This window comes from Anas platyrhynchos, chromosome 2, assembly GCF_047663525.1.
Source record: "Anas platyrhynchos isolate ZD024472 breed Pekin duck chromosome 2, IASCAAS_PekinDuck_T2T, whole genome shotgun sequence".
Taxonomy (NCBI): Eukaryota; Metazoa; Chordata; class Aves; order Anseriformes; family Anatidae; genus Anas; species Anas platyrhynchos.
Genome location: NC_092588.1, coordinates 53,949,952 through 54,085,230, shown reverse-complemented (window position 1 = coordinate 54,085,230; position 135,279 = coordinate 53,949,952). Strand labels below are relative to the sequence as shown.

The window sequence follows — 135,279 nt, the reverse complement described above, 5'->3', positions numbered from 1 at the left end:
AAGGGGAGAATAGGCTCTTGGAGGAATAAAAGAGAAGCTAAATGCACTTGATCTTAGCGCAAGCAATCAGTCTTCCTTGCCCAGAAGTGGAAGAAATCCACCATGCTGCAAATGTTTGTTCTTTGGCAACTCTATGTGGGAGCCTGGGTAATGAGGAAATTGTCCCTACCCAGAGATTCATCCAGTCCAAATAACCTCTCACTGTTACATGCATAAAAAAGAGGGAAAGAAGGAATCAGCTCTCATAGTTCAAGCTACAGAGATACAGTCAGAAAAAGCTCTGCTTAGGCTTTATGGCAGAAATCCATGCAAAAAATCTCCCCAAACCAAGACAAACTTTCTGGGAAAAGTCTTGAGATCAGAAGAAGATGCTTAAGAACATGACACATTTTAGGAGAAGGGATACCCTTGCCTGGATGCTGCATCATCTCTATGGACTGCCCACATGTGTTGGTTTCCTTAGTGAAGAATGAAGAGAAGAAAGAAGAGGAAAACAAACAAACAAACAAAAAACCATGGTGCTAAAAACTGTAATGAGATTCAGTTAAATATGTTAAAATAGGTAAAGTCTATAGCTAACAATTTAATTAAGATGCACAAAAAAAACATAGGTAGAGACAGAAGGGGAATTAACAAACTGTGTGTGTTGCATCTCCCGGCTCACTTCACCACGACATCCCTTTCTACCATATCTTATTTATTTTTATATTGAAGACCGTAAGGTATCAGTGCCCAAAATGAAGTCTGTGAAGTACCTTGCACTTTCTGGACCTGCATTTCACCTCGGCCTGCTGCTGTCCAAATGTCGTTCTAGATCATCTGTGCATGGAGGTCTCATTTCACCCTCTCAGACTGATCACAGCTGGAAACTGCCACATTATGGCAACTGGTGACATTCATTAATAGCCAGTTAAAGACAAAGTAGAAAACCCAGCCCTGTCCACGTGTAAATTCTAACTAAGGCATGTATCGTTGATAAACTTTGCTATCGGGACTTTCTGCTATACTTTATTTATATCAACCTAAAGCCTGAAAGAATGTTGCTTTGGCTGCCTTTCAGTACACGAAAGCCGAACATATGCGGATTCACTGAATGGGAAATTAGTCACTCATATTTGCTTCAGAGAATCCAAACATGTTAAAATCCCTGCAACAGCAACATGCCTCTCCATGAAATGGAGAGAGGATTTCCTGTTTTGATCATTGTCTTTATTCAAATGTCTCTCTAACTACTAAAGCACAGTTCACCTACTGCAGCATGGAGGAGCATTTGGAAGCATAGCCTGTGCAGTCAGAGAGTGTCTGAACAAACTTGGAAGCAGGACAGTATTTACATTTTTGTCAGCTATCTCAAAGTGCTTGCTGCCAGCACAAGTCTTTTTCCAGGCAGCCTTACATGTCACGCATTACCGGAGAAAGCTCACACAACCCCCTGTCCTTTAGCACTGAAAATGGTAGCAAACCTAAAGCTTTTTACTCTTTCTCTCTATCACAGACACACAATGCGCTCTAGATGTAGGGAAACGTGCAGGCCCAGAAGATCAGGTATTACTGCAATTGTACAACCCACTGTGGTGGTGCAACCCAAGCCCTTTCCAAGGGATGGTGTTCCTCACAGTCCCTATGGCATGACACAATCATTGGGACACTGTTGTGGAAAATTTTCCCTTTTCTCCCATCTGGTGAATTTGGCTAAGTGGTAACAAATGACCAAAGTGAGCGCTAAGACCCACAATGGCAAACTGGCACTGGTTGATTGCAGAGCTCTCTTTGGCTCCAAGACTTCTTTAATGATCTCCCTACTCATCACTGGGGCAGACTGGGAAAGGAGTTGTTTTCATCTGGTGTCCCTCTTAGATAAAGAGCCTAGTAGACAAGCTCTTGCGCATCCCTCCTACAAAAGTTGTGCAAATGGCAGCTCCAGACAGACCGAGAAGAAAGTAAGGGGTAAAAGACCTACTAATTTCTACTTATATGTATGCCTTGTAGCCAGCCCAGTTCCTTCAGTAAGGCCAAGATCCCTGTCATCTGGGGCCTACGTTAAGATCGCAGCCTTCCTGAGCATCTCTTCTGATAAAACCAAGGGTGATTTAGGTTTTGGTTAGGATGAGTGATACTATGGTGGCTCATTGTCCATGCAGAGAACTTAGGGCAAGTAGGTTTCTCTCTTAGGCACTTTGTTGAGTGCCATAAATTGTGTGGGATGGATGTGAATGACAGAAATAACTTAAAGATCTCCCCAGTTCCTTTTGTGCCATGTTTCTAGCCAGCAAAGGGAGTAGACCAGCTTACTGGCACGACAGTTTAATTCATTGCACACATCCACCCCTCCTTCAGGCTGTAGCCTAGGAATAGCAGCTAAGCAGACTTGCTCAAGACACAATCACGTCTGCCTCTTTTCTAGACAGCTTCTTACAAAACTAAAGAAAAATCTGATCAGCCTACCCACTTCTTCTGGGGCTTGGTCATGGTCTCAAAACATAGGATTTCTTAGGAAAACTGACAGTAAACAGCATGTAATGAGAATATATCTAACTCTGTAGCACTTGGAGTGTTTTGATTTGTCTCCTTGCTTAGAAGGTTCCCCAGCTCCTCTCACAGCCTTGGGTTCATTCTGTATTCATTCATTATCATATCACTCAGAATTTCAGTTTCCTTGCATTTGTTATTAATTGTATTAATTGTATTCTTCTTCATGATGACACTTAGGTCCTCTAACCATTCTGTTATTTGGGAATAGCTACCAACCACTGACTTTTTTATTGTGGAGGAATTTGTCAATTGAGTAACTAAAATGAGAGTGTTTGTATGGTGGCATAACAAACCGAGCCACTAAGCTATGGTTTTGGATTTTAGACCAATCATTTGAGCTTGTGCTTGGGGCTGTAACAGCAACAAATTCATAACAGCTATTCAGAAACAAGGTTTCACTAGGTCACTGTTAATAACATGAAGTCTACTGTTTTTTGCTTAACTTGGAAACACGCTGAATAAGCTGAAAAGCTAAAGCCCCCAGCTAAGATTCTGAAGCTCCCAAAGCAGCAAACATTTAAGCACCATCTGAACCAAGCAGGTAGGTCCAAAAAACTATTCACAGGCAATTCTGTGCTTTGCTGGGCTGGGGAAAGCAGCTGAAGGGGAGCATTTGCTAGCACCTCTAAGGGTTCCTCTAGCTCCTGGGAGACGGGCAAATTAAAACATACAAAACTGGGGGGGAAGATGCACAAAACAAGTGCAAGCACTTTACTTGCCCTTGACTCTGTCAATTTCAATGAATTTGTGGCATATTTTTCCTTGTTTTCAAGTTGTTTTTCTCTCACTTCAGGGCAGGTGGGAGTAGAAAATGGGGAACTTGTTACACGGAGAAAGACAAGCAAAAAGCTGACAAACGTGCAAAGTAATTCAACTGAAGAAAAGCAAAAGAATATGTTTGTCTAATTTCTTTAAAGTATGATTAATAAACTGAGGTGCCCCCATGCTTCACAACAGCAGTGATAACAGCGTAGTTTCTACCTTGAAGAAAAAATATCTAAACAACAACAACAAAATAAAATCTGGCTACAGCTTTCTATCAATCACATCTTTTCTTGTTATATATAACTTGCCAACTTAAATTTCACATGCAAATGACTTTTCTGGGGTACCCAAGGGAACATTAATAACATTTTCAAAGCATTCACCTGAAGGTTCCCAAGATTATTCAGCTATCTATTAGACTCTGAATTGACTAAATATAGCCCCAGGGGGCCTTTCGTTCAGATCCAGAGCTGGAAGAGGAATTTCTATTTCAGCAGCAGCCAGTGGATCCAACCTCTTGCTGCAGTTCTGCATCTGAATGTGTTTTAAGATCTTGGTCTTTTCCTCATGAGGAAAAAGTAAGTGAGGGAGAGGGGCACTGCACAATCTGAAGCAGAGCAAACAGAACACACATCTGTAGTGGGTTTACGTGGCAAGGCTTTGGTAGCAGGGGGCCATAGGGGTGGTTTCTGTGAGAAAGATCTAGAAGCCGCCCCATGTTTGGGAAGGGCCCCATTGTTTTCCAGATCTGAGCCAATAAGCGATGTTGTTTTGCGCCTCTGTGAGAGCATATTTAAGACAGGGAAAAAACTGCTGCGCCACACAGCAGCCGGGAGAGTCAAGGGAGTGAGAAACAGCCTTGCAGGTGCCAAGGTCAGTGTAGAAGGAGGGGGAGAGGTGCTCCAGGCGCCGGAGCAGAAGTCCCCTGTGGCCTGTGGTGAGGACCATGGTGAAGCAGGATGTCCCCCTGCAGCCCATGGAGTACCACGGTGGAGCAGGGTTTCACGTTGCAGCCCGTGGAGGAGACCACGGTGGAGCAGGTGGCCCTGCACCGATGGAGGCTGCCGCCTGTGGAAGACCCCTGCCGGAGCAGATTCCGGGCCGGACCTGTAGCCCGTGGAGAGGAGACCACGCAGGAGCAGGTGATCTGGCAGGAGCTGCTGCCCGTAGGGGAGCCAGGCTGGAGCAGTTTTCTCCTGAGGGATGGACCCCGTGGTACGGACCCATATCTGGAGCAGTTCTGGAAGAGCTGCTGCCTGTGGGAAGCCCACGCCGGATCAGTTCGTCAAGGACTGCATCCCGTGGGTGGGACCCCACAGCACAGGGGACGAGAGTGACCGAGAAGGAGCGGCAGAGAAGAAGTGCTGTAGACTGACCATAACCCCCATTCCCCCGTTCCCCTGCGCCGCTCGGGGGGAGGAGGTGGAAGAGGGTGGATGGGGGGGAGGTGCTTTTGGTTTCTTTCCTTTGTTTCTCACTTCTCTAGCTTGTTAGTAATGAGCAATAAATCTTACTATCTGTCTTCTTATGCTGAGTCTGGTTTGCCCGTTACACTAATTATTGCGTGATTTTCTCGTCCTTATCTCAATCCTTGAGCCCCTTTCACATATTTTCTCCCCATTCCTCTTTGAGGAGGGGGAGTGAGAGAGCGGCTGTGGTGGAGCTCGGCTGCCCACTCGAGCGGAACCACGACAACATCTTATTAGAGCTTTTTGAGCATTTTTGGCACAAGGGAACTCAAGAGGTGCTGGTGAGAGATCATTGTCCTCCTGGAACAGTGGGATGCTCTTTGCAGGCAGTCAAGGCTGCCCTCACTGCTCCTGTGCCTGCTTCACATAGCCAGAAGGTACTGGCTGGTAGAGCTGGCCTTAATTCTACAGTACATGTATAGCAATATTGAGAGTTTGCAATTTTCTCAGTTTTTCCTCTGTAGATAACATAGGTTTTATTTTTTAATTATTTATATGTTTATTTTTCTCTACATTTGCAAAAGGAGGGGTAGGACCTACCTCAAATAGCCCTTCTTCTAAGTCCAGCCTCAAAACTTCTGTCTGCCTGCTCAGGGTGGGCTTTTCATTCGTTGCCTTATCTAAGGAAAATATGTAATTGCTTTAGTCAGCTGCTATCAATTGGGTAAATGAGGCAAAGAGTCATTTGATTATAAATATCTGGTGAACTAGAGGAATTTTTCATTTTATTTTATTTTTTTAATGTCTAGTCCATCTTCCAGTCACCTTTCCTAAGGTCATTTGCAGGTGTTCTGCAGGAACTCACAAAACCTTTCTTTGGCTGGCATATTTCATCAACATCTGTAGTGAATAGCCAGCAAAACCAGGGTGAAGAGTCGTTTAGACATTGATCAATAGGTTCAGTGATACATTTAAAGCCAAGCACAAGTTTAAGTGATTTACCACACCAGGCCTTCAAATCTTTGCCAAATGTCATCCAGAAAATTGATGGTAGCACCTGTAGATCCTATAGCTTTGCCAGGCTCAGGCTTTAATTATTATAGGAAACTACTGTTTAATTTAGTATGAAATTCAGATAAATCAGGAAGAAAATGAGCTGGTTTTGTGGCAGACTGCTACACAAGGAAAGCTTCTGGGACAACATTACAGGATGACACTCAGTCTCGCTCACTCCTATGAAGGAAGGATCCTATAGACTGAGTGTGTTTGAGGGGATTCTGTGAAGCAGGGGGGATGGATGTCTTCTGGGTAAATCCTCTATTGTCAAGCTGTACAATTTTTAAATTAACAGGTGAATTTTGCCTGGTTTTCTAAAAGGTGATGAATAGTAACATATCTCTTGATTCTGTTGCCTGCCCCTAATGAATGTAGTAGCAAATGTAGCAAATCCCTTTTAGACATGGTACAGCCTGTTTTAAAATCAATATTTAGTTCAATTAAAGTCTATGTTTAATGCAAGATAGTTCTACGGTAGTTTGGTAGGAAAAAAAAAAAACACACGTAAGTGGTAATGAGAAGGGCCAATGAAGCAAATGTTCTTGGCAAGTTTTGTTGTCTGTGGCAGCCAAGGCTCTGCCCTACAAAGTGCAATGCCCACCTCCCAGTCACTGCGTGAGCACCCCTAAAAACAACAGCTTCTCCATCAAATTCAAGAGCTGCAGTGTTGTGCCTTTTTATCTCATTATGTTATGAACCACACTAAACCAGACCAAGGTGGTTTCTGGTGCTCCACGGCATCTGTGGTGTGTGCCAGGCACCCTCTGATGTCACCAAATTGTAGGTGCAGAACTTCCCCAGGTATCTGAGATGTTCATACAAGGGTGGTGTATGTGCCAAGGCATGAGACCAAGCCCTTCTGAACTGGCAGCTGGAGACGATGGCCCTGAGCAGTCAGCACCTATGAGTAACTGCCTGAACAAATCCCTTCCTCTCTGGGTTTGTTTTCTCAGGCAGAACTCTCCTTTAAACAAAAGATGTTTGAAAAAGTGTCTGATTCTTCTCTCCCCCTCCAGTTTTACACCACTGTGACTCCTTGGATGTGCCATCCCTTGCTGAGGAGAAGAGCATGGTGTCATCCCTCACCCATTACCCGTGGCTCGAGGAGCTCAGAGCCCAGCATCTGGTCAGAGTGTTGCAGGAGTCAGCTCCAGATGGGTTTGTGTAGCCTATTACATGGTCTACAATCTTTTTTTATTTCTCTCTCTCTGTGCTTGAAAAGTGAGCAATATTCTTGGCTTTTTTTGCCCAGTTTCACAGCCATATGTTCATCCAGTGTTTTCACCCTGGCTTGTGTGATTACAAAGGAAATAGTGCAGTAGCCCCTCAAATTGAGGGGAAAAAAGCAAATCAAAACACACATCAGTCTCTTTAGCCAGAGTGCCAACTACCACAGAGCTGAGGAAAATGCAGCGCACATGATTTTGCTGCATGTGAAAATGAAGGGAAAGGAAATGAAAAAATATACCACCATGTCATTTAAAAATGTGTACCTACAGAGTTGAAGCAACCACGAGTGATGCTGTGCAGATGGTTTTTCTCTTGCCAGGGAGAAGTGTAGTGGGGCCAGAGTCTTTTAATCTGTCATATATATAACCTAAGATTTACAGTTGGAATCAGACTTGAAAATGTAAATGGATTTTCAATTGCAGAGTCTGCTCCATCATAATGGCTTTCATTCAGAGCATTGTCTGGATAGAACAACAGCTGTTCTGCCTGTGTGTTTGTTTTTTTTTTTTTCTTTTCTTGTTTTATTTTATTTTTAGACTTCTCATATGTAAAATGCCAGGAGATAAATGCAAACTGGGAAATCTCGTGGTGATGTCTGCAAAATAAATAAAGCGCTCCCAGTGATACTTGAGTGGAACAATGTTTAAAATGTTTTCTCCCTGATTTAACATTGCGCAACACACAGAAAGAAAGAGTTGATTTCAGCTGGTCAACAGCTCTGATCAGGACTTTTGACCAACTTTCCACTCCTAACATGGCTAAGCTAGATAAAATGCAATACACAGGTCTTAGCTGCATTTGGCATTAGCTTTTTGCTTGATATCACCAGCTGGTGACTGCTGAGACTCGCCTGAGGTCTCCAAGTTTTGCTCCTTGAAATTAGAAAGTGGGAAAAGCTGGTGGTCGCTCATTTAAAAATGACACACTTAAAATCCTTACCCAAGAAAAGCTTTCGGATATTTCAAGTTGAACTGTCCCTGCTTTTCCATTCAACAATCATCTATCTGTTTTTCAAAGCCAAATTACCTTCTTTATGTTTCAGTAATTCCCCTTTTTCAACATCTGTGCATTTATACTGCTGTTTATTACCATTATTAAAGACGCATGTTTGACTGTTCATTAAGTGCACCTGTTCAAATGCAGATACCAATGAGAGTTTGGTACTAAAATAGGAGTTATGGGTCCAAATACCATTGTGGACCTATTTCCCACTGCACACATTGTTTTGTTGCTTGGAGACCTGCTGTATATTCTTGCTTTAATCTTTCTTCCAAAGCCTAGCTCTGTACTTCTAATACAGCTGGAAAACTAGAAAATAGTCTGTGTTTCAAAACTTGTGTAGGAGGAAAAAGGACGCGTAGGAAAAAACCAACCAACCACCAAAACAAAAGTCCCAACCCAGCTTCTTGGGGACTTGGAGCCAACAGGAATTTTTGTTTGTGCTGGGAAAGTAGTGCATGACTTCGGGCACCAACTGAATGACATGCTTCTCTTGCAAGGCAAGGGTGTTTTCTTTTCCCAGCCGAGAATGGGAATTATGAGAACCATGACAATGCCCAGTTATATTGTTTCTGAGAAGAGAGCTCCTCTGTGGTTGATCTTACTAGAAACCACTATGAGAACATTTGGGTTTGTTTTACGCCTCAGTCATTCTCCAGCTATTTCTCTTTTCTGTCTCTTTCTGTTTTCCTCTGTTCTGTTTCTTTCTTTAACTCTTCTCTCTTTAACATTTTTCCCTCATCTCTGGCAGTTTTATTTTTGCAATAAGGCTGTACCTGGAGTTAAGTTTGCTTCCATGAGCAGACAGTACTAAGCTGTCTGCTGTTCAGATGTTCCCTGCTGTTCGTGCTGTTCTCACAGGCATTAATCCAGGAACGTTATTTGCTTGCTGCAGTGGGACACTGCAATGCCAAAGATGTTTTGTCCAATTTCCACCTCCAGGCTTTTATTCTGACACGAAAAAAAAAAAAAAAAAAAAGGACAGAAATACATTGTTACTATTCAGAACAATAATTCATCATCTGTTTTATATGAATGTGGGTAATAGAGCTGGAATTAAGGAAATGTCATCTGCAATATGCCCAGACTTCTGAATGAGAGGGATTCCCGAACAAACTTCTTCCAAAGTCGCATTTCAGATGTGCAGCTTCCACCAGTAGGACCTCTGGCAAGGCTGGCAAGAGCATGACTGCAAACGCAGGGCGTTTGGAAGCAACTCTCGCTGCCTGGAACCATGCAGATGTCTGAGCCTCGGATTTGTGCCTCGGCAAGACAGATAGATCAGAGAAGCTAACCAGGAGAATCCTGTTAAACTCTGAACTGGAGATTTTAATCCCTTTAACATCAAGGGCCAAAGTATGACCTAAACCTGAATTCTGCTCTGGTGTATAACCAGAGTAAGTGCTCTGAAGCTCAGACTGACAAATTTTTCAAACGCTTTATAAAATGTCATTATCTTGTTAAAAAAAACAAAACAAAACAAAACAAAACAAAACATGGGTACTTCTAACCTACTCCAATTCATCAGGAGACCATCCCCTGCTCCCATTTTGCTGCTCTCTATCCTCTAGCATTACCAACAAGACAAGAGCACGAAAACTTCCACCACTCAGCGAGAAGCGTGACATGTCCTCAGATAATCCCTCTTGGGGCTGGGTGGTAGAATCAGCTCCAGGTTCTGTCATCAGGGCTCCCGGGTTGGTCAGGAGGACGTGTTCATTCCCAACCACCCCTTGCTGCGTCCCAAGATAAATGGCTCCAGACTGACCACTACAATTGCATGGTAGTCCCAGGAGAGAAGCTATTTAAGCTAAAGGACAACGCTGGAACAAGAACAAATGTGTCTAAACTGGACATAATTGCATTCACGCTGGTTATTAAAAGAAGGTTCCTAATCAAGTTTTTGAAGAGCAGCCAAAAGTATTAGAGGGGCAAAGTAAAAACCTCACCCCCCAATTATTTTTAAAATAGGACTTGTCACATTTTCTGGATGAGTTATTGATGTTGGTCTGCAGAGGAGTCAGTAGTCTCAGCAGTCCCTTGACCTGCTTTCCTGTGATCAAGGGGTCTCTTGGTAATTTAGAGCCATCTTATCCCTGCAAGGCATTGCTCTCTGCTGGGCTGATGCTGCTCTGCTGGGATCGCACTGAGGTCTGCTCTCCAAAACAAGAGCAGAAACGACAGCCTCCCATATGCATGGTGATGTGGGAGCGATGCCTCTTTGACTAATTTAGCATTGAACCCCTTCCTCTCAAATTGAGGTATGTGAAAATTAATGTGCTCTATGCCCATATTGGTTTCATTGGAGAAATTGCCTTTAGAAATCACCTCCCCAGCATACGGAAACAGACTCCCCAAACCAAGATATCAAAATGAATCGACTGCTTGAAAATCTTCTTCCCTTGGTCACAGAACAAGGGTGGCAATACTTACATGCCTCTGGGAAGCCCTTTGGATAAGAAAATCCTATCCACATGCAAAATATTCTCCAGAAAGAGCATTATTTGCCTAGTGATTCATCCTTATTGTTCTGATATTAAAAAAGAAAAAAAAGTCTTGACACAAATTTTGGAGCACTACACAGAGTTTATTTTGAAAAAGAAATCAAAGAATGTTTTTTTTTTCATCTCTGAGCCAGATGGAAAGAACAAACAAATGTATTCCATCCTAAGAAAGGAAACACATGAGAACTTTCAAAAAAATTTAGCCAAGTATTTTATTTATTTATTTATTTATTTATTAAACAACATGGAAAAAAAGGAGGTGGAGATGATAAATGAACAAATAGACTCTGGCTTTAGGAAGGCCTAGTTTCTAGGGAACAAGGGTCCTGTCCATCAGGCACAACACTTTTTGGCCTGTAAACACCCAAATGACCTTTGAGTGAACATTGGGTACACACCAGGAGCTGTATGGCTGCCTCCTTGTCTCACTCCTAGCTGGGCCATGGGTGAAGCGAGTTGTCCCACTGTTATTCTCTTTCTGTGAAGGCTCAGCAGTGACCCCACCATGGTTTTCCAGTACTCAAAGAGTGGCTAGAAAGGGGATGGAGGCCCTTTCCTCTCAAGGAGCCACATGAAGAGTACAAGTTGGGGAGGTTTCTTGATATAAAAAAGATTTTTTTCCCAGAGAGAACAATCAATCACTGGAACAACCTCTCCAGGGATGTGGTAGAGTCCCCATCACTGGAGGTTTTCAAGATGTGGTTGGACAGGTCCCTTCCAGCCTGGGCTGTTGTATGTCCCGGCCTTGAGGCAGTGCCAGGTGAAGGTGGCTGTGTCCCACTGCTGCTCCTTACCAGCAGATTAGGAGTGAGCTTGGATGCTGACACATCCTGCTCCTGGTGCAGCCTGGTGTCCACAGAGGAGCAAACATCCCCAGGTGCACGGAGACCTCAGCAGAATGGGGGTGGGAAGAAAAGCAAAGAAAATCTGGAGGCTGGGGCTGGTGACATTTTGTTCCCTTTGGATCCTGCATCTGCCTGAGATGCTGTGCTTCTAACCAAGGAAGCTGCTCTGGGGAAAAGTGGTTTTGTTTTCTCACAAGAGGATCAGCTCAGCCTCCTCAGCAGCCTTTCCCCTACTGGCTGCGTAGCTGTTTCCTTTGACAGCCAGCATCCGCGCTCCAACCAGCTCCACTCCTTGCCAGTGAGCAGAAACCAATTCCTGCTACTTGCTAAAAACAGAGGAGCCATCTGCCAAGAACAGAAAATTAAAAGAGGAGGTCAGCCGCTTGAGAGAGAGGGAAGTAGCTGGATCAGATTAGCTGTTACAAACAGCCTGTTTAAAGCAGACCCGATAATGGCTCATCTACGGTCTGATCCTGCTCGATCAAGGTCAAGGGGCCCTTCTTGTTGCCTTCTTCCATCAGGACAGGGAACTGTCAGGGGGAGCTTAGATGCATTTTGCCTTGTTCAGCTTCAAAACCAAGTCTTTAGCATCTAATGTACTGCAGGAGCAATGCACTAAAAGTGCAACTAAGGGATAGAATAGCCACAGTCATGCTTGGAACCAAGAAGGTGTAAGTGAGAAGAAAGGCTTTAATTCAAATAATGGTCACCAATTTGATTTTTAATGCCTATGAATGCTTCTGGCTGTTTGTAGACACAGCTCTCCATGTGTCTCTTGGTTACAAAAGCACGCGCAGGAGTAAACAACATTCGGTTCTACATTTCCACTCAGTGCTTTCTTTATTGGAACAACTGCAGGTGTTATTTATAGACATCGAAGAGGACGAAAGTTTCGAGATGTGTAAGCTCCAATCAGCTGAAGGTGATTCAAAATAAATTAATGAAATGAGTCAGGAATGGACTTAAGAGATCCAGCACTGGATGTAAATCACAAATGATTTTGCACCCCCTCTGCCTTCCTCTCCCTTTCCTGCAACACTCAGAGTGCTTGCCAGGGGATATGAACTTGCATTTAGTTCGATGTAAAATGAGAAAAAGAACGATGGAAATGTGTACTCAGTATGCCAAGTTACAGTACTCGCGCCTAAGAAGGAAAGCCAAAACTCTAGCTGGGACAAAATGATTTCCTATCACTTAAAACTTTCCATACAACCTGCGCTATCACTCAGACCATACAGAAAGCAGATTTAACAGGGATGTTTTCCAGACCCCATGTGGCAGCTCTGACTTCCATGACAATTTCTTGGCCCTTTCTAGTGTCCTGCTTGCATCCTTGCCAATCTCTTCTGTCTGTGACAGGTTCTTGAGCTGCCTTAACGCTCTCCCAGTTCTCCCAGTGATTTCAGCCTTCATTGCCATTTGACACCTCCATTTCCCCCTTGCAGGATCACCGGGTCAGAAGGATGGTCTGTCTCAGCCCTCCTGGCTGCTCAAGCCAGATTTTAAGGATGACTGAATACACTAGGCATGCAAATGTGGCATCCATCTCCAGCCAGTTTTGACTAACAGCTACAGTCTTTGCTTCAAATACACAGAGAGTTTATAGCAGGCACATTTTGTTTCTCAGTTAGAGGTGGGTAATTAGAGCATTATTACAGATAATTACAACCCAGCATTGAAATTCACTTTGAAGTAAGTATTCAATTTATAAACATGTTGCATCTTTAAATTGTCCTAGTTCAATGGGTACTTCCATGCTAAGACCACCCAACTGCGGTGATTTAGCTTAGCTGCTGTGCTAGATTTCAACTAGCTAAGCAGCTCTGGCTGATGAACAGCCATTCCTGTAACCTTACAGTGTTGATCGTCACTGCATGGAAAACCTCTTTAGAGGGAGTGGAGGGCACAAGGTGACTCTTGGATTACCCTACCTTGAAATGTACCATCACCCCTATTGCTCAAGGAAGAGAAGGATGGTATCAGGGCGAGAAAACAGCGTATCTGGGACTTACACAGAGGTTTGTTGTGAACTTCTTGGGTGGATATAGGTTCATCACATCAGCAAAAAGCATAAAGAGCTTCTAATCTAATGTGGTAGATGCTCAGATGGGCTTATTTTACCTAAATACACTGACATCCATAATGAAGATGGAGGTGCTCCTCTAATCCAGTGTTGCTCTGGAAAGCTTCATTCCCCATGGTTTGTGAAGCTATCTGAGCATGCAAAGCAATAGTTTTGTACCTTGTTATCCAAAAATAGCAGCTTAACATAATCTCCATAGACAATGTACAATATATAGGTAAACACTACAGCATGCATCTACACACAGCTCCTAGGGCCAACATGACAGGGCGTTTGGCATGAAATGTGATGAGAAAGCCAACAGAAAAGCCTCAGGAAAAGCAGTGCATCTCAGGAAAGGCTTTGCCTCCAAGATGGAGACACATGGGCTGTGTAGCTGCAATACACAGACCTTTTGCTTTTAATTAAATATGTGCAATTTTCGTTTTTTTCCTGTCTCACATCTAGTATATGCCACAGGACGGATTCCCAAATGTAATATTTTGTGCATTTTCTTTAAGTAAATTGTACTTTAAAAGTCATTCTCTCCCCACCCTCACCCAAAAAATGAACACTGGAGGGAGTGTGGGATTTCAGAAAGCAGCAACCTTTAATTGGATCTTCTTAGGAGCAATATTTGAAAATCTGAAGTACAAAACCTTGTCTCTTTCCAACAGAGCTGGAGTATTTCAACAACCTCATCTGCATTCAGCCAAGGTAAATGGCAGGTCAGGAGGCAAAGGAAAAACAACTCTCCAGCAGAAGAAGCCAAAACAACTTCCCTTGTGGTATAGAGTGTGGCCATATGAAGAGTATAAAAACTGTGAACCAAAACCAGGGTTTCTGCTAATGAACTTCAACAGGTCGCTAATTTGTTTAATTCCTGATAAGCAGCACTGCTGCCTAGACAACGGCTCATGGGACTGTGGAGGAAACTGTCTGGTTGATGATATCATCTCATTTAGCCACACTGCTTTCTGTTTGTAGCATATTTTATTTTCCAGTTTGTTTGGGAGAGAAGTACTGGTCCAAGAAAATAGAGAGATCACTTTACAAAGTATTTTGGAGAAATGCAAGACTTCTCTGAGTATGGCATGTTTTTATTACCAAATTTTGAAATCTGTCTTGAAAAGAAACATATTTGATTTAGTATGTGCAGCTCTTTTGTTTCTGTTTCCATAGAATCTGTCCCCTGGGCTTGACTTACAATGCGGGTAGCACCTATGAGGGCAGGATTCCTCACAAACAGGAAGAAGGAATGAAAACATTTCAACTTCTGTGGCATTTCCTCATGAGTGGAAGAAGGCTGAAAGCTAGGCAGGAAGGCAAGAAAGAAGGAAGGAAAAACTTTTATTAACATGGTCTTTGCGGAGAATCCTGATGGAACACTGGCTGAAATCAGAGCTACAATGAGTATCTAGTCCTTAGTCAACTCAATTGTTACACACGCAGACTAGATTGCATAAAATAAGAAAAACACTACCTAAAATCTGTTTAAAAAGTTATTTATCCAGAACAAGTCATCTGGGAAAGTACAAATATTTCTAACTGGAAAAATATTTCTCTATAGCTGAACTAGGCCTGGTAGCAAACCTTAATGATTTATTAGTACCTTATTTTTTTTTTCTTTGGCCCCTGTGCACTATATTTATTAAAAAAAAAAAAAGTCAGTAAAAAAGAGAACAATTGTAAAAAGCAAATATTTTGTACAAAAATACAAAGTTTTAAAAGCTCTTAAAAGTATATTCCATATTATTGATAAGAGTTGGACTATATATATATATTTATATAAATCTATATATTCGTGTATCTGTATAATTTTCCTACATTTGGGATTTTAGCAAATGAAACACACTGTGTACACAGTTGTTTTATGTTTTTTTCTATAGATGAGTGGCCAACAGTCTTACTCAGATTGACAGAATGTCTTCTTCCAGAAGACAAAAGTTGCTTATGTATGTGGTTACTGGTTGGGAAGAAAATCTATAACAGTATTAGTCCAACAGTATTTCCTGATGCTGTGGGTAGAAAGGCCTCAAACAATTGTAGGATGCTGAAGAAGAGTTGCTGCTGAATTCCTTTATGCATTTAAACCAGTTTTCAGTGCTTGCTTTTGTTTTGTTTTGTTTTGAATTTTTTAGGCAATGTTGCTCTCTCCCAGGATTTTCTTTTTCTTGAAGTAAATTTCCATAATATGTAGGTATCTGTAAAGTCACAGCCTGTTACACTCCAACTATTTGCCCTACAGGACGAGAGAAAAAAGAAAAACAAACAGAAAAAGAAAATCATCACATAAAAGGCTTGTGAAGATTAAACACATTTCCAAAAAGAAAGCTTACTGAGATCAAGGTATGTTAAAAATTTAAGTGGATTCATATGCAGTATATGTAAATCCTGGTGGATAAATATTTGTAAACTATGAAGCTTTGCTAAAATAACAAATGTATGTAGGATGACGAGGGCACATTATGTTGTTACTTACATACAGTCCTTCACTGTAGAACCCTAGAACAGGGTTATACACAGACAAAGCTTGTTCAGCACTTTGTTTTGTTTTGCTTTGCTTTAGGGGGATGTTTTTGTGGATGGGATGTATTTTTGGCAGTAGCTGACATTTCCATCTACCTTCACTGAAATTCAGCCTACACGTTTGCAACCAGAGCAGCCAGGCACTCTTGGCAAAGCAATGCTACACCGGGCTGTATGTAGGTGATAACATCTAAGCAGAGCACCACCATGAACACAGCTACCACCTTGCTCTATGATGGCAGGGCTGTGCTCTAAGAAGCCATGTGAACCACCTGCACTCTGCCGTTTGCAGAAATGCCTGCACACCCAGAAAGAGAACCCCTGTGGAAACCACCTGGGTGACTGCTTGGACATGTTGGCCGTTTATGAGCCCTCCACTTCAATTGCCATTATTTGCAACAGAGCAGTTGCATGGCAAATGGACCCAGCCTCCTTGCACTATAGGACATCTCTTGGCAGCATTGCTAGTGGGAATTTTAAGACCTCCTTAGCAGTCACCAAGTGCCTTGTATGGCACAAACTCTCAAAACAGAGTCTATTTGTTTTTTGAAGGCTGGTTTCTGGGCCACCCTAATGGCCAGCTTTCCCCCCTGCTTAGCCGCTGAGTTTATAAAAACAGCTCCCATTGTGGCCAGGGTCTGGAACACATGTGCCAAATCATGCCTGAAATTTTAGGCACATTTCAAGTCTGCAGGAGATGGCCAAGATATAGAACATGTCATGCCTGCACTCAGTCTGGCGGCTGCTTTTCCAGAGTGTGATCAATCCATCATCCATTTTACACAGAGTATTAGCACTGCCATTGCAACTAGCTTTATGGCTGGATCATGTCCCCACTACCTGTGCAAAATTGACTTGAATTTGGCTGTCAGTAGGGTGAAATAACCAAACCAAGTGCCTGACTTACCTTTGTCCATGTCTTTTTCACAAATGAAATTGTTAACATCTTCACAGTAGAAGTCATTCCAGAGCCCAGCATAGATTAACCCGGCACAATCTTCCCCTGGCCCATGCCCATGGCTCCAGTTATCAGGTTGACCGTTTTTCCAGTTTCTTTCAACAAAAAAAGCAATAGATATTATTGCACAACGCAGCACACATGACAGTTTTTCAACCACAAGAAATTAACAAAAACATCATGAGATCTGTTCCGAACGGGAAATACACATAGAGACAAACAATACATGACTCTCATTGGAAATGGAAAACAGATGTATAACAGAGAAGGGAATCTATTCGGCCTCGGGCTGCCAAAACTCAAAGACCTAAAATTAGACCGATGAACTTTATTTTAGTTTCTGAATGTACATGCACATACAGTGGGAGTGTGCTCTGTGCTCCGTGTGCATCGTTCCAAACCTGCAAAGTCTGTGCACTTCATTCCTGCCAGCAGACGGTACTGCGACGAGCCGGCAGCTTGCTAGCACTGCAAACCATGGCAGCACGGTGCCTTCTTCAATGTCTACACTGAGACGGGCCTCTCAGAAGGCACAGCTAGGATTTATTTGTTTTACAGATTGGTGTTTCAACAGGAAGTGAACTTTTGAGCCTATAAAGAATGTACAAAATATGTATCTACATGTCTTTCGAGATTATTAGCCTTGATGGTGAAACTTAACTCAGCATGTAAAGAGCTTACAGCAAGTGTTTCCTCATCCTGTTTTTGTTTGACACGTGAGAAACACTTCCAGCCTTGGGACTTAAAAGCTCCATTTTCCTGAAGGAACAGGTTATTGACTGGAGCTTGTGATTGCTGGCTGATATGGTCCATGCTCAGCTAGAAAACACGCCTGCCTGACACACAGCGTCTTACCAGGCACCTGGGAGGACACATGGCTTTCCAGAAATAATGAAATACTTTGAAAATCAGTAACTGACAGCTCTGAGTTTATTACAGGGCACCTAAAACCATGGGGTGGTGGAAATCTGTTGAAAGCAGTGGCTGAAGTGGAAATTGGGCACAGTGCTGCCATAAAGAGGAAGAAAAATGAAAACAGGGAGGGAGAAAAAGGGAAAAATATTATGTCTCACTTGAAATGCATCTGACTTTTTCCATGTTTCTCATCAAAATGAACACCAATGAAATCACAGCTAATCATTTCGTAACATCTGACTGACTGAGCCTGTTTTTCTGCTGCACAGCATGCTCAGATCTGTAAACTCTTCAGTCCACTCCTCGGTATTAAAAATTTGGGTGGTTGCAATCTGTTCCATTTAGGACAAATTAGGTGTAGCCCTAGGATTCCTGGAGAGCTGCCAATTCAGTTCTCAGCTGGCCAAAGCTTAGACACCCTAATTTCATGCATTTTCCTTATGTTTAATGCTTTCCACTTGGATTTGGGCTTTATCTGAAAGCTGGTCATTTTTTATCAGAACGAGCACTCTATTTATAGCCAGTTATAATGCAAATAAGGAAAAATCAAACCAAGACAGAAAAAAGTCTGTGCTTTCCATCTCAACTTTGTAATAAAAGTCAGGAGCAAATGTTTTGGCAAGAAACACTGTGTGTGTAGTTATGTGATTCTTTCATTCAGTGTTCAGTTTTCCTCCTGGCAAGGAAATAAAGCTGTGTGCATGAAGAAGGCAGAGAGAAAAAAAACAGTTCAGCAGCACCCTCAGTGAAGAATTATTTCATTGGCATCTACAAAACTCTGGATCCGTTGGATAATTTCTAGATGCTGTTTTCAGAAGTGTCAGCAAGAGTGGTAGCATCTGCAGAAAATAAACACTATTGTTTTTATTTACGTACGTGTAATCTGGTAAGGATCCGTCCACCCATCTCCATTCATTTTCCTTCTCTGAATCTGTAAGTCCAATCCAGAAGCTGCCTTTCCCTGCAATCTGCCTTTTTATCCATTGCTGTGGAAGGAAGATCTTAGTCCATAACATGCAAACACAACAGTCTTTGGAGCTAATAAGATACTCTGACTTCATGAGCATCTTTGCTGTCAGAGAAGGAATGGCCAGAGGAATTTTTATAAGCTGAAGATAAGTTTTAGGAGTTTGCCTTGTGACCCCCTGCCTAGAATCCATACTGCTACCTGCAGGTGCGGTAGAGAGGACTAGTCATCAAAATTAGATTGACATAAAGTCACAGCCAACTTCTTATAGCTATAAATTGAAAAAACAAAACAAACAAAAACACCAAAAAACCCAGACAGTAAGCAATTGTATCTTGACATTCCCACTGCCACATAGCCACTGAATAATTATGTTGAACAGTACTAAAAGTACAGCTAGATTTATATAGTTATGTTAAAAACACTTATGTCACAGAAGTCTTAGGCTGCATATATTTAAAGGAAATTTAAAAATAAATTATTTTCAACACTGCAGACCTTGCCCCCCAATTTTGGATAATATGCAAGCCAAACTGGACTGCATCTCCAAAGGTTCAAAACTCCAATTCTCGCCAGCCTTTCTATGTGCTCTGTGCCCACAACCATCAGGGTGAGTTGCTCTGCTCATGCTGTCCTGCACATGGAATAACTGCTGAGCAGGCAGAAGGTGGACAAAAAGCTAACTGGAGTCAACCACCACGTCTCCTTCACTATATGAATTCATGACGCTTTCAGCTTCCCACTTGCCCTGTGGCTTCCACCTGCTAAATTTCAGACTCTCCTCGAGAAACAAAAACAAAACCTAGTTACCTGTTCTTCTTTATTGTTTATAATAACCAAGTGTGATGCCCTCTCTTCACAGAATAACTTTGCCTCTTCGAAGATTTCTCTTTCATTTGAAATGTAGTAGCACTTTTCTGTGTAGTTCTTCCAATGAGGAGAACAACCTACGATGTGATTTTTTCTGCGTTAAACCAGTTACTGAAATCAATGAGCCAGTGGTAATTTTCTGCATTTGGCTGATAATAAATGGAGGATCCCACACCCATCTACAATGTGCTGCCATATAAAATACTTAGATATCATTTGAGAATTTATTTACCAAGGTCCTGACACTGTGAAATCAAGGTTAAACTGTGTGGCCAAGGCAATTATTTATTACTCACACAACTGATTTTTCTTTAGCTGTAAATATTAACTTAGATTCAGATCACGCCTATGAAGATCAACAAGCATAGCTTCATTTGACAGGGCTCCTTATGATGAATCTCAAAGATTAAGTCTAATGTAGCAGAGGTTATTTGAACCACTAACTCTGGTGTCCACCCTCTGCTAAATATATTTGGATCTCAGTAAAATATGCATGCAGTGTTTCGATAGCTTACCATTAGCCTCAGGCACCGACGTAGGTTCACTCTGTAGTGCCATTGGCATCCCGGGACCTGGTGGCCCTGGTGGGCCAGGTGGGCCCTTTGGACCAGGCAGCCCAGGGACTCCAGGTAGCCCAGGTAGTCCTCGAGGTCCTGGTACTCCTGGCTCTCCCACAGTTCCTTGGAGGCCTTGAAATCCTGGTGGGCCTTGTGGCCCAGGTGGACCATCTTTGCCTTGTGGTCCTGGTGGTCCTGGGTCCCCGCTTGGTCCAGGCAGACCCGTCTTGCCAGGAGAACCTCTCTGACCTTTGGAGCCCGGTGATCCTCTTGAACCTTTCCCTCCTTTTTCTCCTGGTGGCCCAATTGGCCCGGGTGGACCCTTTTCACCTGCAGGTCCTGGTGGTCCAGGCTCTCCTTTTTCTCCTTTTTGTCCTTTTAGGCCAGCAGGGCCAAGAGGACCTTGTGGGCCTCTGTCACCTTTAGGTCCCCTTGGACCAGGAGGGCCTGAAATAATGTAAGCAGTCAAAGTGGGGATACAAACAGACAACAAAACAAAAACACCATTCGGGGGCCTTGTTTGATATAATACCTCAGACCAGCAACACTGGACATGCAGCACTGTGAAAACTATGCTAACATCTACTTTGAACAGTAGTTGTAAAAATACATCTGCTTCTCAGGCATTATACGCAATTTCTCTTTCCTAAGCCTACATGAAATACAAGATTCAGAAGAAAATCATCTGATGCACCTTGTCCTGTGAACTGGACAGTGCCATGATGCCCCAGGTGACCAGCTGAGGTACCAATCCCTACAACACATGCTCTGTGCTGGTTATTCATGCAGTACTGTGTGTTGATGCTCCCATTCTCCCATTCCTCTACACTCCTTTCTCCTCGTTCTTCTCTTAGACTACAGGACTACAACATCACTCCTGTAACGCCTTCTTTCTTACTCTGTCAATAACGGGTTGTCAAAAAGAGACAAAAAAGGTGGAAAGTGTGCAATAGGACATCTATGGGAAAGGCCAGTACAATTCATTAGTTGTTAGGTTATAACAGGAAACAGAACAATACACATGGTAGGAAATAGTAATATTGTGGCAGATTTTCATTTATAAACAATAATTCTGGATTCTATTCATGGATGAGTAAATACTTTGCATATATATACATATTTTCAACATCATTTAAAAAGATACGAAATTCTTCAACTAGAGTCATTTAGACCTGGTTTAAATGAAAAAGCTTAAGGTTACTGACTTGCAATCTTGGCTCTAATTCAGGCATAGTCTATTTGGAACAACAAATTTTTGTTTATGATTAGAATTTTAAGCCTGGCTGGTTCCCAATAGGTTGGCAATATGAGCAATCTTTTCATTTAGCTGGGAGAAACCTCCTAAACTTGATGCTGTTTCTTTCTGAAGAAAATAAAGTATCCCAGGATTAAAAACTAAGCAAAGTAGGATGTTTTCTGGCAGACTAACAACTGGCTTAAAGTAAAATAGCAACTTGTTTTTCAGTAAGGGTGGACCTTTCTGGGAATAGTCCAATATATATTTTTAAGCCATTTCCTCCTTAGCAGGGATTGGTTTTTTGAGGTTCCACACCTTCACTAGCTTATTTTAGAAACTAAATGAAAAGCAGATCCATGTAGTCAGTCAGAAAAAAATTTTGCTAAGTCAGAACCTTCTTTCATAACATCCCCATTCTAGGCATGTAAAGAAGTCATAGGAAAATTAGTAAGGAAAATTCAGGCTACATATACATTTCCAAAATTTAGTATTAGACAATGGAAAACCCCAGGACTGTGTACCAACATGCACTAACTTCCTCAGAACTACCATATTGCAAATAGGAATTCATCAAAGACTGTTATGGGCATCACTAGAGAACCTGCATACCTTGTAGGATAGTGAAGTTCTTGATGAGCTGGCCGTGTTTGGAATCTACCAGCTTCATTTCTTCCATGATTACTGACAAATTGGCAACTTCAACATCTAACCTTGACCTCATCAAATCCTGTTGCATCTTCAGAGATGCAGAGTCTAAACGAATATTGGCTAGTGTGCTGTTCATAAAAATCAGCTCATCTGAATGTTTACTTAAGGTGTCTGTACAAGTTGTCCTGACCTCATTGAGATTGCTAGTCAGTGTCCGTAGATGGTGAGCAGTGTAGCTGATGTTACTAATGATGTTAACTATGTCAGTCTCAAAGACCTGGAGCCTCTCTTCTAGCTGGTTGAATTTGGCAGCAGTTCTGTTTTCATATTCTTTATGCTGTTCCTGGAGATCCTTCAGATTTTGTTCGTTGGCTTGGGCAATTGTGGTGATGTTCTCCATTTGTCCACTGAAAGAGCTGAGCTGATTGTTCATGTCTTCAAGTGTATCATTGTTAGCTTTTGCCAATGCTGAGTTGTTGGCAGCCAAAGTCTGTAAATTTTGTATTTTTTCCTTAAGCCAGTCATTGTCCTTCCGGGCCTGAAGGACAACCTGCTGTAGATTTTGAAAGTCATTCTTTATTCTTAGAATAGCCAAACTCGTATCTTCCATTGACTTCTGAAGGACACTGATAAGATTTCTTTGCTGTATTTGTGTCAGGTTTAAGTTGTTGAGGTTCATGATGACCACATTATGAGAATGCACTTGGTTTTGCAAATTTGTTTGGATATCGCTTGTGTCTTGTTGAAGATTGTTGATATAGCCAGTATATGCCTGAAGAGTCTTATTGACACTGATGATCATGAAAGAGTTACTATCTAAGGCACTTCTCATTTGGCTCTGTCTATCATCTAGAACATTTCCAGACTCTTGCAGCTTCTCCAGTGTATCTTTGTTTCTGGTAGTTTTCTCTGCAATGTCATGCAGCTGCTGACGAAGAGCCAGAATGTCAGATCTGAAGCTAGACAGTTCAGTGTTAGTATTCATGGCTTTTTGTCCAGCTTGGTCATCTGTTGTACAGGGAGAAAAAAAAAAAAAAAAAAAAATCTTTAGGATGATTTTTTTACAACACAGTATTAAGAATTACAATATATTTTAAGTACAGTAGGGATATCCATTCTGTCAATAGAACTTCTACAATACATTTTCCAGACAAGAAAAAACACTAAACAAAGTTTTGTCATTAGACAGAGTAGAAGTCAAATAGACAAAGACCTTGTATCTTGCTGAGGAGAGCAAAATGGCAATTTGATTGTCATATATGGGAAAACCTACTGTTAGAAACTATGATGAATATATACAGTCAAACAGTGCTTGCATTTTGAATGAAAACTGAATGGTAAACAGAATTCAAAATACTAAAGAGGGATCAGAAGGTTTATATTTTGAAGTTACAGATGGCTTTTGCTGAAACCTCAGAAGTAAATTCAAGCACTTCATATTTTCTTCCTCCTTTTTCTGCCAGGTGAAGTATCTTCATAGTGATTTAGTACATATATATATATATATATATATTTTTTTTTTTAATTTATTTTTTTTTAATTTTGGGTTTAGTTTTAAAATAGTTTTAATACCTATTTTAAAACAGTCTGGCTAGAAACAAAAGCTTTGCCAGCAGGGTACTCCAGACATGACAGGATATGATAGATTTCCTTTTTTTTTTTTTTTTTTTTTTTCTCTCAAACATACCACTATTGCTTCTAATAACATTTCTTTTGCTGTTATTGTTTCCTCATGTTCTGTGTTTCAGGAAGGCAAAACTCTAATCACTGAGGAACATCTCAGCTCTTGCTTGCAGTGCTCTACAGTATTCTTCTGGGAGCTTTTCTGAGTGTGATTAAGCTTTTGAGGTTGCACAGCTCATCATCCAGGACACAGAAACCAAAGAAATAAGCAGTCAACACTCACTTTGAGGGAAGATTCCCTTTCTTGACCTCAATCACTTCCCTCTGCTACACACAGACCATATATTTTTGTCCCATCTAAGTATAGCTATATTTATGAATTACAGTCTGAAGTTTGTCATTTCTGATGTCTCCAAGAGAGGGTAGGATGGTTTTCATAAACTATGAATATGGCTCTGTATGGAGCTTTCTTCTGTGTTTGTGAGAGTCCTGATGGCTAACAGCAAATGGTGACTTGTGAGAGAGACTTCAGTCTGAAGTGTTTATGGAGCCTTTCATGGATGGACATGTTCCCAAGCACAGTTCCTCTCCCTGCCGTTTGTCTCGCTCCAGGATCTTCTCAGCTCTGACTCTATGTTTACCTCTCAGCTGCAGCTCAGATTATATTGTGTTCCTCACACAGATCTGACAACTGCCAGGTCCACATACAGCTAATCCCTGAAGGCCTGTCTCTCATTTACCACATGCTGGTATCCCTCTAACCCTACTACAGTTCTCTTACCTTTATGCCACCCACAAAACTGCCCTGTAACTTTTTTAATTTCCTCAATAGCAAGTCCACTTATTTGGGAACTGACTGTCCTGAACATCTCACTGGCCATCCATCCAGCAGTGTGTAAAAATGTCTGGGATGATCTGAATCAAAGGTGCTCCAAGTTGAGATTAATTTAATCAGAAGAAAAAACACAAAAGGTTGCATGTGCTTTAAGGTGTAACATTTACTTCTAGGTATCAGCAAAACTACATGCCACTGAATTATCCCATGTCTTTGAAGTAAATGCAGTGTGAATACAGCACTTCAGAATACAGGCTTTTTTTTTTTATTTTATTTTTTGAGAAAAAAAGCTGTAAAAAATATAATCAAGCTGCAAGTTAGTCAATTTTAGAAGAGCTACATATCTCAATATATGGTTTATGAAGCTAAACAAAATTTATTTCCATAAGCACACACGTGTGTGCATATCAATATTTATATAAAAACTAGTTTTATAAACTCTATGTACCTATAAGTTGTTAATAAACAGCTCTGCTGCTTTTCCAGACAAGTAAGAAAGGTAGAAATGTAAATATATTGAGTAGAATCCTTACTCATGATCTTTTTCCATCTTCCTGAAATTTGAGAACTGTAATAACACTTGAGAGACATGAACTCATAACAACTTTGTGTTTTGAATTCCCTGAGATGTTTAAGACACACTTTATGGAAGTTATCAACTTGCCTCAGACATAAGATTTTTGAATAGCTGACTATTTGTGCACCCCTTACAATGGCCATGAGTTTTGAATCTTAAGGGCTAAAACAGCATCAAGATAATTAGGTAACATACTCATTTTATGCAGAATGTCTTGTTTTGTGGAACAGCTTCTGTTAGATTTTGCATTTCTAACTCAGAGAAGACTCTCTCCTGAGGACAACTTTTAAGTGTGTGTTTAAGTATAGATGATTTCAGAGTGATTTCAGTGGAAACTGTAAATATTAAAGTATTCTTAAAATGATGTCCTGGATAGAGGTGGTCTTAATTTTATTAAGTGTTTTCCTAAGTACTTGAGAAATTGGAATAGAAGTGCTGTATCTTGTCATAGCCAGAGTTTTTTTCTGACAAATTTCTGGCCACAATCTTCCAGCAGACCACCTCAAAGACAGAATACAAAGGGGCTTTGATAGCATGTAGATTACCTAATTTCTTCAGACCACTCTCCACCTCTGTGAGCTTTTCTGTATATCTTCTGTGGGATGTTTCCAGGCCACCTGTCACATTGTCCATTTTTTCTACAACTAGGGAAAAGAGAACAGTATGTTAAGGAAAGAAGTACAATTATGAAAAAAGTCTAGTAAACTATAAAGCAAGCCAGAAGAACACCACTAACATCAAACACAATAAAAGCCTCAAAATTGATTGCTTGCCGCTACACTTCTGCTGTTCTGTGAAATGCTGAAAGATGAACTCCTGTCTGCTGCTGGAACCCAGCAGTCCTCCAGTTCTTCACTCTGACGACAGTCACCACACATTTGTTTGCTCAGGAGCAATCTTCCTTATGAATGAGAAAATCCCTCATCATGAGTTTTCCTCATGAACCAAGTCTTTTTATGGTATTTCCATGTTCACAAGCACAGTGTTGTGTGGTAAACATAGACTGGTTGCTAAAGGCTTAGACATGCGAGAAGACTTCTGTTTATTTTGCTATGAGCCATCTCTCTATGAAGAGACTTTTTTTTTTTTTTTTTTCCTGAGCCTTTTAATCATTAAGAATTGCCTCCTGGCTAGCAAACTCTGGTCTGAGATAGCAGTTGGAAGACATAATTATTAAATACTGCTGGGACAAACTTTTAAACATCTTGATAATGGTACGGATCACTCAAAATGGTCTTGAAACCATTCTGACTCATTAAGATTGAAATGGTGGCCAGTCAGCAAGTCCAGATTCATGGCTTCCGCCGATGAGCTCTTTATTTTGTAATGTCTGAGTCATTTTCTTGTCACTGAGACAATCTGATGATTTGATGGAATTGATATAGAAATGGGAAAAGAACAACAAATAAAGAGAAAATACAACAAATAAAAATGGAGTGGCTTCTAGTGATGAAAAGTATGTAGTGAAGTGTTTGCAAGGCTAGGAGCTCCCTTCAGCTTCCACACCAAACCTATGCTAACATGCTTTTGCATTCAAACCACAACCAGGGGCAGAAACTTCTCATCCCCTGATTATTTGGTGCTTTGGTTACACTGGGAGCAGAACGAATCTGTACCAAACCTGGGAGAGGCTGCATGCAGTATTGTGCCAGCCCTCCCTTCAGACAGAAGAAGGAAGGTGTCTCCCACATTTTTATTTAGCAAAACCAATTCTGTAGGCCTGTGTGGGGTGGAGGATTCCACTAACTCTTTCTGTTTGTGAGGTAATCTGCAGCCATGAAATAGGATCATTTCAATAGGCTCCTTCTTCATTAACTTTTGCCCTTGTTTTTCTGACTATGGGTACCACAGATACACAGCAGGCTTCTAATGCTTCCCCAAACCAATACGACAAACAGCAGACCAAGATTATCTCTGGTGTAACTCTACCGAGGTAATTGGAGTTGTGATTGAGAAAAAGTCTCAAGATTTTCAGAGTGACCAAACATCCTACAGTGAATTACCTTCGTTCTCCTTTCTGTACTGCTAACAACACCCAGTAAAAGAGCAGCTCTATGTGTGCACTAACATACAGTCAAGGTGAAGATTTCAGTCTTTGAGATGATGGCAGCTGTCCTGCTAATCACCAAGCCATAGTTGGTCCTCTCTTTGTCCTTCCTGACTGTCTTACAGGCTGGAGCTCAGGTAGCTGAGGTCCTCCTCCTACTCCACTGGTGCACATACCATATACAGTGGTCGTGTGGACCATACTTAGTGTTTCTTTCTGGCCAGCTCTAGGCAACTCCTTTTTAAGTCTGTGATGTTCTGCTTTGTTTATAGATAGTCACTGTGAAGGACGTGGCTCACTCTGGGCACTTACAAAGAACCCAATGAAAGCATCTGGATTTAGAAAGCAGTGCCACGCCAAATGTTTTTGCTCAATTTTTGCCTTGACTACTGATGTCAGACTGCCTATGTTAATTAAATTCAGTGTAATACTCACCTGTTTGCTCCAGTTATGCAGTACACTTGGAGATGGCAAATGAATATATGTAACAGCAATGACAGGAAAATGTAGTTACTTCCTTTTGCAGTTCAAGTGAGTGACAGCGTGTATTTCAGATCTAAAGTTTGTAAACCAGAGGCTTTATGCCGTCCTATAACAACAAGAATGTTGTCATGGCTGAATGAAATCTAACACTGGAAACTTACATTAAAGTATTCCCCTGAAGAGCCCAAAGTAAATGAGAGTAGTAGAAATCCTATCAATATGTAGTAGCCTGCACTGGCAGGTGGTGAGAGTGGATGGAATTGCAGATACAACAGCATATGGTATTTGCATTGCCAAAAGAAAAAAAAAGAAAAAAAGCCCACACTAAAAAGACTGAAGGTGTTCTGTAGCATGAATGTTCTTTGTGTAAAGCAGCCCCAAATTTTGTTGAAGCAGCAATTCAATCAGACGCCTTACTGATATTGTTGACAACTGGCTGTAGCATGTGTGGAAGTCTGCGCCTGGACTTTGTCTAAGATCACAAAGGATCACTGTTAAAGGGTTTTTCAGTCCCCAGCACCTTGCAGAAGGTAGGGGCTTTTAATTCTGCTGTGTATCTGGCGACCAGGCAGCAGGAGGGGCTGACATGATGCTTAGCAGGAAGATGTTAGTTTAGAGAGGCTGCAAAGAGAAGGCTGCTCACAAGGTGGTGATTTTTTGTCTACATGACGTGAGGCTGCTGATGTCTTACCCAGATTAACTGATATCGAGTACAGAATTAGCTTTTATCAGGCAAACCATTTCATTTATTTTAATTGTTTCCCCTCAGAGGGCAAGTCTGTATGTATTTGCTTTGCACAGGGGCAGGATCTTAGCTTCCACTGTCAAGCAAATTGTGGTCCTGGGGGTCTTGACCTGTCTCCTGCCCAAACTCTCTCCCCAAGCATAAGCTGTGGCTTATTTACCTTTTTGCATCCCTTCCTGCTACTGCCATGTGGGGAGAATGAGTACAGGCCCATGGTCAAATCTGCTTTTGGTGTTCTTGCATTCAAAAGCAGTAGCATAGACGGGCATCCTATTATCGGTAATGCCTTACCTGCCTGGCATTACCTCCAACCACCAAGCTGACCAGTGACTGAAAGCTACCAGACATTCAAACTGAGAGCATGGTAGCTTCCCTTAATGGAGTGAGTCACAGAAAAACCGTTCACCTTAACCTGACACTGCCTGATGCCAGAAAAATTATAGCTTTGTATTTTCACATTTAATTTAAGAAAGTATGTTAAAAAATTACAGATTCCTTTATTCATGTTTTAAAACAATAATTTAATATTTCTTCCAAAGCAAACGAATAGTAAACTCATTTTTTTATTCCTTCATGACCTGAGTATTTAATTCATGTTTTGGTTTCAGGTTTCTCCAACCTACTATGTAATTTTTACCACCAATTTGGAGGTTTGTTCTATGTTGACTTTGCCTCCCATTGAGTTATTTTTTGTCTGCCATATTTAATCCACTGATTAGTAGTTTTAACATTTTAAATCACAAAGGATATCTAAATACTATGTAGGAAATGAAAGTTTTAAAAGTAGTTTGGGGCTTTATAAACATAAGTGTGGGAGGCAAATTTAATGGAAACTTAGCTAAGAGACTGCAAGAATCCCTGATGCCAGCAGAATTCCTTCTCTCAGTGTAATACTGCAATAAAAAAGACAAGCCAAACTCTGATGCAGAGGGGAGAGTTCAAGAGCTTTATAAAATTTTATTTTGAGTTTTGTTCTTCCTTTAAGGCCTAATTCCTTTCCAACTAAGAAAAATATTGCAGCAATTCCTTTGAATACATACCATCAGCTGGGGCTTTGTCTAACTCATGTTTTCCCTGCAAATTAGCGCTTTAGGCACTGTGGCCACAAAGCTCTTAAACTGCAAGGTACAAAGGATGAAATTAATACCTGACATACATCCGCTTGCTGCTTTGGAGGTTCTGAAGGGATTCTTTGGACCAAAAAGGACTTTTTTTCAATGCATGCCTTTCTCTTGGAATTCAGGTGGAGCAGTTACCAAGGTGTCTTAGGGTCAGTGTAGATGTGCATTATCCATGTTCCTATACTATGGGCAAGGAAATCATTTTGTCCTTACCCTGAATAAATGTGGCTGCAACAGAAAGACTAGTCCCTGGTCAGGCACAAATAACTAGTCAGAACAAGAAGCAAGTCCAGAACTGAGTGTAGCAAAGAAGGGGCCTCAAAACGAGAGCAAGGCTTGTGGAAAAGACTGTGCTGCAGGCCCATGGAGAAAGAAGCTGGAAAGCCGTCGACTGAAATGAGGAAGAGAAACTCCCAAAGAGATTTTTTTTGGACAGTTTCTTTATTGCTATTGCTTCCTACACATATAGGAGCAAATGCTTGCCAAAGCAAGATGCAGAGCAATGGTCCCTGCAACCTGATGTGCTGTTTCTGATGCCAAGTGAGGTCTGATTCTCCTAGTAAGCCCCAGAACTGACAACCGTGTAATAAAACGCTCTTGAGGAAAATTCCACTAAATCCCAGGCGTTTAGTGTCTGGGTTATAGCCTGGAAAGATCACATCCTTACTCACTGGAAGCAGAGCTCTGCAGATTTATACCTGCAAAAGGCCTAAGTTTGTCCTCCCCTAGTCAGTATACCAATCTCATCCTCACAGATCAAGAACAATTTCTCGAATCCTGAAGAATCTTTATCCTCAGAATCTTACTTTCAGAAACCACTTACACATTCTTCAGGAGAATACCTGAGCAACTATACTGCTTTTCTTTACATTTTATTTTAATTTACCACATTCTGTCTGCTTTATAGTAAAAAAAGAATATATATATTCTGTTAGAATATTTGTCCTTCACATTCTCTGATCTCCCTTGTTAAATTTTCCACCTAAAGCAAGCAGTTTTCATTTTCTTCCCACTCAAAACTCCAGTGAATCCTCTCAAATAAGTATTTATCCCTTTCTATTTCTACAATTTCCTTTTCTTTTGCTGGCAAAGGACCAGAGATGATGTCAGTTATGCTACGAGCACAGCTGTTGGCGGCACAGGACACACTGCATGCTAATCACATGAATATTTGACCCAGCTTCTTGGAGGGGTTTTGAAACTACAACTGAGAGTTGTATTGAAGCAGCTAGCTTAGAGCTAGCCTAGTTTTCTCCACAACATGCTGCAGTGTCCTACTATAATGCTCAAAATCATGTTTTTCACTTTCTTTTTCTTTCAAGGACTTCACATCTAATTTATTTAACTTATTATAGCTGTGACTGCACAAGAAGCAAACATTTACATTGATTCATTCATAAGAATGTCTACATTGCTACAATTCACTAGTCCCCTTTAGGTATGGGAATTTTAAGCTGTACTTTCCAATGTGCCCTACTGTGGACTTGTAAAAATGAACTTTCCTTCATTACTGGGTTGCCAAACTGTCGGAATCTTTGAAATTACTGTCAAAAGCTTCTAAGCATCCTTGTTCATCAAAATAATTGCAGGCGACTCAATAAATTGGCACCTCTTGCTTCAATCTTTCTTCCAGATTTTTCAAAGTAATATTGATCCTACACTTTATTCCTGTGATAAATATTATAATTATCTTAATAACACTATTCCTGGCTCTCCCACTAAGAAGGGCATTTGTTCTGGAAAGGTGCTGATACATGTAAAAGGGCTCAGTGAAATAAAGGCATAGCAAATACTGCAGAGCTTTGAGTCTTCCAGCTACTCCTTCAAGGTAGAAGGACAACCACTTTGTTCTAAGCTTTTTCCCCTTTTAAAATTTCTAATCTAATCTGAAAACTTCACAATTGTTTGAAAATGAAAATATAAGGCTGAGGTTTGTTGCCATGTGTGTACAACAAACCACATTGCCAAAGGTGAATGTTCAAGGTGAGAATGTGATAAATTGCTTATCAGGTACATGGAAATGCTCTTGGATGTTTGACTGAAAGAGAAGTGTTGCACTCAATTCATACATACCTTTATATCCCAGAATGGCTACGGTAATTGTTAACAGGGCACATAAAATATATAATAAGATGATGGAAAACTTCAGTGCCCAGTTATTTTTACACTTGGTACATTGAGTCCCCTCCTGAATACCTGCAAAAGAAGATTTAAAGAATTTTAAAACAAGGGAAAAGGACACATTGCTGGTTTTATCTTCCCTTTTCCTTTCCTCTGTGTTCTAACAAAGAAAATACTTATACAAGCAGATGATAAGTGGGTGTCTCTCTGCCTATCCTTCCAGGATAACCTCCACAGTGGTTAAAGCATCAGCTCTGTGATACAGTCACTTCAGGTTTTAGGCTGTGGAAAAGAAGTAGGTTCTTTGCTGGAAAAACTGGAGCTTTCCTGGGAGACCAGGCTATTTTTCAATTCTGCTAACAAGAGTGTGATGAGCTTTGGAAGTCAGATGTTTATCAGCATATCCTCTGTCAGGTATCACACGACGGCAGCTTTTTCTCAGCATTCAACCGACAGAGGCAACATGAGACAGTAGATGCTCTGGCAGAAGGAAAACACAGAAATAAAATAGCATTTTTGAAGTATGATAGGGGTACAGGCCCTGCCTTGCAACCATTACCACTAATGCCTGCTGTGTGAACACTTTCTTTCCATAATGGGAGAGATTTATTTATATTTTTATATTTTTATATTTTTATTTTTACTTTTTTTATTTTTTTATATTTTTATTTTTACTTTTGTTTTTATTTTTGGAGAGTGCTATTTCCAAAGAGAACAAGGGCTGTTACGCTGGTAAAGCTAGTGGCAGATCCATAACAGCAGAATAATGCTGGTGAATTTTCCCATGATTAAGAAAAAGGGCCCCAAACCAATGACAGAAAACAAACCCTCACTATTCTAAATTCGAGCTTTTTTGCAGAATGTTTTGATATCTTTAAGTATATCATGGAGCTATTACTCCTCTTTTCTTAATGTATTCCTCAGGAACAGGTTGAGAGTTTTGGAGGCATTAAGTTACCAAGAAGTTTGGGAGAAACATGAGTGTGTTTCATGCACTGAAATGAAAGGGCTGGATTTATTCCTCCTTATGATATGCATTAATAGGCCAGGATAAATGCAGCTCTCTGTGTCTGTCAAAATATGCATCTCTTTGATATTTTACTCTATTTGTGAACTATTAGGGGAGTCCCACAGGAAAGCTTTAAGTTCTAATAAATTCTGTGTACCAGATTACTTAACTAATCAAGACTTGCTCTGTAGCTTTTTATGAGTAACTTACATTTCCCCTGAGGCCTGGCCCACAGCTGATTTTACTTTTCCCAGCTGATGCCCCTCTGCAGAGCTGTTTTTATTTTGTGTTTCTTAAGAGAAAAGCACAGGCCTCTTCTCCTGGGGTCACTGAGGAATGGTGACCAACACAGCACGTTAAGTCAACTGTATTTCTCTCAAAGAATAATGTCTACTGACTTCCTTGGGCCTACGGTACGTGAAGGAGGGATGAACAAACTGAAGCAACTCAGGAGGAGGATTTGCACACAGTTTATTTGACTAGGCATTTTTCTCAATTCCCTTTGCGCATATACAAGCCATGGACAAGGCAGAAATGCCTCTCTCACAGGTCAGCCTGCTTTCCACATTACGTTATCTCACGTTTCCTAAACCTTTCAGCTGTGACAACGCGTTCTTCTGCCATGTGATGAATGTGATGTCATAGATTTGGGTTACTTGAGGTTTCGGCATAAGGCCAGTTGGGAACAACTGGTTCTGTCAGGAATGGTAGGGAAAAGTAAGACAAAGCCACAGAAGAGAAACTGGAGGGGAAAAGCTTCACTCCTCCCTGTGAGGCTGAGAAGGAGAGGAGCTGGTGCCCACACGGGCAGTTGGAGAGCCCATTTATCAGTGCTTGGACTTGGAAGACTGGTAACTCCTGAAAAAAAAAAAGTGAGGAGTCCATAATTTGATAGTCAAGTTTGCTTATGGGTTCTGGTGTGTGAGGTGGTTTTCTTTGTCCGGTTGATAGCCTCAAGGAGTTTGCAAGTGGGGAAGCTCTGCTTGCTGAAAAAGCCGAAGAAGGAAAGAACAATTTTCTAAAGTTTTGCAGTAAACAAAGTAAAGGAGCACCATTTTGCTGTTAGATGGTACTGATGGGCTCATTGAGGGCTGTGTACTGTGTGCTGAATGCAAGGTTCCTCCTCTGAAGGGTTTAAAATTCATATTCCCAAACTTTAAGTCTTTGAACATCCCACATGTCAAAAAACACTGGAAGCCTGCAGCACAAAGCACATCAGACTCACCTTCTAAGCTGTACAGATAACAGAAAGCTTGATCCTCATTATTTCCATGTTAATGGAAACAGGATCAAATCCATAACTGGGAAGACTGATAGACTGCAGAGGTACAAAGCCCAGAGAGAGGCAGAAATCAAAACAAAACCTTTGACAGTGACTACACGTAGAAAAGTTTCACTTGATGGCAGTCTCATATTAAGATTACTCATTTTATGACATGACCTGCTTTCTGTCACTGTGCTCCAACTTTCTGGGTAGTGTAATGAGCTGAAGCAGTGCTGATGTCATTGGATATATCGCAGTCCCACACCTAGTATCGTGCATGCTCCAGTGCACCATAAAGATCTCGTTTCACTTGTCTCAGTCCTCTCTATCGCTGGTTCAATAAAAGAGCACTTTGGCTTTTTGGAACTTTTACTTTCAGTGTATTTCAAACAGACGGCAGAACAGCACCCCAACAAAAGCCAGATCTTTCCACCCCTTAGCAATCCGGCGCTGTTGGTATTAATAACATAAACACCGCGTACTAAAGCGATAGCACAGGCTAGAGCAATTCCATTAACTAACCGGGGCTGGAACAGCGTAAAGCAGTGCCTGCTGGTGCTTTCTGCCTGTCAGCTTAAAACTGTGTTTGACTGTCAGCAAACCCCCCAACCCTCATCTAATGTGCCCCAGGTCCAGGGCTGCAGTGAAAAGCCAGAGAGCTCTGACAGGCTCTGTTGTTTTCCCTTCACTAGAGATGGACACAGTAAAGGCATCTGGAGCCATCACAGGTATACTTTATTGCAAATGCATAGCCCCTAACTCTGCTGCTAATCCCAGTTGCTTCTGTAGCTTACTAAACATTTAAGAATTACTGAAGATAGAGGTACCTTGAAGGAAAGTTTTGGAAGACTCTTTCTGATGTCTTTTTGTGCAGTTAAACAAAAGAGACTATGAGTAAAGGTAAAAGCCAGGAGTGCAACCTTCTCAGTATAGGGATGAATTATAACGTAATCAGGGCTCTATAGCCTCCCCAAGCAAGGAACCTGGCTTCAACTTGCCCTATTGTTCTTCCCTGTTCCCTGTTTTAGGACCAATCCCAAATAAGATTGTTCTGGTTCAAAAGAAACATTTAGTCCACACTCTCAGGACACTCATTTATTTACTGAAGGGCTGCTCTGAAAAGACACGATAGCCAAAACATTATGCAAGAACAGATGGGAGGTGGTTTGAAATGTTCACTGTGATTACACAACAGCCAGCAGGTTGGCATAAAAGCCTACAGGTTTATCACAACAGCTCAGAGCCACGTCTTGAAGCAAGCCACTCTTGGGCTTTAATTTGACAAAACTTCCACCGGAATCAATTGCACTTTTACCCACTTGACTGCTTGTTTTCATGGCTCACACATAATGTTGTGTTCTTCCAGGAGATGTGTAACAGCTCATACAGAAAGCCACATAGTAAATGTACAGGGAGATTATGCATGCCCATTCCATTGCTAGAACATACATAAAACCTCCAAAACTGGGTTCTCGGCTCCAGTCTGCTCTTCTTGGTTTCTTGTCATTGCTTCTAGCCCAGCATACTCATCTCTATGTCCTGTACACATGATTTTAATGCTGGTCTGCTCCCAGACATTTGTCACTAACTTCAAAACCCAGGGAGCCAAGGTCACTTCCGCACGATGTGCATTTCTCACTGCTGATTTGATCAACGTTTAATAAATATCAGATGGGACATGATGTGCCTTGTTTCGCTGGACACATGCTTTTTTCCATTCCCTTCCCTGACTTATTTTAATAAGATCTCTGGTTTTTCTATCTCACTGTTGGGAAGACATCTGGCCAAACAGACAGCGACCCAGTACAAAGAGATCCTGCTGGCTCACATGCTTTGGGGACCCCCTTCTCTGCAAACCAAGATGGTCACAGAAAAATATGCAAGTGAGACATCCCCCTGTTACCAGGCTTTGTAGTATTTGTTTTTATAGCATTGCATTCCAGTGACTGAAGACTTTGTTCTCACGCAGGGGGTATACATCTGCAGATGCCTTTTGGGCTCCAGATAAGCAGAGATTTTGCTGGGGGAGGAGCTTTTTGTTTGTTTGCTTTTATTGTTTTTTTCATTGTTGTTGTTCTGTGTTTTTTAATGGCAGACCAAATATCTTTGCTCTTTGACATGCAGCAGCTACCTTATAAAATACCTAATTCCTCAACTATATTGTGCTTCAGGAGCACATCTCTGAACACTTGAGGATGATTATGCACACACATTTTCTTGCTGAATAATTCTTTTAGAAGTCTTTTCCTCTGTGTTCTTTTCTTGGCTCTTGCTGCAGGATCTTAGGTGGCCCCATAATATTTCTGCTAGCAGATCAGTTTTGACAAAGATGCAAGGTTCCCTTTGCAATCCTGACAAAAAATGTGCTGATAAGATGATTGAAGAAATGCAGCACAGGAAACGAAAATACGTACATTAGTTAGGAGGGGTTTTCCCCAGTGTAATTCATTGTGAAGAGATAACATCCCTTGCAGTTCGGAAGGAAGACTTCAAGCCTGGTTTGCAGCCTTCAGATGATAAATTTCTCCAGGATAATGTTCTCAAAACTGATGAGCAGGAGATCTAACAGCTATATTTAAAGGGGCCTGAATAAACTATTGAGTACATGCAACATGTAGGTAGGAACCAAATACTGAGAGGCTCTTAACAGGCTCCCAGTGGGTGCTGAACTCACTAGTAAAAGTAGATGATCCCAGGAAGAATCTATCTCTAGGTTTAGATAACTAAAACCCTTAAAAAACTGTAAGTGTTTAAATTCACGTACCTAACTGCAAATTTGTTGTTGTTGTTGTTTTAACAAATAAGCACGATTAGGCATTAGGAAAAGAAGCCTATCTTACAGGATTGAAATTGAAATATAATTCTTTCATATGAGTGAACACATACACATATATATACATATTACATAAGTATATATACTTACACATTCTTATATTCACATATATACATATATGTCCATGCATATGTTTTTTAGAAAGAAGCTTTTGTACAGACACAAACTCAGCACACTACTTCAGCACACTCAAATGAAAAGCAGATACATCTTTGCCAACAATAAACCTCATGTAGCTTTGAGATTACTGGATCCAGCCAGCCACAAAACTCAAACTGAAGTTTTTGTCTTCTTTTCTGTGTGGTTTTACAGGTTATTAACCTACTCTTCATGGAAACAATTCCTGTGATCCTCCATGAATGGTTTAGCTGCAGTCAGCAAAACGGATGATTTGATGGCTCCATATGACTAACTTACCTCAGAAAGCAATCATTCTTTATAATGGTTATAAATGGCAAAAGCTCAGACTGGTTCATACTTCTTTTCTTTTTTTTTTTTCTTTCCTCCTCCCCCATCCCCCTCCCCCCCCTTTTTTTTTACCTGAGTAAAAATCTCCTTCCCTTAGTTTGGAGTATGTCCTTGCACTATAAAGGCTGTAACTTGAGCTAAAAGCAAATAGACACTCTATTTTTTCCCCCTTACTGATGGTCCAACCCCATAACGTAAGGCCATACAACACCAGGTTATGGGATGGGGAGAGTTTAGTATGAGGCTGCTGCCCTGGTAAGCACAGCATGGACTGAGGATTCTCTGAGCAACTGCCCCTTGACCACATGGTGCCACTGCCCCTCTCTGTGACCTAAATGCTTCCTGATGACCCCATCCTAGGGCTACGTGTGGCTGAATGAGCAAACTTTGTGGTTATTGCAGGACAGGTCTGCAGGAGTCCTTAAGTTACAAACCCATCTCTGGGGCTTTGCTGGAGAGAGCTATCAGCCAGCAAAACCAAGACTCTCAGTTTATTAGACCTAATAGAAGAGTAGTGAGTTTACCACATTGTCCCAGCTGCTTCACTCCTTGCTCAGTCTCTTGCCACAATTTCCTTTCTGCTAGACCCTGAGGGGCCCCATGGGTGCCAGCCTTCCTCCCACATCTACAGTCTTCATGATCACAGTGGTCCTGTTAGCCCAGGGGGTGCGATGCTGGCTTATGGCTAGGTGAATGGGAACGACCTGCTTGACTCCATGCTCAGATTTTTACTGTGCCATTGGTAAAAATACTAAGCACAAACATGCTGTCATTTGTTCTGGAATTCAGTAGTTTCGCTTCTGTTTTTCTAATCAAATAGGGATAAAAGAAAGCTTTGTTTATTTTGGAAAGGTCTGTGGTTATTTACTAGGAAGCACTCAAAGCAGCTAAACTTGAAACCTAAGCAGTGGGTATGTACTCACTTCACTTGTGCCAGCTTTCCTGTGCCAGGTGGAAAATCATGAAATATGGCAGCAAGGCCGTGGCTGAAACAGCCACTTGATATTTCAAGTAAACACTGCAAGACACAGTGCCTCTTTCTTCTTCAATTAATAAATCAACAGACCAACCCCAAACCACTCTGTCCTTACAGGTTTCTACAGGGTCTCGCACAACCTGATTGCATGAATAACCTCTGGAGGGAAAAAAGCACACCTCAAAAGCCTGCTCTGTGACTGGGGGTTCATTTATTGAAAGAGCTGTGCAATTCCTCCTGGGGACAGTCATGTTGGTTCCTCTGATTTTATCATGAGCTTCACACTGGGGTATTTTCTTTTTCACCTGAATATCCCTTTCTTGCAGCTATATAGTGATGAGAGGTTTTCAGATTGCATTTTAGAACAGCATGTTCTCAGACTCTTAAAAAAAGAAAAGAAAAGAAAAGAAAAGAAAAGAAAAGAAAAGAAAAGAAAAGAAAAGAAAAGAAAAGAAAAGAAAAGAAAAGAAGTCTTTCCATAAGGATGAAGGCCAGAAGACAATAAAAGAATCCACCATTGACAGGGCTTTTTCATAATCTTGCCCTCAAAGAGCCATCATCACCACTGTGGGCACAATGCTTGGGCTGGGGCCAGCAGAGCTCACCATCCATGTCCCTTGTCCCCTGAAACTGGAGGCAGACATGAGAGGGCAGTTTGCCCAAAAAGCCTGGGGTATTTCAGTGGAGAGGGGTTTTCTTCTCTTGGAGGACTTAGAAAGCCCCCAGCTGTGATGATGTGCAGGTTGCAGCCTGAAATTCTGCAGGCAGGAGAGACAAAGTCTCCTCCATGAGACCAAGTCTGTCAGAGGGAGCAGTCGCTTCCCGTAAATCCATAATCCCACATCTGACATAATAAAGAGTCTCAGAGGGCCAACACTGTTATCTCTGGAAAGCTTTCAGCCTAAGAAATACTTTATTCTATGTAATGTACACAAAGCCTTTCATTACAGGAGGGGAGAACCCTCATTTTCAGCCTGACCATCATCTCCCACTTATTTATATAACCCAGCCAGCATTTCTCTCTGGCTTTGTTCCTCTTCACAGCAGACCAGAGATTCACAATGAATTGTCAAAAATCCTAATTATACACTTCAACAACCATCACCATTTAATTATATACCATTACTAAACAATGTCCTACTGTGATTAAACACCAAATATCTTAATTGAAAGGATACAAAAAGCCCAACCACAACACAGGGTGAACAAAGACTGCTGAATATCTGAACTGTATGTTATGCAAATATTATGAGCAGAACTAAAGAACTAGTGTGGTAGAGTTTAAGAACAATCACAGATTTGCAGTAGTTTAAGGTCCAGCCATAGCAATGTGGTAAAGATATCACACTACCAAAGAGTCCAACATCCCATAGACTATTAGATTTAAAGACACATCGAGAGCTTAACTCAAACCAGAACAAAAACCAGTAAGTGATTTTACTTTTAAATAACTGTCTGGAACAAGAGAGATGTGTCTGCCCTCGGTTAATGAAAATCAAGCAGGAGATCACTCAGTGCATGCCTGTGGATCTAACCCCAAAAATCTAATTAAGCTTTTCAGAAAATGATAGAAAAAATATCACAGTTAAAAGAAGATAAAAATCATGTGTGAATTAAAGACCTGTTCAATGACAGGAAGACAGCCACAATACATCACAGCAAAAAGACCTTCTCAAGCTGTAGCCCAAACAAGAGAGTTTTAGATTGACTCGCAAGAAGATATACAGCCAGAGCTATAGGGAGATCAAAGCCAGATCTTTGGCTTGTTCTATAGTCTCCTAAGACAATCTGAGGGTATTCCATCCAATGAGTTAATTAAAACTAGATTGAACAAAGCCTTAGCAAAATCACAGAAGGGATGTGTCCTTCAGAGTTACAGCATTTAGCCAGATGGCAAAGTAATGCCATTTCTGTCTACATCTGGGCCCTCTGTTCTTAACTAAGCAAGCCTCCTTATGAAGCTTAGCTCCTAATTAAGGTGGTATAATTTGATGATTAATGGACATAGTTTTTAGCCTTAATTCAAATTACATTAGACTGAAAGGAGGAAACAAGGTAACTGACTCTAAGTATGTATTTTCCCTAATATTCTATATTTTTATAACACAACATTTAGGTGTTAGTAACTGTAGTAATGATGTTACATTAACTGGTAGGTAGAAAAAACTAACAACTCTGTGATTTCTGGATGTTAAGATAAATTTCTTTAAGAGGGCAACACGATCTCGGTTGGGGCTGCAAATGTGGCTTGTCAGTTTGTGGTGAAGTCAGCCAGAGCACAGGTGCAAAACACATTCTCTTTGCAGGAAGCTCCCACTGTTGGTTTTACTAACTTCTTCTGCAAATTTTATCATCATTTTGAGGACAATGCTGAGGAGTGATAGGTCGGATCACTGTTTTACAGTCCAAAGATGAGCTTGGCTTCTCCGAATGAACACTCCGGTCATAGGTGACGAGGCAACAGCTCTGTATTCACTGATGCTGCCACACACAGTATTCCAGCTATCTACAGAAATTAAACTTTTTTATGTGCCTGCACAAGTCAAATGGGAATACTTGGAGCCCATCTGTTCTGTGAAAGTTTCTATGAGCGTGTGCATGTGCACATGTGCACTTCTAATGCCGTCGCGGCAGGTCGTTCATTCAAGCGTATTATAAAATCCCATGTGTCTCTGTAAAGTGCTTTTAAACTCCTGCAACACATATGAATCTAAACCAATTTTCACTAGGCAGGAAGAAGCACGCTGGATGCCCTTCTCATTCATCAAGCTTTTTTCTCTTCTCCACTACCTGCTGGAGCAGAACGAAATAGAGTTTCAACGATACTTGATGTCATAAAAATGTATTTCTCTTTTTCCGTTATGGAAAATACAGAGCTGCTTTTGATGAGGCTTTCAGGAGGAAAAAAATAATTGCCTGCAGGCTATGAACAAGTATATCCAACTTCATGCAGAAAAGCAAAAGTTTGAAAAAGTTATAAAGACTGTAATTAGTTAGCACTAAATTGCAGATATATCTGTATCTACAAATTTACATGTTGTTACATGTTCCAGCTGGAATTTTGTGATGAACAACTGACATGAACAGAACTGAAACATGTTAATCAAACGTCTCAAGTTGAAATGCAGGCCTTTATCCAGCCTTCACCGGACCTTGTGGCAAGGCTTCTTTTGCCTTCATTAAGAAACATCCTCTAGTAATTGCCTCTTTCCAACTAAAAAGTCTGTCTGAGGACATTATTTGGAAGACTTATGTGTGTAAAAAATGAGGTGAAGTTGTTCCTAACAGTGCTGGGTACTTAACAGTGAAACAGGCCCCTGAGTGGAACATGACCAAGCAACTGGATTTGGGTCCCAAAACCAGAGAGGGCCATGAGGAAGAACACAGTAGAACCTCATAGTGGGATGCGGGTGCAGAAAACACAGCACATTTATGGAGGCATGCTCTACTGGTTTATTTAATTACAGCTGTGAATGTAAATTGCCACTTCTGACTGACCTTTTCCATGAAAATATCAAGACTGCATGGCTGAAGTACCTGAATGAAGAAGAACGGGTGCCTGCAGGCACTGCAATGAACACAGCTTGAGGTCACAAATCCACTGACTGTAAATTTCTACCTCATCTCCTAAGGCTACATGTTCAATTACAGGAGTGAGAATATATCCAGGCACAGTGTTCCTCTGGAATGGTGCTGCCTTACTCCTCTCATCTGAATCGAGAACACAGTGTTATATCACCTCCGAAGGCAAGGGGCTGACAGGGGTAGGATTTATTTTTCACCTTACTGTTCTTCTAAAGCCACCTAAGGTATGGCTTTTTCTTCAGAAATTTTCAGTCTTGATAGTAGAGACAAAAAAACCCTGTCTCCATCTCCAACCTAACCAACCTCCCCCAACCAACCTCAGTCTCTATCTTCTTTTCCTGAATCTTATATTTTCCAAAGATGTGTTTTTCTCCATAAAGCTAGATTTCTGGGCTAGAAGAAACGACTGTGACCCATTTCAGCTACCACCTTTCAGTTTTCTCATTCACTTCCCCCTTTCTCCCCCCTCTCCTCTCTTCTCCATGCCCTGCACTGTCTCCAGCTCCTGAGCTCTCCCCATGTCCCGGCTCATTCAATTTCACCAGCATCCAATTTCCTGGATAAAAAGCAGACTAAGAGTGAATTCCTGATGTGATCAGAACATTTTTCACAGTTGAGCCAATGTGCAATGGCTGTGCAATGTAAGGAGCAACAGCCCTGATAAATGGGGTGTTTCCACCTAATACCATCACAGTTCCTGTGATTTTTCCCTGCTTAGTGTTCTTCTCTGTATTTAGAGAGGAAAATTTATTCTTCCATACATTACTATAACTTCCTGCACAAAGGTAGTGCAGGATTAGCATGGCTGATAAATGCAGTTCTGGTTTTCCCTCCTAATAAAGAAACAAGTAAATTTACACTGTCTTGACAGTCACTGAAAATAGAATAATTAAATTTGCTCATTCCAAGTGAGGAAAAGCTATGCCAAATGGCATCCAGAGCACTTGTCACAGACAAGGTAAGTGGTTAGCCAGGAGTATAAGGAGCATACTACCCATCCATGTAGCACCAATCTACCGCCTTCCTAATGCCAATGCAATCACCACATTACAGAGATGAAAACTCTACTGCAAACACAGAAACACAAAAGTTGACAAACCCATCAGAAGCATTAACCTACTAAATCTATTCTGTGCATGCCTGCCTTGTAACAACCTGCCATTTTTAGGTATCATGGGAAATTTGTTAGACCACCCCCTAACAAACCAGTAGACGTGTTGCTATAGTAACAATAATAACAGCAATAATAATGCCTGTAATAATAATAATCTTCCTGAAACATATACCCCTTGCTGAATTTGCTGAAAAGAACATCTTTAATTCTTTGCTAGGGACCTTATGAAATCATGGAAAACTAAGTATTTGCAAAATATTCTGAATGGAGCCAGGGAATTTTAGGGTCTGTGGCTTCAGAGCAGCATGTAGGGGAGCGGCCATGGACTCCTGTGACTCCCACATCTGCAGGCAGAGGCCTCAGGTGTTAACCCGGCGTTTCAGGCTCATTGCTGAGGAATCGGGGAATCGAGGCTTATGGAGAAAGGCTTAAACTGAACCAAATGTTTTTCTTATTCAGAAGGACAAATACAGAAATCAGATTTTGCTACCAACTGTATGTGCTTTAATTTGAGTTGAATTTGTAAGACCTGATTATTTTTTTTCTCAGTTAATTTGCAAATATATAAGTTCTTGAGAAATGTATAATCCTATACATTAAAGAAGAAAACAACAACAAAATAAAAACCCAAATCTTAGCCTGTGCTTCTATGAAAGCAAGCCAAAGGCAAGTGAAAGGAACGTTTACTTCTTTGGAAGGAAATAGTTCAGGCAAGAAGGAGAAAAGGAACGGAGTGAACTGAGAATGATGAGATGTGTACATTTTTTGATTTTGAAAAAATATTCTTCCTGAAGCTAGTGCCAAAGTGTTTTAGACTGCAAACCTAAATGTCTGCCTTATAACTTACTCATTGGTTTCCAGCATTTTTCAAATCATACGTTTTACCTTGTTAAAGAATGTTGTAGTCCTCAAATAATTGTTGCAATAATCAAGTTTCCCTATTTTGACATGATATACCACTGAAAATAGAAGGGAAATGGACCCTTTCTATACTTGGAAAGGTATCAAATTTGTACACAACTATGTCAAGCCTGAATTTGCTTTTCAACTCTTATTTTTTTTTGCCAAACTCCAAGATTTATTGTTCCTTCAAGCAAAGAGACTGAAGCAAATCTGGGGTCAATATCTAACTTCAGGGTCAATACATCCTGCTTTTTCACTCCAAAAGAAGTCAATATCTGATGTTATTTATGCCATACTCTGCAGCTGCTCTTTGGAACTCCAACAGAGAAATACATTGCACCCTTGACCCACACTCTTTCAACCTACGTGTGGAGATACTATAATTTATTTGCTCAATGCAAGCGTCAAATGTTTTCAGTAGATCACTGCACTAAACACTCTTGTTTCTTATCATGGTTGCACTTACACAAGTGTAACCTCTCTTGCTTCCACAGAGTTGCACACAATTTATAGCAGTGCAGGTGCATCACTCAAACCAGGGAGCTGGAAAATGGCTTTTCTTCCACACCAAGCTAAAAACATAGAACAAGAAGAGCAGGTGAAGCTGCCAGACTGGCAACTCAGTGGAAACTTTGGAATAAAAAAAATAACACATAGCACTATAGCCTATTTAAGAAAAGTCTGATGAACTTTAACTCTTCCTTGTGTCTTCAGAGTCCACAGACAAAAAGTCCCTGTACTGCTCTAAGCCTTCTAAATAATAGGCTGAAAAATAATTTTCATGTTTAAAACTGAAAGTATTTCTAAAAATACCTGTTTCTCAGCAGTTTTATTTGACTTTGAGCATTTACTTCTTGGCTGGTTCTTCGTATGCCAAGTTTCAGCCCAATATTAATTTTTCCATGGCTGAACTACATGCTCCTGAAAAGCAGAGCTGGAAATGTTGAAAGCCATAAACTATAGCTAAAGGTTCACGTCACAGACAAGATCATGAAAAGCAGAGCTTTCAATGTGAGCAGAACCATTAGCGTGAATTTGATGAAAGCCGTATTTTGTTTGCTAAGCATGTGTCCCACATCACCTGCTAGTACTCTGACAATCTTACTCAAGCCTCCACAAAGAAGCAATGTTTGTACACAGAAGATGTAGTCGTGCCACACACGGGCATAATGGTTTTTACCACTCTGCTTGCTCTTGTTCTGCACTACTGGCCTGATCCACAAGAAAGGTCAGCATCCTGTTTGCTCACTTGAAAGATGCATTCCTCTTTAAATAGCTTAAGTAAGACTTTCTTTAATGCTTGAAAACAAACTTTTAAAACTATTAAGGTGAATGAATGGATCCAGCTCCTTCATACCCTGCCATGTGAATACTGTTGCTTACTGGCAAGATCAAAAGTAAAGTCTCTACAGTTTTACAAGATGAATGCTGTGTAATTAGAGCTCACGGTTGCACACACAATGCAAATATAACAGATTAAACCGCTTGATAAATATCCTGGTAGCTCTTGTGTCAAAAGATAAGGGAGGATACACCCAGTGAAGGCACTGCAATCCTGTAGAAATTTTAAGGGTAGTACAATTTGTTAGGCGGGTTCTTCTCTCTTCCACTCCTAGTTTTATCGAGAGCTTTATTAAGCACAAGTTAAAGGCACTTACAGAAATTTCCTCTAGGTCTTTTGCCAAGGTGCATGAGCAACCTCAGGTCAGAATTTTGCTGTACATGGACAGAAGCCAGAGGACAGAAGAGCACTTTATTTTTAATCATTATTTCATTAGTTACTAAACTGCTTACCTGCTCCATAACGTTTTGCACTGTCTGAAAACAGCATCCAGCTTTGTGGGAGATCCTTCTTTGGCCTCTCTCGGCTGTGGACACAAACTTGGTAAGGTTTCCGAAGGACCACAAAACTTAACACGTAACTAATGAGGCACACAGGGCAGCCATTCAAGCTAGCTGAACTGCGGGATAAGCTGGGACCACTTACAGAAAATGACTTTCTGCATGGCTAAAGCATGTTAGGAAAAAAAAGTATAAGCCTTGCGTGCTGTGTGTGCTTGGAGAGCAGTGGCTCCAAGAAGGATAATAACAGGTGAGAAGACAAGAAGACTAATAAAGGGTTCCCACCACAACTTTAGTGCAAAAGAGGGCAGATCCACCTTCCTGGCCTGCTGCAAGGAGCTAGAAGTTGGACAGACCTTGGGGAACACGTCACTGACGGACAGCCAGCTTGACACAGGGACCCAAAAAGTCTGACCCATCTCTGCAGCTCTCCAGGCTTCTCCTGCTGGAGACAACATCTGCAGCCTGGACAGCTTTGGTGGCTGTGGGCCAGGTACGTTGTGCATAGGCCATGAGAAAAGGCCTGCTGGAGTTGGTGGCCAAAGGCAGCTCCTGGTGGGGTCAGGAGCCTCCAGAGCTGCAAAATCCAAGGGAGCACATATGGGAGGGGGCTGCCATCGAGCCATGGATGCCCATGACCCTTACATCCCTAGGATGGATGACAACTACATCCATAGGATGGAGTCTCAAAGTCTTACCTTGCTATGAGTCTTATCAGGGGAACAGGGTTTGCAGTGAGAAACCTAAATTGATCCAAATGCCTTTTCTGCTCAGAAGAAAACACTTCAAAGAAAAAAAAGAAAAAAAGGATTTGCCTGAAGTCTCTGGGTGCTTTAATGAAGCACTGGCACTAAAGGGCAGTTCTGTGAAGAGAAGGCATAACGTGAACCCCTGGTTAAAGTTGGAGGTTAAAAGATGCCTGTTGGAAATGAAGCAAAAATTCAGGCAGTGGGGGTGATTACAACTGGAACATATTACCATCACTGGGGATTCCCCGTATTTTAATGTCTTTAGATCAAGCCTGTCTCATCATTTAAAAGATATGCTTTAGCCAGAAAACAATTCATTGGACCTAGTACAGAAGTAACTGGATATGATTGTACGGCCTATCATACACAAGAGGTCAGAGCAGTTAAGTGCTTTGGCTCTAATCCCTACAAATGGAAATAGGTGTGTCTTTGCTTTGGCCTGCTGCACAGAAAGCTTATGTATTTAGGGGAAATCAGTGGTGCTGACAAGGTGTCTCATAGCCCTAAGGGAGACGTGCCCTTGCATATAACTTAGCCCAGAATGAAAACGGGGAGCGAGCAGATAACTCTCCCAGATGTTTTATGGCACTGGATGGGGAGAGCAGATGATGAGGGTCAGCGTAGCTCTCTGTATGCTGGAACACCACAGCATTTTTTTTTCTTATAAAGCATGTGGTAATTCTGTTTGATGAAGAAACAAAAGAATGTGAATCAAAAAGAATAAAGGCTGGAAGCTAATTAAAAGCCTTTTAGCTATTAATACAATGGGAGAAACTCCCTGGGGACAGTCCATTAAGTTGAATCATGGGCCTGTGATATTACCAGAAGATGTTGAGAGCTTTGGAGAGAGATTTTTGGTCCCATTTTCTTAACACATTCCCAGTTATTTTGCCCTGAGACTGGGCACCCTTTTCAGCATGAGACCTGGCCATTCTCAGGCAGGATCTCCAGTCACACAGGTAACTAGAGGGACAACAACCAAAGCAAGTATGTGTCTCTCAGCTAGTGGTGAAAGGACACATTTCTGATCTTTTTCCTTCTTTATTTTTATTCATTTATTTATTTTTAAAATAAATGTACAGAATCCAAGTCCTGAAGCTGACCCTTCCTGTCTGCAGGAACTATTTCAGAGTAGCTCACCAAATTCTGGAGGGAAGCTTTTTCTATCAACGTGTAATTTCTTCCTTGAAAAGCACTCAAAGTATATGGAAAATTGTGAGAGAAGAAGAATGTCTCAGTCAATTAATACAGAACGTGAAAAAATATAGTATTAAACCATACGTAACATGACTATACAAATCAATGAAAAGTTGCTGATAATGCTAGTGACTACTGAATGGCACAATATGGGAAGTAAAGATTTAGGACCAGGATGGGAAACAGTAGCATCCTCTGGAAAACTGGAAAGTGCTAACTGCAGGCTTGTAGAAGCTATTTACTGAAGTACTATTTAAGATCTGAGTTCACCTGATATTCACAAGAAAACACTGTGATCCAGCTAGTCCCTACAGTCCCTACCCCAAACATAGTGCCTGCTGTATTTGCACCCCTTAGTTACAGCAAAAAAGTCAATGCTGCATTTTAGGACAATTTGATTACATCCAAAGAAGGCAGAATGAATGATATAATATATTGAGTACTGAAAGATTTCTAGGACTACTGGGCAACTGTGTACACAGGCATAAGCATTAAAACCTGTTTTCTTGCAAACTTTCTGTCGGGATGGTTCCCTCAACTTGCAAGGACAACAGAGACTGACGAGGTTTCTTGTCAGCTTTTCATGATGTAACGAATACTCAGTGCATCAGCATTTCACAGTCAAGAAAAGTGCCTCCCTTCGAGCTGCAACTTCCATTATTCACCATGTGCGCCACAGCCGGGGGAGTTCACATTCATGCTGAGTTTTTCGGCATCCTGTAGATGTACCGCTGTTTTTTGCGCCATTGTGGTCTAGTAGGCATCCAAATGTGGCAAGCTGGGCATCCACTACTGACAAATGGATTATATAGTTTGTCTGACACCTACTGACTGATAAAATGCCACTGTAATACTGAGGGTGCCTTAAATTAACAGAGTGGCATTTCAAAAAGGTTGCTTAATGTGTTGCAAAACAAAATACCAAGGGCCTGTGTCTTCTTAAGTTATCTGAATAGTACCTGGCAACCTTACAAAGTAGAAAACATTGCCTTGAATTTTCATTAAGTTTTAGTCTTCGGATTCATTGCCAGTTCCCATTGGCTCACTCCATCTTCAGGCTAAGTCTCAGATTAATCTGTTTCACTTTCTTATAGTAGTAAGGCCAAATTCTCTTTGTACTTGCTCCCTGGAGCTTCACATAGTCATTACCATCTCACAGATAAAACTTAACACAAAATTTGGCATGCTGATTGCTGTCCATTCCCTGCTTTTCAGCTCTTTTTTTTTGAAAGAGGATGAACCGTCCTCCAGTTTTGTAGGACACAGAATGCTACAAAACACATGGCTTCTAAAATTTATATTTTCACTTTGCTTGATCAAGACTCTTCTTGGTGATTGTATATTTATTTAAACAGATTTAATTTGTTTAGCAGCTATTAGAGGCTGAAACTCAGCTCTAAAATATTATTATAATGAATTAGGATAACTTTCTGTACTGTAAATTCACCTTGTAAATCAAGTCTGGTATTCATATGGCCTTGCAGATGTGCCAACTCACTTGCAGCTGTAGGCGTTCAGAAATTTACAGAATTTGTCCCTAACTCTGCAATTGTTTGTTAACACAATTAAAGTATTATGACTGCCAAGTGAACAGAGTATTAAAAGATGTTTTGTAATAAAGAGTTTCAGGATATCTAGCGTAAAACGTCATCGTTGGTTAAAATGAGGAGAAAGTGGAAATTAGTGGGTTTTCTAGTTCTGACCTTACTGCAGTTTTTCAAGTGTATCTTCCTCTGCCTCTACATGCTAGTTAGCAAAACAAACATTTCTTCAGTGTGACATGCCATTCAGATCTACTTGGAATATGAAAAATGGATGCTCTTTTGCTACAAGAATGTAAAACACTTCCAGGTTCAGGAGAGTAACTGATGTAACAGCCTACATTTAAAATTTACCTGGGAACTCCTACTGAAACTGGGACCACTTATCAAAGAAACAGTTTAGCATTAAATACACGAGTAGGAGGTTAACTGAAGTTGCTGGTGGTTCCACTCTTTTAAAATTTGGTCTATTATTACTGTTTAGTTAGTTCCTTCATAGCCAAGGTCTCTGTTTTGAAGACTATGGATTAATCCCACTTCCTTACTTATTTCTGTCAATCTAAAAGTGACTGGAGTTTCTGATTTAGGCAAAGCAGGCAGAACGAAACAACAGCTCTAGACAAAGACACCTACATACTTGGTACAAACAATGAATTCATGGGAAAATCTATGATTCAATGACTGCAGAACTGAAAAGATAAGAATTTCTTTTTTTTTTTTTTTTTATCTATAATTTTAACATTTTTCTAACCAAAAATTCTTTACTTTGGTCACAAAAATTTTGTCCCAAATTTAGATATTTAGCATAAGCCAATTTTCAACCCTAAAATATGTTACATTGATCAGATCTGCAGTATTCTGCTACATTTGATAGAGGATTTTTAAATGTACTTTTCTGTATTTACTCCTTTGACTTTAAATACAGACTGACTGTCTTCCCCAAACAGCACAGGAACAAAAATTGACCCCCAGCAGGTAGAGTTTGAAACATCTGGTCCCTCTACTTCAGAGGTACAACAAGCAAAGTCATAGCCACAAGTTTTCTTGGAAATTCCTGCCTTTCTGAACAAATTGTTTCTGCTGAACTGGATTCTCAACTCTTTTACATCAGCACAAATCCAGAATGACTCCAGAGTTGTAACTCTAGATCTAAATCGGTACAAGCAAAAACAGAACAGCACCTGAAGTGTTTAAGATATTACTTGTTGAAGTAAACTGTAGAAGTCGTGTCCAACAGCTCTGGTTGTGTATTTTAAGATATTTTCTGGGATCCCCAAATGGGCTTGACAAGTGAAGAAAGGCCATTGATTCAGAACAAAAATAATGCTCAAAATCAGCTTCTCTCTTTGCAGGATCAAATCTTTCAGTAGCCCTCCCTGGTTCTCTGTTGAGGCAGTGCCTCCATCAACACCACTGGGGACTGTGCAAATGCACAAGATCTAGCCTGGGCCATAGGGAATAATTTTATTAGGAGAATTACTGCAAAGTAAAGCCTGTCTACATGGTCACTGTGCACTGTGCATGATTGTAATGCCTCCTGTACTTCCTCCTTTATATGTGTTGTATATGAGAAAAATATAAAGGCTCACTTAACAGCTTCAGCAATGACCTGCATTCAGAATGCTTCATAATTAACAGCACATCACTCAGTCAAGTGAGTATTTATGAGAGACTGAGGAATAGTGTGATCCCAGCTTTCATCCCTCCATCCTTACCTAGCTTTCCTGCTGCTCCAGTCCCAGGTCTCTCTTCTAATTTAGCTAGCCAGCTTGGTAGGTACTGGAGAAATGAGAACAGGACTCGGATAAATTAGCCCTCTGTAACCAGACTTTGAATTTTAGCCAGAGGAGGTAAAAACAGAGTGACTGATGTGGTGGACTCACTGAATAGTCACTTCAGTCTACTTCACACACCGCTATCTTTTCCCTTACAAACATCCTGAGAGCTCTGCAGGTCTCTGACACTCCACTGACAGTACCTGTCACACAGCTAATTTCCCCCGTACGAACATATAGACAGCTAGATATTACACACCGCTTCTTTTGGTACCCTGCCTGCCTCTGCAGGATGTTTCTCCTCTGTTCAGGAATTTCAGCTCTCCCTGTGATAGCTAAAGCTTAAAGCGAGATTAGATAGCTAAAGCAAGATTAAAGCTGCCAGAAATCCCTCCTTATAGGTATCCACAAGAATGTGTTAATTTTCCACGTTGTTTCAAAGGGGAGCATGTCAATGGCTCATTCCTTGCTGGTTTGTGAATAACTCTGAGGTTTTTAACTCAGGCTGAAGCTGTCATTAAGTCTTATAGGTTATTTCTTTAGAAGTTTCTACAATATGCTTTCTCCACATTCTTTCTACTAAAATTTTGGACCCCACGTTGGCCACCTCTTGATTCAATGATTAAAATCCCCTTGACACCAGATTCTTTACATTGCTTTCTGACCTCCTCCAGCAGAGCACTGCAGCCACTGCTAACTCCTTTTCCTCCATCTGACTCTTTTGCTTTTTCTGCATTCCTCTGCTATGTGTCTGTTCTTCTCACCTTCAGTTCTCCATCTCCATAACACATAAATGGACCTATTGGTAGCTCCAGAGGTCAATTTATACCCATCTTCCGACTCCTGAAGTCTCTCTTCTCAAATCCTGTTCTTTCTTCTCATCCTTTCCCTTGCAAAATTGCAGACATGCAGTGAGATGTTGGGTCTGCTCTCTGTCTCGTGGTCCTTGTGCACCAGGAGAGCCCCAGCCCCGCTCCATCACCTCCTGCTCTCTGTTCCTCTGCAGGAGTCCCTGGTGCTATCGAGACCCAGTGGCTGCACTGCACACGTGTCTGTGGCCTGGCTTTCTTCTGAATTTTCCCTTCTGTCACATACATCCCTGTGCTTAACCTGGAAGAAATTCTGGGCAGGGGCTCTACAGTCAACCTGGAATGTGTTCCAGTTTGAATGGTGTAACCCCAAGTGCATTATGAATGACTTGGTGAATGCAGTCTTATAGCTACTCTGCCTGGAGTCCTGACAGTGAGGGCCTTTGAAAAACTGCAGAACAAAATTCATAAGCAAAACAAAACAAAGCCCCAAACCCTCTAACATCTTTCCCTCTTGCCCCCTTGGCCCCCAAAAGAGCAGGAGATAAATAATCCACCTATTTCCATGGCAACATCACTTCAACAAAGACTCAGGGGAATATACGCCTTTCCAAAATCACAGAACCAGCTCATGTAAGACGTCTGTGACAGAAATAGATGTTGATGGTGTATCAAAAGACAGTTATCACTGCATTGAGAAACACGTTGTCTGAACATTACCTTTATCTTTTGTATTAACCTGGCAGCCCACCTGGCTGTTGAAAGAGGACACATCAAAGAGGTGCTAAGCCAGAAAGAACCTGATGCAAAATCTGTATTCATCCTTTCAGATGGAAATATAACCTCTAGCAGAACTTGTGAGGGTACGGGCAATATGTCTGTATAGTATAAAATACCTGGCAACTGCCAAGGATACTCAGAAGAGATCAGCATGGCCTGTGGGTCTTGAATGTATGGTCAGGGTTGGAAACCACAGCAGAGGAGGTAAACTTGAAAAAATACAGATAAGACAAATCTACAAAGCAATTGGGCTGTGGGGCAAATTATTTAACTTGGCCGCTATTAAAAAATATATATATATTTTTAACTAAATATAAAAACCAAAAGCCCAGTCAGGTTGGAGAGAGAGATGACTGTTTCAGCAAGAGGATGGTGGCAGAGGGGGTAACCACCAGAGCCTGTCAGCAGGAAACCCATTATTTGAGGCGAGGACAAATGCAACGGCTGGATGTATAACCAAGATTTAGAGATGTGGTATAACTGTGTCTGGTGACGCTTCTGGAATAATGTACGTAATTTTTGCATCCACTCATTGAAAACCTAAAATGCGGCAATGGCTTGAACAGTACAGGAGAAAGGATGATAAAAAATGCTTTAAAATGAGGGACTGAACAACCTCTTTTCATACAGTTAATCAAAGATGAGGCTAAGCTGACATTCATGTGTTGTTCATAGATGAAACCCTTTCTGATAACACGGCGCTTTCTAGTACACAAAGTCACAACAAAAGCTAATGTAGCAGGCAGAGAAGTTAAACATTTTCCTAGCAGACACAAGCCATTTTTTTTTTTTTTTATCAGAGATGATGATTAACAATGGGGAAGCAGTAGAAAAGACATTTAATGGATTCTCTGTCACATTAAGTTTTAAAATTAAGACTGGATGTCTTTTAAAAGACATGCCTTACATCCAGAAAAAAATTTATGGGCATCATTCAGCAATTATTCTGTCTTCTGCTCTGCAAAAGGTCAGATGACATGGTCATAATGGTCCCCTCTGGTTGTAAAGTTATGAGCCTTTGCATTTTTAAAGCACTCTAAGCTCTTGAAAACAGTTAATAGCAACAGCCTATATGATTATAAAAATGAGTCACTGTCTAGATGGAGAAAAGGGTATCTCACAACAGCTAGTAACCAGCTGCAGTGCATATAGGAAATGGACTCAACTGCAAACCGTGAACATTCAGATGCCACATGGATGTTCGTACAAAAGACTCCCAGAGGCCTCCTGAGCCGTGCCAGACTCTTCTTTGGGATGAAGGAGATCAGAAAGGAAACAATTAATATTGTGTCATGCTCTTCCCCTTTGTGCATTTGGGGGAGATTTTTATAAGAACTCAGTTTTCCTGTTGCACCAGTAGTGACCCTGGCTACCTCCCTCTCACTTGTAGTAACTGTGCTGGGACTGGTGCTGGAAGAGCTGTGTGGGTCGGGCTGGTCACATTCAGATTGGCAGGACACAAAGGACTCGAGTGTCACCACAACCCCACTGTGTGGGGGCTGCCAGCCCGAAGGCCCAGTTGGCTCTTTCCACACTCAGACTAGGGGCAATCCCCTGCCCAGGCACTGTGCATCACCACGGCACTGTGGGGCTCAGCATTCAAATAGCTTTGGATGCCCCATCCCTGGAGGTGCTCAAGGCCAGGCTGGATGGGGCTTTGGGCAACCTGGTGTGGCAGGAGGTGTCCCTGCCCATGCCAGGGGGTTGGAACTGGGTGAGCTTTAAGGTCCCTTCCAACCCAAACCATTCTGTGGCTCTGTGACAGTGCACTGACGTTACAGTACACAGGCAGCCATTGCTGGGCAGGAAACCCATACCCAACAGGTCAGTGCAGTTCTGTTGGGAAAGCTGGGACAAAGCAGAAACCGAAGAGGCTGACACGGATGGGTATAAGGCAACTGATGAGCCACAAGAGGCTTTTCATTTCTAATCCCCTCCCACCACAAACAGGTAGGTGGAAACTCTTCCTTTGCTATTTTAGGGAAATTCTACTTTTTTTTTTAAAAAAGTATTGTGAGGCATCAGGGTACTCTGTTTAAAAGGGAAATCCTAATGCATGTGAAATTGCTTATTTAAAAATATAATAAATATTAATATTTATTAATATTAATATATATATAAATATTAAAAATATAATAAAAATTCATCCTGAAAACTATTTCAGTGTATTTCAGAAGAGTCACTGTGGATAACAGACTCTTTTCTTAGTGAATGATCCACACTGTTTTTGAGCCCCATAACAGCTTTTATCCCAGCTTTCACTTTGCCAGGGATCCTTGCAACCGAGAAAAGTATTGACATGTACTTTAACTTTTTCAATAATTCCCAAAATGCAATTTCTTTCTTTTAATTCATTTGTATTATTATTAGCAAAACTCCAGATCCCTCTGAGAAAGAGCAAGTGACCTGTTGGTAAGAGCCTTTGATTTGGGAAGCTCCAACAGATTTCCTCTGAGACCCTGCAAACACACGATCCTACAGGAATGCTGCTTCCACATCTATCCCACTAACATGAAACACAGTGCTGAGAGCCCCACATTAACACTGACCCCACCCCTGTGCTCACAGCACCGCAGAAGTAATGCTGCTGAGTACCATCAGTATACCAGCATAGATGTGTTGTTCACATTGGTGTAACAATTTTGGGTCCCACTGACTGGTGTGATGAAACACATCCTTCAGTGCTTAAGTACGTTAAAAAAAAGCAACAAAACCAAACCAAACAAAAAAAATATCCAATAAAAAACATTTTGCATATGTAAGTTTTGAGAAAGATTTTGGGAAGACACTAGCACAATGTAAAATGCATTTAGAAAGTACACAAGTTCCTAATCTTGCAAAATAAAGTTCTAGTCTTGTCTTCAGGTGCAGACTCTCAGAAAGCTTTGCCTACATTATCTCACTAGCCCTCACAAGAACTGAAGCATTACCTTCATTGGATACAGCTGAGTGGCTCTTCTGGAAAAAAAAAAAAAAAAGCCTTAATGATGTTCAAATATCAGGCTTTCTGAGTGGACCATAAGCCAAAAATCTACTTGACTTTCCCCCTCTGCCTCCCTGTCTTGAAAAGCAAACTTCACATCTGCTTGTTATCAGTAGTTATCTCACAGCACGCCTCTGAATCATTTAGAAAACTCAAAGCACATGTTTATCCCTGCTGAGGAACCAGTCATTATGATGCTATTTACAGGCCCTTGGTGACCCAAGCTCACTACATGGTGTAGAAAACTGCCAAAGATTTTGTCTCAGGGGTTCTTGCTGCTGCTAGGTTTAATTACTTACCACCAGCTTTTCAGCCATAAGGTTGTACTCCCTCCTTTCAAGCTGCACTGAGGCATGTCTGTGTGAGGACTTGTGGGAAAGCTAAGATAAATCAATTAGACATATGAAGCATGTTGCACGTGAATCGAAGCAAGTTAGGTCCTCATGTGGTTGCTCTTATCCGGGAGAATAAAAAGGCTTTCACTTTCCAGCTTCAAAGCTGAGCCATTTTACAGTTGTGATATGCAATGAAAAGCAATGAGGGGCCAGGAAGAGATGCCAATGTTCTTGTGTAAAAGCATTTATATGTAAAATTAAAAATGTTGATTGATTAGTGCTGTGAAAGGATGATAAGTCCTCTTGAGGCCAAAGTCTGCTTCTCACAAAACACTGTGCACACAAACCCCTCACGGGCATTTGTGTTCAGATAGACAGATGAGCCTTGTATTCCTCTGCACAAGGATAAATACCTACATCACTATGGGATGCTGAGAATAAGCCTACTCATTGTGGGACACAAAGTTTGATACCAGGCTAAGCTTCCACTGACATTCAAAGCCTCAGATCTAGCTTAGGCCATATGATAACTGTGCCGGGTCAGCAGCTTTGCTCTCAGTGCTTTCGATACTCAGAAAAGCCATTTAAAGGTCTGGTCTTACAGCCAGTATTCAACTTGTAACTGCTCCTTACACCAAAAAGAAAATTCCCATCACTGAATCCAAATTTTTGCCATTCTGGAGCAAAAGGCTAAGGCTATTAGTTTGTCCTTGCACAAAGAGGGGAAATCTCTTCATATTATTTTTCCTAACCATCTTGAAAGTCTGTAGAGGGGTAGCCATACTTTTTTTTTTTTTTTAATGATTTTGAGTCAAGATAAAGCCTTATGGTTTTTTTTTGTTTGTTTGTTTTGTTTTTTTTTTTTTTTTTCTGTCCTTTGAATACCTTTAGCAGTGATCTACCTCAAGCCTTTTTTTTTTTTTTCTTTCATCCAGCAACATCAAGAATCCCAAGACCATCTCCTTGTCCTATTTTGCTAAAGAAAGTGTTGAAAAGATAACAGCATCAGGCAGGGATGGTGTAGCTCTCACAGCTTTCAGAGAATGTCTCTGTGAGAGGGCATACAGAGAAGGGACCTGGAGTGCTAGACTCCAAGTCTTACAGCAAGCACACGAGATCTCATCTGAAGCTGTTTACTGCAGCATATCTATGTGATGTACCAACTACAGAGAGAGACATCCACTATAAATTCTGCAGAGAAGTTATAAGGTGCCTGCCATCTTTTTAATTTAACCAAAAACCTAAAAGAATTAGTACCCCAAAAGAAAAAAAATACTTCAGCAGATTGAAAACAGCTGAATGTCACTGAGATATCCATTTCTTCATGTGGAGAAATATCTGTAGCTGACAACTTCAACCACACGTTCTGCACGCCGCCTCGTTTCACACTGTGGGGGGGATGTTTATATATCCACTCACAAGAGTTATGTTCTTTAAAGCATAATATAGAGAACTGGAAGAGTTTAGAGAGAAAGCACTTGGGTACAGATAGGTCAAAACTGAAGCTAAGTCTAACTGTGCCTAAATTCTCATGTTCTTATTAACAAAGTAGTGTAAAACATTTGACAACAATTAACATTTCTGGCTTTATCTTGAGAAAACCAAGGAAGCCTGGGATTAGATTAAAAAAACGCTTCAACTAGAGACAATAAGTATACACAAAATATCTGTTCTGCCATATAAGTAGTAAAAGTTTAGTTAGTATTCCACAGTGGTTTGACAAAGTAGACTTTGAAGAAATCAAATTAGAAATGAAAAATGTGTATGCAATTTCTTTTGCCCATCCCAGCACCAATGGTCCTGTTCAGCAAGTGCTATGGGGCTTCCACATTATTCAGAGGCAAAATGTGCATGTCAAACCTGCCTTCAATAAAGCTGTGCAATACAGTTTTCTTTGCTTCCCACTTTCTGTCTTGGGCTTGGGCTGACAGCTTTTGCTGAAGCTCAGCTTGGCCTGGAATGAAGCTCCAGAGACAGGAGTGAAAGATAAGTGGTGGACTGGAAGGGGTTGTTTCCACTGCTCATTCTTCTTTCATGTAAGAAGCTCATGATTTGGAAGTGGCGCCACCCTCGTGGTTATGTTGCCAGAGTATTTGCATCATTGGAAGATTTACTTCACTGAAGGCTTTACAACCCTTTCTTCAGGCCCACGTCCTGCCATAGTTAACCAAAGCTTTCTACTTATTTATTTTTTCTTCAAGATGTAACAACCGCAATGTACTCAAGCTTGGATCTACCCCTGAAGATCACTCAGAGGCAACAGCTGCCTCACACTGGCTTCCCACTTGCTAGGAATTGCTCACCACAGGCAACATGTCACAACAACTCTTTCAACACACTGCACAGATTCACATCTCTCGTGTTCGACATTGCATTAAGCTGCAATAGCTGAGATGCTGGGAAGATGCTGGAAGAAGCTAGCTTGCTTAGGTTGGACAGCCAGGGGTTGATCCACACAAAGTTTAGGCAGCATCTCACTTTTGGGTATGCTGCTACATACACTGATTCCCAAATCTTCCCATCTCATCTAGAGATGGCCCTCACTGCTTCTGCCTTCTCCTCTCCTCTTGCTCTTTGTTTAGTCCAGGATCATCCTTGTGTCTCCTTCTGCACAGACGTCCTCCTCAGGCTCTTTCAATGCCCCTTTGACTTCCCACCATCTCTTCTTTCTGGGCCCCTGCCAGATAAGGATGAAATGCAAGCCAGCCTCCCTGCAGAGCTGGGGGCTCTACTTGGGCTGGGCTCTGCTGTGTTGTGCACCGTTGCACTGAGCAGGAATGGGTGTCTCAGAGAAGCCACCAGGAGCATGGGTGTGATTGTACTGAATTACCCCTGAAAGCTTTAAAAGGTGGAAGGTCGGCACTAGGCCATGGTTATGTGAGAGATGTGCCAGACACTGGAGAGCCAAGGCTGAGACACAGCCTCTCAGGGCTGTACTCTAGTCTCCAGTTCATCCAAGTGCAGATTCTAGCAGTAAACACCATAATGGAAAGATTGACATAAATAAGCAAGGATAGGGGCTTTGGGACTACAGACCAACCTCTTTTGCATAAGAACGCAACCATAACTGTTTGAATTTAGCTAGCCCTTGTTTTGATCTGGATGCAGCCTGTTTACACGGCTTAATTGTAATCATTCCTGTGGCTTTGTTTGTTTGTTTACAATAGTACTTGGGAGTTTGGGAAAATGTTGCAAAAGATTCAAATAGCCACAATGGTGGTTATTCTTTAAGCTAATGTTTACAGGAGAGCTTTAACATGCATTGCAATATTGTAAAACTCCGGAATGTCTTTGCACAGTTTGTCAGTATAAATCTGGGACAATTCGTGCAGTGCTGAGAAACAGTTACTTCTGGCAGAGTTGTGAGATGTTTTAGTATCTGGCACACAAGACATCACCTATTCAAAGATGACAGCCACACTACCAAGAGATTCACATCAGTTCATTATTAATTAACTTCTACCATCGTGAAAAAAAAAAGTTATAAGATAAAGAAGTGAAAAATAAAACAGATGCATTAATTATTTCCATTCCTCCCCAGAATTAAATGAGCTTTTTAAAAATTATTGTTATTGTTATTATTATTATTATTTTTTACTGTAGGACTTTTCAAAAAACGTCCAGTTTTATGTGCACTTCATAAACTGGGAAGGAAGGAATGTAGAACAAAAAGGAGAGTCACCTCAGGAAGCTGGTTGTTGAACATACTCTTTCAGTCCTCATCTCATCCCTACATAAAGTTTTAGCTGAACAGCTATATTAGTGTCTAATTTAATTAGTTCCTTACTAAGAAGTGTGGCTTAGGGAGTAGAACTTCCATCTTGTCACTTCCAAATGAAAGCAATCATCTGTCACTATTTATTTCTTTTTAGCCATCTTCAAGACCCTTTCTATTTTCACCTTAGAGGACAAAAATCACTCTGAAAACAAAATTCTAACACAGAATCATTGTGGTTGGAGGGGACTTCAGGAGGTCTCTGGTCCAGCCTCCTGCTCCAGGCAGGACCAGCTGTGAGATCAGACCAGGTCGCTCAGGGCTTTGCTCAGCTGGGTCTTGAAAGCCTCCATGGATGGGGACCGCACAGCCTCCCTGGGCAACCTGTGCTGCTGCCTGGCTGTCCTCAGAGTGAAACCATTTCTGCTTATATCCCACATGAACGTCTCTCGTTTCAACTCATGTCCATTGTCTCCTGTTCTCCCACCATGCATCATGATGGAAAGCCCAGCTTCATCTTCTCCATTACCTCCCCACAGGTACCAGGGGTTGCTGATAGGAGCCCCTTATGCCCTCTTGTCTCAGCCCTGGTCCCACTGTCTCTCTTCCCAGGGCCCCTGACCATCCTGATGGCCCTCCACTGAAATTGCTCTATTTGACTTTCTTTTCTTGTACCAAAGGGCTCAAAACTGGTTGCACTAGTCCAGATATGATCTAACAAGTGCCAAGTAAAGAGGAAAGTCACTCCCTTTGATCTGCTGCCTGTCTTCCTGTTAATGCCCACAGCCCCAGGTCCTCTTTTGCCCATCTGCTCCTGAACTAGCCAGGGCCCAGCTTGTTTTACTGCCAGATGCTCTTCCTTCTCAGAGGCAGGACTTTGTGTATTTCTCTGTTGAACTTTTTGAAAATTGTGTTCCTCCATTCCTCCAGCCTGTCCAGGGCTTTCTAAATGACAGCCAATTGAAACTCTGATGACATTTGCTTACCTGTCTCCTCTACCCTCGTGAGGCCCTACCTGGAGTACTGTGTCCAGGTTTGGAGTCCCTAGCACAACAGGGATGTGGGGCTGTTAGAGCAGGTCCAGAGGAGGACCTCGACGATGATCAGAGGGCTGGAGCACCTCTCCTGTGAAGACAGGCTGAGATAGCTGAGGATGTTCAGCCTAGAGAAGAGAGGGCTCCGGGAAGACCTCATTGCAGCCTTCTAGTACTTAAAGGGGGCTTATAAAAAGATGGAGAAGCACTCTTGGGTAGATAATGACAGGACAAGGGGGAATGGTCTTAAACTAAAAGGGGATAGATTTCGACTAGACATTAGGAGGAAATTCTTCACTTTAAGGGCAGTGAGGCACTGGCACAGGTTGCCCAGAGAAGCTGTGGATGCCCCATCCCTGGAGGTGTTCAAGGCCAGGCTAAATGGGGACTTGACCAACCTGATCTAGTGGGCGGCATCCCTGCCTATGGCCTGGGGATTGGAGTTAGATGATCTTTATGGTCCCTTCCAACCCGAACCATTCTATGCTTCTATGATTATGCATGGTGTATTTTCAAGGAGGTATAAGTATTTAACTCAAGATACAAGTTCTCTGTTGCCTGAACCTGCAATTTCCTCTCAGGATCACCCAGGGTTTCACCCTGCTTCTTCTTGTCTTCTATTTTGTTGAACCTCAATGTGCTGAGATTTGCAGCCTCGTGTTCCCCCTCAATATTGAGGACTGCTCTGGCTTGTGGTGAAATATCTATCTTACACTTTCTTCCCTCTTTGTTCACATCTGGAACGAGGCATGATGTCATCAGTACGGTATGTCATCTGCCTCATCTCCCCTGGTAAAAATGAGGAAATTTGCTTGATGCTTAGCATTCATTTGAAAGTCCTAATGCAACATGAAACTGCTCAGAGTGTCTTATCCGTTCTGGCCACTCTGATTTATCTGCGCCATCACGCAGCTCTCTGGAAGGATTTTAACAGTCGTTGCACTGCTCTTCAAAAAAATAACTCATCTCATTCACAAGTTCTCATTCCCCTCTGCCCTTCCCCTTGCCTCAAATCCCATTCTTGTGTCTTTAAAGGTGAATTATTTTTTTGTTTCCGTTTCATTCCAGCAGAGAGATGGCCTCTTTTCTGTTTCAATGGGATCCGGGCCTTCCTGCTGCAGCTGCTCCCTCCTGGCTGCCAGCCGACTCTCTCATCCAAGCTTACTCTTAATGAAGTTTATTTTTCTCTGTCTTACTTGTTTCATTCTTTGCCTTCTCTTCAGGCTGGACCTCTCTTAATCAGCCTTAGTTTTAGCCCTTTTTTCTTTCAATTCAGCCTTTTCTGCTCTTCTGGGTTTGGGAGTGAGGGAAACAAGGCTTCCTTGAAGAGATTTACTTACTCTCTTTTTTCCAATTTCCTTACTCTTCTCTTCCTCTGCCAGGGAGGTCAGGCAAGTTCTGACCCTGGGTAATAGTGCAAACTGGAACATTTGTGGTTGCAACAGAAATGATTCTTTAATTAATTAGATGATCCAGAAATGACAGCAAGAAGCCAGGAGAGCTCTCCTGCTTAGTGAGACCTACTGCACTAAATTTTACAGTGCCTTCCCAGCTGAAGCTCAGGGAATAAGTCGTGACTCTTGTACCATTCTCCTTTTTCTCTGCATTTCACTTTTATGGGTGCCAAGGGACTACAACATATTCAGGCTCTTTGGGAAAAACGGAGACTTCATGGGACTCTTACCTGTTCTGGTCAGCTTTCTCACTTATCCAAGCATGCTTAGAGCTGTAATTTACCCACCAAAACAACTAGTTTCCTATTGACAGTGATTAATTTTATTAGCAAAATCACACCAGTGCTGCTAATGTGATACAGAAATTTCTTTGGGATGTGCCCCCACAAGCTGCCGTAGTTACAACCAGCACTACATACCTAACAGGCATACCCATCCCAAATCTGCATCCCCCTGCAGAGTGATAGTACTTGAATAGAAATACTTATGCATTCTGACAGTTCATCTTTCCTAGAATTCCTGGCTGAAGTTAGCTAGAGTTGCTCAGTGAAATGATAATGTTTATGGCAGACACTCCTTTACTGATGTACAGTCAGTCAGCAGCCATAAGAGTCAGATATGTTTATCTTAGTGGCCTGATGCTTCAGAACTTAAAAAGAAAAGTAAACATTGAGAAACAATAATTCTTAAATTTCAAGTTGTGCTGTTGTCAACCCTTACTGTGTTTCATGTGAGTCTTGTTTATAACTATGACTGAAGAGCCATAGAGTCGACAGACTTGAAGTATCTGAAGGACACTACAAGAAAGGATTGTATGAAGTCTTTGTTGGAAGAAAGTAGTGCTTACATTTGATCCTATGGATGCCAGTTGGCATGTACCATTAAGTCCCATGGAAACAGAATGTGGTCCTACAGTTCCTATCTGAAGCATTTTAAAACCATATTGGCCTCAGTGGGATCTGAGAATTTGCCCTATATGTAAGAGAAAGAAATACTCTATAGGAGGCTTTTTCATCTGCTTAACATGTGTTCATAGAGACAGAGCCACATTCTCTAGGAATGCCAGGGTCAGTGAACCAAGTAAATGATTTAGGAAAACACAGTGCAATGTCAAAACACCATTTGCTTACGTGGTGGAGGGTTGTCTCACCAGCTCTTTAGCATCTAAGCTAACTGTTTTAGCAATGTCAACTGGCATAAGACCTTAGGCTGACCATTCTGATATTAAATCATGATTACTGGAAATCATGAACAATCCACGTAGAACTGGTCCTTAATTAATAATCACATTTGATCAAAGCCCCCAGGTTTGCCGTGCAATGTTCAGTAGCCTCCTTTTATAAGTAGCCACGCTTTACCACGCCATCTGCAGAAGAAAGTAACTGCATTTAACAGAAGCCTCTCTTTATTTAGAGCTGCAGGGGGAACTAATTAAAGGTAACTGAAACCACAGCTGCTAAAATAATTATATGGCATCCAAACTATTTTGGAAACCTCTCATTGTTTCTCAGTGTAACATATGCAAAATATGATTGGAAACTTACCATCATCTTAAACAACATAAATGTGGCAAAAGATAAACCTGCAGCTCTATATGATACTACTTACACAGACTTGTGTAATGCTCATGCATGTTTTATGTGTTTGTACATGCAGAAACACAGGCATATTGTATAAGTAGATCTTTTTATAGCACTCTTAGTAAACTCATGAGAAAGAAGGATGTATTGGCATTATAAAATTGTAATGAAGAGATTACTTTTTTTGCAGAGCAAAGCATTTTATAATAACACGTGGAACTGACTGTTTGGAATTAAATGCATTAAACATTACTCAACCAGTCTTCAGTTAAGAAAAAAATTCTTTCAATCATTTTCATGTAACAAAAAGGCTTGCACTTCATATATACACAAAGGATGGCAGTACTGGTGCTTGGAAAAAGATTTTCAGACAAAGCTTGAATTATTCCAAACTCTAGACTCCACGGGGAGTTCGTATTTGACATTTGCACAAGGATGAATCTGTCAAAAAGAAGTAAAATCAGTTGACAAAAAGCACCAGAAAACTACTCTGATTTTGCATTTGGACCTTATTCAAAATAAGTTATTTAAAATGAAGAAGAAGAAGGATCTCCATCTGAATTCCCTTCTACTTTAACTGTTACTCTTCAAATGAGGTTCAGCATGATGATGTTTCGGTCCCTTTTTAAAGTTGATTAATAGTCAGGTCTGCAAAAGGCAGGCATTATAATAGACCGTAAGGAGGATCTGTCTTTAATTTTACAAGCACATTCTTCTCCTTACATCCAATACAACGTTTTTTATTAATCATGCTAAATGTTTTGGGGTAACCATTTTGCTCCAATAAAATCATGATGAATTCATGCTTTCAGTACCACATGGTACTACCCCAAGGGTGCACACCCTAACTTTCCCAAACCCATTGCTGAGGCATTTCCAATGCCCAAAAGAAACTGTGTCAGCCCAGTAAACCATCAGCTTATCAAGGAAGAGCTCCTCCATGTTCTCCAATTTCTCTGGCTCCTCAGAGCCTACAAGGCTCATGGCTGAAAATCAAAACAGAATGCATTGCTGTTCTCCCATGTACTTGGCTCATGAGAGCAAAGTTGATTTTTAACTTTGAAACAGGCTAATTCTTATGTTCATCGACGGTTTATAGACTTTTCATTTTGGTAAAAAAAATACAAATCCCTTTTTGTGGAAACTGAGTGGGAAAACATTTGTTCATTAGTCTCTCTGCATAAAAGAAGGTACTTATAGTTGTTGTCATTCTGAATAAGTTCAAAAACTCCCAGCTAAGATCTCCCCGGGATAAAAAATCTCTCTCTATATAAAAAAAATCTAGAAAAATTCCAAAAACACTTTTATGGTTTGAATTCACCAGTCTGTCAAATTTCAAAAAATATATTTTTATTTTATTATTATTTTCAAAAATTATATTTCTTCCCAGGTTCTTTTACTCATACTAACCGTATGCTTCCCACACCATAGTAATATCCCCATATCCAGCTCTATTAGTTGACTAGCACTTCACTTTTGGGGAAAAACGTGTAGCAGTCTACAATACAGTTATCACCGAGTTTATCAACAGTAAGCTATGTTTTGCTGATAGCTCTTCTCTTTTAAGTGACAACCCAGACAAAATGCAAATATCTAAGTAGCATTCAGCATCACAAAAACAAATTATGACTAGTTTGTCATCCCCACCCCAATTCCTCCCCCCCTACCCCCTAAAGAAAAATTGAATGAGAACCTTGAGGCCAGTATACATATTACTTGGAAGGAAGAATCAATGTACACAATTAATTTTCATACCTTGATAATAAGATACTGTTCCCCTGGACATGGAGAAAAGGAGATGAGGCCACAAATTAGGAAGACAACAGCTGCATTTACCACTTTAAGCAATATGTGGTCAGAAACATCTAATGCCAAAAGAACAACGTACAAATCTACAACTCAGGTATTATTTTTATCGTCATACTTGGATGTAAAAGATGGAAAGCTATCACAGATATACACAGAGTCTGACTGCTTTTAAAATATTTACTTCAGAAAAATATTAGCCAATAAGTGGACTTCAGGAGGAAGGCATACCACCATATACCAGAACATCCAACAACTCTTTATATCTAAAGTGAAACAGAAAACAAAAAAAACAAAACAAAACAACAACAACAAAAAAAAACACCTAATGAACAGCTACAAGCAAATGTTGAGGAAATATGTGAAAAATGAAGCTGATTAGTTTGCCATAACAGGTGATTAATAGGGCAGTGGATAAGCCTTCAAAAGTCCTGACTAAAAGAATTCCCTCTTCCAAGCCTGCTCAGAGGGGGAGAGGAATAGCACTTAACTACCTGCACAGTGTGAAAGCAAGACTTCCAGATAGTCAAGGATTGCAACTCCTCTTACTTGTCCTAGGAAATGATGGATGGTTTAAGGAAGGATTCAGACCCAGATGTGGCCATTTTCACAAAGCCATTTGCCTTAATTAAATAATAAAAAAAAGTAATTTAATTTAAATTTTCATTGTTGTCCTCTTGTACGTCACACATGATGGTACAGCTGAGGAAAACCATCCCAGGAGCCAGCTTATTGGCTTGAAACGAACGATGTCCTTCCATTAGTTTCCACCGGGCCTCAGAGTAAATCACACAGGCACAACATCTTACAAGCACAGTATCACCTAAAGATGCCAATACAAACCTTCTGTGACTTTCAAAAGTGCCTTAACAATTAAATCTTCCTGAAATCAAAGAAACCTTAGAAGACAAGCAAAAAATATCACCTTGTTACATTGAAGGCAAGCATGAATTAAAAATACACATTTTTTTTCAGGATCATCTAGTCAAACAGTCAGTGCAAAATATGTTCTGTACACTTTCTATTCTTTTCTTGAAGTTGTTTTTCATTGCCATGCTTGCAGAACCTGTATGAAACCAGGAATCAAACAGGCCTAAAAGAGTTATATGGAAGCTACAGATAAACTGTATTAGGTCTGCTCTCAATTACATCGTATCTGAAAGGAGTGCAAATGAAAACCAGACTGACAGTCTGGGTATTTTATGTCTCAATGAGACCTCAAATTTAGATAGTTTCAAGAATATCACATAGGAAATTTGACTGATAAAGGCTCAGAGATTGAGCGGTCTCATCAGGTAATCATCTTCATTTTGACTTGACTGAAGATATCATTCCCCGTCTCAGATGGTATGTGGGTCACATCAGTGGGAAGACATGAAGTTCACCCTGGTGGTGCTCTTTCAGATCAAATCTGTTAAGAATGACCCTGACATACCAGCAGTGTTGACTGACAGTTTCTTTCCCTCAGATGCTGGAAAGGTTATGCAAATCACTGTGTTTACGAGCTGCTGCACAAAACTGAGCCAAGTTTGGTAAAAAACCACCCCGCCATTTCACTGCCTCATGAGCCCACCCAGAGGAACTGGAAACCTCAGACAATGTTCCTTTCTGATGAAATGAGAAAATTCTGTGCTGAATTTGAGAAACTAAAAAATAGATTGACTTGGACTTCTATGGCAAGATATTTATGTTTCAATTGCTTTTTTTAAAGTAACAGCAGATAGTGGTTTCCATTTTCCTTGGAGACATTTTCAAACAGGAGAAAGGGGTTGAAGAGTGAGTTACAGCCTGTGCCAGCAGAAAGGATTAACGTTGTCAAGATGCCATGATAAGAATTATGGTGCTTTCACATTAGGATTTGGGATTGGAAGTATTGAAAGAGGGCCCTGACAAAGAGAGAAACTTGGAGGCTGTCCTCGTTTTCCCTGCTATATACTTGCTCATAGCTGCCCCTCTTCATACCACAGTAAGCATTAGAATAAAGAAGGTATTGATTTTAGTTTGGAAATCAGCTCTAAGGCAAGCAAATATCAATAAAACACCACTACATAGTTGAATACATTCTCCAAATTCCCAAATGTGGAGAAAAATGCCCAACAGACTGATAGCATTGAAAGGAATGCATGTCTCCTTTTGCGGATTTAAGCACTGGTTCTGCTTAGACAAAAGCAGGGAGAGGCCAAACATTTGTTGTAGAAGACAAAGCCACATATCTCTTCGCTCAGCTCTGCATGCTCCCTATCTGATCACATTTTTGTGGGGTGGGTGGCGGGGGCGGCATGCCATGTATTGCAACCGCTGATCAGTGTAAAGGCTTACTTCAGGCGATAGCCAGGAGTCCTGTTTATGTATCCCCTCGTGAGACTGAGGCGGTACACTATAACCCTGTGGAAATGTGCACGCATCCTCCATGCTACGTTAGCCACACACAGAGGGAAAGACCAATCCTTCCAGCAGGCTCAGGCAGCACACTATGAAGAGCAATGTTCTTGTTCTGGCAGCTTTGACCCACAGGCTCTCATGCATCTGCCAATATGTTAAATATTCTAACCACAAAGAGGAGGTAAGAGGGAGACAAACCAGCCTTGTGTAACTTAGGTTACGTGAAGCTGCATCTTTACGGCAAAGAAAACTGTGTATGAGTAAGGCAGGCTGCACTTGCCCCCCACAGGCTTTAGTCTGTGGGCTTCTTGTAGACTCTGCATGAAATCTGTGGGACCATGCTGATCAGCATCTAATCCTGAGCACCTGGGCTTTGGGGGGACCTACCTGAGGTGCACCCTCACCCTACAGCTGCCAGAGCCCAACCAAGGCCAGCTGGGGTGCTAGGCTGGCAGCAGGCACAGATGATGCTCCAAAACTATCATGTGAATGACAAAAGGACATTCAAAGTCTTCAGAAAGTCATCTACAAACAAAGGGAAGTTCACCTGCTGAATGTCAAACTGTGAAACTGGGAAGTGGGAACCTGTATTTGTGGGTAAATTATTAAAATGATCAATGGAATTGAACAGTTCATTTATGAAGTCAGTCCTATGGCTAGTTGTGCAACAAAGGCATTTGGAAAGAAATAACTTTGAGTAAAGAATGAAAATATTACAAAAAAATGTGAGTAAAGAATTTCTAATGACTAACTTGACATGTAAATTAATTCCATAAAAAGGTGATTTGTCTAAGCTTGGAAGTCAAAGGGAAGGAAAAGAAGCATGCAAAATGTTGGCATTTAAATAGACTCATAAATAGAAGACACATGGCCATAGATGAACAACAAACTCCTTTAACACGCCAATTTTCTAATGAGAGAATAGCTAAAGATATGTTGCATGTTTTCAGAATAGGCTCCTGTGGTTAGGATCTTAATTTTTGCAGAGTAAAAGAAAAATAAGATGACACCTAGAAATGCAACACTCTGCAGATAACGTATATTTAAAGGTGGAAATTATTGAAATTATTATTGTCTCTTGAACAAAAGAGAATACAGTCTTGAAAAGCCACCATGTAGCCTCTTTTGAGCGACTCAATCTTAATACAGCTGGCTGGATGTGCCAAGCTTATTTGCCCTTACTCATCTCCCCTGGGCCACCAGAAGCACCAAATGTGTCCTAGGACCCCTGTTGTGGCCAGGGCTATGGCGTGGGTCACCTTGCACCCAACCACACTGATGACACATGAGACAGCTCTCTCAGCACCTCGCCTGTAGCTGTAGGTATGAGATGGGTTTTACAGGCACGAGAGAGAGGGGTCTTGCCCACCCAGTTGAGTGTTAGGGCTAGGATGGAGTTCCTGAAAACTTGGCTTTTCCCAGATTAAGTGAGAAAGCTTATGAAACAATAGAGGCGCTAGTAAATGATAATAATTAAAACACATTCAGATGGTGACAAATGAAAAGGGATGTTGGAAGTCAGAGAAGAAGCATGATTGTAAGGCAGTAGCTAAGCTTCCGGTTCTTACAAAAACAAGAGAGACGCTATGAAGGATGCCATATTGCACTTGGCTCCTGTCCTAAAATAATTCCACATTATAAATATTTGACGCAGCACTTAAGACTATTGCCTCCACAGGATTTAATGTAGTGTAATGTAATACATCTGTTTGCTACCCGCATGGTATGAAGAGCCTGAATGGGTAAGATATGAACAAAAAAACTCAAAACCATATTGTGCACTATTACTTCTGTGTTTATCATGCTGCACATATTAACTATTGAGTTGAGAGTGAAAATGTTTCATAATACCTGAATAGCAGGATATTGTTCTTTTTTTTTTTCTTTTAATCTACAAGACTTCCTCAACTCTGTTCCTACCTCGACTTTTCATACTCATGAAAAGCATTGTGAAAAGTTGTGCCCAGACACAACTGTGCCTGGGCAGAGCCTAGGCTCTGCACTTAATGTAAAAAAGTTTGAATGCCTGTATTAAAATGTAGCAGCGTAAAACCGTTGTGGTCAAGTTAGAGGGAAATATGTCTGCTTTTTATGTCTTGGTAATTTTGGTACTAAAAATCTATTCTCATTGGCTTATACAACTGGAATTATTGTATATCAAAGACGTATATGTTGAACAAGTTAAAAAACCTTTCCATCACCCATATTGCAGGTGACATTTTCTTATTGCACTTGAAGGCTTGCCCTACTTTGTTAGTTAACTCTTGTGCTAGTTCCTTTGTTCAGCATCCTTTCCAATTACGCTGTATCTTCCATAAATCATTAAGTGCTATAGTCAAAAAGAAATGCATAAAGCCACAACTTGCATTAACAAGCAAGCAAACTAATGTACAGGCAATACTTAGGGCACGACATTGTGGGACAGAGTAAAACCTTTCCATCTCCAAAAGATGAAGTCTCTCATCATTCATGTTGTGCTTTAATCAAAGCATTTTTGTGATGTGGTAGGCCCAACTAGTCCATCAGTATTTTCAAAGGCGTGGATCAGTTTAGATGCTCTTTGTCCCTTTGGAAGTATCAGTGTCAAGTCCAGAGACCACCCATGGGCTGGGAAGGGGCACAGCTCCTTGTGCTCCAGCACTACGTGCCCAGAGGAGCCAAAAAGCGGGAGATGGCCAGGAGACACGGTTCTGCCAAGAGCTACGGCTGTGCCGGGCTCCCAGGTCTCACCCACTGTGCATGACACATTACTGAGGGCTCTGGGGATTTATTACAATGAATGTGCTTTGGTAACTCAATATCTCTGTGATGATCTTTTCCTATGTCTGAGCCACAACTTTTTTTTTTTTTTTTTTACGTCTGAAAGCTGCTGATGAGGCAAAACACTGTTTTCTTTTGTTTGTTTTTGGAATTGCCTTGGCATCTCTTGGAATATCAAAATGAGCAAAATCATTTAGCAGAGAAAAACAGATTTAGGCACACTTTGGCCATGCCATTAGCTTGACTCTTGTACTATATAACTTCTCATAACTACGCCTCATCTGGGAAAAGACACAAATCCACTGTTTGTGGGAAGCTACACAATTAGTCACTCTAAATGACAACTTAGGAACTAGAGCTAAAAACTAACCAGACTGGTAAACAGGAATTTCAAGGCTGTGATTTTTGCTTCTTTACTCAGTTTCACACAGCTGAAATAAATTTTTAATTCAGCCCCTCTTTAGCAGCAGTTCACAAACCAGGGATGGTTCATGGAACTACACAACTTGCTCACGAAGCTGTATTAAATCATAAAATGTATCATTTTTGTTTGCCTGCACCGGTTGTACCCCCAATAATCATATTTACATGTTGATTCATCCACAGCTTGAAGATATATAGGTTTTAGTCAGGTCAACCTAATGACCAGAAATGTAGCCAGTCTACTGAAATTATACAGAAATAAACAATTTTCTACTCTAACACACAAGAGCTTGATTCAGTAGCCCCTTAAGCCAACAGCATTCCTCCTGCAAGAGCCAGGAAATCAAGGTATCAGCATGTTGCATAAAGTATTAATTTTTTACACTGGACAACGTTTACATTTTTCCTTAGCAAATTACCCATCCATATGTACTTGGTTATGGTCAAATTTCTGATTTCACACACACTGTGGGCAAATGCTGTGGTCAGGGGTTGCTAGGAGCATACATATGTAGAGCTGTTAGTCATCATGCTCCCCCCCCCTTTGTAGGGAACATAATTAAGAGTATATTATTCACTTCTTTTGTTTGCATTACAGATGGACTTGGCTGGGAGCAGCAGGAATGAACTTGAAACTTGGGTCATGAATTTGGATGATTACAAGAAGGATCTCAGCTAGCATATTTGATCTCTTGAGTTTGGAGGACAATTAGAGCAAAACTGAGCAGCTTAAGTTTTTCTTTAACTAGCCTCCAGTCTGCAATGTATGGGGGTTCAGACCTTAAATCAATTCTTACATAACTCACAGCCCTCTTTTCTTTTTCCATCGATATTACTATTTCCATTGAAAAATATTTAGTTTTTAGAAAGGAGGGAAATGTGATAGTCATTTATTGCCCCCACACTGCTAAGAAATTCCATGCTTTTATGTGCAGGAAGCATTGTGTTGATTTTGGCTTCCCCATGGGTTAAAAATCTTGTTTAAATGTTGCAGAATCTAAATGCTCTTTGAGGTTTTTCTGTGTTGTTTTATGGAAAGGCTTCTGCCTGATTATTTACAGATGCTGTCTCTGAGAAAGCCAAAAATAGTCCTTTACTAATTCAAAATTTAAACTAGCATTTTTATTATTTTATTGTGTAACCAGGAACTCTGCTCTGGGCATCTCAGTTTGAAGAAGACGACGGAGAGCTTCATCATGCTGTTGGCATTGCATGAAGTGATTGTCATGTAGCTAACTGCAGCTCCAAGCCTTGGCAGACCATAGTAGGGTCCTGTCCTGCAGAAATGCAGCCACCAAACCATCTTGCAGCACAGATTACATGGCCATGAAGGAGCCTCATTGTTTCAGGAGTTACTTCTCCCACAGTAGCACAAGGTACTTAAAGTGACTTTAGGAATTACAACAGACATTCAAGCCATGCTGCCTTTCTACGGCTACCCTGGCTGAATGTCAGTAAGGGATTTTTTTCAGCAATTCATGAAATGCTAAGATATATCTTGATCTCAAAAAATGAGAAATGTTGCTCAGCCTGCTCAGCAAGCATCTGATGAAATACTCCTCCAAAGTTTCTTTTTTACTTCTTGAGGGTCAAGGAGAGTCATACATGCTAACAAACAAGGGGATTACCCTTGTCAAAGGGGAGCCAAAGAGCTTGGATATCATCCTTGCCAGTCTAAAGACAGATTTTACTTTCCATTCTCTCAGCAGTAGTAGAGTTGCACTTTACTTGCTGCCTCAAGTGACTGCTTTTCCATACTACTGCTAGTATACACCTGGCAGCTGGCTTGTTCCACTGATCTTGAGACCCACACTCTAGTGATTCTAGACACTGGGGTACAGAACAAACTGGTGATCTTCGAGATGGGTTACCAAACTTTGTTTCTGTCTCTCCCATAGTTACAGTAAGTGTGCAGTTCAAAAAAAGCCTGCTTGACTCCACTGAACTCAGCCACCTCTCCAAATCCCTGCATTGCTTGATGGTTAGGAGGGAAAGTGGTGTGTCAATAACTCAGTGTTGCAGTAAACAAGAAGATACGCTACTGGTATTGCTACCAGAAGTTCTGTGTAAAAAGTGTTGATAAAACCTACGCAAATGAAATTTTCTGCCTGTCAGCAAGTACTAATGCCAGCTGAGAGCTGTTCCTAACTCAGTCTCTACAAGCGCTCACTTGCCTACTACAACATGGCTTGGAAACAAAACAGAGGGCCTTGGTGGACCACCAGTTGTCTCCATCTACAAGTGAAACAACACACAAATCTGGGACAAAGTCTGTGGGTCTAAAAGTCTGTCTTTTCACAGATGTGTAATCTGGATGATATCTTTCAAATGTAGGACTTGGGAAGTTTGTATTTATTTTCTCCAGTTTAATGTCTTACCTGGAAATGGTGTCATGGATTTTCTGAAAACAACAGCAAAGTTCTCTCAGGTGATTTCTTTAATGATTTTTTTAGTCAGTACAGGACATGTAGTACTTCTGCAGTTTCATTTGAAAACAAAAACAGAAAACTGGACAATGCTCGGTTCCTGCAGTTGAAAAATTCATTCACCTGAGACCAACACAGCCACCACAGATGATCAGAGAGCTTGGTACATGGGTAAATATATTAGGCTCTTGTTTGAACATAACAAAACATTATACTTATTTTGAATGGCAGAAACCTCTTTAGAAAAAATAGCATTTTAAGGTCTGAACTTTGTGCAAACTACAGATCTCTCCCAGATATGAAACCACTTCATAACAAAGATCACAAAGTCAAACTTGATCTAAAATTGAGATCTGATCTCTCCTTCCTGCAATGCAACTGAGCTTTGATTCCTACCAGTTCCGACTGGATGCAACTTGTCTTGAACAGTGGTACAATTGGCATCTGCTCCTTCTGAATGTGCTATCAGCTGAGACATGGGACTGAATTATGGATTAAATACCAGACGGGGAAGAGGGAGGCATTCCTAAAGGATGTATGCTAGAGAAGCTATTAAGTATGTAATTAAAATACATTGTCCTGCATAATATATTTAAGGTGCAACCAAGAAACTCTGCTTGGGGGCCTTGCCTCCCTGTTGAAAACATCAGTGAGCAGTGAATTCCTACTGTTGGTGAAAAAAAGATTTTCATAAAAACTCTTCATCTCTCCTCATCTTGCTGATGAATATGCAGTTTTCCATGATATGATATATGAGAAACCAGAAGATCTGTGCTGGAGACAGACTGAGTTCTTTTTTTTCTAATAAAAAAGGAGGAGTGGCTAGTAAACATCTTCCTTGCTTCAGATGTCTTTAATAGGTCAAACGGATGTGAAAGATGTAACCAAGCATCTTCCTCTGTAAATATATGCTGTGAGAATGATATTTCCTGAAATATGACTGGGTAAAGAAAATCCCTTCATGAATTTTGAAATCTGGTTCTGAAAGAAAAATTGTAGGATAATGGCCTCTGATGAAATAATAATAACAAAAATAATAATGACCAGGATATTTCCCTAATTCTACTAGTATTGTTTTCATCATCATTACATTCAGCACTTGTGCCCATTGGCCCTAACTCCTATGGTATTTCACTGTGTTGGAACACTTTAAGTATGAACTAAATGCTGCAGCTATTTTATTTCATATTAAAAAATCAGGAAGATTCTTTTGACAGCTATACCAACAGGGAAAGCCTGCACAATTGACTGAAAATTTGTGCTCTTTTTATCATTTTTATGGTGGATTAACACCGTTACGGTCAGCCAACAGTATTGCACTGATACCAAGAGCATTAAGTGGTAAATCAAGTGATTCACTTTTGAGGGATTTTTTCCCCTAACCTTTTCATTTAAACATTTATGGGTCTCCAAGTGCTAAGAGGAAAGCTGTCCAAAACTGAGTGCTAGAGCACAATTACACTGGCAAGACTAGCATCTAGCCAGAGCCTAAAACTGGTCCCTTAAATCTCCTAGTGATCTGAGCCCAGGTGCAAACAGCACATTGGAAGCAAGTAAATCAGAAAACAATCTTGGTACTTTACAGGGCTGGGGATTAATTAGCCTGCTCAGGCCCTACGGCAGGGATTGAGCAGCCCTGGCCCTGAATGCTCAAACACGTTTGCGTGTCCCTGCATTGCACCACCTGATGTCTGCGCTGGGGGCAGCTGATAGTGGTCTGTCTGGCTCTTACTGGTTTGTTTCAGAGGGCCAGAGGATTCCCCAGGCATTTCACACCTATTCCTGTGACAAAGCAGAGGCACCTGCCTGAAATGTTTCCTGTCTTCAGACGCCCTGGACGGATGCTCAGTATAGACTGTGAAAGATTCCTGCTCTCCTGAGCCAGGCAAGGTTTTGGTTGTCATTAGTCAACTCCTCCTGTGTAATCTCAGTGTTTCTTTCTCATACCTGGAGAGAATTTTAAGCCAAAATTAATGACCCATTGCTAACATGCACTGTGGCTAATATTTCATTGGGACTGCATCGCCGCAAGCAGCAGTCTCTGCTGAGCGTCAGTCCCTGTCTTCCTGACTATGCCATACTCCTCCGTGTAGCTTACTAACTTGCATTACGTGTAACATCTTTTGTTGTTTAGCACTAATAGGATCCAGTCGAACTATGCATAATTACATCCAGGTCTCCTTCAACGGATGGCTTATTCCCTCTGTCAATGATCTAATAAGTAAAGAGACATACCATTAAATGAAGAATGAGTAATGCACGCTGAGGTGATTATTATGCTGTGGTGCTCATGCTAACAGCTGGAAGAGATCATGGATTACTGAGACTACATGAGCTTTGGGATGGCCCCCGCAAAACATTTTCAAGAATCCAGAATTTATTTCAGTGCCCAGGTTAACATATCTTTCCATGCTGCTCCATCCTTCCTGCAAATGACTGTTTCCTTCACCCTAATTCCTGCATCCTGAGGAAGGCTGTTTAATCTTGTCATGGAAATAGCCTGTGAAGACAGGGGGGAAGAGAAGCGGAAAAAGCCTGCAGCTCACAGTCCTGTGTAAGCAATAGTTAATGGAGGGTCCAGGACACAAAATTCTCTCACATCAATGCCTCCTAATTCACTTAGCCACGATGAAATGTCTTCAATAGGCAAAAAAAAAAACAACCACCAAACTCAAGGTTGGACAAGTTATACTGGTGAAACAGACTAAGTGCCAGTTCCCCAGTTTGACAGGGATAGGGATCAGGTCTTCCAGGAGAAACATCTATCTGATGGCTTGCTGGCATTTCTTCCAAACGCCTCCTCCCAGCTCAGGTTGAGGCCTAACCAGCCCTTCCCATTGCCAAACGCAGAGGCACATCCAGGAGCACGGCTGGCTGACTGCAGGCACGGGGAGGGGGCGAGCTGGTGGTGGTTGGTCCTCAGACCCCCCTGTTGGTGCTTCATCCAGAGATGGAGACCGTGGACTAAAGAAGAGGCCTGCATGCTGAGCGCTGCCTGGGATATACGCTTTGTACAGCTGTGCGAGTCTCAGAAGTATGAAGACCACCCCAAAAGTGCTCTGAATAGAAGAAGGAATGGTGCAATCCCAACTCCCCCACATAGAAAGGCACCAGGGGTTTAATTTACATGGAATTGGCCCACGGGCTGAATATCTCAGTATTATCCTTTGAGAACAGAGGGAGCCGTCACAGGGTCACCCGAGGAGCACTGGAGCCAGGAGTTTCCATAAAAAGCCCTCTGCAGCCTGGGGAGGAGATGAGAGGGAGGGAGAGGCCAGAGTGATCTGAGGGTGCTCACACCAGGTATGGAGGCTTCTTCCCAACCAGCACAAGCCTGCAGCTGGCAGAAAACAGGGTGCAAAGGCTTGAGCAGCCCAGTCAGCTCAGGGGAGCTCCTGTCCTGAGCTCCCCTGAAGACCTCCACCACCCAGAGTGATGCACAAGGGAGTTAGCCCCTCCTTTACTGCTGTATGCTGATCCAAAGGCAGCTATACTTCACTAGCCCTCAGCAATGAGCACACCTGAAACTGATCCTTAAAAAGCTTTCTCACAACTTAATACCTCAACCCCCTGGCTGTTCCCTAGCTCCTGTGAGTTGTCCAAAACCTTTTGGAGAGAAACATAGCAGGTCAGGAAGACTTGCAGTCCTCACCAGAAAAAACAGAATACTTATCCTGTTTGCATTACACATCTTGGGAGCTAGGGCACAGAGGACCTCAGCTGTAATGCTGCAGTTCATAAAATATTTGCAGCCAGCTCCTGGACCGCTCCATAGTGGGCCATGGGAGCCCTCAATGCTGACCTCCCTCTGCGAGCTGAACACTTCATGGCAGTCACTCAGAGAAGGCAAACACAGCCAGCATCCACCTACAAACATCCAGCAGGACGGGCTGCGAGCCTTCAAAAAAATGTTGAATATCAGTACAATAAGCTATGCATCGTATAGAAGTGTGATCTGTCCAGCTTGCTTTGCTATACCTGGCTCCATTGCATTCAACCTAATTCAGCTGAAAAACTAGGCAGAGCTGATGGATTCGACTGCCTGAGTAATCCAAGGGAAGACTTTCATCAGGTTCAGCAGGCAATTTGTCTGTTTACACAGTCCCAAAACAAAGATATAATTGAATGCCATGGATTTTTGTCTGGAAAAAACTGCATGAGAGTCAGCTCTCGCTGTTCTCTTCCTTCATAATAAAATTCAGTTTGTTTATTTTTGCTGAAAATGGTCTAACCACATGCAACTTGGTTCTTTGTTAGGAACATATTCTACAGGAATAATAAGCGGCCTCTGCCATCATCTCAGGTGGTGAACAGAAAAAGTTAATTATCAGAAAATCCACTAACTTAACAGTTGATTTTTCATCAGAGTAAAAATATGTTTTCAGCAGGTTTCATTTCTGCTTTGAGAGGCTTTCAGGAAAAACACTATCCCTCTGTTCAGGACAGGTTACGCTCTTGCTTTGCCACAGCTGCAAGCCCTGGTGCCACCTCTGGAATTTGTACAACTTGAACTAGTTTGTTTATATTTGCTTACAAGGAGTTGAGTAAGCTCTCAGAAACACTGATGTGGAAGCAAAGGGACACCGCAGAAGCCTCAAACTTGCCTCACCCCTGCCAGAGAGGCCGAATTAGCTGTAATACTGTCTGTGATGCTGCTGCAGCAAGGGGTCTGTCAACAAGTTCTCTTACAGCACACAGTGCTCGGGGCCAATGCTACCATGATCTGTGTGGGAAGCTCAGCAGTTTTGCAGCCACAACCAGAGTGCTTGATGCTAAACGGTTGCTGATCTGATCAGAAGAAATGGGAACGCTACACGTCTTCCCATCGTCCACTCCCATGTCCTCTCCTTCAAGTTTTAGAGTTATTTATTTTCTAAGGCATACCTTGGCTGCAACCAGGAACTTCTTTGAGCTCTACTAGATATCCTCTCAGAGATTTTTGACTGTGCACAACAGACTCACATTATATTCTGATATAAAAAACTGTCACTCCAAAAGTATATAATAAATAAATATATATATATAAAGAAGTGACCAGAAACGTCTCAGAAAAAAAAAAATGTCCCTGTGTGGCTTCCAGGTTACAAAGTTTGTGTGAGATGAAGATGACCAACATATAAAGACTCTCCTTGGCCTGCACCAACAGATGTAGATGTGTTAGATGAAACAGAACCTCAAAAGGTAAAAAAAAAACAAAACAAAAACTTTATGAATTTTCTTGGTTAATACTTCGACCTTCTGTTTACTAGATGTTTACAAACAGATCTAGAAGCTGTTGGCTGTTCAAAATAATGTTTGTGGAAAGCAGTATCACAGAATTGCAGAATGACTGAGGTGGGAAGGGACCTCTGGAGGTCACCTGCTCCAACCCCTGCTCAAGCAGGGCCACCCAGAGCAGGGTGCCCAGGACCCTGTGCACCCTGGATTTTGATAATCTCCGAGGAGCATACTCCACAACCTCTCTGGGGAGCTTGTGCCAGTGCTCCACCACTTGTACAGCAAGGAAGTGCTTCCTGATGTTCATGGGGACCCTTGTGTTTCAGTTTGTGCCCGTCGCCTCGTTACATCACTGGGAACCATTGTTTTTGTATGAGAGCGAACAGTAAAACTCCTTTATTTACTACTTCTTCAGACTTGAGGACTCAGCCGTGTAGTGGGGAGGCTCTCTGGAATCACAGATGCTCACAAAATGCTGCCTCAGTGTCCACTTGTGCCCTTCTGTCCTCTATTTCTACTCCGTTTAGGCCTCCAGCTTGGAAGCCTGCAGATCTGCTGTGCTGACCAATGCTGCCACATCATCCCCTTGGCCCACAGGTTATTACCCACTATTTGCTATGCCAGCTCCTGGGACCACAAGCACTTTGATACCTGCACAGTTCTTAGCATAAGGTTTACTCAGCAACAGATACTACCGAAACCAGCACCATTAGTAAAAGCAAGAGCCCAACATTTAGACACCAGGAAAGGAACAGTTGTTCACTGCAAGCATGAAGCATTTTAGCCATTTCTCAGCTTTTCCGCACATATGCAATGTATAGTTTCTACAAATGAAGCAGCAGGCTGCAATATTTTTAGAGCAGTGTGCTGCTGATTAAACCGTAGTGAAGAATGTGACACCTTTTTTTGGAAACTAAACCCAGTGGAAGTTTGTAGTAGAATATCATGTCGATGGAATAAGGCAGTTCCACTTCGAAAGATTTAATTTTACAAACATTTTCAAATCTTTTAGGAAAGCTAAAATAAGCTGTCCGTGTTTAGATTTCTGGAGAAAGCAATTACAATGAACAAGCATCAAAACATTCTGTAAAACCGAAAAATTGGTTTACTGAATTGAAATGTGTTTATTTTGAGGTGACGAAAAAGGGAAACAGTTGGACAGGATTTCTTACTAAATCGCTGCGAGACTCCATGCATCTCTGGCTGAGGAGCCCAACCTCCTGGTGAAAACTGAGACATAGTTCATCTAATCCGTTTTCCCCATGAAACAAAGAAACAGAATTTAATACCAAAGCAAAATAAAGTGGAATAGCTCAGTAGTTCAGAAATTTTTAAATTTCAGTTCAATTGAAGACTTTGAAATAAAGCATTCTGGGATCTTCCTAGATGATCCCTTCTACAGCTGCCCCGTGTTGGTGGGAGAAGAGTGAGCAAAGTATGTTGTCTTTATTCAGGGCAGCAATAAAAAACATTAAAATAACAGAGTTATTTTAATGTGATGAAATAATCAAAGTTTTTGACAAAGTCTAGTTTTGGAGCAATATGCCAACACTGCATTCTCTTTGAACAGAAGTATTTGGATATAAAAACAAATGAATATACTTGGAATTCAAAACAAATTTCAGCCGTGTGCAATGCAATCACATTTGTTGTATGTTACCCCAAAAATGAGACCTGAATGGTAGAGGTAGCTGGTGCTTAGAAACTTCCACATCACAAATACATGAGCCATTAACCATGCTGAAAACAGACAGAAAAAAATATATTTTCTACCCTGTCTTTCATTAAGCTCCCAAATTCACTCCTAAAAATGGTGACATATAAAAATGTTTATTGTAACAACCAGGGTGAAATTCTGGATCTTCATCCTTTTGCATGAAGGCCATCCTCTAAGTCACAGGAGCCCAAAGAAGGGGCAAGTTATTTGATGTTTTGCCAGTGCAAAGTTCCTCACACCTTGTTGCAGTGCCACCGGTGACAGCCACAGCCAACAAAAGGATTCTGCCCTTGATGGCAAAGGCTCTGGTCTACGGACCTGGTTTAATCAGGCTTTGGAAAAGCAAACTTGAATATGACTGCTTCTGCACAGATGACAGAAGTACTGCACACCAACATCTGGGCGAGGCAGCTGGTGCATAAGAAGGAAGAACATGTCAGTTTGTTATTTAAACATGGAAACTGTGTTTTGAAAAAGTATTTTCAAAGTTGTAGCTAAGCAGAGATTAAGGCATTTCATTCTCTTTGCTTCTTCTATGATGCGATAAATACACATGTTTTTTGTTTACAGATAGACTGCGAGGATAGAGTCTCCAAAATAATAGCTAAGTTACCTGATGGGTACCTTAAGAAGACACCAGCCTGTAAGCCTTATTTGCGAAGTCTTGATGTCCAGAAAGCTAAAAATGCAAATTTTCTAGGAGAAACTGTAGTAAACTAGAAGAATTTATCAGCATCTGCCTCCTTGTATCTGAAAAAGCCTATGCATTTACAAGTAAAATTTTCCCAACAATCTTCCCCTTTGAGGCTTATCAGTCCAACACAGCTTATCACTGATGCCAAGCAATGTTGGAATGGCTTTATTGTAAAAGAAGTCTTGTGTATAAGAGGAGAACATGGCAGAGAATTCATTATTTTGGTTGTGCTCTCTGAAGAGAGGCTATTGAAGACCCACATTCTTAGATATGCATGAATATGAAAATCCGCCTACAGGTATGGGGTGACAAGGGCATCCTCTGCCCGGGGGGCATGAGGGGCTCCCCACTGCATGGGCAGCAGGACAAGCAGTTGACATGGCTCCTTATTTTCCCCATCTCACCAACCATTTGTGATCCTTGCTCTGGGGTCCTGAAGTTAGGCCAAAATAAATGGGAAGAAAAAAAAAAAAAAAGCAACAAGTTTTGGGACAGGGGGATAAAACAGAAATATTTCTCTAGACATTTTTTCTTTTCATTGGCAGCCACCGGCCACTGCTCACAGGTCTGGTATTTCAGACACGGTCCCAGAGGAGACTGCCCAGTGCAAAAGCTGCAGGTGAGGCAGCCAGGGCTGTCACCACCACAAGCATGGTTCCCCTTCGCAGTCTATATGGTATTTATTTGTTCTCATCACGCTAAACACAGATAATACTCTAATCCCCACCTCCCCATGAAAAAAAAATCTTATTAGTGCTATGTTTTCCAAGCCAGTGATTTATTGTGACAAGGATCCTGTTTGGCCAGCCCTGCCTCTGCAGTTCCTTTAAGTGCAGTATCATGAGAGGAAAGCACATCACACTTCCTATTATCTTGAATTCTTACATAATGGAGGAAAACAAGCTCAGACTCAAAATAACCCCAGAGCCCTGTACCAAGTTAAAAAAAAAAAAAAAAGAAAGAAAAAAAAACAATTAACATTCCACATGTTGAAAGAATGTAAACAAAAATGTCATCATAGAGACATGCTGAAAACTGGTGTTACTCAATCTGAACACTGCCAATTCTCCATCTAATGAGTTGCTGAATCCCGAGACAATCAGAAATGGCTCGTGAGAGCTTAGGGAACAACAGCATTTGTTTTTCCTTCTGATTTCTCCTTATTAAAAGCTACGGGGAAATCACTGAGTTAGAAAGACAACCTCAATTACTCTTAATTGCTGTCAGTGCTGGTTAGCCCAGACCATGTTGATCCTGCAACGAGCAGCAACGGGAACAAAGCAGGTGCTCTCTCCTATGGCCTCTTCCCAGCACACTCCCTGCAGTTGCAATGGAGATGCCATCTAGTGAACGGCTGGAAGCATTAGCTCAGATGAGATCATGATGCTGCTCATGCTCATAACCATGTTTTGTCGTAAAAGCAAGGCTCTCTCAGGTCATGGACCGAGCAGGGACATGCACATGGCCTGGAGGAACAGCTATGTTAAAGTAGCACCGAACTCCCCTCTTAAATCTAGATGAATGCAGAGGACTGCGTCAAGGGAGCTGAGTAAATATTGATGCTTTCTGGAGCAAAATAGATCAAGTCAGATAAGCCTGGTCCTTGCTACTTCTCCTTCAGCATGTATTTGAAAGAAAGCTGGAATGTAGCTAGAAGCAACTAATATGGTTCTTCTATGCACAGCAAGAAATGCAGATAGAGAACAGAGCTGCAAGGTGGTAAACTCTCCAGATATCCATCTGGTTTCTTTTAACCTTTTCCCCAGTAAAAGCTCAAAAAATATCAGAAACATGCAAAGTGGGATAATACATATTAACAAATAGAGATGAAGATTGATACAGTTTTGAAGCATAAAATGTCCTAAAACCAAGTTCAACTGCTGGCCATTTTATCACCCGGTCATCTAGGGCCACATTCAGCATCTCTTTTACTCATTAAAAATTACTGAAACAGCAATGTGGATGTAGGAACATCCACCTCGAAACAGCTTGTAGTAAATCTCAAAATAAATAAAAGGAAATATTACTATTGCTCAGTGAGAAGATCTAGAACTGGATTTTTTTTAAAAAATGTTATTTATTTTTAGTACATCCCATAGGATTAGCTTTACTATTGCAAAACTCTAATACATTCATGGTGAGATGCAAAAATATTTTGACACTATACCGGTCTTAGCAAACACTTGTTTATTTATTCATATAATGTTCTTGAACTGGGGATGGGGAGAGAGAACCCTATGTTATGTACTAGATATCATAATTGTGTTAAGCTATGCTCATTTTTACAATATGTATAACAAAATATAAAGGTGCAAAATTAAAATCACAGGATCACAGGGTAGTTGAGGTGTGAAGGGACTTGTGGAGGTCATCTGGTCCAACCCCTGCTCAAGCAGGGCCACCCAGAGCAGGGTGCCCAGGACCATGGACAACTTTTGAAGATCTCCATGGAGGAGACTGCACAACCTCTCTGGGCAACCTGTGCTAGTGCTCAGTCATGGCCAGGTACAGATCCACATGGATATTTAGGATCTTAAAACATACTTCAACACCTTATTTTCTGCAGGAGGAACCAGGAGACTCCCCTTACAGGTGCTAAGGGACAGCACAGCATGTGCTGTTGTAGATGAAATGAGTCCTGCTCACTGAGAGCCTGACTCCATCTCACAAAATCCCATGAAAGTATATGATCAGTCTTACTGTGATTTAAAACAACGTACTTATTTAGACCTTTCTGCGTGAACATCATTTAACTCCCTGTACCACAGATCAGGATGACATGAATCCAAACAAATCATTTCACACTAAGACACCGGTAGGGACCATGCTACTTCAGTCAGTGGAGCCCTACCTAATTTACAGTAGATTTACCTGTGACCTAAGCATGTAGCTCATGAGAACTAGTCAGAAGACTCTCCACTCTCCACACGTTCCTAAAAGTCATTTAAAATGATTATGAGAAAATTGTGTTATAGACAGCTCCCATGAATTTCCAAAAGAGTTTGAAGCAAGAAATCCCCTAGAGACCCCGTTCTCTGCCTAGTGTACTACAGCTGAACTGCCTAATCTATATTTTAAGGCCTGGGTAATCTGTGTGGAAAATACAAAATCCTCATAACAGATCACAAGCTGAAGAGAATGACGTTTTGTTTATCTGCCCTAGGAAGAGCTGCATATAGATTGCAGTTCCTCTCCCTTGTTTTTTTTTTTCACCGTAACTTTCCATACACCACTGTTCAAATATTTCAAAGAAGCCACTCTGACTTAAATGTCTAGTTTACTGGAAATCTGCTGGCAACATCCTTGTGAGTTGGTTTGAAAAACAAGCAATGTAATCTGCAAATCTTTCAAGCAGCACATTTGTAAACGAGGAAGTTTGCTGACTGCTTTCCCTCTCTCTTAGTAGTGGTCAGCTCTGGCAGTGAAACCCTTTGAAAAACACACAGCCCGCGCTAGAAAAAAGATCAAACACTGACCTGACGGCAGGGCCAGCTCGCATCAGTCTCACAAGGAAGAAGAAAAAACAAACAGAAAGTGAAGATGACTTTTTGTGGCCCTGGTGAGCTGGGGAGATGAGGAAAAAAGCCAGAGGGCATCACAGCAGATGCACCTGGAAAGGTGATGCTGCCCGGGAGAGGCACGGGGCTGTGCCAGGGGTGAGCACTGGGCAAATGCTACACATCTCCCTGTCCCCCACATGCCGTTTTATTCACTTGAGCTTGTGATGCCACGCAGACTGTGTGGTACGGAAATGTGTGGGTAATGTGCTTTTTCTCTTTGGGAACACAAAGCCTATTAACAGCTTTGGAGTTCAATGCGGAAAAAAAGCATCCCCACCCAGTGTTTGAAATGCCATACGTATTTGCTATGGGATTTTCCTAAAGAGCTGTGCTGGGAACTATATAAGCAGCAAGGAGTTATGTTTATAGCCCTGTACATCCCTTCTGGATGGGGACAGCTGCAACGGACCCTCGCTACCCACTCTCCTACTTGCTGTGCTGCTCCCTGGAGCTTGCAAGCAAGGGCAGCCAGCACCCACTGATTTAGGTGGCATGACCTGCAAATGAGCAAACTCTCCGCTGGGATTTGGGTGGCTGGCCCCACAGACGTGAGCGGCGGCGGAGGCGGCCCTTGCCCTGCTGACACAGCTGCACCGGGCTCACGCCCGTCCGTGCCAGCTCCGGCCGAGATTCGGTTACGGAGCAGAAATCATAACAAAAGCAGGAAACAGGTCAGCACTGCCCGGGCTTCACGCCTTCTCCCGGGAACGCCGCTGGTTTCCAAGCTGCAGATGTTTTTAACCCCGTCCTGCAGTGTGCCTGCCCTGCGCTGATGAAGTCAAGCACAGCATGTAAAATAAAAGCAATTCCAAGCAGCGCGGGAGCAGTTGGAGCAGTTTGCATTGCTTTGGATAAATGGGCTCAGAAATATGAACTGTGCCGAGCAGCATCCAAAAAATTGTGGATAAACTCTTACGATGGATACTGCAGTCTCAGAGCATCTCACACACATTGCAGCATCTTCCTCTGTTCTTTGCTGCTGTCAGCACCGCGCTTCAGCACAGGGCAGGAGAAAGACCCAAGCTGACCCCATTCAGCTTTCCTAACTCCAGTGTCCACAAACAATTGTGCCTACGACAATTTTGAGATTACAAATCCATTTTGAATATGGATCTGTAAGCAAAAGGAGAAGAAAATGTCTGCAAAAAAACTCCTTGCTGTGAATTCACCCAAGTAAAGGCTGCAGGACCTGAGAACTGTCCTCAGGGTGTATCTGCAGTGGCTGAGATGGTCCTACAACACGTCGCTTCACAAAGCTCCCATAACTTGTGGAATTTGGAGGAGTTTCTTAATTGAATTTCCACTGTATTAAAAGCATCTGAAAGCTATTAAAAAAAAAAGAAAAGACATAGGAGTAGAGTATTATGAAAACCCAAACAAACCTCAAAACACACCCACCCTGGAAATGTCTCCCATTCACAGCTTCACTGAGTATTTTCTTTTAACTCACCACAAGTCTTCCCAGAAGAACAACTGAAAAGACATTAGAGATTATTTATTTTTCTTTCTAAAAGAGTGTTTTAGAAACCTCCCAGAAGGGGGAAAAATAAAATAAAGTGATTAAATTATAGTGCCACATCAGCGCAACCAGCAAGCTCCAAATCGAGAGAACTGCAGTGACGTAAGTAGTGCTTTGACATAGGCTGCCTTTTAATTTCACTGTCAGCTCTTCTGCTTCCCTTTACAAAGAGACTTCCCCTAAATCTCTCCTAGGCCACCTTGAACTCCTGCTGGACAAATACTTATTCTTGAAGCTCTTATGATTATTCTGAATTTTGATTTATTTTTTTTTAGGTCATCTGGTTTCACGCATGTGAAATTTCTTTCTTTGCAATAAATGACGGACTTCACAAGGAGTCCTCTTTCCATTGGAGACATGATTAGAAGCTCAATTGCTATTCAAACCAAGTGCAATAGAAAGGGTTTGTTGTGGCGAACACAGCCCCGTTTCTCTCTAATAAATCACAGAACCGCTCACAGTAACCTCTCGCATAGATGGCTGAGAACAAAATACAGCCCCACAACGCCGCTTTTCCCAAAGCCATCTGCCACGAATACGAGCTGCTCAGGAGCTGGGATGCAAAGCTGCAGCAGAGCCACAGATGTGGCCACTGCTGCAAAGGCAAAACACCGGCTAACTGCCCCCATCCCACGTGGCAGTGAGTGGAGCAGAAACGTGCTGGGCAGAGGGGTTAAAACTTGAGCTTCCTTCTCTGATCCCAGCCCAGAATCAGGGTCTGCTCAAGCAAGAGGCCAGCTGTGAAGTTTATGGGTTTTTCAGGGCACTCTGACACTGGCAGGCATTTCTTCCTGCTACCAAATTTCCCTGCTGCATCGTCTTGGTGGGCTCAGCACTGAGCCTAGGGCTGAGATCTGCTTTCTACCTTCTGCTGGCCTACTCCAGGCCATGGGCAGAGCAGAAGGACAGGAGTCACCTCTGCTCTGCTCCTGCTGTCGCTAGAAAAGAAACAGTAGAATGTGGGGTTCCCTTTTGGCACCCCAGAGTAGCATCTCCGCAAAGCAGATGAGCTTTGAGCTCATCCTTGAGCTGTGAATGCCACAGAAACGAAGGGATCTCCCCCAGAGTTGGTTTCACGTGCAGATTTGGAACCTGCATGGAGGGTGATCCGTGACAGAGGAAAGACCAGCAAGGATGGAACAAAGAGGGGCTGAATTACAGACTCCTGAAAAATGGTCTGTATTTGGTTCTGTTTGATGACCCAGACAGACGTGTCTGTTCCTCCTCCGTTTCCTCTGCTATTTTGGTTGGTTCAAGTCCTCACACACGTTCAAGTCATTATTTTGACACCTTAAAGTGTTCTCCTAATTTTAGCTAATGGTGACCAACTATTTAAAAAATGCACCAGTTTTAGATATTTTAATAGTCAGGAAAGATTTTTCAAATCCTCTGCAATAAGCAGAAGAACCAGATGTTGGTTTGTTTGCTTCTCCTTTCCTTAGAAGTGAGCCATGCTGTGTATCCTTTAGTCCACTTAATAAAGAAACTTCCCCTTGCACCGAAATACACATATGGTCATTTTTACACATCTGTAAAAGAGGTTAAACACATAGTACCATTAATCAAGCAGAAACCTGTTTTCCGAAGGAGACAAATAAGTTATGGAGCAATGCTTAGCTGGCCCATTTTAGGAATGCATACATGCAGCATCATTTTTTGGCGTGGCAAGATGATTTCTAAACTCTCGACTGGGGTCTTGGAACAGGGTGAGAAGGAGAACCAACCTCTCAGGTTTTTGGCTTTCCTGACCATGGGAACAGCACGCCCAGAAACACACTCGGAACACATTTCCAGATGGAACCTACACAACAGCTAAACGTCCGTGGGTCTGGGTTTTGTATATTTGAAGTTGTGCTGCTAGGTAGTCCAATACAATGACCCAAATCCAATCTGGATGTATTCATACGAAACTGAGCACATACATTTAAATATAAACATCCGCGCACACAAACGGTGATATGCAATAACTTCTGGGGAGAAGTGACTTTAGCTGTGCACAGATGCTACATTGAAACTTGACAGTGGGTGTTCAGACTACTCTGGCTTCAGCCTGTGCGAAATGTTAATTAAGGACAAGAGCTTTTCCCCTCCAAACTTGAGTCTTCCAGGCCAGATTTAAAATGAAATCATTAGTTACATGGGGCATTATATGTTGTATTTCTACCCAAAGCAATTAACTTCCAGGGAGAAGGGAGGAAGGAAGAAAAATATCCCTTGGCTCTGTGTATTACTTAATTTTTTGTAACCAGATTGCTCTTCGTTAAACAATAAAGCAGAAATGTATATAAGAAATCTTCCAGTTACCAGTTGTCCCTATACACACAGATGGTCTGAAATCATGCCTTAGCCTCTTAACAAAATATACAAGGCTAGTGTTTTTTCTGCCTTTGAGCACGACCGAGTAGACTCCATTGACCTTAACAAGCCTGGCAAGTGAAAGCTTGCATGCCCATTCCCAGGCTAACTCAGAATATAAAACTTGGTGGAATTTTCCGTGCTCCTGGCCAAGACCCTGGTAACAAGCACGCAGAAATACGTTACGTGAAGAAAATCAATAGACATTTTCCAAACTTTTAAAACGTCGTGTTTTGAAACATATGTGGTGAAGCCTTGCTGAGCAGATCCTAGTGCCCTCACGTCCTTAAAAGAAAACCTGCCTGCCTTGCCTGTTTGTGGCATCACAGGATGGCTTGCAGAAAAAATCAGTTGCTCCTAGGTTGAGTTAGGCTGGATCTAAACGTCTGGATAAGACTGTTAACACAAAATCTCCTAATGAGCCCTAGCCAGGCTGAAGAGAAGTGGACCCCTTTGGTCTTGCACTCGAGCTCCCACAAAACCTCCAGCTGCCTCCAGTAAGAGCCACTAGGTGTGCCATGGAAAACCCAGGCACGTTTTATTTACGTAAGGCATCCATCTCTCGCTCTGGCCGGGTGGATTTTCCAGATGCATTCCTGACCGAGCTGAAGAGCATCAGCAGGACACAAAGCTCTCTGCTCCCCGTTGCGCAAGGCCTCCCCGTTGGCTCCAGGCACCCAACAAGGCCTCTTCCCGCTCGCGCCTCCCTCCCATCACCCGCTTCCCGGGCCGAAGCGGGACCAGCGGAAATTTGTCGGCTCTCTGCCTGCTCTGCTTAGGTTTACCCATATGCAGAAGATTAATTGAGACTGGGGGAAATTGTATTCCAGCTTTCCTTTGGCTGAGCTGTTGCGCTGCAGCAGAGTGGAGTTTGATTTAGTTTTTAACCTCGCGAAGCAGCGTGCTGTTCCTTGTTAATGTCTGCAACAGGCAAAAACAGCCCGAAAAGCTTTTTGAGTCTATTCGCACTATCCATTTTATCTCTCACGGGCTTTGTTCCCAAAGCATTTGTATTCTTTCCCCAGCATTTCTGCATGTAAAACAGAGACATGGAGTTGAGGATCTGTACAGTCACTCGAAATGGCAAGGAATGAGAAGCTCTGGCTCAGCACAGATCTCCCTTCACACAGCCTCTGTCTCTCCTTCCCACTGCCATTTGAAGGCTGGGTGTCTTTAAAGGCTCCCAAGCAGGTGGAATTAATCCCAGCCTATCCCCTAAATTAAGTTTTTGTATGGAAGTCAATCCTCGCACATAAGATTTTCTCCCTGAAATCATCACGGAATTTGCCAAGTACAACAACATGACATATTGCATTGGTGGTGTCACTGATCCCAGGATGCTGGCCAGGCTCAGGGCTGCTGAGTGTGAAGGTGGGAGAGGGCAGAGACCACCAGGTCTTTGGTCTCGGGTCCAAGAGAAGCTTGACATAATATTAGATGGCATCTTATGTCAAAACTCTGTGGCACCTTTGTTCCTAATCTGACAGCTAGGAGCTTGTTTCATCAGGCAGTGCGTGTGTCTAGTGACATGTCTGTCAAGCTGAGTTGTGCCGACTATTCATCTCGGTAGCTGCTAAGTAAAACATCCAGCTCTTTGCTGTTAGCATGCTTGCTGTTCACAAGTTGCTGACAAAGTCATGGCAGCAGCACTGCTTCACACTGACTGCAGCTCTGAGGACGCACTGGGATGCTGAAGAGCGTCTGCCAAGAGCTCAGTGCCCTGCCGGATCAGGTTTGGCATGTCAGTGTTAGACCTCCTGGACATTTTGATGAAAATCCCAAGAAATAAAAGGCATCTGGGACACAAATGCAGGCAGCACCTGACAGGTAGGGGTTTTATGTTTGAGTGCTGCTAGGTGTATCTAACAACATATCCTCCAGGCAAAACAGCATCCCCTGCCACAGTGTGCACCAGCGTGCCTCTTCCAAACCTGTGACACCAGCAGTAAGCACAGCACTGCAGCTTCCTGGTGTGGGATGGCTCTGAAGCAGGTACAGAAAAGCCTTGGATCAGGTAGGCACATCTGAGCACTTGCAGCCTTACAGTTAGCAGCGGGCTGTAAAGAGCAAAGTATGGCGGCTGCTGGCTACAGAGACAGACTTGTATTCTAAATAAAGCTCAAGGGAAGTTCACCAGGGACATTAGTAATGCTGATGTGTGCTACAACTACAGGGCAACACTGGGAGAACCCACCAGCAGGCATCTCCAACTATTTTATCTTCCCCTTCCTCCTTATCATGGCTTCTTATCTTAAATTTTCATTTCTTCCATGGTTTTTCTGTGTTGCTTTTTTCCATGGAAACAGTACTGAGTGCCAAAAATACAATTTTTAGTTTCCTTCCACGGCATTAATCTCACAGGTAATTACTTATGAAGCTGAACAGCCCAAAACGCAGCCTAGGTGTTTTGGCAGCAACCAGATGCTGAATGCTTCATTATTTGTCCAGCTAGTTTACAGGAAAATAAATACAAAATCCCCAGGTGTTGCTTACAGTGTAGCCAGCATCTTTCATTCTGTTTGTAAATACAACACTCTGCTCAGCCCACACACCTATTTTATAGCCCTAATGAAAAATAGAGAGCAAAATTCACATGTAATGGTGACCATGCCACCTTCCAATGCGTCTCAGGGAAAGGCAGAGATTGACTTAGCAGGTATGATTCCAGGCATGCAAAGGCAATATAGGAAGAAACACGTCAAGAATTTTAATTGCACTCGATTGGGAAAAACCCATAACAAAGAAAAACTAGATTGCCTACAGACCAGCACACAGCTGGAATGACTTTGGTCACCCACTCCGCTGCTAAGAGGCCTCTTTAGGGGCTTGGATTAGGAGAAGTGCCTTCAGCCAGGCACGGCAGGACAGGTGGGAGAAGGGCAGCTCCATGCCCATCGACCCCAACAGCTCTTACAGCTCCAGGCTACGTCAGCCTGAGACACACAGCTCTGTCAACATTTTGGATCTCACTATTACTGCCTGACGCTGATGGATTTGTCAGGATGCGCCAACTGCTTTCCGTCTTTACCAGCACAGAAAGATTTGGCAGTTTTGTATTTGCAGTTGGGATATCTCAATGACAATCTATTTATCAGCTGTGCCTTCTACATGGTAAGAGACAGAAGCTGCTGACAGAGGAGGAACACAGCCAGAGGTATGCAGGCACCTTGACAACAGCTCCCTGCATATATTCCTCTTTATTTTTTATTTTTTTTATCTAGAGCTCAAATCCCTGCTAACTGCCCCAGTACTCTGGATACATCCTGAAAATGAAAAGAAAAACAAAGAAACTCCTGCACACACAGTGCCTGTGTACTCCTCAGCCCCCAGCATCAGCCCCAGGGCAGCTGGCGATGCTGGACTCACCTGAGGAGACATTGCAATGGGAACAGAGGCTCCAAATGAAATGTCTTTGCCTAAAATGAACAGCCACACCGACACCACCACACAGTGTGGGTTTAATTACCCCAGGACACATGCAGACAAAATCCTCTCATCTGATACACATGGCCAGATTGCTGACCTGGAAGCGACACGCCAGGCTTTCCTCTGGCTTTCTGAGTAACGGTGACCCCTGACTTTTTATTAAGCCACACAATTGCACGCTGCAGGCAGACACGTGGAAGAATGCCCAGAGAGGTATGTGGCTTGTGGCACCTGAAATCCCTTGCTGGTCGTTTACAAACCATAAAGAGAAGTTGACAAATTCCTAAAGCTTAGATTTTTATTTATTTATTTATTCTTCACGTCAGGGGCTTAAGGTTTGTGTGGATATAGCTCACCACCAGACTGATGCCAGACATTTTTCTGTGCATGTTATTATAGATGCGAACAATGGCCTGGATTTATCCAGGGATAAAGACTAAAATTATTCTGTCTGTGCAGTGTTAATGAATAAATGTTATTTCTGAACTATCACAGAAATCCAAGTCACGAGTTTTAAAAAAAGCTTACCATGATCATGTTTGAATTGTTATTTATAGACAGGGAAAAAATGTATTAGTTTAAATCATTTTCTGAAAAAGTCTTCTATCTCAAAGTTTTCTTTTTTTTTTTCACTGTAAACTGTTCATAAGGCTTTCATCAGCAGTTAAACTCCTTAAACTCTTTAAACTTCCCAGTTGTATCCTATCAAAAGAATACACACCAAATGATATACAGCTTCTCTCTGTGTAAAATATTATAAATAATATAAAGTGAGAAAATGGTTATTACATGGATCAAGTTCAGCTGTCCCTAAGACAATTATAGGGGAAAAAATATATTTTCTAACTATGTTTTAGAACCTGTGGTGTTTGTTTTTTTTCCAGCCTCGTTTTAGTATAGCAGATTTCATTAGTGTGTGGCAAGATGATTTGTCTGTTTTTGGCCCAGAAATCCCTAAGATTTAATTCTCAGAGCTGGAATGACAGTCAGAAGCTTTGTTGTAACTGCATGGAATGGACATCACAACTCAGTCATCCCTTGCATCCCCCATGGAAGGTGAAGGGTCCTGACACATTGTCCTGAGCACGGGTGATGAGATGGGCCCTAATATTTAGGACAGGCTTATGGTCTCCAATTCAGGCTTTGTTTTTTGAGGGCAAAGGCTAATTATCTCATACGAACTGTTTAGTCTTCTGCTTATCAGCAGTGTACTGGCCCTATCTTTTGTTTCCTTGGGAGGTTTCTCATCATCATCAGGACTTTCAGTTCATTTCTTGAACGTCTGTTTTCTGGAACATGAAAACTGGGCTTGCACCAGTTCAAAGGCCATTCCCTTTGGTTTTGGTTATTTCATATTGTGGTACAGCTCCAAACTACTCAATGTACATTTGATGAATAACTTCACATTGAAATTCATGCAGTAATTACTCTAAGTGTAGGATTTAAGTTCTAAAACATTAACATAAAGGAACAAAATTTACGGTTGTCTATATGTCTTTTATCTGGGAATGCTGCAAGTTGGGAAGATCAGACCTGCCACCTCAAAGTCCATTAGTTCCCTTTAATTCCCTTGCCTGCAACTAAGATCAGAGCTAGAATCTCAGAGGAGAGGGTCAAAACCTGAACATAAAGAGATTTCATCCTGATACCTACCATCTAGAAAACGAGCTCTCAAGCCTGAGCATCCCAAAAATGTGTAATTCTGAAAAGCAAGTTTTGACCTCTCTTCATTCATTCCTTCCCAAAGAAGGAGTGGGGAGTGTAAAACTCTGATTGAAGGAAGGGTTAACATTGGTGGCAATCTGGCAGTCCAGTAGAGGTTTGCCAGTGGAGAGGCACAGCTGGTTATCTGGAGCAGATAACTTCAAAGCAGCCTCAGCAGTGACTGATGATGAAGTAACAGTGATAAGAAACATGCTTCATCGTTTTCTCAGTGCAGCAACCCGAAGCCATGGGCAGCCGAGCCACCAGCCAGTGCTCTTCTGGCAGCATCCCTGCACATCTGGAGCATCCATTGAGAAGAAGCAAACAGCCTCAGTCAGCTGGAAAGAGCGTTTTCCTCCACCTCCCTGACCCCCTGCAGTGAATTTGTCCTGTACTCAAAAGCGAAAAAATGCTGGTGTGTATTTTCCTAGGATCTTGAGGCTGTCTGCACGTGTGCTGATTGTTATTTAATATGTTACTGTGTTGTGCTTAGTGTGTTTGGATTAATATAACCAGTTAGAGTTCAGTGGACTAAAGAGTTACATGATAAATTCTCTCAAATCAGCTTATCTGAGGAGGAGGGACAGAAAGGTTCAGAAAAAGGGGAAGCGGTGCGTGCTGGCAGGATGGTAAGTATTCACTCTGCTTTTCAAAAGCTTCTTCCCTAAAATGAGTATTGCTTGAGAGTGCTTCCTGCCCTTCACAGATCTCTTCCTTCCTTGAACCAAACTACAGGCTCCAGCAACAAGGCAGCTAATAATAACTCCTCAGCTGAACTCGAGGAAAGCATTTTGGTCAAGGCTTTGCGTGCCAGATGCTGACCAACACATGTTCCCAGCTGCCAGCAGTGACTCACCACAAGCCATGTTCTTTATGAACAAGTTGTGCTTTAGCCATCTCCCTCTCGGAACACATTTTGCTTCAGACAAAGCCTCCCTCTTACAAAAGATGGAGTCAAAGGCACCTGAGTCACGGTCTTCCTACCCTGTCTTGTGCTAACAGAGTGCACAGGGACTCCTCTGGTCACAATATATTTGTATAACTGCTGTGTGATGGCTCCTGAAACAAACAAAATAGCTACGGCTGTTAGCGTTGCCTGCTCCAGTGGCAGTATACAACAAGTGCTGAGATTTCTACAGCACCACCCAGCAGACAGGACAGGCCTCCGTTCAAAATGACCTTCTGTCAAGGGCTTGCATAACAAAGCTTGGTTCTTGCCTTGGGCTTCTCCAAACATAGAATCATAGAATCATGTAGGTGGGAAACGATCTTCAAGATCATCAAGTCCAACCACCAACCTGACCCACCAAGTGCCATAACCAAGCCACATCCCTTAGTGCCACATGTAAAACCTCTCAATGGCATGAAAGGAATATTTCATTCTTCCTCTTCCCCAACATTAGTAATAGTGTTTCTCCTTTATTCTTGTTCTTTTATCCTTAATAATATCTTTAATTACCTGAATGCTCCCAATATTACCTGCTACTACAAGTGAGGACACAGGGCCAAGAAGGAACACAAGCTGGGACAGCAGGCATAACACTTCCTACTGGTCTCAAACTACTTGGCTGTATTTTGGGCCTAATAGTACTTGTTGCACTCCACTGGAAATGCCTTTCTGGCTGGTCAGCAAATTTCAGGTTTCCAAAAGATGTGCACGTCACCTTCCTGAATGGAGGAGCCAATGCTGCTGAAGGCATATGGCTCCTGCTCCCCCTGGATGTTGCTCAGAGGGTGGCTGGAGATGCAGTGGTCCCTGTAGAAATGGGAATGCATCAAAGCAGGCTTTCTAAAGGAGGGGAAATAACCTGTAGGTGGGCTGTGCCCTGTGGGTACCTCCACAAATGTTGGCATTTTCCTCCTGCCTTCTGCCCTACGAAGAGCAACAGCACAAGCACTCTTGGACAAGAGGAGATAAATCTGACTTACCTCTTGTGGGCAGCACCATGTTACCCAGGGCAAAAGAAAAAGAAAGGGAGGAAAGCAAGTCAAGACCCAGAAACCCCATCAGGTCACAACAACTATTACTCTTACTGTGAGGATAGTGGGACACACACTCCTTGCTGAAACCTCTCGCAGTTCACTGCAAGAGCATGCTGACATGGGGTGGTTAGTTAGTGGGCAACACAGAGGGAAGCTGTTTTTATAGGTGCTAATGAACCCTAATATTTCTTCTTCTCCTCAGCTGGAGGTGACAGAAATGAACAGATAAATTCTTTTTCCCATTTCTCAAGATTTTTTTTTGCTGTTCCGGGGCCTAATCCAGAAAAAAAATAAAAAAGGCAAGAAACAAACTATGTGCAGCCGTATGGCAGGACTTTCCAAGCCACAGATGCTGGCTCTGTGGTTGGCTGACCTATCCAAAATAAAGCTCAACAGCAGGGAGTGGTGGAGTAGTTCAGGGGGTAGAAGAGGTCATGCGAATGTGATCCCCACCTCCCAGCCACTACAACTCCTTATGCCACAAGTGTGTCTCCCCCTGCTCCTCTTGGGCTGGAGGGAATTGTTGACATTTTTTCTTTTTTCTTTTTAAATTCAGCCTGCTTTTCCTATCTGTTTGCCAAATGGGGTTGCTGAAAGTGACTCCTGCTCCAGTCTCGAAGGATGCTGATCCCTGTTCAGAGACACATGGCCCTGCTTTCTTCCCACAACAAGGCCATTTTCAATGAACAAGCATTGGGTAAAAAAAAAATTGATCGACATTGCTTTAAGATTTTATCTGTATGGAATTTTTAGCTTAAAGTGTAGTGTATAAAACATTATTCTGCAGCGTATTAAGTCCAACCTTTGGGTTCATTTAAGGGTAAATACAGGCAAAAAAGTTCCCTTACATCAACAGAGGCAAAACAAAGAACATGCTCAACCCCTGAACACCACATGGGAGAGTTTAACCAGGTTTTGGTTAAATCAAACACACCCAGATCATCATATCCCCCAGATGAGGAGCAGATAGTGCTGTGGTAAGGGATTCTTGTTACCAGGACTGTGTTTTGATATCAGAATGCATTCATACTGTGTGCTTTTGCTTCCTTTTTTTTTGAGATCAGCTGTCACGAATAGTACTGGAATAGTTCCTGGCTCAGCTGTCACGATGACTTTGGAGAGTGTGCAGAAGGTCCCATTCAACAGCTCTGGAGATACCTACAGACCATGCTGTGCATTGGTCCGGGGCCTAAGGAAGGCACAGATGATGTTTCAGAGGCTCGGACTCTTTTTTTACAGCCAGCACACTTCTCCATTGAAGTGTGAACATGCTTTTCATAACACTGCTTCACGCAACGATCCAGTAATTAATTGGTTTGTTTCTCATCACACCTGCTGCTAGACAGACATCAGACTGAATGGGCATTGATGATGGGCCTGTACCTCTATGTTTTCATGCTGCCACTAAGGGAGATTTTAATAGCAGTTGCTTCACTTAACATAAGCACTCAGCAATGGTGAGCTGAAAGATCTGCTGTCACTTACCAAACCTCTTGTAGCCAAAAGACTGCACCTCCTCCTCTTCTGCAAAATCGTCTGGAAAAGAAAGAAAGATACAGCACCAGGTTACTACTACGACTGGAAAAAGATGGGAAGGTTTTGTTACAGGTGCACTAGCTTTGCCCAAAGAGGCAAGATCCCCTAAAAGGCGGGATATAGAGCTGACAAACTCAAACAGAAGACAAATATAAAAACTGTTTCAGCCTTTTTGTTCTCATCTTCACCAGCTACCAAGCTGTAAAATGCTAATAATCACAAATGTATTTTGTCGGAAGCTCGATCTCTCTTCGCTTCCTTCCAGCAGCAATTACACAAAGGAAAAAGCTGGCATCAGCAGAAGAAATACACTCACAACTTTTTTTTTCCTTTCTTTCTTTTTTTTTTTTTTTAAATAAAAAGGATGTTTGTGTTTGTGCATTCAACCTCCTTCTACCAACCTGACCCTTACTTCTGCTGAGGCAGAGGGAAGTGAGAGCCCTGCCTGCTCCCTGAACCAGGTTCTACCCAAGCCCAGGTTGCCCTCAGATTCCTGATTTCTAGGGGGAAGAAGAAGAGACTATTCGCCTTCCTGCATGCACCAATTCATGTAGTGGGGAAGCCTCCAGGACCCTCTTAAATCAACACCTAGGGCATTGCTTCTCAAGGGGTGCCAGCCTGCCTCCACGCTAGGGAAAATGCCAGGGGCTGACAGCAAGCCCTGCCCTCCAAAATCCGTCTGCACCCATGCTTTCACTTGCATTGCAGCCTTGGAAGGATAGGTGAAGAAAATACACGGTCCTCATCCAGGCTCAGCAAAGTCTAAATTTTTTGGGTGTATGACCAGGAACAAATCTGACCCACGCCTCCCTCTGACATGTTGCAGTTCGAGAAAGACGTTGCCTGATGCAGCTAAGTCTCTGAAATGCATCCTTTCACACAATGTCACCCTTTGCTCAGACAGCACTTTTGACAAAACAGCTCAAAACTTGTGTTCTTCACCAGAAATTACACATTTCACTCACTGTCAGAGGTGCTCTTGTCTATCTTCAGCTGGACCCTCATTTCAGATGTACATTTAAGAAATGCAAGAACCAGTGGAAGCTCCTTAGGATCAAAATGAGGGTCAAAATCCTCATTTTGATCAGGATTGGTTTTGAAAAAAACCCAACACCTCACAATCATACCAAACCTTATCTGAAGACACAGTCACCTGAAAAAACATGACAAATCCTGACAAACCAAGCAACTATTAACAGCCAACAAGCAAGCCTCTCATCCCCACAGTGAATTACTCAGTAAAAATCTTCCCTTCTTGCACAAAAGATAAAAGCTGCACAAAAAAAAGATAACAGCACCAGAGCCCTCAGCTTCCTGCCTTCCCTTGCTAACACAATCACCTCCTGTTTCTCTGGAGGGCAACGTGGTTTATCTAATCCACATCTGACTTATGCAGCCAGGCTGTGCTTAGATCCTGTGGCTTCACCCCACACCACAGCTCCAAGATTTTCCTCCTGGGCTATCATCAAGTGCCTCCACCCCAAGCGCCTGTGACTTCTGATTTTAAAGACAGTATCAGAGATCAGAGTGGAAGAAATACATGAGTTGTGAGCACCTGTGGATGGTATTAAAAAACAAAAAATTTTGCTTTTTACATCAGTGCTGCCCATACAGTTGCATGGGGCTGCAACTGCTGTAAGAGTTTTGTTTGACATAGCAAAAGTGGTTAAGTTTGAAATAATTTACTTGATTTTAAATTAACCCTTCTTGGTTCCAAAGAGGATTGGAATGAATGCAACATTTCTGCTACATAGATATAGATTTATATACAGGCAAGGAATATCTCCCTGGGCGAAAAATCTGAAGGGCACACTCCTCTTTGAAGCAGTAATTGAAGCAGTATCTGTTTTCATTCCCAGGTAGAAGAATTTACTCCTTAGTGCTGGAAAGACCAGCCATAGTTTAGGTATAGGCTCTCTACAGAGCTTCAAGCTGAAAGAGAGAGAATCTAGACCAAGAAAGTACAAGAAAAAAGAAAAGCTGATTAAAATACAATTTCTTATTTCAGTGACTTCTGCTAAGCTCTGGCAGAAAGAAAGCCCATTAAAAAAAGTGAACTTTGGGCGAAACTGAAATGCATGTAAACAGCCAACTGTATTTAACCGCGCAGGAGAAGGACCACTGGAGACCTCCTGTTCCCTCAGGTTTACAAGAGTTTTCTTGGAGGCCTACAACAGATTGTCACATGGAGTTTACAGCAAACTGCTGGAAATAAGTGGCTATCTACCTGTAGCTGAGCTGGAGTACCTCAAATATTGTAGGTAGTCAGCACAAAGCAAGAGCTCTGATCCCCTCTAAAAAAGGCTTTGAGATATTTTGGCAATATCCACGCTACACCGAGTACAAATGCCAAATACTGCTTGCCTTCCAGTTATAAATTATTACTGCAACACCTCTAATAAATACAGTTGTAGAGTTAAATAAGTTACAGTACAATGCTTCAAGGGAATGGAAATTATAAGAAGGCAGTTCAACTGGGGATTAACACAGCGAACAGAGGGAATTCATTTAATCTAAAACAAATTGGACTCTCATTTGATTAATTTGCTAGAGGCGAAGCAAAAATCTGTTGACTAGAACTGTGTAATTTCTGGTTCTTGTTCTTAAATCTTAAATAAATTAATCATGGGCCACTTCTGAGTCAGTGCTGAGGTCAAGTAAGAGAGAGCTGGCCTGGAGCCAAAAAGGATGCTAAATTGGCCCTGGGACTACCCAGGTCCTATAACCACTGCACTGCTCACTCCTTCTGGAGCAGCACAGGATCTGAGGAGTCTTTGGTGCAGTGTGATTTTAGGGAAATTGTTTCCATTTTATCCCTTTCCTTTAATGGGTGCCTTTTTGGCATATGGGAGGTGTTCTGCAAAGCTGCTAATGTACATGTCCAGCTGGCACCTTCTAACAGCACACCCTGCTCAGCCATTTCAAGATAATGAACTTATAGAATCATAGAATCATAGAATAATTAAGATTGGAAAGGACTTCCAAGATCATCTGGTCCAACCATCCCCCTACCACCAATGTCACCCACTCAACCATGTCCCTAAGTATCACATCCAGCCTTTCCTTAAACACCTCCCCCATGGATGGTAACTCCACCACCTCCCTGGGCTACCCTTTCCAATGCCTGACCACTCTTTCTGAGAAGAAATATCTCCTCTTTTTTCATCCTGAACCTCCCCTGGTGCAACTTGAGGCCATTCCTTCTTGTCCTATCGCTAGTTATCTGCAAGAACAGGCTGACCCCCAGCTCCCCACACCTTCCTTTCAGGTACTTTTAGAGAGCAACAAGGTCTCCCTGAGCCTCCTCTTCTTCAGACTAAACAACCCCAGTTCCCTCAAACGCTCCTCGTAGGACTTCCAGGCCCTTCACCAGCTTCATAGCCCTTCTCTGGACACCTTCAAGGTGCCTCGAAGGGCCTCAACATCCTTCTTGTAGTGAGGGGCTCAACGCTAAACACAGTATTTGAGGCGCGGCCTCACCAGAGCAGAGTACAGGGTGATGATCACCTCCCTGGTCCTACTGGCTACACTATTCCTGATAGAAGCCAGGATGCCGTTGGCCTTCTTGGCCACCTGGGCACACTGCTGGTTCATTTTCAGGCGAGCATCGACCAGCACCCCCAGATCCTTTCCCTCTACACAACTTTCCAGCCACTCTGCCCCAGATCCTGTAGTGTTTCTCTGCCCCAAAACCTGTAGTGCTACATGGGGTTGTTGTGGTCAAAGTGCAGGAACCAGCACTTAGCGATGTTGAACCTCAGTAGACCTCAGAACTATAGAGATCCTGGGTCGTGTGCTGGCTACAGACATATAGTATTCATCTATTCCTACAACTTCTCTGTGTGGTAAACACGGGTTTAAAAAGGAACCTTTGTTTCAAGTCTTTAATTAAGGAAAGGCACAAATGTTCCACGCTAAATTTCAAAATCCATGGAAATATATTTCAGGAGAGAAGGAGGCATCCGGGCTGAAAATCGTTGAGCCAAGTTTCACCTCAGATTTTAGAAGCTAATTTATAACCCCCTGAAAACTGGATTTACAGCGCATTACAACTTACCCCTAAGTACCATGCTGGGAACTCGGGACTGTGAGACTAATTTGCAGCAACAATGACATCCAGTATAAGAGTTTCCTTTAAAATAAATCTCTCTATAATGTGTGTTCTCAAAGAGCTTTAATCGTTAAGGGTGCTGCATTTCCCACCAGCTTAATGGGAGCTGTATAGCTATATACCAGTGCAACTCTGTAAAATTCATAATACTATCAAGAAGACTTTTTTCCTTTCCTTTCCTTTCCTTTCCTTTCCTTTCCTTTCCTTTCCTTTCCTTTCCTTTCCTTTCCTTTCCTTTCCTTTCCTTTCCTTTCCTTTCCTTTCCTTTCCTTTCCTTTCCTTTCCTTTCCTTTCCTTTCCTTTCCTTTCCTTTCCTTTCCTTTCCTTTCCTTTCCTTTCCTTTCCTTTCCTTTCCTTTCCTTTCCTTTCCTTTCCTTTCCTTTCCTTTCCTTTCCTTTCCTTTCCTTCCATTTGGAAAGACACCATGCCCAGTAGTTGAAAATTATAATATTCCTCTCTTTATCCCATAAACCAGCATCAATGCAGAACGCTGCTCAGATGCGTGCAAAAAGGGTGGCTGGAGAGACTTTCTGGAGCATCCTAAAGCTGTTTCTGCTCACCTTCTCCATCTCAGCCCTCTCACTGGGCTTGTCCACTTGTGAGGTTTCTGTAATATTAACATGTGTTTAGACAGAAGAGCACAGTGAGCACCAATATCTTTCTCATATCACATTTCAAAAGCTTTTTGAGCAGTGACCAGATTTATATGCATTTCTGGTCACTATTAATGGAGCCTACATTCAAAGTGCTGACCTAGAGGTGAAACTGAGCCAGCAGAAGCACGGCAAACAGCTGCAGCCTTCAGATGTTGATGACTTCATCAGCCTAATTGGTTTGCACTGGTTTTCATAGCTTTTACTCTGGACAGTCTCCTACTTTTGCTAATGGGATATAACCTCTCTGTCTTCACAGATGCTTCACTTCACTTGTCTACTTCTTATGATTTTCTCCATTCCCTTTTCCTTACGGATGCTTTTCATATTCAAATCTTTCCCTCTTTGCTTCCATTTTGACAAGCTTTCCCTCATAAAAACCCAACCCATGTTGAAAACCCTTCCCTACTGATGCAGTCCCAAGCCAACACGTTGCCATGGCTGGCTCTGAGCTCAGCACCACTGTTTTCCATCCAGTCCTTTGCCTCCTCTGTGGGATTGCTCCTTCGGACGGGGGTTATATATATTCGGCATCTGCAGAGCAGCCGGCTCCAGAAGGTCTTTGGAGAAGCTGAGGCAGAGGTTCAGCTGAGGCAGCCCTGGAAGAAAGCCCACCTCCACGCATCCCCAAGCATCCTTTGGGATGTCGCTTCAGCCTGGATCCTGGCAAGGAGACTGAGGCTTTTCCCAACCCCTGTCCTTCAGATCTGGGAACTGGTCCGCTGTTCATACCACAATAAAGCAAGAGGCGAGGTTGCAGATCATAGACCTTCCCTTGAGATTTACAGTCCAAGACTAGGATTGTATCTCCCATCACCAAACACATGCATAAACAAAACAAACAAACAAAAAAAACCAGTCATGGCAAATGGGAGCATTTCAGTGCTATGGTCTTGGTATACACCCCAAATCCTAAGGTCAAAAAATGTGAGAGCTCACAATAAGAATGAAAAAAAAAAAAATGAAAAAAGAGAAGATTAAGAGATTCAGGTATAGGAATGATGGCTCTAGTTTTGCTTTTTAGGCACAAAATGAAGAGAATAATTAGTGTTTTTTTTTTCCTGAACAAAACTTGTTAGCCTATGAATGCTGCAGAGCAATGCTGCACTGCTGGGGCCAGGACCAGCTGCACGGTGCAGAGGGCTGACCTTAGAAGTTAAAGGTTTAAATCATATCATATTTCAGTGTAATGATTTAAGGGCAAACAGATCTGTTCTCATTAGTGCGCTGAAAACTCTTGCCTCCCTGTCTGCATGTTGGAGGAGGCAATTAACAAGAGCATTAAAACAGCACACGCATTCCTGAACAACATACTTCTATATTGCCTCCCATAAGTCATCCACTTTGTTTCCTAGCGACGTCCCAGTCTTCACCTCAAATTTATGCACCAAAAGGGATTGCATTTTTAGGTGGAAGCAGTCAAACTCCAAAGACAATTCATCTTACGCTGATCCCTCGCTCACACAGACCACACTCAGATTATTAGGAGGATCATGTTCACTTTCAGTGCCTGCTAAAAAGCGCCTTTATTTTGCTTTCCGTCGGGGAAATCTCTGTTTTGACATGAGAGAACCTCAGGATAAGGAGTGTTTTGTGAATCTGAAGATAACTGGGCACACATCCTTCGCAGCGCTGAATCGCCTTCATCCTTGACATTTCTTCTAGCTCCCTTTCTTTCTTTGACTTTGTTTTTGCTCTGCAAGCCCTGTATCTCTGTGCAAGACTGTTTCCCTCCCTACCTGCTAGCCAAGCCAGCAAAGGTGTTTGAACCTATGAGCACAATGGCCTTTGGCTATGGATGTAAACCAAGCGTAAAGCCGCCGTGACAAAAAGGGCTCTATTCAGCTCTCAGCTGTAGCGAAACCAGCCTAGAATAAATTCCTCTTCTCCAAAGCAGCAGAAGAAAGAGCCACGAGAGATTTAAACAACTGCCTTCCTCACTCAGATCGACTCCCCAGTGCTATTCCTGGTCCTACGTGTCTGGGAAAAGTAGCGTATTGAAAGCTAAGATGCACAGTTACAACTTCTTACCAAAAATAACCCCATACTAAATAGCTTATATGCTAATTCTGCTTAAGAGCCATTACTGTTGTACAGTCATATTTCTACTTGTGCAGTAACAGATTTCCCTTGCATTTTCACAGCTTCTAAAACTCTGCTTTCTTTCATCTGTGTGGCTAAGGAGAATATCCTTTGACACGTGCGTGCCTGATCATCTTTCTCACACACACATTTAAAATCCTCTGTTGCTACCAGCCAATTCAGGATACACTGGCTGTATAGTAGCATTGCTCGGGATTTGTTCTGCGTTGTATCACACATTTATTATAACTGCTCATGCCTTTGAACTTCTGTAGTAGGGTCCTGTGACATGTCCAACACACACCACTCAGAGCTTTTGCATATGTTTCATGTTTATGTCACTATATTCATATAAACTCTGTTATAACTGGAGTAAGTAGAGGTTACTGGATCACTCCACTTCTAATCCTTGTTTTTCAGATGCCTTCTGGCTTCTGCAAAATGTTCTGGACTGGATTTTTTTGAAATTTGCAGTTTGCTGTTTCTATCCAGGGAAGACCTATTTGCAGACAACCACTCATTTGATTTCATACACAAGAAGATTAGAGAGGGAGAGAGACACATTTCTCCAGCATTTGAAAATTTAGCTTTATTCTTTAAAATAGCAGTGGCATCAAACCGGTTCAGAAGACAAAATCTGTCAAGAAGGCAGACATCATCTAAAGGGATTATTTACTTTAAGAGCTTTCAAGGCAGTCAAGAGAGAACAGGAGAATTTTGAGTGCATGTTCAAGTGTCGAAAGCGGAGGTTCCACCTGCAGATTACATCCAGGCTCTGGGTTAAGAGACATAAGCGGTGGTTTTAGCACTCTGGGCTGATCTCTTAGGAAGAGGTCGGAGGAGGATCAGTGGAAAGAAGCAGCTGGGCTGCCTTAGCCACGTACCGCGGAGCACTGCTGCCACCCCAGAGCAAGAGTCCCAAAGGACCACCTTAACTGTGTCATCAGTAGTCTGTCATTGCCCAAACAAAACCCACATTTCAAATGGCAAAACCGCAGCAGCCACGCCTGCACTGACTGCAGATCTGGTTTACAATACAAATTACAAAATTCATAATGGATATATAGAGAGAACAACACGTATCCCTGCCTTAAATTGGGCCCAATGTTTCTGAACGTGCAGTGCTATTTGACTCCAAGGAAGCTGTTTTCATTTGTTTCCTAGGCGACAAATACCGCTTCGCACCCCAATACATAACTAAAACTTAGAAGAGAACTTATCATTTGGTAAAGATACATCTGACCCTAAAGCAGTCGAGTCCCTTTATAAAGTAGATGAATTATTATTAAAATGTATCACAAAGTTTGTGAGCTCAGTGTAGTTTGCTGGAAATAAAACTGCAAGAGCATTAAGCATAAACCTCAATTTATTTTACTGATTTAAAACATAACACTTTACAAATCCCAGCAATGGAAAATATAATTTATTCCTTACAGATACTTAGTGATGTAATTATTTAGATATTCCTCTGTTCTCCAGAGAGGGTAGATACAGAGACAGCTGCAATCAACAGATCATCTTGTTACTGAGAGAAATGTGTAGCTACACTGACTTCTAAGGTCCTACAATTATCACCAGCATTGAGTTTAAAGAGAAAATGTGAAAACCAAATATGCACCCAGAAAAGGAAAACACGGAGTCAAAATTTGTTTTGGCTCTATAGCTTCCGTAACACCGGCAATAGCACTTGACCTGATGACTTGTCTGAAGGCTTACATTTCTCTTGTTATGAGCACAGTTACCTTCTTTTTTGCATGTTTTATTACTGATTTTTGTAATTCTGCGAGGGAGGAAGAATAAGACAGCTGTGGTCACTTTCGGGGAAGCCGACTGGCAATGGCTAGCAGGCAGAATGAAGCATCTCCCTCTCGCTAGGGCGCGGGCATCAGCACGTGCTCGCAGCAGGGGTGACATCGCCCCTCCAAACGCCACTTCACTTTGCAAAGAGCACCGGAGGCATAGCAGCAGGAGACAGAAGTCGTATTTTGCCAGACCACGTCCTACACCCACTTACAACTACAACAAAATGCTCGCTAGTTTCAATGGATTCAAACCCTGGTCCCAGGTGCCATGCATAACAGCACGTGGCTACCCAAAAACATTATTGCTGTCCTCTGCCCTTTGCCTCCCCCTACGCAACCACCAGGGTCTCAGCCCCAGCAAAAACAGAAAGCTTTCAGTGATAACACCCGTGGTCTTATATCCCTGGATTCCCATTGTTTTGGCTTGTTCCTGCCACTACAGTTATGCTGATAATGACAAGCTGATGACAAAACTTTTGGCACGAGTACCCTTATAAAGAACATTATAAATACATTATTTTTAATGTCTTACGGAGAGATCACATCACAGGGCGAGAAGTAACTTAAAGGGGGTTGGGGGGGCTTGCAAAACCAAAAACCCCCAAAGCAGCTCCCCCCCCCCCCAAAAAAGATAAATAAAATAAAGGTTTCTCCTCCCTTCGGGCAGCTACTCTGGCAAGTGCATAAATAATCACATCATTTGGTGTCCCGGGCTCTGGAAACTCAGTGTAACTATCATGATGTTTACTGCCCTCCTGGCATCTGGAAGCAACCCCTGCAATCCAAGCACAGGCACACTGGTGCCCAAAAGCAATTTTCTTGTGTGTGTTTTTTCCCTTCCACCCTTCCAGTTTATTTTTGTCTCTGAAGCAAAACGAGACCCAACCCTCCCAAACTTCCCAGCACTTCCTAAACTTTCCGTAGCGTCTTTTGATGTTCTCATCGTAGCTATCGCCCGGCGTGCAAGGGCTCTCTGCCTTTTGTCGTAGGGTTATCAATTTTCATAAAGAGAAAGCTTCCTTGCAACTCCCCGATATATCCTGACTAGGCTATGATGTAGCAATTTACCACGTTTATTACCAGCTACACCTCAGTCACAACTTTTTAGGATGGGGTCAGCCGGCAGCAGCGGCACGCTTCACCCATTTAAATGGAGAAAGGGAGGGGGGGAGAGGATGAAGGGAACAGGAAAAGAAACGAGGCTTCAGCTTTAGCAGATGCAAAGCGAAGCCCAAATATTTTCCAGTCGGTGGACGTCGAGGAGAAATATGCCAAATGCATTTCACAAGCCAGCTCAAGCCTCCGCTGGCACCTAATCACTGCCAGATGTTCAGCAGCGACACCGCGAACATCGCGCAACGCCGGCAAAAAGAAGTTATAATAAGAATAATAAAAGAAATGAATAAGGATAGAGGGAAATGAAAGAGGGAGAAACGAAACTCCTCGCGGGTGGGGAAAGGGGGTAATAAAAGCAGGGCGGCGGGGGGGACACCGCGACGCCGCGCCCGGTGCCGGTGCCCGGTGCCGGGTGCCGGGTGCTGGGTTCCCGGTGTGGTGTGTGCGGCGGAGCGCTCCCCCCGCTGCTTTCCCTACCTTTACCTTTCATCTTGGCGCCGGGGCGGCTCGCATAGGACGGACGGGGCGCGGCGGGGGGTGGCTGCCTACAGCCGGGCCATGCCGGGGGCCGGGCGGCGCCGTGCCGCTGCTCATACACGCCCGGCCGCTGCCGCTGCCGCTGCCGCTGCCCCTGCCGCCCGCCGTGGCTTCTCGGCCGCCGGCGGCACCGCGATCTCGCCGCCAGCCCCGAGCGGCCCGGCCCGGCCCCGCCGAGCCGCGGCCCGGCCCCGCCTCCCGCCCTCCGCCCCGGGGAGAAGGGGCCGCGGCCGGGGCCGTGCAGAGCCCGAGGCGGGGCTGTGCTGGGCTTTGGGGGGGCTTGCTGCCCTCCCGACGGTCGTTCTGGTGTCACCTGGTGTCGCACGTCCCTCCCCGCACGGAGGTGTCCCCCCCTCTCTCCAGGGGGGACCTTTGGGTGAAACCCCAGCGCCCATCGGTTGGGAAGGGGCTGCGGGGCGTGCTGAGCGCCTGCTGGCTCCTGCTGAGCTCCATGGGGTCCTGTGCGGGGTGAGGACTGAAGGCTGGGTGTGAATGGTTGTGAGGTTGGGTATAGACAGGCCAGGCGGCTTTTATTTCTCCAGTTGTGGATGCTGCCAGGAATAACGGATCATCTGCCGACTCCTGTTTGCATGGGAGGCGCACTGATTTTCGGCAAACTTACTCTTTTTTTTTTATCTTTGAAGGCAGTGATAACACTTCATGGTCCAGCTTTAACAATTAACGTCAGTGCTCATGAAGCAGAGCTCGACCAACGCACACCGTTTTGTTCAGGGGATGAGCAAAGTCGTGGAGGTGTCAGAGAGGCTTTCCCGCTGCAGAAAGGAGATGCAGGCAACATTACCTCGGCTTTGCAGTTAGAGGTATCACAGCCTGTTGGATGGGGGGTTGCCCAAAGAAGCGTTGGTGCTGTGTGGTCTTTTCAGCCAGCCTATGTTTCCGATGTGTACCACAACAGTCATGGTGCAGTACCCCAACATTACTTTAACACCAGGTCAAACAGCACTGGAAACCTCTCAGGAAGGATCTCACTGGAGCAAGGAGCAGAGGATTAAAATCACAAAAAGTAATCGTTGTAGAGCAAAAATTAAAGCCTGGATTTAGAAATTCAAGTCCCTTCATTTGTTTTGCTACCTTGTGTTGACAATCACTTGAGAGAGTTTTGCTGTCTCAGAAGTGATACCTGTTCTCTTGCAGTGCGGTGTTGCCGAAAATACTTGTGCACCAGCTGCAGTAACCATTTGCTACTTTAAAGCAGGGCTCAGATATCAAAGAGACTTGACCCAGCTTTTAGTTTGCACACTGGCAGTTGACTGAAATATCTATTTTTGCTACATGTTGTTAGTACAACACTTAAATCTGAGTGTAGTCATGAGGCAGTTAAGGATGTCCTGTAGCAGAGTGTTGGGTTAGGACAGCAGCACTCGGAATGTTTATAGGACCAAATAATGCTTGGTCACTTCTGTGTTTTATTTTGGATCCTAATTTAACTTACAGTTTTTGTTTTGAAGAATCAATATTGTTCAGTTTCACAAACTGAAAAATCCTGACTCTGAGCCAAAGTTCATGGATATGTTTCAAAGTAGAAATCTTTCCATTAATTTTCATGGACTGGATGAATCCAGTAATGAAGCCCCATTTTCTAAAGGAAAACTATTTCTAATTGAAAGCCAAGTGCTGAAGGAATGCAGGAAAAAGAAAAGGAAAAGGAAAAGGAAAAGGAAAAGGAAAAGGAAAAGGAAAAGGAAAAGGAAAAGGAAAAGGAAAAGGAAAAGGAAAAGGAAAAGGAGCATTACTTTAAAACTGTGATACCATGGAACCGACAAGGAGCAGGAATGTGCAGGAATTTAGAAAATTCCTCAAAAGCAGTTACTGATAACACTTTTAACTCTTCAGAGATCAGCTTTAGTGAACGAAGCAATAGCAACCAAATAGTGCGGAGACTTATGGGTCTGTGAGTTGTGAACTGCTGTGTCTGAAGAAAATGTGTTCCTTACTAGCTGAAAGAAAAATTACAAGTATTTTGAATTAATATAGAAATTTATGACTGATTCATTAGGTCCCAAATCTACCTCCATGCTTGTGACTTTAAAAAAATTAATAATTACAGACATAGTGAGAAACTTCATATTTCTAAATTATGCTTCTATATTGTCTTTTATTCATATAACTTGTATTTCACATCAGTTTTCTTATAAATACTTTATATATTAAAATGGTTGATGACCTTCTACTGATAAAATTTTAAACTCTGTGTTAGCAAAGAAATTCAGATGAGCTGTGAACTGGTCTATTGTTTTCACTTTCATTGACACATTTCATTCTTGTTCATGTGTCAAATTTTTCCTCTAACCCCAAGCATTTATTTTTCCTTTTCTGAAGTGTTCCTTCTTTCTACTGACTCATCTTCATCTGACAGAAGAAGGTAGAGCTGTTAGATACTGTCACAACCCGTATTATCAACCCTAGGGTTAATGAAACCACAAAAGGGGAAACCTGATTGCTAATGGTTGATGGAGATGGGGAAGTTGATCAAGCCTAATGGCAATGAATTGCTGATGTTATGGAGCATATACTCTCTTTCATCAAACACAGTTTGAAGAAACTGGGGAATTCTGGAAGATCAAAACAAACGAACAAACAAACAACTGGCATGACTGTACTGGGTTTACACTGCAAGGTTTTGTTAGCAGGGTGACTGCAGGGGTGGCCTCTGTGAGCACAGCCCAGCAGCTGCCCCATGTCAGATCAGAGCCAGCTCCAGACAGCTCCAAAAGGGACTTGCTGCTGGCCAGAGCTGAGCCAGGGAGCGATGCTGGGTGGGACTCTGGGAGAGCAGACTGAAGATAGGAAAAACAAACAAACAAACAAACAAAAAGCCTGCTGTGCAACAGCAGCTGGGAGAGAGGAGTGAGAAGCAGCCCTGCAGACCCCTAGGTCAGTACAGAAGGAGGGCAGGAGGTGCTCCAGGCAGGCAGCAGCAGTTCCCCTGCGGGCTGTGCAGGGCGAGGCCCCCGGTGGAGCAGGCTGTCCCCCTGCAGCCCATGGGTCCCCCATGGAGCAGATCTCCACGCTGCAGTCCCCCCATGGGTGGAGGAGCCCCCGGTGGAGCAGGTGGATGTGGCCTGGAGGAGGCTGCGGCCCATGGAGAGCCCCTGCAGGAGCAGGGGGTCTGGGGGGAGCTGCCCCCACCCAAGGGGGACCCGTGCTGGAGCAGTTTGCTCCTGGGGGATGGACCCTGTGGGACGGAGCCGTGTGGGAGCAGTGCTTGAGGAGCTGCTGCCTGTGGGCAGCCCCTGCAGGCTCAGTTTGTGAAGGGTGGCATCCCGTGGGAGGGACCCCATGTGGAGCAGGGGCAGAGAGGGACCGTGAAGAAGCAGTGGAGGCAAAACGTCAGGGACTGACCACAGACCCCATAACCTATTCCCCTGCACTGCTTGGGGGGAGGAAATAGAAGAGGGTGAATGGGGGGAAAGTGGTTTTAGTTTGCTTTTAGTTTCTGACCGGTCTAGTCTGTTAGTAATAGGCAATAAATTACATTAATCTCCTTTATACTGAGTCTGTTTTACCCATAACAGTACTTGTTGAGTGATCTCCCTGTCCTTATCTCAACTCAATGAGCGTTTTTCATCATATTTTCTCCCCCTGTCCTTTTGAGGTGGGAGAGTGAGAGAGCAGTGTGGTGATTCTTAGCTGCCCTTTGGTGTAAAATTACTACCATATTTTAGAAATACTGGCTTTAAAAATCAGCGAGAGCATGTCTCTATCCCTAAACAGACCCTGCTCTCCAGTCTCCTCCTTTCCACTGTTTTTGTTTCAGTTGCCTGCATACACAGCTCCCCAAATGACCCCAAATGTCCAGCTCTTGGTGAATGAGCACTTTAAAGTGATGGTCTGAGTACTTCCAAAGGACACGTCTTATGTTTAGTTTGGCTACAAATACCCCATCCTACCTTTGGGTGGTGGGTTATGGGCTGCAGTCTTCTATAGGGCTGCTAGAGTCCCCTTGGGTTGGATACAGTGAAGGTACAGGAGGACAGTACTGCAGCAGGAAAAGCTGACAGAGACACAGCAGTCCCTGTGGCACTTCCTGCAGCCAACCTGCCAGGAATTATTTTGTTGGAAGTGGCATCACAGGTCCGAGGGTTTGAACCATTTCTGGGTGGAATGAGATTGCATTACTGGGGCTGCTCAGAGCTAGGTGGTGTGGTGGTCCTGTTGGTGGGCATCTTTTCCTTTTCCCATGCCCTGTGAGCATTGTCCCCAGTCCTGCATATTGAGCTTTTTATACTCTTTTATGTTTTTCAAATTTCATTCAAAGCCGTGGCATTTGCCAAACACAATTCCACTGCCTCTCTGGTTAAACCCACTGATCTCAGAAAAAGTTTCAAGCATATTTTCTTATTCTTTCCTTTTTAAGAACCTACATGTATTTAGGCTGTGTCCTAGGAAATCTACATACACAATAATACTTAACTCTAGGGACTTTATTGTTACTCTAGTTGAGGACAAAAGCTATGAAACCTGTTTTTTAATCCAATAGCAATAACTAACAAAATTGTGCTATTGCAAGTCTGCCATGGCAGCCTGTCACAAAGTGATCCCACTTTGCAGCCAGGGTCTAGAGGATCTAAACAAATTGTCCTTGTTTAGAAAATCTTATGTCCATCTAACATGTCTCGGTTACACAGAACTATTACAATGTATTCATGGAATGCTGAAATGAGGTACCCAAGTGAGAACTTGACAGTTGCTGTCGCATAGTGTGACCTTAAGCGCTTGCCAACCAGGTGTTAGCTGGTCTTGTTTTCCTTGCTACAGTCTTCTCTTGAATAACAATAAGTTCATTTATACAATTTCACACTCCATTCTACTCTGCAAAACATGTTCAAATTTGTCAGTGATTCAAAACAAAAGAGGCAAATTTTATCTATTTACATTTTTGAACAATTTGTGCAAAATTTGCTGAAGTGATATAATAACAAAATGTTTTTATTTATTTTTTTCAGAATCACTCTTTTCTTCTCAAACCACAAGCTATTTGGCGCATCTTAGAGAGATGCTGGAATATGTGGTCCATGCATGTAAAGATATGTGTGCCGTTCTCTTTGAATGGCAGCCTTCTAATTGCCAGAGCCCACATGCAATGTGAAGGGCAACAATTAAATACAAAAAATCTGAAGAAAATTTGACTGCATCATTGAAAAGAATTGCATGTGATGCAGGAACCATATGTGGGAGATCATTTGTCTGAAGTAAATACCATTTGGGCTCAATACAAAATGTGCATTTGAAAAGTAAGAGTTGAGTATTATAACATATTTTAATGATAAATCTTTTTCTCCACAACAATTTCATATTGTTGTTAATGACCATTTTGGATCTGTGCCTAGAGCAAAGATATTATCCTTGGATCTGGGTAATGAGTTTGTAAATGATACTGAACAAATGCTGAAGTTATTTACTAATAATTTTGTTAAATCCACAGATGAGCCTTTTCTTATTCTGGGTAAGTAGCATCATAATTTGAAAGTATTTATTTATCTAGACTTGCCTCTGACAAGTGAAGTGGTTTCTTTTTGTTTGTGTGTTTGTTTTCCTTTACCGTTTTGATTAATTGGGAAGCTGAAGAAAATTCTGAAAGCAACAAAACACCTGGTTATCTTTTAAGTATGCCAAAGTTACTCAGAGAGACAGACTTTTGCTCTAGGTAAGTGTTCTAGGTATGGTTTGAATGTTGACCATGTGAAGGCCCACATGCCATTTCATTTATTTATTTATTTATTCTGTTGATTGCTGTGATCTTCTTCTTTTAGAAGATGAAATTCCTGGAGGAATAACATGACCGGGCTCTAAAATGGACTAGATGGTTACATTGCCCTGCATTTAAAGAAAAACAAACAGCTGGAATGCAAAGAAAATACAGTTATGACTATTACCTGCAGACAATATTTATGGACCACTGGTTTTCATTTTTTTTTTTTTTATATTTGATGAAACACACCATCATTATGTTTTTGTTTTTCTTGTTTTGTATTTTGAATGAAGGGTGATTAATTCCAGGTCAGAAAGTTTGGGAAATTATATTCTGGCAATTTATAGACCAATTTCCTTGCACAGCATTTTGTCAAAATTACTGAAAACAACTGTAGCTATTGCATCTGCTTAATACTTAAGCCAATAAAAATTGATTTTTGTGCACCAAGATTTCATATAATAAAAAGTAATTCCATTACTGCTAGAATACTTAACTGTTGAAGACAGCAAAACCAAGACCAAATAATTAGTGCTAGATTTTATTAGGATGCTTGCAGAAGTAGCTTTTTATAGATTAATAATAACATTTTGTTTGTTCATAGTGTTGATTTATTTCAACACACAGAGTAAAATAATTCTGATTTCCTCAGAAATAGTTTCTCACTGCCCAAGGTCTGTTTGTGTCAGTTCTTTGGCTGGAGTATATCAAAATAATACTGGCCATGGTTTGACTCATGTTGATGGAAGGAGGTAAAGATCTTGCCTTTTTTTGAGGCTCTTCAAATGACAATGACATTCCACTTCTGGTTATCTTCAGTGGGAGACTGCAAGTAGCAATCTTCTATCAGAATCTCTTTCAGCCCAGAAGAGCATCCTACAGTTCTGGTTACATGCCATGCATTTTATCTATAGTTCACAGATGGGTGGGCATGTTCTGCATGCTCCTGTACAGCTGTGCAAGTTCTCCTAAATGTAGGGTGATGTGCAGAGGTGTCTTCGTAAAGCCATCTGACACTAGAGAGAGTGGGAGCTGGTGTAGTCTATTTTTTTATCAGACCCTAGTGTGACACTGCATTGTGTGTCCTCTCCCAAAGTTTACTGGTTATGCCAATGTAGATTCTCATAGCACATCTAATTTTATGGTCTTCCTAACCTCTCTCCTCAGGCCTCAGAGTCACACAGATGCTAAGCGTGTATGCCTTGTATACTGCTTGGCCACAGGAGATGAACACAGCAAGAAAAGCAAATCAAAAGGCAGTGTATCCTCCCTCCACTAAGTTAATGTTATTGCAACGTATTTTGGCTCTTCAGCATGTGAGTTACACCCACCAGGACTCCCTGACGCTTCAACAAGTGGGTGTAAGTAGGTCCAAGGGAATATTGAATTACAACTCCTCATCTCTGAGTTTAGCTCAAAAAGAACAGAAAAAAAAAACTTTGAAAATCTGGGAACACCATGATTCCAAGTGTAAAGTATTTTGCTTACTACGTAGAACACATCTGTAATGTATGTAAATTACTTTTTATAGAGATTGTTGAACCTTTGACGTTTTGCTTGTTGGGGTATAATGATCGCCAAATGACAATAAATCATAGCCACTCTAATAAGTATTCTTTTTTTTTTTTTTTTTCCCACATTTATGTTGGTCTTGTATTTTAGGCTAAAGGTAATGATAGGTAATGATAAATAGCTTCTGAGATTGTGTTATCAACAGTTGCTTCCAATGAAGTATTTCTGTCTCGTTTCAGATAGATTACATGGCATCGTTTCAGATAGATTACATGGCATTTCTGTCTCGTTTCAGATAGATTACATGGCATTAGATATTCACTTGAATTATTAATTACAGCTTTGGAGACATCCCATATCTTTTTCATTTTGTCAAACTTCATAAATACCATACACAAAGAATTACTGTCAAAGAACATTTCCGAGATTATGAAATCAAGCACTCAGCAGCTAGCAAATGTCAGAAGAAAAATTGCCCATGTGACCTTAATTTACCTGAATGTGTTTGGGATTATTGACAAGACATATTTATTCCTACTGATAAAAAGTATTGATATGGATGTTAGGTTACTTTAGTGTACTCACTTTTATTCAGTACAGAGAAGGGACTAAACCCATTTAGTGAACACCCATTCAGTATTTTATCGTCTCTTCATTGTTCCTCTGGGTCCCATTCACTTTAATATTTGGGCTCTGCTCTGAAGATAAATTTACTGATTTCCTCCATGTCTATCATCGGTGTAGCATTTGTATGTTTCACAAATGTTAATTACACTTTGCAGATGTCTTTCCAAGCAATAAGGAGCATTATTACCTCCATTTTATAGGACTGAACCACAGTAAGATTAAAATTAAAATTTGTCCTCTTGTAGGTAGCGCCTCATGTGAAACTCTTTGATTTCTCAGGGTACTCAGGGTTACAATCAATGTTTAAGCTATGGACCCAAGGGCACCTTCCACCTTCCACTTGGCAAGGCTGGCTAAAAGCCCTAATCACAACTCCATGAGAATCCATTAAACTCAGCTACACACAATGCTGCTTCTGCCTTTCCTCTCCCTGCTTTCTATGTTTGTGAAACCTACAGAAAGCAATCCTGACATACTCTGAGCCAAGTCTCACGTGTGGATGATGGAGAGATTGGGACATTTGTGTGCTGCAGATGGCACAAACTCTGCAATCCAGCTACTGTCATATATGGTATTTCACAGGTTTGCAGGCTAGATCCCATTGACTTCCATGGCAGGGGTGAGTACTTACAAACAACACCATAGGACTCCTGCCAGGACTATAGAGAAAAACATGGGTAGTGACAAGCTAGGATGAGCTGGTTGTTGGTGAGTTGCTGTGGTGTCTTGACCCCAACCAGCAGCTCAGCACCCACCCAGTTGCTTGCTTGCTCCCACCCAGAGGAATGGAGGAGAGAATTGGAAGGGAAAAAGTGAGAAAACCCTGTGGGTTGAGATAAAGACAGTCTAGTAAGTGAAGGGGAAAAAGAAAAAAAAAAAAGAAAAAAAGAAAAAAAAACATGATGCAAAGGCAATCACTCACCACCACCCACCAGCAGACTAATGTCAGTCTCTGAGCTGCAACTGCTTTGGAAAAAAAAACCTTCCTGTTTTCTTGCTGAGCATGATGCCATATGGTGTGGAATATCTCTTTGGTTATTTGGGGTCAGTTGCCCTGGCTGTGTCCCTTTCCAACCTCTTGCCCACCCCCAGCCTACTTGTTGAAGGGGCAGTGTGGAAAACAGAGGTGGCCTTGACACTGTGCAAGCACTGCTCGGCTTTTGCTAAAACCTTGGTGTTATCAACACTGTTTTGGTCACAGATTTAAAGCACAGCACTGCATGAGCTACTGTGAAGAAAATGAACTCCATCCCAAGCAGACCCCACACAGTCACTCACACAGGGACTCTCCGGGGAACACACAGGAACCCTCTGGCAGAGTCAGTCTTGTTCTCTAGCACTGAAGACACCAACTTTGAAAACAATAATTTCTTTTTTCCCCTGCCTTTTCTCCCTCATCCCTCATACACACTCTTCGACCTTTAAAACAAGTGACTCAGAGCTCTTAAAGACTCAAAGTTTTCTTTGCTATACAACTCTGTGGTTTGCATCTTGCCTCTACGCTCTGCAGACTTCCACTGGGAAAGAGGAAAGGCCATTCCAGATGCAAAGATCACCTACTCACCAAATTTCAGGACTGTGCTCCAAAGCCTGGGAAATAAGAGTTTTTAAGAGAAAATGTCTGTTAGTTTTTGACATAGGCAACAATATATACATTTTCCCCTAGGTTCTTTCTTGGAAATGACTGAAAATTTTCCAAAAAAAATTATCAAAAGAGGTCCAAACAAAATCAGCCAGAGGCATCCAGCCAGCAGAAGAAATTACAGCTAGAATGACTGAACTTTGGCAAAGCTCTAAGGCCCTTATAATGGAAAGTATTGGGTAACTTTCAGTAAAAGGCCAAAAACAGTTGAGGAATGAAGAAAGAATGACCATGGTGGACAGAGATTTTAATCTTCCATCTATCATGCAATCCTGTAATGGTAAGATAGAGCCCAAAATGTGTTTGGAGATATCTATGGAAAGGACATGAGGGAACAAACTGACTTTTACCTTTCTCTTGTCACTCCAGGCTGTCAGGTTTTCTGAAAGGCCAGCAAAACTTTGTCCCCAGCAGAGAAGTGAGCTTCATCTACTTGAGAAATATATGAGAAATGACATACGTGCACTCATATCTTTCTGAAATCCACTTAAACTTACCCACAAGCCTACCCGAGCAAAAGATTATCTGCATGAGCTGTTTTTGAGTGACAGTGTTTAAGGACACAGCTGGTCACAGGCAGCCCTGAAATTCCTGGTCCCCAGTCATGTCCTCCCCAGTCTCTTATTTACCCACTGCCTTATGACGGATGACACCACCTTTCTTGGCAGCTGGTCTTATGTTAGCCATCCAGACCTACCAGGACAGAAGGTAGACTATCCTTTTCTCTGCTTGGAAGATGACTTCTCAACATGCAGCTGGTTTGCAGAGTCTCATATATATGTGGACAGGATATTCCATGCGTTTCGGTTTAATGTTCAGCAAACAAGCACTGTTATTAGCCCGTTTCAATGCAGGTGCTCCAGTGGAGTACTGGGATTGAAAATAATTCCCTTATGATCTGGCAACACATCTGCAGCTGTTCAGGGAGTGCATTGAGGACTTGAGCTCTCTGCCCACTGCAGCCCCCTTTCCAGCCTGGCTGACGCACAGAGCTTGTGAAATTGGGTGACCTGGGGGAAAGCCCCAAAGCAGATGGAGATCAACCTTAAGTGGCTATAGTTGGCAGGGACTGTTTTCTGAGCAAGCAGTTCTGGTGGATGGCCTGGGAAAAAGCTATAGGATTTGAACTTAGGAGAGATCTCAGAGAGGCAAAAGCACAGACACCAAGAGCAAAGCCTCTGCTGGCTCCCTATTATTCACCAGCTCTGTTGTTACTGCAGGGATAGTTGTGATAGAGAGAGAAGAATTCTGGTATGCACTGATAAAAAAAATAAAAAAAATTAAGGGCAGAGGTTGCATTCTGCCATTTGTAATACTGTTTTCTTCACTGAAAGAGAACAGGTATACTCCTTGACAGAGCAATTTTTGGTCAAAACCTGCCAAAATCAGCATGAACTGCAGAACAAGTATGTGAACACCTGTTCATTCAATCTTTTCCTTTATGATCTGGAGATCTCTGGGGTTTCTGGTCAATGGTGAACCACAAGAGTAGGGAGGAGTGTGAAGCACGAAGCAGCAGCAGACAGTGTTCAGCCCATGTGCCATTCACAATGCAAGCAAGAAACATTTCCCAGGCAATGAAAACAAGACAAGGCACCAGAGGCACCACCTGACTCCTGTTCCTGGAGGCAATTTGCAGGTTCAAGTACAGGGGAGTTTGGTTCTTCTGTTGCCATTTAATATTCTGAATTTAAGGTTACTCTTTTTGTGTTGTATTACTTTCTATAATGTACTTTAAAATTGGTAACCGGCAGCTGGTTTGATTGCAATGTTCTTTTTTTTTTCCCTCTGAGATACTTACCTGTGCAATAAAGCCCCATTTTTCTATTCAGTAAATTGATCTTGTCAAAGTACTTGCCAAGAAACAAATTTTGAAATATACACAGAAACGTTTTAAAGAAGTATCAAAGAACAAAATTCACTTGTATGACAAAATTCGAACACAGAATCATTCCGGTTGGAGGGGACTGGCCATTCTGATGGCCCTCCACTGGAACTGCACTAGCTGACTTTCTTTTCTTGTACCAAAGTGCTCAAAACTGGTTGCAGTAGTCCATATATGATCTAATGAGTGTCAGTTAAAGAGGAAAATCACTCCTTTTGATCTGCTACCTGTCCTTCTGTTAATGCAGCCCAGGAAGACACTACAACCTTCCTTGCTGCCAGAGCACACTGCTGGCAACCCTTCAGCTTGCTGTCCTCCACAACCTCCCCCTGGAGAGCCCTTCCCACAGAACTGGTCCCTGGGAAACCAGTTCCCACCCCATTGCAGTGGGTTAGTCCATCTCATGTGCAGAATATTCTACTTGTTCTTGAATTTCCAAACATTTTAGTTGACCCATTCCTCCAATCTGCCTAGGACCCAGCACTGCTCCTGTGCACAGTGATTAGACAGTTTGGTTTCACCTGGAGACTTTATGAAATTACACCCCATCACCTCCTCCAGGTCAGTGATAAATGCATAAAATAGGATAGACTTCACTTTTAAGTGGTGTCTAGACAGGGGCTGGAACCATTAACCACTACTCTTTGAGCTGGATATCCAGCCGGTTTTTCACCCATCTAAGCAGTCCACCCACTTTGACCACAGCATCTTAACTTTAAAATAAGTACCCTGTGGGAGACCATGTCAAAAGCATTGCTAAAATTGAGGTAAATGACATCCACTGCTGCTTCCTCATCCTCAGGTATGGTCATTTCATCAAAAGGCACTGAGGTCAGGCATGATTTATGCTTTGTCCACGGTCACCTTCCCCTCTTTTAGCTGCCCAGAAGCCAACAAGACTTGCTAAAGGATTTTCTCAGAGATCAGAAAGAGGCTTACAAGCCTGTAGTTTCCCTGATTGTCCTTCTTACCTTTTTTACAGTTGGATGAAACATCTGTCTTTCTCCATCTGTTGTCCATCTCCATCTTTACCTCCATGACCTTTCAAAAATGGTAAAGATGATGTGCAACGAAACATCATGACAATCTCCTTTGGGACTCTTGGAGAAACCCTATCTGCTTCCATGGGCTTGAATGCATCTAGGTTTCTCTAGAGACTACTGACTCAATTGTTTGCCACTTTTGAGAGTTTTATTTGTTTATTTATTTATTTATTTTCCTGACCTGCTAGGTTCAAAGGCCTGGGAGACCTTCTTAGTGAAGAAGAAGGCATTCCTTGGTCTTAACTGCATCTCCTACTATTGACTCATCTACATGCAGTGGTGGGTCCAGCTTGGAGACTGTCAGGTGCTCCTGACAGTGGTCTTCTCTCCCTTGACCTTACCAGCCACGTCCTAAAAAGAACTCATTATAGATATGCCCATGTTAATGTACATTAGGTATAGGACATTTGTGGCAATTCAGAAAGGGTGCTTTGAGGCAGTTTGCTTTGGCCCAGCTCATAGAAGCAATAGTATATATATGCTGTAGTGAAGGCAGCACAGAATGAATCTACTCTGAAGCCATACATTTCTGTTTTCCCCTGCAAGCCTCCTTCAACCTAACCAAAGGGCTTAACTTTATGTCATTGTGTTGTTTTACATATTGATAGCATTTGTGTTTGCAATTAAAGAAAGCTGAGCCTTGTAAGCCATGTCATGTTGGTCCAGATGCCTCTTCTTTCACAGAAATGAAACACAGAATGCAAAGTTTTGCTGGTGGCTGATGTAGCCCTTCAGTCCCATGGGAAAAGGGAGGGAAAAGTTTTGAATCATTCAAAACTAACCACGGGGGAATAAAAGCCCCATCCATGCTCATTCCCAGAGAGAAATTTGGGGCTTGGATGAGATATAAGAGGACTTACTTGGTAGGAAAAGACTTCCCAGGCTCTGCTGATGGAAGAACCTTCCAACGTGCATATGGATTTTGTCCTTTCTGTAATTTTTCTAACTCTGTGTTTCTCATCTTATGAGTGTAAGCTGTCTCTGCTTCCCTGCCCCTTCCCTTTTGGCTCATTTGTCCTTGTAGAGCCTTGCTTCAACAGCAGCTCATTGCCTCTAGGGATGAGGGTGAGAACTGGTTGTATTTGCTGGCTATGGAAACAAACATTAACTTGCCTGAGAGGAACTGAGCTGCTGCCAGCAAGTACAGTCAGCTCAGTGATCCTTGGACATAACTGTAGCCATCTCTCATTTCCTCCTCCTAGAGGGATTGAGCTCCTTCTGACTTACAATGCTTTCTGGTAACTCTTCCTGATGCCTTTGACCTTTTGTATTCTTGGGGAGAAGGAAAGGGACATGGAATTACAACCTCCAATTTAGAAAAAAATGTTCAACATCTTCCAGAAGAAGTGACAATGGTGATGAACTAACAGACGGCCAGGCTCTAAATGTGTATAAGCATTCAGAGAACAGCACTTCCCTGCCTTGACAAATGGAAAAATGTCCCATGTAGCAACAAGACCATAATGCCAGTCTTTTTAGCCATGCATTTGGGTGCTTATCTGGGCTTGCTCATGTACCCACTTCCTTAGCATCTTAGTTCCAAAGTTTTTTAAAAAAGTAATAATTACAGTAAAGCCCCACTTTGCCATTTATTCAAAACAAATCTTCTTGTTACAGCATTTGAGGTATTTATTTGAGTGGGAAGAGTTATGCACTTAGAAAGGAAGTCAGTGATAGCCCAGTTTCAACTGATTTAAATGCACTTGCTCTGCAGAGTAGGTGCCTGTGAGGAACTTGCTGGAACAAAGCTAAATCAAGAACATGTGTTTTACATAAGTTATGTGGAAGAGATGGAGTCTGTAATCCTTTTACGTCTTCTCAGAATAGATGCCTGTCCCAGTTCAACTTCTGACCTAGCAAATATGAAAATTCTCTCTACTCTGATCCCATTTACAATACATAGTCCTGTGTTACGTAGGATGGCCATGATCCAGCTTCCACTATCCAGCTAAAAGCAGACACTCTCCCATGAGCCCTCCATTTTCTGCACCTTGGAGCTCTTTGCTGACTTTGGTAGTTGCCTCAGAAACACAACTGCTGCAGGAGGTAATTATCCTGGAGACAAATTTGTCCGTTGATATAGCTGTGGGGATCTGATCACCAGACAAGAAATCTTGAAATAGATTTCTTATATGGTGGGATCCAAAGGTGAAGAATGCAGCACTAGGATATGATCTGCTTTGCTAACCAAGTAGGCTGCAGCATTTTCTTCCACTGGAAGCTTTTTCAGGGTGGCGGTGGTGGTTGTCATAATGAGTTTTTTCTTAGCAAAAGGTAACTTGAATTGGAAAAAAGTCTTGTGAAAATGAGACTGCAACTAATAATTGCAAAGAACTAAAAGGTCAATCTTCTGTATGTGTCCAGTTGAACCTTATTGAGTGAATTATTTTGTGACAGCTGAAATTACGCATTAACATCTCTGTTCTTGGTGATTTGTGGCAGCTTGATGCTGGTCAGGCAAAACATCCTTATGACTGATGTATTCAGGCAGCATAAAGTGTTTGCTTGGTTGTAGACCCTGGTGTTACAGAATCAGCAGAATGACTTCAGACCCTCATAGCCCTGTGATCATGAATTTCTTGTAAATGACCATCTTTAATTGTTCTATAATCTGCCAGCAGCTGATGTCTGATCTCATTTACACCCAAACCTAGACAGATGTGCAGCCCCACAGGGCCAGCCCAAGGGTGGCAGGTGAAGAGCCTCCTTCATGGTCCGATGTGCTAACTGTTCTGCGGGAATTAATTGGTCATGCAGCCAATGCTTTTGTTAATGTTTTTCTTGGCAAGGGTGAACTGAAATGGTTTGTATATAATTACACGGTTTTACCTCCCAATTATGCTGATGGGCAGCATATTTGGCCATTAAGAAATCTATATATAATCTTACACTGCATGTAGTGATGAAATATGAATTGATATTGGAACAACCACTGAATTCCTTCATGGTTTATTAATACCATTGTGAATTTAAGCAGTTTTGATTGAATACTTACTTAGACTCACACTGTTTTATAGCCATGTGGTGCTTTGTAAAGAGGAATATTCTTCTAACTCATTTGTGTAGTATCAGTCCTGATCAAAACATGGAATTTATGTGCTCAGGAAATTTCGCCATTGCAAATATGATTTTATTTTGACTCAAAAGAGAGCATACATATGAAATCTATTTTCTCTATCCCCATGGTTGTCTTTAAACTGTGGTTTAAATTTTTAAAATATTTTAAATATTTTTTAGCCAAGAAATATTTTTTGTATTTCTTGTTTTATGTTTTTACGTATTTATATTGATATTTATTAATGTAGGTTTTAGTATTTTGAAAACAGTATATGACTTCAGTGGTACTACATTTTATTCTATGATTTAAAAAAATCATTAATATTAGTTTTTGTTCGCTCATTGAAACATTTTATCTTGTAGATGTAAATGTCTCCTATTTCTGTAGGTTATAAACTGTTTATCAGATTGTTCAGTTCCAATACAAACAGGAAATACTAGGATGGGAGTGACATACCAGTTCTTTGCAATAAACAGGAGACACTGTGATCAAGGAAAGCTGTTTCATTCAGTGTCATATAGCAGTTCACAGTAATAATTTAAAAAGATGATAACACCCAGTGAAGGAATAAAATATTTCAACTGTGATATTAGTATGTACTACATTATGTTATGTTGTCATGCCAACTGCACTGGTATATAACATGTCATTAGTTACAGAAGTGATTTTAAAATGGATGGAAGGCAAATAGCATCATCATTTCAGAATGCCAAAATGAGTTTTGTAAGGTATGACGAATTTTATTTTCTTGCAATAGTCAATGTTTGTGCTGAAAGCCTTTGGGGGTGGAGTTCATTTATATCAACATATTTCAAAATGTTTCAATTTTGATGAAAAGAGCACTACTGTGTTGGAAAACATTTTGATGGAAAAGTCAGCCAGTATTTTCGGTACTGTTCTGAGACAAGGTGGCAATTTATTAAAACCTGCATGTGAAGGAAATGACCACATTTCAAGGATGCATGCAGATGTAGATGCAGATATTGCTGTTTGTTTCCTGAGAGGCAAAGTGAGCAGCTGTTGAAGTCAGTGGAAAAGATCCTATTTGCTTTTTGTCTCTTACCGGAATCTGCATTGTTTAATTCTTTAAAAGCTGTTAAATATTTACTTGACATTCAGCTGCTCTTTGAAGAGGCTCTTTTAGAGCACTTTTACTACTTTTGCTCTTCTGATGGTGGTTTACCATCAAGAAGCTCTCCTAGTTCAAGACAGACTAGTAAGGCACCATCTTTACAGACAGCCTTTGCTTTAAACTTTCACATTCAACGGCTTGGAAAACCAGAAACTGTCACTGAAATATTGGCCCTACTGAAGTCAATGGGATATTTGCCACTGGTTTCAGCACAGTCTGGATTTCACTGTATGTCAAGAGGATTACTTTATTTATTTTTATTTTATTTTTATTTTTATTATTTTTTTATTTTTATTTTTTTTCCTATTTTATTGGCTGAAAATTGTTTAAGTCCAATACAGTCAAACAAATATATGATGGGTTTAGAAGTGTAACTCCTTTTTGTACCTGTATTAGAGACAAATCATGTTGGAATCTGCCTGTGATCATTGCAATCAAGCATCAGATTGATCACTGATTCATAACAACACACAAAGCTATTTGAAAGCCAGAGTATCCCATACATCTGTAGGAAATAACACCAGCAACAGTGTAGCAAAGATCAAGGCAAGGCCATATAGAGGGAAAGCTGATTTTATTTGGAAAACTGGATGAACTTCAGTCATGCTCTCACTCTTGTGCCCATAGGCTGATGCTGACAAGCATGAGGAGGGCATATACCTAAACTGCCCATCCAGCATTCAGGGATCCACACATGAGTATCCAGGTGGTCTGGTCAGGACTCCCTGGTTGGTCAGGGGGGCCTACAAAAAGACAAGGGATGCCACCTATGAAGTCCGCTCCTCATTTCCTGGTTTCTTCTCGGGTTGGTGACAACGACCTGCTTTTAGATGTGCTTCTTCTGTACCATCCAGGAGTTGAGAATAATTAGTTGCTCCAGCATATCCTGTCTCTGCATTTCCCCATCTGATGTCCTGAGGAGTGGCCCACAGATCTGCTGGGATCTTCATGGACTGCTGCCCCTGCTGCTCTGCTGTGGTTGCCCACCTCAACCTTTCCACTCCCACACCTTTCGTACCAGCCCTAATGTTCCTGTTGCTCTCCTCTACGTGTTGGTGCAAAATTCAACAGGCTTTCTTTGTCTGAAATGTTTTGAAGGTCTATACAAATTTCAACTACTTGTGAATATATGCAGCCCCTTTTTTCACTTTTTTTTTTTTTTTTTGAAAATGGCTCTGTTCTGATGCTAAGATTAGTGTTCCCTCTCAGGAAAAAGATTCATCATAATGGATAGCTTGTCAAGACTGCTAAACTTCACTGAATAATTCCTATGTTTATATATATTTTTTGTATTACATCATATCGAGAGGCCTCCACAAGACATATTTCTACGAGTTTATGTTAAAAAGAATCATCTTTCTCAGCTTAACTGTTTGGCTGTGTGATTAAGAGACACACATTTGATGGGGCCCCGGGTGCTAAGCCCTGTGAGATGAGTAAAAGATATCACTTTCTATCAAACTGTAAACATCACATACTTTTTAAAAAGATCTTGGATCAGGGGACAAGAGAGCAAAGAGGTATCTTAAATCCATTGTCTAATGGTTAGTGTTGTTTTAGCTTTTTATAGATAATTGCATGTGAAGAACAGTGAAGTTGACCAAATTAGAAACAAAACAGCTTACTATTGCAAGAACGAACGAAGGCTTTAAAATGAAATGAAAGAACAACCTTCCGCCCACAGAAACCAGTCCAAAAGTAAGATTTTGATTTATTTGATTCTACACATATTTTTGTCATTAAGCTTCGTAGCATATTCTAAACTTTTGCTGTACTGTTATGCATGCTAAGCCACTGATTCCCACATGGTGAGCTAATGGCAAAGAAAACACTTGTGTCACCGCAGTTGTGGAAAAGAGAAAGTCTGAGGCAGAGCCACAGAAGATTTCAGTGCTCTCTCAGACACTTTAACCTACATGAAAATGCCACTCTACTCTTCTTTCTGTGCTCTTCTTCCCTGTTTTAGGACACCTATTTGAGCTCCTTGCAGTCACAAGAGCAGAAGAGAGGGCAGAATTAACGAATCCACAGTAAGGTTTAAAAGAAGGAAAAGGAAAAGATAGCTAAGATCATCTAGGATCTTTAATTTTAGACAGCTAGGCATGGCTAGCAGGGCAGTTTTGCAAGAAATGAGTCAAAATTGCAGATGGCCATGAAAAAGAAGAAGCGAAGTTGTTGATAGCAGCACTGAAGTTGCATCAGCTAAGCACATGTGTGCGTACACGCAAACGCTGGGATTCCCAGAATGAGACCATGTAGCTTGATACAGAGCACGTTCACATCTGTGGGAGTCCCACCACTGCCGGTGGCTGCCCCAGGTCCTGGCCTTTTGAAGACAAGGGGCTCCTTGGACTCTTTCTTCTTTCTTATAAATGAGGACAACAAATTGCAATTGCTGATGTATGTGACAAACTGTTCTCATCCTCCAAGTGGGATAAATGGTAATTTCCAGAAGGGTTTCTGTAGGTGGGTGCTACATATACATTAGGAGCTGGATATATAAACATTGATTTTATATATTTGTTTGTTTGTCTTAAAGCTTGGCTCTTCTACAGAGTTCTGCTTGCTCAGCTGTGTCAGTGCTGGGCCTGAAGAGGTGCAGACCATGACAAACACATGTCCTGCAGAAGCTCTCCTGTATTTCCTAATATCCAGCACCAGGAGCTTCCTTCAGAGATGGGAGAAAAGGGCTGCAGCAACACAAGTCCTTGGACATTGCCCATCCTCACCCGTGGTCACACAAGGGGCAGTTCACTGCATAATAATCCAGGCAGGCACCAACTCCAGTGGGAGAATGTAAGAGGGATGCAGTTCCCTCCAAAATAAAACATGGTTTCATGTGCAGAGTTGCCCATCTTTACTTAACTAGCAGAGCTATTTTGTCAGGGTTGGCCTCCCTCCTGGTGGCTTTCAGCAAGACTTATGCTGTGAAGTGTGCTTGGCATATGTCTTATCAGAAAGGAGCAATTCCCAAACTGACAAATTTTGCCAACAAACTCTGAGTATTTGCAATGTAGCTCCATGAAGTGTTTTTGCTGTGTAAACACAAAACTCTGTTTATCACTGGAAGTTGTGTCTTCACTGAAGGCACTTGCCCGTGTTTATCAGTCCTCCTTACTGAAGTACCAGGTAATGATTTGGGGGGAGGAAAGTCCAAGGATCACCTTGCATGGCATTGCCAAAATAGTTTTCACTACAACGAAATACTAAGGCTAAGCTTCAAAAACACATTGATTAATTTTAATTTCCCCCACCCCTTTTGCCTCCTCCCTTGTTTGCATCTGTGGGAATGTGTGTGCGTGAGTGTTGTCTTAATTTTTCACAATTGTTTCACAGTCTCCCTTCTGAAGTCTTGGAGACCACACATTGAGGAACACTGGGTGTAGACTAACTGTAAGACTTTCCTAGTAGCACAAATTTAGCTTGAAATCCCTTCTGCTCTTTTTTTTTTTTTTCTTCCCACAAGCAATATCAAAATGCCAACAGAGAGACATTTTCCATATGGGAGCATCTTTATCTTACATCATCCAGTGTACTTGCTTGTTGGAAGGGTACACCCATGAGGGTATGAGAGAGACAAACAAGTTGCTCTGAAGTAAATTAAGAACATGAGCTTATGGCATAGTTGCATCTTGATAATGCAGTTCCCTTCTCTTTTCTCTTGATGTAAAGGGTTTTACCTGCTGTCCTGGCTGGGTGAGCTACCTTCTACTGGGAGCACGCACAGAGGTACTGCACAGTAAGGTCATGACTGAGAGAATTGTTTCATCTTTCAGAGTATATTAATGCTAACCGCAACAAAGTACGAGATCACTGAAACACGGGCAACGGAGCCATGAAATATCATGGGAAAAAAATGAAGAAATACGTGCTTCATTGAAAATATGTATGTAAGTGTTATGCTCCCTCGAAATAAAGTAAATGAACACACCACAGAAACAGTGCTTCATATTTCTTTTAAATGTGGGATATTTGTTAACATTGTTAGACAAACACAAAGCCAGATGGCTTCATTTGGAATTGTTATATGGTGTTCTTTTTCCACTGTGCCTAACAAAAAATCATTTATGAAGCAAAAGAAAAAAATAAACTTATATTACGTAACAGTTAATTCAGCTTCAAAAAAAAAAAAAAAAAAAAAAAAAGAAGAAGAAAGGAAACCTTTTGGGATCCCACAGAAATATTATTGGATTGTTGCTGAAAATTTATTGCTTAAGACAAACATTGGATTAAATGACTACTATTATGATGGCACCTTCGTGGCTAGTACATGTGTTCATGGGAGAGCAGTTAATATTCCCGGCAAAGCAGCTCAGCTTTTCAGAGAGGCAAAATACTTCACAGTTTTTTCAGAGGCAATTGGAGCTTTCTGCAAACTTGCACTGCTGGAGATGCCCAGGAGCTGTGGGTGCCTGCAAAAACATCCTGCTACCAACACTTTCCTAATCGCCACCCGTTCCCAGGGCACATAACACTGCCCAGATCCCCCAGTTTTCCTCTCTCCACATATGCTGGGTGGAGATGGGGACTGACAGGGTATCGTATGTGCTTTTTGCATGTGCAACCTGTCTGTACAACTCCCTCACCAGCCTCCCTAAATAATAAGGATATGAGCTACCAGTGCCACAGCCTTGCAACACCCATGAGTACCAGTGCTGTTGCATGGTGAACAATGGAAACAAGGCAAAGAAGAGCCGTGTGTCATGTAGTGTGATGGTGACAGGGCCAAGAATAAACCTAGACCTCCTGACTCCCTATCTTGTGATCTCACCACTAGACGTCTTCCTGTTTGCCTTTGAAAATGTTGACAGCTTACTGGAGAGGAAAATCTACAAACATTACGCATTCCTCTGTCAAAAAGGGGGCTTTGTTATTTGATATAGGAACTCTTTTAATTATTGTGGTAACTTCACAGCATGAGGTCAAAAAGGGCAAATTTGTTAGCAGCATTTATTAGTGATCTCTCCACGGGTAGCGCGCAATTCCAGAAGAACTGGTGTGACATGCTGGAGTTGTTTTACACAGCCCCATCTGAGAGCATTTTAATAACATGCATCATAACTTTTTGACTGGAAATGGTGAAATTGGTGCTGATCCAGTGAGAACTGACCTGATTTTTCATGCACCGCCTGAATCAACACCAAAAGCTGTTCCAGCTCCTGTTTCTTTGGATTTTACTTTCAGATGGAAACAGAGGTACACAAATCCAAAGTGAGTTTTTCCCTGAAGGAGCCAAGAATTTAAACAAAACTTTGTATTCCCCCATCGTTCTGACTACATTTCAATAGTTTGAGCTTTGGGATAAAGGCAAACTTATTAATAGTATGGATTAGACATCTGGATAGTTGGCTTAAATGTTTTCCTTAGTCACAAAACATACACATATATTTTTTTCTCATGGGTATCTCTATCAAATTTGTTCACAGTAAGCCTTTTTTGTCACCTCTTTATAATGGCAACATGAAAAAGGTTAGAACTAAATTATACCATGGGTAAAAGCTCTCTCATCTATGCACAGTAAATGCACAGTAATAATGAAAAAAGTATTCAGTCATGTAAAAGTATATATAAAAATTATATTCTAAATTGTTCTCAGTCTGAAGTCAGCAGCAAAATTTAGTCATTTTTTTGTCTTCTTATACCTAAAAGCAAAAGGCATGTTGGACTCAGCATTCGTACTAGGACCTGATACAACCTGGCTTTCTTCTTAAGAAAAGTAATGTGTCAGCCTACGTCTAACAAGCTGAAGCACACACATTCAGGAACTTTGCATCATTCTCAGAATACCCTGTGTGTGGGTTTATGCAGGAGATGAGTCTGCAATTCAGATGTACCATGTCATCTGTCTCATCCTTCTTTACCAAAAGGGTTGTTAGACATTGGGACAGGCTGCCCAGGGAAGTGGTGGAGTCACCATCCCTGGAGGTCTTTAAAAGACGTTTAGATGTAGAGCTTAGGGATATGGTTTAGCGGAGGACTGTTAGTGTTAGGTCAGAGGTTGGACTCGATGATCTTGAGGTCTCTTCCAACCTAGAAATTCTGTGATTCTGTGATCCTGGGTGTTAGTAGATACTCTGCAAGGCGCAGAGTCAGGGTTCCCAGGCACCATGGCCATGCACACTGCTGTAATTGCGTTGCTACTGTGGTGTCCTCATGCTAGAGCTTGCTGAGCTCTTCAGAAGTTCCTAGTATGCCAGATTGCTAGGTTTATACTACAGGGGACAGAGAAACAGAGTTAGGGCATCTCAGCTAAGCAAACCCTTTTCTACAGGCAACTGCCTCAGGTGCCACAACTACTACAGCTTTATGTTCAAGAGTTAGGGACTCATTCAGGGACTCAAGGCTGTTGAACCTTGAGTCCCTGAATGATCCCAACCTGCCCTGTGAGAAGAGCAATGGTGGGCCATGCTCAGGCTGCCTGCCCCAGACTTTTAGCCTAGGGTTCACAACTCCTTCTTCCCTTGAAAATACAGGACTCGGATTTGGCAGCCTCAGGTTGTAGGTGGTCCAAAGAGCTCATGGAGCTCTTGAACTTTGACATCATGGTAGCACCAGTGTCCTTCTTAAGCACTGGATTTGCCCCGAATGTCCTCTCCTGGCAATGCAGTCTTCAGGGATAGATCTTTATAACCAACCTTACGTATTCCCAAAGAAGCTCATGGGGCTACACATGAGCTGAAGAGTCTCAGCTTTAAACAGCTAACCCCTGAAAACCTTTATATCCCTTGTGGATGTTTGCATGAACATAATACCACACCTTCATGAGGAGGGTTTGCTTTCTGCCTTCTCTGATCTTTACACGTGAAATACTTCAGATCATCTATATCATATAGCAAGGTCAAGCATTTTAATTTATGGAGGGTCACAGTTGCTACTCCTCTTAAACACCAATGGAATTTTTCAATATCCTTGAAGTAAATCCCCTTTTCAAAACAGTAAATGTTAGCATGACAGTATGTCAAACACGGATTTGTTTCAAGATTATTTACTTACAATTAGACAACTCTGCTGGCTCTCAGAGAGAACAGTCAGCAAAACCAACATTATTTGAAAGAGCAGCGGGGATGGCTAGTGCTTTAGAATCCAAGGAATGTGGTTTTCATGGATTCCACAGCCTTATGAGGTGCCACGGAGCTAATGAATTTGTTCTCTAAAGGTTTGTTTGGGCCTACTTTATGTGTAACTAAATTTGAAAGGGGCTACGCTTTGTAAGGAAAAAGCGAATAGCAATTGCTCCATGTGGAAGCCTGTGGGATGGACATTTTCACATTAAGATCAGCATATTTTCCATTCTTTTTTTTTTTTTTTTTTTTTTTTCACTTTTACTTTGATGTATGCATACATGTACATACAAGATAGTCCTCTTGGGCAGGGCAGAAGAGGGAAATGGCTGGTATCAGCTCCGAGGAGTGAAATGGCCAAACACAAAACGGCAGCTAGTCTGTCTGAAACTCTGATCTGCTTAATGGCACCGTTAGCATTTCTGCATGCTGTGATCCTGACTCTTCTTTGAAACTGCTGTTCCTTAATAAGCATTCCTTGTAAATCCTTCCTGCTTGGTTAGCTCTTTCCTAAGCGGGAAGCAAAAGGTAGAGCCTGTAGTTATGTGCAGGGAGGCAGTTTTTAAGCAAACATTCCTTCTGATGTGTGTTTTCAATAAAATCTTAATTACCCTCTTCACTAAATTGACATGCTTCTCTTTGTGGGCACAAAGTAGCTCAGACTGTACTTATGAAGGGACAGCTGAGGAGCTACAGAGCCCACTCAGGAGTTTAAAAATGGGTGTTTGGACATCTCTTAGGCACACATGGAGGGGCTGGGTTTTGGTTTAGCATAACCTGACAGAGCAACAGCAAACCAGATGTGCAGCAGTTCCCTGCCTGTACCAGGGCAAGAAGCAGGCAGCAAAGCAGAGAGCTCCTGGGGCAGAGCATCTGCACAGCCAAATAATGTCAGCCTGGACACCTCCTTCACCTGGGCCACAGCTCTGGACAGGCACACATGCTGCTGCTTCTGCTTCAGCTACTGATGTGGCAGTTTTGGATGGCAAAACACTTCCAGGGAGCCCCAGTGAGTCCCCTGCCCCTGCCTGCAGCTCTTGGCTTTGGAGCAGCCCCTCTCTTGGGGAGTGCAGTGGAGGGTCCTGCAGGTCTGGTGGGATGTAGGTCATCTTACATAGAAGTAAAGTGTGCAGGGGAGGGTTACTAAAGGAAATATTTTAAATGACTTAATAAATTTGCTGCATACCTGTCCCCTCTTCTCTGCAGTGTAAGGAGTCTGCATCCATTGTAGGACAGGCTGCAAACAGAAGCAGTTTTCTTGGGCTTGCCACTAGTTTTCAGATTAACTAAATACAACCCTTGAAATCACTGGTCTATTTACAGTAACCCAATGAGTTTATCTTATTTATTTTTTTCAAAATTTAACATTTCTGCTTTCCCTCTTGAAGATTAATTCTGTGAGACGCTGAGTCGCCCACTTCTCCCCCCATCACAATCAGGTGGGACTGGGCTTTACATGGATGAGAGCAGATAAATGAAGCAGCAGCCAACAATGCCTCACATCAGAAGAGCCAGGCAAAGAGGAAAAAAAAAAAAAAAAAAGAAAAAAAAAGACAGGAAATCATAAGGTTTTAATATGTGTTACAAGGCGTTTTTCAAACTCAACCTGGAGAGAAAAAGGGTCAGTGAAAAAGACAGTAGATTTTCTTGCTGATCTACGGATTTTTATTTACTCGATAAGTAAGGTAGAGTCTTGCTAAAACATTAAAGACATTTTTGTACTCAGCGTTCACATAATGATGTGGAAACAGATGCCAGGAACAGTCTCAAGGGAGGAAAAAGAAACAGTGAACTAGGAAACGAGGCTCCTGTTAGGGCAGATAATTAGAATATCTGAAGAGTGACAAAATTCCAGTGCCAAAAGAGCTCCATTTCACAACATGAAGGAGGTGCCACGAAGATGGAATATAGCAAAGAGCCCAGAAAATTGCTAGTTTCTGTTAAGCCTGTTGTGGTAAAGAGCCCATACACCGGGAAATTTGCTTCACAAGAATAATCTCTCCCTTTCTAGTCTTAGCCAGTTTGTGTTTTTGTTACTTGAGTATACATCCTTTACAAATTTGCAAGTAGCCTTTTTCTACCATGGGGACTCACACCACCTCGAGGAAAAGATGTTTTAGGTGCTCCAGAATTAAAATGCACACAAGACCCAGAATCAGGACCACACCGGGACCGGCTGTAGACCTGGGGATTTCAGCCCTGCCACAGCCTGCGTGAGACCCCCTTGCACAAGCCATCTGTCTCCTGGGCTGGGGGACTTGGGGTGCAATAACCACCAGGACTTATTTCTCCTTCAGAAGCCTGTTCTTTACCCTGGGTTGTGTAAGGGCAGGGGGAGGAGGAGGCATCTGGCAGCAAGGAGCAGAAGAGCAGGAAAGAACAGAGGCCGTGTTTTGCTCTGCTCCGTGGAGTAGCCCTGCCCTGGTCCATTTGTTGTGCAATCCAAAACTGCCTGTCAGCAGCATTATTTATGGCAATGCACAGGCTGAGCCTAAGAATCAGGAAACCAAGTCCAGCTTCCCTGATGTCATTCTCCACCCAGGCTTTTAGATTTTCAGCCTGACTTCCTAAGAAAATGAATCTTACATGACTTTTGCAGCCTATTTGTATCACCATTTATCTGTCTGCTCTCAATCTTTTCTTGATAACTTTGTAATGCAGGTCACCAGTTTCAGTCAGATGTGACAGAGGGGCACAGGGCTCGATATTGTTTAGTTCCTAATGTTTGATCAAACCATTTGTCCCTGGAGAGAAATGAAAGCTGGAGGGGCATCTGTTCCTCAAGGGGAGGCAGACAGAGCTCAGCATTTGTTCAGTCTGGAAGGGGCCACCTGATCCATCCACTTGTGTGTGTTGGCTGGCTAGATAGCACGCACACAGGTCCAGGCCAGCCACAGCTTGGCTTCCCAAAAGATTTAGGGGCACTGAAGGACACTGAAGGAAGTTATCTGTGTTGCAGTGGTCGGAAGCATGGGCAATGTAAGAGGAACTGGAGGCATGCGGCAGAGCAGCGTGCTTGTGAGGACGGAAAGAAGGAAAGGGAGAATGCAACGAGAAACATAGAGGCTATGGGATGCAAGCCTGTGGTCCAGCCCCTATGGAGCAAACCAGCCATCGCGGGGCTCCTGTGCTCAGCACAACCCCATCTACATCCAGCTGAAATCTGAGAGAAGTGGCCATACATCAAAAGCAAAACTGAGCACTCTTCATGACTCTGTATATTTCCTGGCATAGACAAAGCACAGGAGATAAACCAGACGATGCACACAGTCACAGACATTAGTTCAAAAGGGTTAAGGAAACGCGGCTTTTGACTTTAAAAGCTCCAAAGGAACCTTAAGGCTCGAAATAGGAATAAGAAGGGTCCAGGGACATGTCAATAGCTGAGATGATTGCATTCCTAGTAATAAACCAAGGGGCTCTGATTTAATCTATGGAATGACCAGACACAGAAGGAATTCGAGTGGAATTTTTCTGCCTGCAGAGCAGTGGATGGAGCATGCAGGACGAACAGCGTACTGAGAGGGGGCACAAGGTTGTTGAAAAAAGTGCTGTGGAGTTTATCTAGAAACTCAGAGAGGGACATGCTTAATTAGAAAGGACTCCTAGCTTCCTTCAGTCCCAAAATATCTCTTACTCACTATTAGCAGCTCAGCAGGGGTGGTATGATACGATTACTCATTAGGTAAAGGAATGTCAAACCTTTGCCCTAAGAGGGGACTTAAATTGTCACTCGGACTCAACCTTGCATCTTTTCATGGGCCTGAGCGGTACTGAAACAAGGATCACAGAGCCAGGCTCTTTTTTTTTTTTTTCTTTTCTTTTTTTTCTTTCTTTTTTTTTTTTTTTTTTTCTTCTTTTGAAACCAAAAAGTTTGCTCCTGCTTCTATGTGCTGAGCTGTCATGCACGCACAGTCCTGCTTGCTACATAAGACTGAGAAGGACTAGTCTCTACATTTTCTAACAAAATCATTAGCTAGGAGACTAATAACCATATTTTATATTCTGGGCAGAGGGGAAGATGCAAACAATGAAGCTGCATAGCTTTGTGGCCATGTCTGCACTAATGATTAATCTTTTGTATTGTTATACTGCCCTTGCTGCAGCTTCTGTGGTTTAAGGCTACAAGAGAGGTATTATTTTTTATGAGACCAAATATTTAATTGGAAAAATGGGCAAAGCTTATTAGATTTGTGTCCCTTTTTTCAACTGTGGC

The 135,279-nt window shown here is 42.0% G+C and overlaps 1 protein-coding gene across 2 annotated transcripts; it reads right to left on the bottom strand.

The window, feature by feature from the left end:
• Positions 1-13,993: 13,993 nt before the first annotated feature.
• On the bottom strand, positions 13,994-107,591 carry COLEC12 (collectin subfamily member 12). 2 transcript variants are annotated; one of them, XM_038174198.2, is made up of 10 exons: positions 107,331-107,591; positions 97,039-97,089; positions 31,588-31,710; positions 25,664-25,762; positions 22,045-23,091; positions 20,157-20,645; positions 19,582-19,718; positions 18,681-18,790; positions 16,839-16,984; positions 13,994-15,644 (listed from the first exon to the last, which is right to left on the bottom strand). In XM_038174198.2, the coding sequence occupies exons 1-10, from the start codon at positions 107,341-107,343 to the stop codon at positions 15,625-15,627; spliced, it is 2,235 nt and encodes a 744-aa protein (XP_038030126.1). In that variant the 5' UTR covers positions 107,344-107,591; the 3' UTR covers positions 13,994-15,624. The 2 variants fall into 2 exon arrangements, with proteins under 2 accessions (XP_038030126.1, XP_027307779.2); XM_027451978.3 differs by having other exon boundaries at positions 107,337-107,479.
• Positions 107,592-135,279: the final 27,688 nt, after the last annotated feature.

Bases quoted from the DNA above. Each gene is read 5' to 3' on its own strand.
- COLEC12 (XM_038174198.2), bottom strand. The intron at 19,719-20,156 runs GTAAGCTATCGA...ATCACATCGTAG, and splicing joins GTCGGTGCCTGAGGCTAATG to GTTGTTCTCCTCATTGGAAG. The intron at 16,985-18,680 runs GTACGTAAATAA...TTTTGTTGAAAG, and splicing joins GGATCCTTACCAGATTACAC to AAACTGGAAAAACGGTCAAC.